The 144,179-nt window shown below is 35.1% G+C and overlaps 3 protein-coding genes across 7 annotated transcripts; 2 read left to right on the plus strand and 1 right to left on the minus strand.

Annotated features, from left to right (window-relative positions):
• The first annotated feature begins 22,185 nt into the window (after positions 1–22,185).
• On the plus strand, positions 22,186–33,211 carry LOC145692200 (uncharacterized). Its single transcript, XM_081767500.1, has 2 exons — positions 22,186–24,755; positions 33,139–33,211. Exons 1-2 carry the CDS (start codon positions 22,186–22,188, stop codon positions 33,209–33,211), a joined length of 2,643 nt encoding a protein of 880 aa, XP_081623626.1.
• Positions 33,212–34,756: 1,545 nt separating this feature from the next.
• On the plus strand, positions 34,757–84,238 carry LOC145693024 (peroxisomal sarcosine oxidase-like). 4 transcript variants are annotated; one of them, XM_081768689.1, is made up of 7 exons: positions 34,757–34,989; positions 57,266–57,414; positions 67,519–67,741; positions 72,481–72,792; positions 75,718–75,867; positions 81,829–81,904; positions 83,931–84,154. In XM_081768689.1, the coding sequence occupies exons 1-7, from the start codon at positions 34,885–34,887 to the stop codon at positions 84,044–84,046; spliced, it is 1,131 nt and encodes a 376-aa protein (XP_081624815.1). In that variant the 5' UTR covers positions 34,757–34,884; the 3' UTR covers positions 84,047–84,154. The 4 variants fall into 4 exon arrangements, with proteins under 4 accessions (XP_081624815.1, XP_081624817.1, XP_081624816.1 ...); XM_081768691.1 differs by lacking the exon at positions 34,757–34,989 and adding an exon at positions 35,533–35,685 and having other exon boundaries at positions 83,931–84,152; XM_081768690.1 differs by lacking the exon at positions 34,757–34,989 and adding an exon at positions 54,694–54,926 and having other exon boundaries at positions 83,931–84,152.
• Positions 84,239–87,235: 2,997 nt separating this feature from the next.
• On the minus strand, positions 87,236–114,619 carry LOC145693026 (18S rRNA (guanine-N(7))-methyltransferase). Of its 2 annotated transcripts, none has more exons than XM_081768692.1 (6): positions 114,295–114,619; positions 105,656–105,693; positions 99,435–99,613; positions 96,161–96,354; positions 89,907–90,145; positions 87,236–87,438 (listed from the first exon to the last, which is right to left on the minus strand). In XM_081768692.1, exons 1-6 carry the CDS (start codon positions 114,337–114,339, stop codon positions 87,291–87,293), a joined length of 843 nt encoding a protein of 280 aa, XP_081624818.1. In that variant the 5' UTR covers positions 114,340–114,619; the 3' UTR covers positions 87,236–87,290. The 2 variants fall into 2 exon arrangements, with proteins under 2 accessions (XP_081624818.1, XP_081624820.1); XM_081768694.1 differs by lacking the exon at positions 114,295–114,619 and adding an exon at positions 113,907–114,155.
• Positions 114,620–144,179: the final 29,560 nt, after the last annotated feature.

Genomic DNA, 144,179 nt, shown 5'->3' on the forward strand with positions numbered 1-144,179 from the left:
GTTAGACGCATGGGCCGAAAATTCTATGCAGTTTAAGCTAACAGTTCTCATGTATGACATCACCAGTATCTTCCAGCAGATGCAGAAAATTCTTCAACGGTCTGATCTTCTACTGCCTGATGTTCTTACAGCAAGGGATGCAGCATTAAGGAAACTGAATTTAATGTTGGAGAATCCCTTTCCCGGTGGAAAGGAGGACTACGTAGTTAGCAACAACGTGGATGACGATGAACAGAGGCGACAGTGGCGTACAACTCATAATAAGCATGTGACTCGTCGGAACAGAAACTGGGAAGCTGTTCGAAGAGAAATAGTACAGTCTTGCTTAAACTTCCTTGGTGTTCGACTGAACATAGAAGATGACGGTATTCTCAGCTCTATTCAAACTACTTTGTCCGCATCCTCAGCACAGTCGATGATAAATGCTGCTCGTCCATTAGTAGAAGCAATATTTGGAAAAGAAGAAGTACAGACTTTTGCCTCAGATGTGTGCGACAGCTGGCCAGGAATTGAAGAAATACCATTACTAGTGGACAGTGTTGATGCAGGAATGAAATATTCTGTGAGACTGAGAAGACTATTACCAGTCTCCTCTGGAATGCTACAGAAACTTCTTGAAGCCTTACTTGCAATATCGCCTCACAGCATGTCAGTTGAACGAGCTGTTTCACATTATAACCAGCTTCGAAGTATTCATCGTTTGTCGATGAGTGAAAACACGACAAATGATCGACTTATGATATCGCTAAATGGAACGGGTACTGCAAACTATGACCCAAGACCGGCTGTAGCGGAGTTCTTGAAGCAAAAGGACAGACGGGAGAGCAGGCCTGATAGTGATATCTATAAAAGGAGGGAGTTTGTGAAGAAGTTTTTCAGAGATGAATAATCTGTGATATTCAAATTAAACATATCTATATCGCATTCGGTAATAGTAGACCATGTATCAATAGTCGTGACAGTAATACAGGTGTTAAGACTGCTAGTGATATTAACGGCTCCGTCAAACCTATGGTAACTAGATGAGAAACTTAATTATGTTCTAAATATGTAAGAAACCAAATAATGCAGAACACATTCAGATGTAGAGTGTGCAAATAATAGTAGGAGTGTAAGTAAATAACAAACGGGATAACACACTTTAAAGCACGTGAGAAACCAAACAGTGTGAAACAGGTTCGGGTGTAAAGTGTGAAAGAGTATATACCAAGAGTATATCCATTAACAAATAGCCTAAAATGCTTTAATACGGGTAAGAAACCAAATAATATGGGACAGGTTAAAATTTGAAGTGTGTAAATAATACTAGAAATTAACCAGTTACAAGTGGAATAACACTTTACAACAGGAGAGAAACCAAACAGTGTGAAACACACTCAGATTTAAAGTGTAAAAATTATAGCAGAAGTGGAACCACTAACAAAAAGGCTTACATACTATGATTTAAATCATTGATAAGTTTTAAACCATAAAGATAAATTCTTAATTACATTATTTCTTTAAAAAGTAAAGTATTGGTAGTAATATTTAGTATTGAATACATACGTATATACATAAAATGATTTCGTTAGGGAAATGTTTAGTCAAGTTCACGTATTGTTATTTCCTTGTTGAGTTGTTTGTGTCTTGTATTGTGCGCTTTGTATCCTCTCCATCTGGACCAGTCGCGTTTCTCGGTCCTTGTCCTGTCTATATCCAACTTAAAAATATGGATATAAATATGAATAAATAAATAAAGGAAAACATCCATTTATGATAGCACAGTACGATTTTATCTTTAAGTGCCGCTCTGAAGTCGGATCTGAGCCAAAATGCAAAAAAACAAAATGTCCGCTCCTGTATTGATAGCGATGTATTGAATCGGAAATGAAATGGTTAGCAGAAGTCTGACAAATACGTCATTTTGTATGTCATTATTTCAAAAGTGTACATTATAGAAAAATGAACTTTAAAAAAACGCTATATGTTTGAATTTTTCTGTGTGCAAAGGGCCCTTTTGTGCCTGGATACCCAGTAGCGATTTCTTAAAAAATGCACTGCCTTGCCCGTTCTTTATATCCTTCCCCTTAACCTTGATTGTGTGCTCGCTGAGGGTGTTATCCCTCCAAAGAGACATGCAGGTCATAGATGCAGGTAATGGCCATAACTTGTATCAATAAATAAATGAATCAGTATTGACGAGCGAGCAAAGTCAGGTTAAAGAGCCGCAATACAGGTTATATTCCACATTATAATCAAAAGCAAATGGTAATTGCAAAATTTTCCATTCTGCACATGGCATTTCCGGTCTACACAGCTCAAAAAATTACTTACATATCAATATCAATTATCTCTCCGCAACATGAACTCATTCCACCAGTAAACATTGTGTTTTTACGTAGTATTGATCCCCCGTAATCCTACATAACCCGAGAACGATATTACACATTTGTTTCGTAAATTTTGCAAATTCAAACTCATAAAATAGGACAGCACTATCCTTTTCTACATACAGTAAACCTTATACAATTTTTAAAATTAGTAGTACAGTCCTCTTTCACACACAGTCATTCATTTTAATCATAAAATTACTGTTTTTATGTTTATGTATTTTACGCCTGGATCCACTTATTACATACTAATACGGTGTAGGCCTGTCATTAATTTTTAAGTCAATTATATATTGTAGATCTGTTTTCTCCAAAATTTTAGAAAAAGTTATGTATAACAGATTGGTGCCCTTTTTGGAAAAGAATAATATCTTCACGAAGAGTCAATTCGGGTTTAGGAAGTGCAAATCAATTCAGAATGCTGTAGTTGCTTTTCTAAGTGATATATATAAAGCGAGAGAGAGAAGAAATAAAATATGGAATTTTTCTGGATCTCACAAAAGCCTTTGACCTTGTTAATCACAAAATTTTATTGAATAAATTGCGTAGTTATGGTATTAGAGGTCATGCTAATTTATGGTTCCAATCCTATTTGACTAATCGCATGCAATATGTAGAAATAGGTCCAACCAAGTCAGAGGTAAGACACATTAGGCACGGAGTTCCACAAGGATCAATATTAGGACATATACTTTTCCTTATATACATTAACGATTTTCCCCTATTATATAGTTCCAAACAAAAGCGTGCTTTTTGCGGATGATACAAACATTTTAGTTGAAATTCCAAATAACATTTGCTCCGGGGAATTCATATTTAAGAACATGACATAAAATTGCAGAATGGATAAAAGCAAACCAATTTATCTTAATTACAGCGAAAACAACTATAATGAGTTTGAATGAAGGAAAACTGAACTCTCTAAATATACATCAAATACGTATAGTCGGGGAACTCATGCAGGTATCAGACACTTTTAAATTTTTAGGGTTAAAATTAGACTCTCACTTAACATGGGATGATCACGTGAATGGTTTGTTGAGGAAACTAAGCGCAAAAATATATCTTATACGTAAAGTTAGTAAGATTTTAACTACAGAAACATTGAAAACAATTTATTTTGGATTGATCCAGTCAATTCTATCGTATGGAATCATTTTCTGGGGTAATACCTGTTATGCGAAGAAAGTATTTACAATGCAGAAGAAAATGTTATGAATAATGTTATCAGTTCCATTTCATACACCAAATAGACCACTGTTTCAGAAACTTAAAATATTACCATTGCCGTGTATATACATTCTCGAAACAACATCATTCATACATATGAATGAAAGAAACTTTCAACTCAATTCGGACCTACACCAATACAATCATATTCATATACAAAATTTCCGTCTAACAAGAACTCAAAATTCGTTACACCGCATAGGAATAAAACTTAATAATAAATTACCAGATCGTGTCAAACGAATGCCAAACTTACAGTTTAAAAGGCACCTCAAGTTACTGTTACTTTAACATCTTTTCTATGGTTTAGATGAATATCTTCAGTGTGATCTTTCTTTGTAATGTAAATATTAAGATTTATTTGAACTTTGAAATATATAAATTAAGGTACAATTTATATTTTCTCTAAAAACACACTTTTAGTTTAAGTTTTATTGTTACGTATATATTTTGTATTATTATTATATATATTGTATTATTATATATTATTTTTAAATAATTGTATTATTAATTGTAGCGTTTCTCTTGTAATTATTATTATTATTAATTGTAATAGTAACTGTATCTCTTGACGAAGTCATGAACGCTAAGTTCTTACGGCGGAAAATGAAATAAATAAATCTCCAAATTTTTTATGGGAACAAATCTTTTGCGGAGTACATAATCAAATTACGCGTGTTTAGATGCTATGTTTTCATACAAATATACAAATATCTCTTTAAGTATATTGTCATTAATGCATTATCTTTTTTCAACATATTTTCTTTACCGGTCTGCTACTCTACTATAAAATTAATAACTTGACATCAAATCAGTTGGAAACACTGCTCAACTTAATATCACATTTAGTGACGTCATATTGTGTGGTTCTTTGGTTTGTCAACTTAAGGTCTTCCCTACCAATCAGAAAAGAGTAGCTCTTCTCGCTGTAATTCCAAAACAATGCTGCCTGGACAAGAGAAGCACTAATAACATTAATGGAGTCATACGAAAAATATGATTTTTTGTAGCACGATTTATTTTATTTAAAAAATGCCAGAGTAAAGCCCTTAGAGGAGGTATGCAGTGAAGGTATCCGCCCGAAAACTACAGGTATGAACAAATGTAATTACAACTTTTAAAAGAATAAAAATAGGTGATTTAAGTATATTGTGCAATTTGTATACCAAAAAAAAAAATTAAAAAAAGCGTGCAAGTTTACTTTTAAGGCACCACTCGAAATAATTGTTCAAAAATTAGAATTCTTTCACTAATTACCTTCTTATTGTTTTCTAAAAGATTTACGCTGCGCGATATGAAAATATCCTCGTGGAATAGTTAAAATTCAAGGGGGTATCATAAGCAATTGTTGAAAAATTATAATTCTTTTACGATTTGCGTATAAATACAGCGTCCGAATGCATGCATAAAAACTACAGCCCAAAAACAAAACAATCTGCGTTAGGTCGCCACTAAAAGAGCACGAATGCTATCTAATCGAGTCACAGCCAAACGAAGCTATAGGGCCCGAGAGTTAGTGAGGTGGTGTGTCTGAAGGAACAGGCGCGTCAGCGAAGGTGGGTATCCGCATAAGCGAGGGTAGTGAAAGCGAGTGGGTTTTGACAATGATTAACTAACTAGCTAACTCTATAGCCTATGGAACCCGGAGGTTCAATGCCGCTTTCACAAAAGCTCTCCACTGACTCCTATCCTTAGCTGACTGCATCCAGTTTCTACTTTGTGTTCCAATCTCTGCGAGATCCATCTTAATATTGTCCTCCCATCTGCTCCTAGGTCCTCCTAATGGTCATTTTCCGATTGGTCTTCCAGTCAAGACTTTGAAAGCGTTTCTACTTTCTTCCATCCTAGCTACATGACCTGCCCATCTGAGCCTCCTAGACCTGACGACCTTAACAATTTTGGGTTAACCATATAAATTATGTAGTTCCTCGTTGTGAAGTTTCCGCCATTACCCATTCCCGTTCCTCTTGGGTCCGAATATTCGTCTCAGAATCTTGTTCTCAAATACTTTCAGTCTATGTTCTTCCCTCAGAGTAAGTGACCATTATTTCGCAGCCATACAGAACAACAGGCATGATTATCGTTTTGTATATTTTAAGCTTAAAATTCCTCGACAGAATTCGGGACGACAAGAGATTTTGAACCGAATAGTAACACGAATTCCCTGCTTTTAGTCGACATTTAATTTCTTCTTGAATATGATTTTCCTCTGTTAATATTGATCCTAGATATTTGAAACTATCCACTTTATCAAAAGTATTATTTAATATTTTAACGCATCCATAATTTGCTGTATTCCGGTCCCGACACATTTCCACGTATTTAGTTTTCTCTGCATTTACTTCTAAACCCATGTCCCTGCAAGCGTTTAATAAGGTCTCTGCATTTCTTTCTTTTGTTCTCCTATCATCCCCTATTAAATTTACATCATCAGCATATGCCATAACCTGGTGAATACCGTTCAACTCTAGGCCCTGGTTGCTATCTTTGATTTTCCTTATAGCGTATTCCAGAACAAAGTTAAATAATAATGGCGACAACGCATCTCCTTGTTTCAGGCCATTTTCAACGTGAAAGCTTTCACATATCCTTTCCGTCACAATTAAAGTATGGTGGCTCAATGATAGAGCGCTCACTTTTAGTTTCAAGGTTATAGGCTCGATTCCAGGCTATACTATGTAAATTTGTGTTGAACAGATTGTGTCCATTGGTTTCTAAGATTTCTTTATTGCCTTTCACTTAGGGACGGCACCAGAAACGCTTGATGGGGTGTGCGGACAATGAAAATGAGAACTGGGCAATGTAGACTTTTTTTTTAAATAATTAAGTTTCAATTTTTATCCTCTTTATTAGCTAAGGTTCAAACCGAAATAGCGAAGGAACAAGGATGTGGAGAACAGCTGTCTTGGCCTTATAGAAGGTACAATACCGGCATTCGCCTGGTGGGACTGAAGAAATGCAGGACTTTGAATGGGCTGCGGGAGTTTGTGGCTATGTGCTCGACCTACGGAATTCCGCGTAGCAGACACATTACCTCTACTTCTAGTTTTTTTAAACAATTATAATGGTGTGTACTGTAGTCGATGAAGTTCAAGACAGCTTTATCTCCTCCCCCTCCAACAATACACATGAATGCATAGAAATAAAAGAAGGTTCAAACAACACAGCCTAACAGATAATACTCTACCTTTCGTTAATAACATAAAATACACAAAAAGTAAGTAAAGTAAAACAAGGATAAAATAGGCTACTGCAAACATTTTTATCTTTGAAGGATTTAATACAAGAAAGCAAGACTAAAAAATAAATCATTTATATTTTCTCTCATATTCTTAATTTGTGCACATTAGATTTTTTGACGTGATCTCTATATGCAACAGCAAAGACCTATGTTACTAAAAGAATAGCGAAATTGGACAGCATGATTGTTTGATCACAATTTACACAGAAATCTTTGAAACTGAAACTCAAGTTAGCAATATATATATATATATATATATATATATATATATATATATATATATATATATATATATATATATATATATATATTGCTAACTTGAATGCAATAACTAACTTGCTATACTTAGCAATATATATTGCTATATATATTGCTAACAAAACTTCATCATGATCCACAGAAACAAGTATTTTAAACTATGAAGGGCTTATCACATGGTACGAACAAGCTTACAATAAACTTTTATCCCTGCACTTTAATGAAGTGCAATGCGTCGATTTTTATGTTCAGTATCTACAGCAATATTCATTACAAGTTTTCTTTCTCTGAAAGGAAACAAAGATCTCTTAAGCGACCGTTTGCCATTCGATTTCTTAGATATGTTTTAACCCGGCTAAGACACGAGAAAGAACGCTCACATGGTGAACTAGATACAGGAATGGTGACAGAAATTACGGCTAATTTGTGAATTTCATGAAAAGCAATTTTGAAACGATCCATCACTTCAGTAAACTGAGAAACGGAGGTAATTTTGTATTGCTTTTCCTCCTCGTAACGTTTCAAAACTGTCGGGAGAAGTTTCAGTTCCACCTCTACACTATCGACATCATACCCATAATGACGTACAAGTGGTTCAGTTTTCTCAAATGAGAGGAAGTGTTTACTTTTAGGGTGAAGACTGCTTATAGAATAAGAAAGGTTCCTACAAAGTATGATGATAATAGTTTTTTAATGCAAGTCCCAATAATAATTCCAAGCACTTAGCCAATAGAGGCAACAGTGACGACAATGTAATAAATGTATATTACCAGAACGTGCAAGGTATAGCTAGCACGGAGCAAGGTAAACCTCAACATAATGCTATACAAGGGTGCACGAAAAACAATACAAAATTGTTTACGGAGTCATATAATGGCACAGCAAAAGAAATTGAGCAAATAGATAATAATGAAGTTGGTCGAATTAAACAATCTAACTTAACTAGACTTCTTAATGTTAGAAACATAAATGATATAATTTTAGCACAAAGTAACTCTGGTCTGTTTTCAAATATGAAAGGTGTTATAAATTCTAACTTTGAAAATATCTTGCTGTTCCACATTAACGTACAATCAATAAGAAACAAATTAATTGAAATTGAAATTTTTCTTGACTCATTTCCGTGCCATATTCTTTGCGTTAATGAACACTGGCTTAGAAATGAAGAAATACTTCTATACGTACCTAAAAATTATATCATGGCAGCAAGCTATTATAGAAGTAGAATTACCCATGGCGGAGTAGCAATTTATTTAAGAGATGGCTTCACCAATGACTATATTGTTATTAACGTAGATAATTTCTGTTATGAGGGGGAATTTGAAGTAGTTGCAATTTTATTTCCTAACGCGAAAACAATTGTGGTATCAATTTATCGAACACCAGATACGGATGTCAATGTCTTTCTTGCACGCTGGGAAGACCTTACTAACTACTTAAGTAAGCATGATAAATATAGCATATTATATCTGGGGGATGTAAATATCAATGTTTTAGTTGATACTCCTACCAAGAATTATTTTTCTGATATACTTAGATCATATAACTTTTATTTTCTAAATGATCAGCCAACAAGAAAGGAAGCTTGTTTAGATAACATTATTACAAATGTATATAGAAATGATTTATCGTGTGGTGTAGTACAGTGCTCATTGTCAGATCACGATGGCCTATATGTGTTATACCCCTTTGTCAAACACAATAATACTAGGGTGGTGACCAAGAGTTTTCGAGTACTTAGTTTAGATAATATCTGTAGTTTAAGACATAAATTAAAAGAAATTGACTGGCAGCAAATATTCTTCAGATGTAAAAATATAGTAGAAGCGTGTGAATTTTTTATGTATAATTTAACACGATGCCTAAACGAATGTTGTCCAAGAAAATTTAAACGCTATAACTTATCTACAAACAAATTACAGCAAAATGTTAGTAACTGGTACACTCCGCAGCTAGCAGAGCTTCGTAAGGTTGTCATTGCTTGGTACAATAGGGCTAAATCGGGCTGTCCTGTGGGAAAAGAAAAATACATCAGAGCTAAAAGACACTACAGAAAGGAAATAAGTGCGGCAAAAATTAAGGCAAACGACAATTTTATTGTAAACCATACAAATAAATGTAAAGCAGGGTGGACAATTATAAACAGGGAAATAGGGATACGAAAAGAAAATGATTCAATATCAATATCCACTGACACTTTTAATGAATTCTTTGTAAGTAGTGCTAAGTATGTAAATGGTAATACAAGCAATATCTCTAAGTCCGCAGAAAACGGTGTTATAGACTTTAAAAGTATTCTAAGTTCATGTAGAAATGATACTAGTAACTTGACATTTAAATGGACAAACGTAACACCTGAAGCAATTTTGTCAGTGGTTCGTAAGTTTAAGACATCTGGTAGCGAGGATTATTATGGGTTTACTAATAGTACAATTAAAAACATTATAGACGTAATAGTGGAACCCCTTACACACTTAATTAATTGGATACTAGTAGAAGGAGTGTTCCCAGATTGTCTTAAGATTGCGGTTACTATTCCCATACATAAAAAAGGGGACAAAAACTGTCCCAGCAACTATAGACCAATATCTCTCGTACCAATTGTATCAAAAATTATTGAACATTGCATGAAAGAACAACTAACTCTGTACTTTGAAAATAACAATCTCATTAACTGTGCACAATATGGGTTTCGGAAAGGTATGTCCACAATTAAAGCTGTTGAAAAAGTTGTATCTGAGATAATTGATGCCTTTGAAAACAGTTCATTCGCTTGCGCAACATTATTAGATTTAAGTAAGGCTTTTGATACTGTTTCACATGAAATATTGATTCAGAAATTACAGTATTATGGGATCAGAGGAACTGAGCTCCTATTGATCAGGTCTTATCTTGAAAGTAGAAAACAAGTTGTGTGTGTACAAAATAAACAGTCAAACGTACTTGATATATTAACAGGAGTGCCACAGGGAAGTGTCATTGGACCTTTTCTATTTCTGGTATATATTAACGATTTACCTGACTACATATTAGAAACCACTGTTATGTATGCCGATGACACTACATTTATAACGAAAGATAATAATATCAACGCAATACACACGAAAAATAATAAAGCAATAGATAAATCTACTGTTTGGCTGTTCCACAATAAAATACATTTGAATCATAATAAAACAGAGAAGTTATACTTTCATCTCAGCAGCTCCACAACTGATACAAAAGAATGCTCCTCAGTTAATCTATTAGGGATACACTTAGATACGAAATTAAACTGGAATGTGCATACTATGCAACTTTGTAAAAAATTATCAAGGGCAGTATATGTGTTACGTAAATTAAAAATATCTGTAAGTAAAAGTCTATTAATCACTGCATATTATGCTTTCTTTCACTCTCATCTTTCGTATGGCATACTATTATGGGGTAATTCTTCCGGGGCACAAACAGTATTTAAGTGGCAAAAAAGAGCGATAAGAACGATAACAGGAATTCCAAAGAGAGAATCTTGCAGACATTTTTTCAAAGATTTTGGAATAATGACCATCCCATCCTTGTACATATTATCGTGCCTTATGTATATCAAAGAAAACTGTACAAATTATGTTACTCGAAGTAGTGTTCACTCACACAATACAAGGCGCAAAAATGAAATAAATATTCCCCATGTGCGGCTGTGCAAAACTCAAAATAGTTATAAATATATAGGGATGAAATTGTATAATCTGTTGCCACTTAGAGTGAGAGAAATGGAGATTAAAAATTTTAAATGTTTTTGTAAAAAGTGGCTCTTAGAAAAGTGTATATATAGTATTTCAGAATTTCAGGAAGAGATTTCAGGATTAGAATAAAAAAAGTAGTACTAGGTAAAATATAAAATATTGTATTGATTAATTAAAATTGTAAATATTACATGTACGCAAACTTAAATTTTGACGTTGTCTATTACAACATCATGTTGTTTAACGACAATAAATTATTCTTATTCTTATTCTTATTCTTATCCCACATAGAATATCTGTATTTTCTGTAAAACGCCTATTCATTTCTGCAAGTATTCTGTCAAGTGCAGGAAGAAATATCCTAAGTCTGTAGTCTTCTTGGGATTGGATAACTTTTCCGCAACCGATATTTGCTCAGTCAGAATATACTGACGTAAATGATGAGGCAGTGATCGTGTTCCAGACATTGGACCCGTTAGAGATATATCGTTATTTTCAGCAAGACTCAAAGACTCATTCCAAATTTTTTCGAACTCCTCGACTGTGTTTCGAATATCAGTAAAATAATCCATTACACCCTTCGTAACTAAAACAGCATTAGCCAGTGTGCTCTCCTTATTTTGTAGATAATCTGACAATCTTTTCAACTTTCCAAGAAAAAGTGTGAACGAGTTGGGTTGGAACACAAACTGAAAATTCAGTTCACTCAATAGACGTCTTGCTTCAGAAGAGCGACTGCGATTTTCATTACTTATCTCAGCAAGTGTTAGAAGAACTGCCCTATACATTTTTTTCATAGCCACACAAGCTGCAACCTAAGATAAATGGGTAAAAAAAATATATTTCGTTAGTGGTTCAGAAGATATTTAATGCCATAAATAATACTATATATTGAATACCATAAGAAGTCAGTACATTTGAAGCCGTCATTTACTGTGTAGTATCACTGACGAGACCTCAGCAATATACAAAGGACGCGATGACCGATTAGTGGAAGGTTATTATGTTGATGCAGTGTCCTGCCCGAAAGTCGATCTTTGACTCGAAGGTCCCCGGGCAAAGTGAACCCATGATGGCTTGCCATAACCTTCCATGAAACGATGATAACGTCCTACGAACGGGACCTAGAGTAGGATCCAAATCACTTGTGTTCCACTGGGAATCGAATCCGAAACACAGCGCAGCACATACAAACACTGGCGTTTCAATAACACGATTGTGTGTGTGTGTTAAACTTTAGTTCATTAATCACGACTTTTGGCATCACTATATTACTACAAGTATCTGTCTTAAAATCATTGTTCATTGCAGAGTTAAACAGAGCCGTAAAACCTATCACATTACAATCAAAAGTAATTGTAAGTAGAGTTATACCCATCCATGGACCATTTTTGACCTTGAAAGTACTTATACTCTATGTACATATTGTCGTTGAAGTAATGAATATTGTAATTACTCTAAGTACTCTCATTGAAGTAATAAATGTTTTAATTGTAATTGAATTATTACCGGTACTTTAGGAACAATTACTGACGTGTAATTATGCTGTACCGGACTGTAGTTTCATTATTTTGCCTACGTAATAACGACCTACATATTTTTTGTTCACTTTTTTTTATATGCGTTCATTTGTAGAGCATGTTAAAGTGACAGGATGAATTATTTTTTGATAAAGGTTTAAATATAAAATTAAAGGAAACGGTCGGCTGTGCTTGTACTTTATGTTGATTAATTATTGCTTGTGTACTTTGTAACATTTTGAATGTCTAAACAGAGCTCGCCCATATATAAAGTGATAAGTAAATGCATTTGTAATGAGGGTGTGACATTAGATGAATTGAATCGGCAGACTTTGTAGTGCTTTGAATTATAGCGACAAATTTAAAGAAAACAACATTAGTTACTGAAAATAAATTGTTTTGGGTTTAAATGAGAAAATAATGTTAATTTAGTTCTGGGTAGGGTGGACATTTTAATATAAAGGAAGTAATTAATAATGTAAAGAATTCACGCATGGTTCTTGAAGTGTATAATTAATGTCAACCGTTTGATTTTGATAGACTTTTTTGAAACGGAAACGGAATCCTTTAAAGATTAATTGTTTGGGAAAAGAACAGGTAAACTGCAACGCGACAGGAAAATTAATTCCGAACGACAAGGGTTCTTTAAGAAAAGAGACCACCATCTGTTTAAGTGCCCGCAGGGGAGGTTGGGCGACACGGAGGATGTAATATATGAGTCATGGAGAGTGAGAGTAATAAAATCATTCTAGAATTTCGTAGAATCTTCTGGATTTATTTTCGTTGGTATATAAACTTTGATGCAAATCCAGTGGTTTCATTTGAAGAAATAAAAGCACGATGCGTTTGAGTTGGTGGATTGTATTCTATAGAAGTTAACAGAGAAGAAGAATTTATCTGTAAGTACTGGCTTTGTGTTTCTTTTCTTGTTTTATGTTTATGTTTTCTTTTTTTCATATGAGAAGGGACATTGGAAATGAAATACACGCAAAACACTTGTAATTGTTGGGAGTATAGGGGACGGAAGTGTTTTTTTCTTATCAGGAATTGATTGCGGATTTTCCGCCAATAAAAACTATATGACTCGCTGTATTTTTATGGAATTATAAATTAACTAAGGTGTAGTGTAATGTAATATGGAGGCTACAGGGAATCAAGATTGTTCATTGCACCGGGAATCGAATGAGTATTTTCCCAGGTGGAGAACCGTACGCTAAATATTTTGTTCGATGGAGTTTTTACGTATATGGCACTAAAATTGAACACAACCTGTGACGTTGCCGGGAATCGAATCATGATTTTCCGCGCCGAAAACCAAATACAATAAAAAAAATAGCAAGAAATTTTGGATTGTTTGGACCTCTCCGTCAGGGCTAAACGCAGTTATTATTTTACATATTAAAACAATAGTTGCATAGACACAGAGACAGATAAATTTCAAAATAAATATGCGATTATTTTCTTGCTCATAGAATCCTAGCATCTCTTCAGAATATAAGAACTTAGTGTTACATGAAAAGATCATTAAATGATGGGTGAAACTGATTATTTATAAAATATAGTATTAATTGTTTATTATTTTTGTGTGTGGTATTAACATTTACAGTAGGGGAAAGGAACTGGGTAACCTACACCTGCTTTGAATTTTATCTTTAGTAATATTGAACTGAACATAAGTTTGAATTTTGAATAATACTTTTATAATTGTTAGCATATATTAGTGGTTCCCAACCTTTTTCATTTTGAGGCGCATCTGGAAAAAAATGTTAACTTTGTGAAATGCAGGAGCTGAATAAAGCTTGGTATGTGATACTTTTGTAATCATTTTATGAGAAAATTTAGATTTTTTTTCTTATCGTTCCTTGAAGGTACAAATAATCGTATTTGATTTGGAGTTTAGCGTCCCTTTTTTTTAGCACCATAGTTATGTGAGACGTGGACCTACTGATTAACGTGGAATCCGAACCATATAAGCTCCCGCCGGGAATCGAACGCGGGTCTCTCATGCCAAAGGCATATACGCTAACCACTTAGCTACAAAGAAGATTTATTCGTGTTTAAAACCGTTACGTGAACTAAAATACGGTATATAGTTAATTTCTTTTGGTAAGTTTTGTGTTTTACATTATATATTCACCTCGTGATTTACAGCGGTTGGGAGGAAATGTTATTTTGCTCAAAGTCACGTCTCAGTTTCATTAATTGAATGCCGGACAAGCGCCTTTTGTATGTATAGAGCATATGGTTTTTTACTTTAACGCCTTAGGCTTACACTTCCTGGCTATGAAAGATGCGAAACTAATTTAAAAAGTAAAACGATTACTATGGTTTATATGAAAGAAGCACCGTGAATCAAACTTGGGCCTACGTGTACGAAAAGCGCCCATGCTAGCCATTAAATTATCGGAATATAATAGACAGTATGGAGAACAAGAATTAGTACCAAGAATGTAATTTTACGTGCGTATGTGACATACAGGCTGGGACGTTTTTATACTAACATTATCAGTGAGATTATTTTGTTTTGCTAGTATTATATATCTAGGGTTTAGGGTAAAGTAGACGGGTGAAAGCGAATACTTATAAGTAATTGATGAAGGGAAGAAATAATAGTGGTAGAGGGAAACAGACATAATGTTTCTTCGGATGAAAGGAAGACATTTCGTATGAGACATAACCATACTATTTTATCGAGGCATTAGATCATAGATTTTTAGATCAAGAACTTTTAGATGGCGATAATGTAAAAGTAATTAGAACATGATATGGTATTAGTTAACGAAGAATTCTTTTCATTGAAATTCTGTGTATGAAATTAGTACACAGTACTAATACTGCGTACTGCAGTGGCTAAAATGAACCGAGAATAATAAGTTGTCTAATATTAATCACGTTGATTGCATGGTTTAAAGGCACTTTTTAAATATAGAAAACATATTTGTTTCTCGCCGAGCGACTTGGTATGAGAAGTGACTAGTAAGAGGAGATATATATGTAATAACACGTAGTGTACGTCAGGGACAACTTGGTGTCATCTAAACAAGGTAGGTAGCGACACCTTTTTGTTACGGAATATAAGAGATAAACGTTTATTCGGCAGCGCAGGTAACGGCATCTAATAGTGTGATTAATGTACTTATTATTAGAATTAGCCTTATATATTGATTATAGTATTTAAGTTTTATGACAAGATTTACTAGCTTTGAAATTCTGTAGGACGTCTGCAAATTTCCTGTACAGTAGCGTCATGTTTGCCGTCAGACACGAGGCAGCTCAGATAATAACAACTATTGGCTTAACCTTCCTATTAGAAATTATTGTGACTGAGTTACTGAGACGAGTTGCTGTTACAATAAGGATAGTAGTTTTAAATCGGTAGCAATATCTACTGTATAAAAGCTGCCAGTTATGCAGGCAGGGCATATAGTGAAGTTTATTAATGTGATATACAGACTGAAACATGCTGTTTATTATTAAGATAACATCATGGTGCACCGTGGTAAATAGAAAAACTGTTTAGAATTTGTCCGACATTCTTGATATATTTTGCATATCATCAGGGTAACAGAGTTGCCAACTTAGCATAAAGTTTTATCATTTTTTTGAAACAGCAGGTTATTTTGATGATTGAAATAACTAATTAACTAACTAACTCTATGGCTTATGAAACCCGGAGGTTCAATGCCGCATTCACAAAAGCTCTCCATTGACTTCTATTCTTAGCTAACTGCAGCCAGTTTCTACTTGGTATTGCAATGTCTGCGAGATCCATCTTAATATTGTCCTCCCATCTGCGCCTAGGTCTTCCTAATGGTCGTTTTCCGAATGCTCTTCCAGTCAAGACTTTGAAAGCGTTTTTACTTTCTTCCATTCTAGCTACATGACCTTCCCACCTGACCTGCAGAACTCGATGACCCTAACAATGTTGGGTAGACCATATAAATTATGTAGTTCCTTGTTATGAAGTTTCCGTCATTCCCCATTCCCGTTCCTCTTGGGTCCGAATATTCGTTTCAGGATCTTGTTCTCAAATACTTTGAGTCTATGTTCTTCCCTCAGAGTAAGTGGCCATGCTTCGCAGCCTTACAGATCAACAGGCATAATTATCGTTTTGTATATTTTAAGCTTCAATAAAATTTTTATGAAAAAATTTTGAACTGAATAACACAAATTCCCTGCTTTTAGTCGACATTTAATTTCTTCGTGAATATGCTTTCGGTTTGATCCTAGATATTTGAGTTTCCACTATGTGGAAAGTATTATTTGATATTTTAACGCATCCATAATTTGCTGTATTCCGGTCCCGACGCACTTCCATGTATTTAGTTTTCTCTGCATTTACTTCTAAACCCATGTCTCTGCAAGCGTTTAATAAGATGATGATTGAAATTAATTGTGAAAAATAAATATATACATTACTTAAGTATGTGATAAGACACATTGCTTTGAAATCACTTATTGTTGGAGTTAGAAATGTGTTATGAGAGGAGATAATTTAAATAACATGTAACAGTAAGGGAAGTGGAGAGTTGCACCTTAAAATCCTTGAATATTAGAACACACTTGAAGTTCGCAACAACTGTGGCATACAGAATTTAGCTTACAAAAGATAGATTGATGTTTTATACATATATGTGTCTATCTGTCCTCTGTGGATACATTTTCTAAAGCGCGACTGTACAAGAAAATATTCAAGTTTTATTCTTACGTTTATGATTTGTGGGACATTTGAGAATTAAAACAAATAGTTAAGGAGCACACCTCATCACCAAAGCCATTTGATGTATACTAGTATGGCAGCAGGGGGTCCCACGTATTAGAGTTAAGTGCTCTACTCTTAAGGTAACACAGCCTCTTCAATTGATCGAAAAAATCGATCCCCACTTTTCCGTTATTTTTTCTTTGAAAGAGGCATAGTAATAATTCTGCTTGCACACTTTTGGAGGGTACTAAATTAAAAATACCGATAGGAGGTATTGTTGGATATTCGTTTTTCCTCTAATATAATTTTGAACACATATATAATACATGATTATACTAAAAAAAGCTTCAGATATTCGACTTAATTCACTATATTTTCTATTATTTCAATTGCATATTTTACACTTTTTTACTATAATTCTCGTATGAGCGTTGTCCATTGCAATTACAAATAACTTGATTTTCATACATAGGTAATAATAACATTGCAAACGTGGAATAAAAGCAAGGATAGAAATGGCAAAAGAACCCTTTAGGAGGAAGTTTATTCTGTGCTTCCGTGAATAATGAGAAATGGTTCGTGTGATATGAAAACAAGTACGTGAAAGAGAGTACAATGTTGAAACTATGGGTGTGGAGAAGAATGAAGAGAATTAGCTCGCGAACCAGGCAGTTTCAGAGAAGAAACTGTTTGAATAGAAACTGTATAATAAGAGACTGTATAATGCCAGGGAAAACAGAATGTCATACGCTATATCGTTGCGAAAGTTGACGAGAACAATACGATAGGTTACGGGAAAGAAAATCTTAAGATGAACGTAGTGAGATGAAAACTTTTATAGTGTGAGATAATTTATATATTATCAAAAGATGACCAGATCATTGACGCACAATGTTATCAATTATAACTCGTCCATAATATATTTGCATAGGGAAATGGAAGTCATTGGTGAACGTTTCGTTATTGTCCACATTCTTTCTTACTTACCATTTTCATGTAAATTGACATAATATTATACATATAAGACCGTTTTACTTTTTCATTCTTTATCCTTTCGTCTTCTTTAATTTCTACTAATTATGTGTCACTGTGTGAATCTGATATTGAAGATTACGTTCCCTTCTCTGTCTCCGTCTTTTTCAGTTACGTTGATATTTGATGTTTTATTGCAAATGTCCTGTGCTGGAATTCCTTTAGAAGCTAATTCGTTCAGTTCTATGCATTGTACCTCTTTCTTCACATACTCTTCAATTCTTATGCTTACACATTTGTTTGTTTTTTGATTAGTTGTAGAACAGTTTCGTTTCTTATTAGATAATTCTATTACAATGATTGATTACATCACTTTATTTTTCCTTGTTCTTTAGCATATCATAAGCATATGAATAGCATTTTAATTGTCTTGTATACCTTTTATTAGGAATATTATTGCTACTATATATATTTTCTTCATGATTACATTTCTATGGTTGATCTTTATAACTTTTAATATATCTTGTATAAATTTGACTGCTATGCTTTTCTTTCAACACTATTTTTATGGTAATCTTATAAAATATATGTATTGAAAATAAGAATAGTATATTCTTGTGCAATAATTGTTAGAAAAAAATATTACATTAATATATTCTTAGGAGATACATTTATTCATAGAAATGTATCTATATGCTTAAAATGTTTTACTGTTACAGCTCAAAATTGTATTTATTACCACATCTCACATTAATATTGCTACTTTTACTACTATTATCTGAATTATGAAAAGTGTTTTACCGAAACATGTGATTGAGTAATTACTACAAAGGTAATTATGTTTGGAGTAATCTATATAACATGCTGAAATAAGTCATAATTTAAACAATGAACTAAATAAGGCGATAAACTTGTTTGATAGTCTACTACACACTACAAAGACCAAGAAAATGACTTAAATGTTATTTAAGCGTAAACAATAATTCAATAAAATAAAGGTCAGAAATTAAGATAATGTTTTACTTATATATATCTTGCATAATAGTGAGAAAATCTAATGACTAAGAGAAAATTAACGATTTCTCATACGGAGAAAAGAGAACATCATTATGATCTAAGCAAGAATCTGTTACATAATTAATTGGAACTTCCAAAGCACTGCCTTGTAGTTGCACAAACTATGTATCAGAAACTAACAGTAATGTTTCTGCTTTTCGAATTTATTTCTTCAGCGCCCTGTACTATACATAGTTGCTACTTCCTTTCTAAATCTTGAGTAAAACTGAAAGAAATATACTTTGATGATTACACCCAGAACAATACAAAGCAGTGAATTGCAACTGTATTGAAAGTTTGTCTGACTTAGCTATAACCGAATCTTTTCACTCTCGTCCATAGGATTACTAAACAGTTAAATATGAACACCCGAATCTTAACTGAGAAGAAAGACAAGAGGGTAGACTGTGGAAGAGAACTTAGAAATTTATTTTTAATGATAAATAAATAAAATTAAGGTAGAGACAAATATAGATAATTGTAATTTAAATAGAACATGAAGTCATAATATAATCTTTGAATCTATTACAGTGTTGCACACATATATTCGATTGTTGCATTCTAATCAAGTTTCCCTGTAACCACGATTTGACTAAATTGATTGGTAAGTAACAGTACTGATATTTTATTTTGTACAATTTACAAATAAAATTTATCAACGGAAAATTCTGTCAAAAATGGAAATTCATAGATAAATGATAAAAAAATATTTTTCTTCCAAGTTACTAGTTTTTCTTAGCGTCTGTAGCAACACTATGAACTTAAATCTTAACATTTAACTAAATGTCTTTAATTTAATACTTATTTCTTACTGGTAAATAACCTTCCGTAATAACTATTACAGCATTTCAATTGAAGTAATATTCCGAACGTAGTTGCAAATTTAATTATATTCCTATTTTTTTCCGTAACTTCAAAACAAATGAAAAATCTTTCGAGTTTGAACACAATACAAAATTACTTATATTTAAAATGAATGTGTTAACTTGCCGATAAGATTTGTCTAAAAACATGTAATGTAGTTAAACTTTTTTAAAACTAAAATAGTTTGAAGTATTATTTTCTAAGAATGAAATTTAACAATTTGTCTTTTCATTCAACTGATTTACAATATTTTTCTTGTTATACTAATTACTATTATTTGTTCTTAGTGTTAATTTCTTGTGTACAATAAAGGTCAATTTTCTATTTTAACTTTTAACTTTTCTAACTTTTTGCTGCTAATTTTCTATTTTCACTTTTCAACTTTTCTTGTTTTTATATTTTTCTTTTAATCTTTTGTTTTACACTTTCGTCTTTTTAATTTTTCTGTTAAACTTTCTAACTTATCTATTTTAACTTTTTAACACTTCGTTACTAACCTTTCGTTTGAACTCTTGTTTTATTTTTCTTTTAACATACTTTTTGTTTTTACATCTTTTGTTTTCACTTTTTAAGTTTTCCGTTTAAACTTTATAACATTTTTTAGTAGCCACTTTTCGTTTGAACATTTTTTCATGTCAATTTTTTCTATTAAGATTTTGGGCTTTATTTTTGTATTACAATATACGTTAATTTCCCTAAGTGTAAAATTTTTTAGTAACTTCTATTGTTACAACGATGACAACAATTTTCTACTATCGTTTATAGTCAACTTTTGTCACTACAGTTAGCCATAACTTATATTTTGTTAGTATTAAACTGTTTGTTTTATTTTGGTTGAAGTTCAGTAATCTTACACTTTATATGTATAAAAGTGTAAAATTTACAATTTTTAATGTACGTTTAATTTTTATTCGTGTAGTCTTTTGTTTATGATAGAGTAAAACATTTTTCTATAAAATCAGAAACATTTTTACGGAAAAACAGATTATAGAGTATTTCAAATACAATTTTTTTTGTCTTTATAAACGCATGAAACTACAAATAAAATGTATTAATCAATTTGAATTATTATTAACTTAAATTGAAAATGCTATTATTATAATTAAATTTAAAAAATGATAAATACTGATTAGGAATATGTCATGTGTTTTTTTTCTATATTACATATTTATTGTGCATATAACATTTTTACGGGAACGAATACGTTATAATTTATCGGAAACCACGGGTCCGTTTCCCGATACTTTTGTTATCTTCGGTAAACTTCAACTACTTTGACTTATAAACTTTGTATTTAAAACATTACCTTCGGTAATAACTTTCCTTTTTGAAAGTTTGTATCTTCGCTTCGTTAATGTTTGTGTTTTGACTTCGGTAGTGTTCGGGTTTTCACTTCGGGTATGTTCGGGTTTTGACTTCTGGAATGTTCGGGTTTTGACTTCTGGAATGTTCGGGTTTTGACTTCTGGAATGTTCGGGTTTTGACTTCGGGAATGTTCGGGTTTTGACTTCGGGTATGTTCGGGTTTTGACTTCGGGTATGTTCGGGTTTTGACTTCGGGAATGTTCGGGTTTTCACTTCGGGTATGTTCGGGTTTTGACTTCGGGAATGTTCGGTTATTTTCGGGTTCTTGTGAGAGTATAAAAGAGACACATCTCTGCCGAAATTTCAGTATACGTTTGCTCTTCAAAGTAATATCTACTATTCATTCCTTGTGATATTTTGTAATTCACCGAACGTCGAAGTTACCCTTTATCGACAAGTTCAGGAGCATTTCCCGATACTTCAGTCATCCTCGGTAAATAACTCATTTTGTATCGTAAAACTTTCACTGATACTCTGTCAATGTACAGTCATTGTTACGCTTAAATTCAGCTGATACAGTGTTTAGCTTAAATTCTACACGTAAATCAGAAATCTAATATAACAAGATAAAGCAGATACAGTAATTAAGAGGATTGACTTAAATTAGTGTCTATGTTAATGTTCTGATTAAACGCTATTATTATGTAGCGACAACAACAAATCATTTGTCTTTTTCTTATTAGATTCCCTATCGTTATGAGTCATTACTAGTCAAGAGTGAGCCTTTCAGTTCAATATCAAGTATTAATGTAAATTATTGTTTGATATTTTCTAACTTTGTAATTATCATTACGAATTCGAGAAATATTTTGATTAATATAGCATATATTACTCTCTTATCATTTGTTTTGAAATATTGTTCTTAAGTGATTAATTTATTCTTACAGATGGACCCCATTCGTACCATCAATACCATATTGGATTTCATAGAGGAGCGAGACTACTTTGACGCTGAAGAGGTCTTTTTCTCATGGGAAATTGTGACGCGTTGTCATGCCACTGGTGTTAGAGTTGACAATCTTAAATATTTTAAATTGCGGCGTGCGTTATATATTCACTACTATGAAACTCAAGATGTTGTCCTCAACAGTTGTAAGACGGCAAAAGATATCATTGATCTCCATGAAGCTGGGTTTTTTAAACATGGAGAAATAAGGGATCAAGCGCGTGAAAAGGTAATGCAATTCATATCGGATGATAAAATTTCTGGTTTAACTCTATCCGACTTCGTTGAATATATGAAGGACACTGTAAATTCATCTAGTCCTACATCAGACACAGTATTTTTTGGTACGATTCCATCAACATCTTCATTGTACGGTACTGGTGGTAAACAATCTGACTTTCATGTTGTCAAAAGTACATCTAAACACTATTCTTACTTTGGTTTACAAGGAAAAGAAGTGACGATTCGGCGTGATAATGAAGGAATCACAGACCCTGAAACGCATATTCAAAACCTATTTGATTTCGTTATAGACAATACCCTTAGTGACGTTGACAATGACACGTATGTAGGCATAACTATTGAAAGTTCTGCTTGTAATCTGAACAAACCCATATACATGTCATGGCGTCCAAAAGCGCAACTGAACCCTGATGTTCTCTTCTCTATAGTAGAAAACACGTTAAACAGTAATGAAGAGTTTCTTTTCGCAAATGAAGTTACTTTCAAAGTACATATCGTTGATCCTCGTAAAGGAAGAGGACGAACACGTGACAATAAGATATATACCGATTTAATTAATTTCCTAGAACAAAATGTGATACCTATGAAAAAAGATGTGTACTGTCTTCCCAAGAGCATTATTCTTGGGAAGGCTAAAGCCGATCATAATCATAAACAATTATATCGTCTTAAGTCTAAGCCAAAACGTTTGTTGAAACAAGCAGTAGATTTGTGTTCCACTGTAGATATAGATATTGTGAATAAGAATGGGTGTACTTTGGATGACGTGAAGAAAATTCAAAATCATCTGTTACCTGAATACCAAATTATAGTCTATGAGAAAAATGCTATGACGCGTGAATTTAATGTATTATATCCCGGAATCCACGCTGGAAAGCAAATTTATATTTTATACGAAGATCAACATTATCAGTTGATTACAAATATCAGATCACTCTTGGGGAAACGAGGATATTGTCATTATTGTTTAGAATCCTATCATCATGCACAAGATCACAAATGTGCGTACAAATGTACGTATTGTGAAAAATACCATGAAGTGTCTTCCTCAGATAATATGAAACGCGAATGTACAGAATGTAACAGATTGTTTCCTACTGAAGAATGCTATATAAATCATACAAGTGTAATTGAGAATGGGAAAAGTGTTTGTGATAATGTCAAACTTTGTATGGAATGTTGTGTTCTATATGATTTTCGCCGCCGAAAATCTGCACACACATGTGATGAACGATTTTGTAAAACGTGCTATAATCATGTCGAACGAGATCATGTATGTTTTGTTCAAAAAGTAACACCATCTCATGTAAACGCATTTTTGTATATTATATTTGATGTAGAGACGATGTTACTTGATAATAATGAGCGAGATGAACAAGAACATATTGTTACTTTAGTACACGTAATGCATCTTTGTTCAGATTGCAAGAATAAATCCTTAGATGATGCATGCCTACACTGCGGAAATAAAGATGGAAGTCGCGAGTTTTCTTTTAAGAACATGGAAGACTTTATACGTCACGTGCTTAAAGATAGGCCCGCCTTTAAATCGATTGTAGCATTATCTCATAATGGCAGTAAGTATGATATGATTTTCGCTGCTAAGACGTTAGTCGAAAGTCAAAATCTTTCACCTTCAATAATAGCACAGGGGCACAAAATCATTGAGATGAGATTAGGAAATAAAATTATTTTTAAAGATACTTTCCTGTATATGGGTATCAAATTATCTGTACTCCCAAAGACATTAGGCTTAAATCAAAAATTAAAAAAGGGATATTTTCCATACCTATTTAATACAGAGAAAAACCAAAATTATGTAGGAAACATTCCTGAATTACATTACTTTGACCCGGACTCACGTAGTCCGGAAGAACGACTAGAATTAATGCAATGGCACAAAGAGTGTGTAGATAACAACATGCAGTACGATCTGCAAAAGGAAATGTACGATTACTGCCGGAATGATGTTAAAATCTTAGCAGACGCAGTGATTAAGTTCTCTGATTTAATTGAAGAAAGAACTGGTGGTCTCCAATGCTTTATTTCAGCAAGCACTATTGCAAGTACTTCAATGTTAACTTATCGATCATTGCATTTACCTGAAAATACTATTCCAATTATTCCCCCCCTTGGATTTGATCATTGTGACCGACAAAGCCTAAAAGCGTTACAATGGTTACGATATATGGAACGTACCAGAGGTACAAAAATCGAATATTCCGCAAACGGATTGGAAAGACGGTTCGGTAAATACAAAGTCGATGGGTACGAGAGTGAAACAAACACAGTATTTGAATATAATGGTTGCTTTTGGCATGGGTGTAAAATTTGTTATGCTAATCTTTGTCATACAAGTCTTGATTCATCTTCAAATCATCGTACAACCATGCAAGATCGATATGAATCAACGATCACAAAAATTGAGTATTTGAAAAAACGAAAATTTAATGTTATTAAAATATGGGAATGTGAATGGGACGCCAAAGTAAAATCAGACAAAACAATACAAGATTTTATTAAAGATTAATGTGATGATCTGGTTGATCATCTTGTCCCTAAAGAAAGTTTCCATGGTGGCCGTGTAGAATGTTATAAGGCACTGCATGAATGTAATGATGATGAGACTATCTCTTACCTAGATGTTACTAGTCTTTACCCCTGGGTAATGGCTCGTAAACCTCTCCCAATAGGTAAGCCAACAATTTACAAAGGGCCGTTTTTTCCACACGTTGAAAACATTCATGGTTTAGTTAAATGTACTGTTCTTCCACCCTCCGATTTATATTTTCCAATCCTCCCTTACACATGGAATGGAAAATTATTATTTGGTCTATGTCGATCATGCATGCAAGAAAGTAATATTGGAGAATGTACACATTGTGAAAGTGATCGCGCCATTACAAGTACCTTTTGTACCCCTGAATTACATAGAGCGATGAAATGCGGATACAAAATACTGAAAATAAAAGAAATTTGGGAATTTGAGCTTATGGGTTCTGAAGATGGGCATTCAAATAGTTTGTTTCGTAATTATGTGAACACATTCCTTCAAATGAAGCAGGAAGCTTCAGGCTTCCCTGCAGAATGCACTACAAAAGAAAAACAGGAAGAGTACATTGAAGAATATTTCAGACATGAGGGGATACAGTTAAATTATGAGAACATAGAATACAATCCTGGACTAAGATATATTTCGAAAATATTTTTGAATTCGCTGTACGGGAAATGGGGGCAAAGAACAGATCTTTCACAATCTATAATTGTTGATACTCCCGAAAAATTTATGTGGTATCTATATGCACCACAATATGAGGTACAGTCCGTAATTCCCATAGGAGAAAAACATTTAATTGTAACGTATAAAGACAGAGAAAATGAAAACAAACCGAACAAATTTTCCAATGTTGTGCTTGCAGCATTCATAACATCATGGGCAAGGCTTAAACTTCACGACCTTCTGACTACCATTGGACCTAACAACGTACTGTACTGTGACACAGATAGTATTATATTTGTTCAACCACGACATGAAAAATCCAAGCTTGCGGTAGGATCTTACTTAGGAGAATTAACAAACGAGGTTCCACAAGGGTGGGAAATAGACGTCTTTATAGGGTGTGGAGCGAAAAATTATGCTTACAGAATGAAAAATATTCAAACTGGAGAGTTCGATTACGTGTATAAAATTAGAGGAATTACTTTAGATTCTAGGGCACGTCAAGTAATTACCTTTAAGCATTATTATGATTTAGTACAGGAAAAAATTGAAAGTAAAACATTGTTGAATCCACGTAAGATTACTCGTAAGCACGGATTTACTATAGTTACAAGACCTGAAACTAAAATGCATAGAGTAGTAAACAATAAGAGACGCCGGTTAAATCCTCGCAGTAAAACAGACTATAGAACACTACCCTATGGATACAAAAGTTAAACTTTGCTCAGTGAGTTATAATGCATTTATGTACGTGAATTATGATCTATAACCAATGAAAATATAATTTAAGAAAAAGGTAAACGTTTGTGATAATCATACCTGTTGATTCAACTTGATAATATTTTGTATATGATATAAAATTACATGGACATTTTCATGTATCAAAATAATGTGTATTGTATTATTTGTTATTATTCCCCAACTGTATAACAATATTATATGTATATAAGTATTTTGAATATCAAATGTATGTACTTTAAGTTGTACTCATAATGGTAAATGACAAACACATATTGTATAATATTAATTACTAAACTTATATACTTCATATACGTATATTATTCAAGATAAGACTCATTGTTTGAATAACTACATATGAAATTCCTTTTTTACTTTCTAACAATATAATTTCAATAAAAAAATACAGCTTGTAAAATATTGTTTTATTTATTTCAACCTCACAATACTCAATCATTTATATGATTTTTCAAACAATTTATTCTAAGTCTATATACAAATCGAAATGATTCTTCATTTAAAAAAATATATTTATGCAAGAGGTCAACATCGCACAAAATAATTGTGGATTTACGTAAAGATCATACAAAATACAAAAACTTCTACCAAATAATTACAAAGAAGAATAATTAATATTTCTTACAAATCAATTTCATATATAAATATAAGAGAGTACAAAGCGGTTAAACTAAGCAGGTTTGACCTTGGAAATGGTGCTCAAATAAGAAAGTTCCGCGCGGCACATCCGGAAAGGGTGAGTAAGTGTCCTTCAGCCGTATATTAATATTAATGGCAAGAGGTTAGTAATTAGCATACTACCGCAACTTTGATTCAAATAAAAGGGTATATTACGGGTACTTATGAACTTTAATTACAGTCCGACAATGAAACTACATACGCGGAATGCTAGGTTATATACAAGTAATGAGAGTGTATATCTTCAAGGTTACATACATACATAAAAAAATTGACAGTAATGAAACTGTTAGTACAAAAACTAAATATTTTCAATGTTACATACGCGAAGTAATGAGACTACAGTCCGGTACAGCATAATTACATGTCAGTAATTGTACCTAAAGCACCGGTAAAAAAACTGTAATAATTCAATTACAATTGAACCTTTGTACTTCAATGAGAGTACTTAGAGTAATTACAATATTCATTACTTCAACGACAATATGTACATAGAGTATAAGTACTTTCAAGGTCAAAAATGGTCCATGGATGGGTATAACTCTACTATTGTATTGTATTGTATTGTATTTATTTCGTCCTTTTTTCATACATTTAGCACTGTAATACAATGCATATGAAGCGGACACGTCATTTATATATGAATACAGAAGTAAAAGAAACAATAATAGTGAAAATTACATACACTAGGTTAGTAATTAAGCCTTACTTCTTACATCTTATTACACTATACATTTTACATGACATCATTGTTAAAAATAAACTTAGCAATTATTACTTGCAGTGTATTTAGAAACCCTCCAACAAATATGTAATGCTAAAAGCAAGTAATGACATTGATTTACTGTATATCCTGTAACGTTTCTATTTACTTAGCAGTTCATGTATTCCTCTACCGAGTAAAAGCAATGTTGTAATAAATATTTCTGGAGTTCTTTTTTAAATTTAGCAACAGAGTCCTGAGTTTTTATTTCTTCCGGAAGTTTATTGTAAAGCATGATACCCGCGTATTTACATCCTTTTTCATATAATACTGTTCTGTGTTCTACAATAGAAAAGTTTTCTTTGTTTCTTGTGTCATGATCATGTTGCTGTTCTACTCGCGTAAGGATACCTTGTAGGTGTTTCTTTACAAATATCAATAGATTTAAAATATACAAACAGGGTACTGGAAGTATACGAAGTTTTTTAAATATTGGTTTGCAATGATCTTTTGGTTTAGCAGTTGCCATCAATCTTATTATTCGTTTCTGTATCGTAAAGATGACTTTGGCCTTGTGTGTATTTCCCCAAAATATAATACCATATGTTAAATTCGATTGGAATAATCCAAAGTAAATTGTTTTTAAGGTAGACTCTCTTAAAACATTTTTAAGAACTTTAATTGCGAAATATATTTGGTTTAATTTTTTACTAAGCTTAGTTATTTGCACATCCCAAGAAAGATTTTTATCTATCCAAATTCCTAAGAACTTAGTTGAGTTTACATATTCTATTTCATTATTTTGAATTATAATGTTCCTAGGCTGTGCATGTTTGTTTCGCATGTGATGAAAATTAATTGCTTGTGTCTTTTCAATATTTAATTTAAGCTTATTTTCTTTAACCCAGTGAGAGATTTTACAAAGGATTTCGTTTGCACTACCTTCAACAACCTCATTTGTTTTACCTTTTACTATAATATTAGCGTCATCTGCAAAAGGGATGCTTCTGCTGGAGCAATATTACTTGGTAGGTCGTTAATATATATCAAAAATAATAGCGGCCCTAATACGGATCCTTGTGGCACTCCACATGTTATTTCTTGTTTCTCTGATATGTAGTGTGTAGCTTGGTTTGTATCCCTGTTATTATATGTAATTTCTACTACTTGCTGCCGATTTTTCAGATACGATTGAAACCATTTGGATGCAATGCCTCTTATTCCGTAACCTTGTAGCTTTGGGAGAAGATTTCTATGTGACACTAAGTCAAATGCTTTCGAAAGATCCAGAAAAACACCTATACATTTCTCCTTACTATCTAAACTTTTATGTACACTTTCCACGAAGTTATATATTGCGGTTTCCGTTGATTTCCCTTGTAGGAAGCCATGTTGCTCGTGTGTTATTAGATCATATTTAAGTAAAAAGGATGCTAGCCGGACACTCATTGTGGTTTCTAAGATTTTTGAGAAAATTGAGAGAAGCGAAATAGGCCTATAATTTTCAAGCGCTGATTTGTCGCCTTTTTTATATATTGGTTTTACTTTTGCAATTTTTAATATACTAGGGAATTCTCCACTTGAAAACGACATATTTATGAGGAAACACAGAGGGTCAGCAATATATTTAATGCTTTTCTTTACAATACTTGGCGGTATGCCGTCTACGCCAGCTGACCATTTACTTTTCATTTTCTTTACCACCTTTATTATTTCTGCATTAGTAGCTGGATGTAGATACATTGTATTGTTGCAAATTTTTGAGAATATTTTCGAAGTGGACAATGCTGGATCGTTATTGTACGTTTGTGATAAGTTGGTGTAATAGTTATTAAATAGGTCAGCAATTATACAAGGGTCTTTTATTATGTTGCCATTTTTAATTACCTCTAAATTACCGTCATCATTACGAGTGTTTAAACTTAACTCGCTCTTCACTAGTTTCCACAACGCCTTCGACTTATTATCTGATTTTTTAATGATTGTGTCATTGTGTAATTTTTTTGCTGCTTTCAGAACCCGTTTGTTTATGTTCTTGTATCTTTTGTAATATGTCTCTGTATGTGGTGATAGATTTCCTTGTGTTTTAGCTTTGTTAAGAAGTCTCATTTTTTTGCTTGCTATTCTGATCCCTTGTGTTACCCAGGGTTTTGATTGTTTTGTTGAAGTTACACATTTTACAACAGGGAATTCTAGATCGAAATAGAATCTTATGGTGTCAATGAAATAACTGAAAGCTTCATTAACCTGATTATGTATATAAAGCTCGTTCCAATTTTCTTCCCTGAGAAGGTGATTAAAATATTGTATATTTTCGTCATTAAATTTTCTTTTGTACGTTACACTACTTGCTGTTGCATTACAAAAATTTTTATTAGGAGTTACATGTATGTCGAGTACTTGGGCAAGGTGGTCTGAAAAACCACTGTTGAAGACGTCTACTGTGTTGTAGTTAAGATGTTTGCTCACTATGAACTGGTCAATTGCACTTTTAGAGTATTTTGTAATTCGTGTGGGAACTTTAACAATTGCGTCCATATTAAATGAATCTAGAAGAAGTTCTACCTCGTGTTTTATAGGCTGTAAAAAGTCTATGTTGATATCGCCAACAATTACGACGGTCTTCTTGATTTTCATAAAATAATTTAGTATCGCATCCATACTATTTATAAAAATGAAGTACAGGATGTCACCTTCATTATTTTACTTCTGTTGGGGTGGGCGGGGCTATCCATCGGGTGGACGGCTTGCCCACCCTTTATGCCGTCCCTGCTTCCACTTCATTGCTCAGTTCCTTCCATTAATCATTTTGTTCACTCATCTGTTTCCTTTAGCCTCCAGGACATAACCGTGCGTTGTTAAAATTCCCATTTCATTTCATAGTATTAGACCAATACTGCAGTCTTGAATTTCCGAAATCAATTTTCATTGTTCACTCCTCAATTACCTGGGAGTAGATCACGAGTATTTAGATACTTAAATTAATTATAAACTTGGTAACCTGACACTTGTAAACTACTATATGTGAATTATTTGTTTTTCTTCTCTCTCTAAAAGCACTAAGCTTAGAATCAGGGACGTACGCAGGGGGTGGGTCCTGGGGGAACGGATCCCCCGAAATTTCGACTTTTGTGTGAATTTAGCCTAATTTTAGGAGCAATTTTTGGAATTTTAATTGAGCTGAGCGAGCGAAGCTCTAATACTCGGGTTAGCCGTTTGGTTGTCCGCGAACTCCTCCTAGACCGTTTGGCCGATCTCAACCAAACTTAGCACGCTGATAGAGTATGTCGTGCTGAGTGACAACATAGGTCGAAATCAAAAATCCGATCTACCATCGAGGAATAATGACCGAAAAACGCTTCATCCTAGACCGTTTGGCCGATCTCAACCAAACTTAGCACGCTGATAGAGTATGTCGTGCTGAGTGACAACATAGGTCGAAATCAAAAATCCGATGTACCATCGAGGAATAATGACCGAAAAACGCTTCCTCCTAGACCGTTTGGCCGATCTCAACCAAACTTAGCACGCTGATAGAGTATGTCGTGCTGAGTGAGAACATAGGTCGAAATCAAAAATCCGATGTACCATCGAGGAATAATCACCGAAAAACGCTTCCATAGACTTAACATGGGGAAAAAGTTTTCACGTGATTTTTTTTTCAACAATTAAAATCTGCGCGTGATTTTCAAAAATTCCGGCGAAGCCCTTTTATTTTTTTAGCGTAAAAATTTACAATTTTAATCACAATTTAAAAAGAAATTAACGATTTTTTACACTTTTTTTAGCCGGAACAAAAGGTCAAGACGAAGAATTGTGCGATTGTTATGAAAAATACTGATTGTTTTAAAAAGTCAGAATAAACTGATTACGTTGCTTAAGCTCGCTCAGCTCATTTCATTGCAATCGAGTATATCCATTGCATTCCTAGTATAAAATACCCTCATATTGAGTTTGTAATCCTCCCCCCACCGAAATAAATTCCTGCGTACGCTACTGCTTAGTATCGAAAAGAACGTTGCTTTACAGCGAACACTGGATTTATTTGGGAGAGCTGCTTACATACCTCACGTGGAAGCAGCAAGTCTCTCGGAGTAGTTAACTCACGTGAACAGGGTTGGGAATATTTTCTTCTCATGCCCGGCTGACTTGTTTTTTTCGTAACTATACATACACCCAATGGTCTTGAAAGAGAACAGAAAATTGGGAAAATTGGGTTCAAGTGTGAATTGAGTGGGAATTCTGAGTGTTCAACTAGTTAAAAGAATTGTTGGGTAGAACTTGCAATCGGAAACCATTATTTGTTGTGTGGTACATGCGAAGTTAGAAACGGTGTGTTATCACTCTTACTTGTGTATTTTGTAAATTGAGAACACTGCTGAGTACCAAAATGCAATCTGGAAGTCACATATCCCCCCCCCCGCCCGTAGCCGATTCGTATGCGTCCCGTTTTCGCAAGTGAAAATTCTGGTCACCTTGCCGTGCGCAGGCTCAGTAGTAGAGCGCTCACCTAGGGCTCTCTCAGGGTTCTCCTGTTTTCCCCCACTTGACATTATGCTACCATTATCATCCTTCTCATCATCACCATCTCCCTTAATCTCAGTCTATAATCGTGGAACGTTAAACTAAAAGAAAAAAGACGGTATCGTTAAGTTACGTATGTTTTGTAACCTGAAAGGACTACTGGCGCCTAAAATGCAATCTGAGAATTTTACATCTCTTCCTCCCCCGATTTATAAGCGTCCCGTTTCTGTAAGTTAAAATTCTGGTCACCTTACGTATACCGACTTATTATATTCATATATCAGTGTGAAAAGGGTAGAGCGTATGGGGCGCGGTAATTTTGGCACCAGTAGTTTTGACACGGTAATTTTGGCACCAAGAAACGAAGCAAACGGAAATTTTGGCACCATTTATAATTAAAGTACAGAAAATATGAGAAAATACTCTCAATGTAATAGATATTTAAATTCACACGTTATTAACTAGGACTGTTCCAGTGCGACGAATCAAACCAGTGACGAATGTACAGTCAGCGACAAAATTTCTTTCTCTTCTGCAAAATTTATTTGCCTATAACTTTGGAATTGATGGACTGATTTGAGAAGTTTTCTGTAATTTATGGAAAACTGTATCTTCTTTGACTTGCTGAAGACTGCACTATGTTCACTGCACTGGGTTTCAAGTGCAAACAGTAACAGCTGATTCGAACTATGGACATTGAAGAACAGAGAAAAAAAAATTAGAAAATACTCTGGATATAATAGATGTTAATGTACCAATTTATTTTGCAGAGGAGATTACACCGAGATTCTTTCCATCGAAACTTCCGGCTCCCCTCTCACGCATATCCCACAGCCTCATTAAAAGTTTAAGATTGAAATTGAAACAAATCCCTAAACGTGATTGGCTTGTCACACGGCGGTGCTGAAATCCGATTGGCCGGTCAACGGAAAGAATTTCGGTGTAATCTCCTCTGCAAAATAAATTGATACATTAACATCTATTATATCCAGAGTATTTTCTAATTTTCTTTCTCTGTACTTCAATTTCCATGGTTCCAATTAGCTTTTACTGTTTGCACTTGAAAGTAAAATACAAACCCATTAGAGAGGAATTTTAACTTGCTTTGAATATATAATGAAACTGACAATATTATCTTTACCGGTGTCTGTACTGTCAGTAACAAAAGTTCTTTTCCTATGTTAAAATTTCTTCCTTGAATATCTCCCGAATGGACGGACAGATTTGAGTGCAATATTCAGCAACTTAAAGCAGATATAGTTTTCGGTAAATTTCAGAAAACTACTCAAATCAGTCCATCAATTCAAAAGTTATAAGCAAAATAAATTTTACAGAAGAGAAAGAAATTTTGTCGCTGACTGTACATTCGTCACTGGTTTGATTCGTCGCGCTGGAGCATTTCTAGTTAATAACATGTAAATTTAAGTATCTATTACATTGAGAGTATTTTCTCACATTTTTTGTACTTCTATTATAAATGGTGCCAAAATTTCCGTTTGCTTCGTTTCTTGGTGCCAAAATTACCGTGTCAAAACTACTGGTGCCAAAATTTCCGCCTTTCAGAGCGTATACCTGCCAAAAACTCTACCATTACATCACTGGTAGTAACAATAGACTGGGAGCAGATTATTGCTCTAATACTGTATGTACTGACATAAAAAAAAATTCTCTTATCGGCTCATCTTCTTGGAATAACACGCCAAGTGTGCTTTGTGATGGACAAACACTATGTGTGTAGATTTTCTCAGGGTTCTCCAGTTTCCTCTTACTTCTTTCATTCATTTCTCATCACCGACTCCTTTAGCCTAGCTGGCATAATCGTGGGACGTAAAACTTAAAGATTTCATTTCGGTTTTTTTTTTTTTTTTTTTTTTTTTTGGTTGGAACACGAAAAGATGCATATTTCCCTTTGTGGACGGGGCGCGCTTCCCTCTGTATCCGCTACTGGCTTTTCCTCCCCTTGATGAAATCACATATACACTTCGATCAGTTTTCATTTTAATATTTCATTAATACAGTTTCGAAGTGTATTGTATAGTTTTCATAAGTTTCTCATTAACTTTATCTAATGATGCAAGGTATGGACAGTATCTCTCAATTCACAAAGTTTTTCTTGTAAATAAAAATTACTTATTTATTTCGGAAATTTTCAGGTAAATTAAAACCCTGCACTCTATGTGGTAGGCCTTACTGTGCACTTAAATATCATCTTGGCCAGTGCAAGAGGATTCATGTCGTTAATCGGAAACTTAAGCCTCCTCTAAAAGACCTGCCGATGCTACTGCATGGTAGGCTATATCAAAATTGAGATATTTTAAAATAAGGACTCTACTGAATAATAGAATAAAATCTAATTTGGCAACACTGTCAAGGGGAAAATAAAATGACAAACTGCTAAACAGATATGACGTGACTATTATGTAACATCATTTATCTAATCTGTAGATCAAGAAATATGCCTGACATTGAACCGAATCAAGCACAACTGTGCAAGCTTAGTTTTCTCCTTCGTGATAATGGAGAAACACTACGAGTTTATTGTAGTAGGAGCAGGAATAGAAGGATCGTGGACAGCTTATAACCTCGCTAAACAAGGAAAAAAAGTTCTTCTTTTAGAACAGGTAAAGCTTCGTTTTACTTCTCAGAAATTCTGAACAATTTTAAGAAGTTCGGCAACTTACTAACGTTAGAATGAAACCAGAAGTAGCAATTCACATAAACATGCAGTTACTAATACTATATATATATATATATATATATATATATATATATATATATATATATATATATATATATATATATATATAATATAGTGGACTACCGGTTCACGAAGAAAGCTCAAGAACGTATACCGGTACACATGCTTGTATCGACAATCTCACGCGCTGAGTAACAAAGTCAACTCCAGCGAATGGCGGCCCCGAAATACAAAATTCTGGAGAAATAAACAGAATTAGACGAAATGTCAGCATGAGAAAAACAACTTCGATTTTATCTCTAAATAATTACTCCACACTGATGACCACTATTGTCTTTTCTAAATTCTGGACTATATGAGCGCGTATTGATGCAATATTAGGTGAACAGGCAATAGAGCATAATATGGCAGTGTTTCAAACCCACTGTCTTGTTAACTAACCTAGGACGTGCATGCTGCAGTAATTGAGGGAAATTTAGAAGTGTAGGTTAGAAACAGAAGACAGGAGTTGCATCTGAACCAAATGTTAAATAGGGCAAAATTTTGGATGCTATCCAATATTATGGGAGCATAAATTTGTAAAATCGACGAAAACATATATTACACAACAGGATAACAGGTAATGCAATAGGTAATAGAATTGTACAAGTAATTAAAAAAACAGGATCTTAGTATGCTCCTTACTCGTAGTAGTCCACCCGTAGTAGTAAGAAAGACATGATGAATGGACGTGTTATGGGGATACAGTACAAAGATGATCATAGAAGTGTTGCTAAGCCGTGCCATACGCAGTGTATGTGTTTGTGTGTGACATAAAGCGTTTGGTCACTATTCTCGTGTGTGTATACGCACCTTCGTTGACGCGCTTGTTCCGTATTGATACATTCCTTTGCTATTGCTCAGCCCTATGCAATGTTCCTGTACTGATTCGGTTATATAGCATTCGTGCTTTCTAGTGCCACCTATCACAAGTTGGTTTGTGTTTATGTACTGCAGTTTTTATCCCATATATGTGCACAATAGAGATGCAAGGGCTCGGAAAAAACCTCGGTTTTTTCTGCTTCGCTTTTTTGCTTGGGAAATTTTGGGCTTTTTTCAAAATTCTGCTTTAAATTGATAAACCAAATTTTGTTTTGCTTCTCTATAACACAAAAAGTCATTTAATTAGTGGTTGATGCCGATAATAATATAAAACCTCGAAAATAAACCATGAATTTCGAAAAGATATTTCACACAGTTTTACTTCTCAACATATTTACATTATGAATTCCAAAGGATTAACCAATGTATATAATAATATTTTTTTTAACCTTCTACATACAAAAGTAAGCAGGGTTGGCAAGAGCCATGGTTGTTTTTCAAAATGCCAAAAACCCGTTTTTTGAGGGGAGTTTAAACTAGGCTTTTTTGGTTTAAACCAGGTTTTTTTGAGTTTAGATATTTTGCTTTATGTATTTATATTACATATTGACAGAAATAAGTTTGTTTCGCCTTGGTGTAATTATGCAACAACGGGGTTATACTGGAAGAGGTCACATAAGCTTAAAGAAGTCCGGTCAGTAAATTTCTTAAATTGGGAAACTCCCGCCCTAGCCATTGGGAAAATCCCGTCATTACTCTAAATGTAAAACAATAAGGGAAAAATCCTGTTATTGCTTTGCATGTAAAATTTAAAGGTCAACGTATCATAATCAGTACGCTAAAACTGAGGTTTTAAATTACAAATTTAGTACGTACATACCATTGAAAGTCCAATCCAAGCTAATGTTGGAAGCTCCGTAGGCAATCGATAAATTTTGCCAATTTCTATCAGTGTATTTAAGCAACCTTGGCTTCTTTATAAAACAACAGACATTCAAGCATGCAGAAATATACAATTTTGGTTTCGTTTCGTATGTTCAGGCTTAACATCCATACGTAATACCGAGGTTATCAAGGAGAAGACTTTCGCTTAAAGTTACATCCGAACCGCTATTTTGTTTACGCATGAAAAAGGGGTTGTGGTTCGACCGAAAATTGGACATGGGACACCTTGATTAAAAGGTGAAAAGGAAATAAAACTAATGCAGATGGTTTGATGTGTGGAAACGTCACCATGAAGTTTACACGATTCGCATTTTTCGTTCTTTTTATTTTATATATTTATTTTTTTTAAAACCAGTTGTCTATTTAAAAAAAACAGCTGGTGTAAACCAGCCAACCCTAAAAGTAAATACTTCTTTTAAAAAATACACAAATAACTAGCAAAATTCTATGTAGTATTTTTCAAAATATTCCATACCCTCTTTTTGGAACAAAATAAAATTAAAATAAAACATAAGAAAAATACTTAGTTTTATATGATACACTTAAAGGCTGCACATCTACTGTGTATTTCAGATGTAAAGCATCACGGGCAATAGCCAATGGTGCGCGATATTCCGCGCGGTGTTGCCGGATCATGGACTCCCCTTTCCCTTCTCGCTCTTCCTCCAGTTGAGGTTATGACACATACATTTGCAACATTATTCGCAATGTAAATATACTATTCCAGCAAACTCAAGAATTTTGACTGTGCATCCTAGAAGTATATATAGCAATTAAATTACTTACCTATTAACTTTTCCAGTGGATTTGCTAAACACTCGTCTTCAACACTACTTTCACTATGTCAGTTAATATTTCGTCATTGTCTGAATCTGAGTCTTGTAAATTTATTATCATGGGCTAAAAAAAAATGTAAACACAAAAAATAATTCTTCGAGACTGATTTCGTAGCACTTTATTTTTTATTTTTATTTATTTTTTTAAGAAGGCTCAGCACTTGTACTCGGTTTGCTTAAAGACATTGTCAACTATAATTTTGGAGAAGAAACGAACTACAACGAAAAAAAGTAACCCAGACACTGATGAATTCTGTTTATGCTAGAAGAGAACTTACGTTCCAACACAACTAACACCTTTGTTTCCTTCTCAGTTTCATAACAAATAACTTCCTTGGCCTTGGTCTAAGTCACACAAAAACAATCCGTCTGATTCCTTAATGATCGAGTTTGTTTTGGGTTACGATAATTTACGAGACCATTCAGACGCCTGGTGCTTTTGAATCCCTGCTGGAGGAGGAAAGAGGGAATAAGTGGTCGCATATATGTAAGGTAGTGAAACGTGAAGAAAAAAAAATCATACTGCGTTTTTTCTGTCGAGTAAGGAAAAATTTATCCCTAAGTAAATTTCAAAACAATATTACGAACTTCCCATACTTTGTTCTTACGATGTTAGGCATATTATATATATATAAATGAATCAGATTCCAAAGGCGTTTAGCCACGGGGGAAGAGGGGGCCCTGTCTTTCCAAACTATTTCCAACTCCAAAATGAGGTTCGTGGTATGTGTTTAATAAACTTATTTAATAGTTAATGCAAATGAGGGACGTTTATAATAAAATATGAAATTTAAAAAAAAAATCAAACATCATCAATGCGGTTTCTGTACCTAATTAAAACAACTAAAATTAACCATATGCTTTATATTCTCATTTCCCTAACTGAGAGCACACCGTATGAACTCTATTAGATTATTGCATAATAATATCTGAGTTGATATTTTTTCGAGTTTTTTTTTTCTTTACTGTTTTAACCCATATAAATACAAAGTCAGATAAACAGACTGCTATAAACAGCATTTGTTTTCTTATGAATAGGTTATTGATTCATCTACAATCCGGTTTTCAACTCAGTACTGTCAACATCCGTCTTTTGATAAGGTAGCATCGTGAAAATATAACATGTGTATAGTATGTATGGTGAGTTAAAATGCTTTCATATTCTGAAAGAGATCATTTGTTCTCTTTTAAATGTGTAAAAAGCTTTCCTCCCCCTGAAAGTAATGTTCCCCTAGAACAACCTGCTGGTTACACCCATGATTATTCTGTAATAAAAGTTGAGTTCTATTTCCAAATTGAAGAAAAATCCACTGGAAATTAGACGCGGGACTCATCGCTCGTTTTACTAATTGTTTTATATGGAAACCTTTAAAAGCGTGTATCATAACAACCAGTTGACATAAAAAGATGTAGTTTTCACGTATGTGTTCGTAATTCTTTTCTCTACTTCGTAAAGTGAGCAGTTGATGTGCTAATACAATATTTCTAATAAGCGCCTCTGGTATTGTCAAGATTCGCAGTAGCGCGAGAAGTCAGCGTGCGGACTGCTTGTTGCGAATTGTCAACACCGCTCAAAGCCAATTGGACGCCGCGTGAAGCCAACTCAAGGCCATGCCGCTTATCATCTGAAATCTGTTATAGAGCTTTTGGTTTTGTATATTCTTGAAATTCTACAATTTTATATAACCACCATCACGGTTTACTCAGTCCTCAAGGTTTCTGAATTTTTAACAAGAGGGATTCAACATATGAAGGGTGTGAGACAAGAACATGGTAACCCACAATTTCTCTATTTTAAGAAATTAGAGATTTTCTGCTGCACAATCCATTTTGAAAGTCGGAAAGCTGATTTTTTACATAAGATTAGTACATGAAGGATTAAAAGAAGCGGAATGCGTTGCTGTCTATCTGGTTCTGCATAGCTCACCAATTGAAAATTTGTTGGTTACCATGTTCTTGGCTCACACCCTTCATATCATTACGGAACTCTCGTTCCCCCCACCCCCACCACAAAAAAAAAAAAAAAAAAAAAGACAACGGAATACATTTAAGTTAAGATAAATACAACTGCACAACAAACGTGACTGAGTGGAGCTTTTGCGCTTCTATCGGGAAGTCCGGGATTCAACTCAGCATTCGACCATTCTGACAATTTCTTCATTCCATCTGTGAAGTAGAAATAGTGCGTGTACTGTGAGTTGACCAACTTCCTTTCTTATTGTTTTTAAATCGTTATTACTAATTACCAGCAGTGACTGTTCTGCGAAGGTTAGGGGGGCGGTCTTTCGGACTGAAGCCTGTTCTCCAAAATTACGGAATGTCTAAAACAAACGAAATATATATTAGTCATGCCTTTACTCATAAACTTTAAGCTCCCGTCAAATAAAAATTAAGAATGTTTAGAAAAACTAAACATTAGTAAGAAAAAAACTCCCAAAATACTTTTCTAAATCCTCAACTATTTCTCAATATAAAATGATCTTCAAGGTTGTATCCGGAAGATTATTGATAATATATAAACGAAACGAAATATTAGTTACGCTTGTACTCATAAACTTCAAGCTCCTCCCAAATTAAATTAAGACATTTTAGAAAACGAAACAATCAGAGAAACACCTCCCAAATTACTTTTCTAAATCCGCTACTGATTACTTGTATAAATTAGTATTCAAGGTTGTATCCGGAAAATTATTGCTAAATCGTTGCACAGCTACAGTATAACAGAAATGTGGAAGTACGGTTTGACGGATATATAGAGAAACGTAAGTTTAACTTTTGCGCTAGAAGCTAGAGTACTAAGCTCTTGGAAATGAAACACGGATGACAAACTGAAATGATCCCAAGAAGAAAAAAATGTCGATAACTCAAAAGTTAAAATAAAGTTAAATAGCCTCTAAAATTGCCCTCAAATCCTACATTCTTCATGTTAGCTTTAATTCGTAAAACACGTGCTCCATCCATCTTGATGGTGGATTTTAGAGCGAAATATGGCATTTAAGTCATGGAATTCTTATCTAACTATAGAATACTATATATAGAATACCTACTATAAGAAAGGTATTTAGATAGAAAAATCATGAAAATGAAAAAAGCCAAAATTTCCAAAATTCTCGTTTTTTTTTCCTAAAAAGCCGGCTTTTTATGTGAAAAAAACCATCGATTCACCGGCTTTTTTGCATCTCTAGTGCACAAGCTGTAGTTATACTCAATCCTCCTAAAGTATAATTTTCACCCATTATACTATACGAGTACAATAGTTACAATACAATAGACACAACTCTTTGCACTGTTCATAGTAAAAAAAAAATGCCAAAAACAAGAAAGTAGATTTGTAAAAGTTTGTGGAAAAAAAACCGTGGTTACAAACCTTTCGTAAAAATTACAACTAGACCTTCAAAATATGCATGATAAAACCGACTGACACTGCTGTAAAACCAAAACTAGAATCTGCTGCAAGAGCTACAAGGTATACGGGAGGAAGACTGCCGCGCATTAGCGGTTCAGCGAATTCAACAATTTTGGACATGCTGTTTCGTAAAATTTACAAATGGTTTGTAATCCAGGGTTAATCCAAAAATATTAGTGATAGCAGTGAGAAACCTAAACATATTAAAGTGTAAATACATTAAATTATAGCTAAACAGAAAGTATATTCGTAATCACAGAAAAAACACTTTAAAATGTTTTTAAAAAATAGAGTATAATGTTCCTGTGGCTAGAACGGATTAATTGTATTTAGATTAATTTCAACAGGAAACGTAATAATGTTCGTAAACAGCATGATGGAACAGATCAAGTTCGTGAACCATGGGTCAACTGTAGTATACTGCTGCTTGTGAAAATTGCACTTCCAAGAAAGATGTGTGTGAGTGGAATGAAATTTATTAGATTCGTCACATAACTTTACAGAGGAGCCCTCACTGCTGTCTAGTGGCTAGCGCGTGTGCGTTTTGTATGTGGGGTCCAAGGTTCGGTTCCAGCGGGAGAGCATTGAACGCATCACAGTAGTTCGGATTCCATCCTAATCTAAGTGAACGTCTCATGTAGCCTCGGTACCGAAAAGAAACGCTAAACTTAATAAATAAACAAACAATAAATATGCAGAGAACTATTTCAGAATTGTAGAGCACATCTAACCTTGATATATCAGAATAGTGTGAAGTCTCTACATTCTGTAGTCAAAGTCCCTATATCGTCGTCAAGATCACGAAAGGGCGTAACTCAGTTTTAGTACTTTTTCAGTAGACCACGAGAAAGTTTTTGCGGTGATTCAAAAGTTTCTCATTAATTGTTTGTCACACTTTTTTCGTCCAAACGACACATGGACATAGATATTTGGCTTGGAGACATAAGAAGTGATTCTCCAAGTATTACAATATACGTTGTGATTATAACTATGCCACTCTTGGAAAAAATGGCAGTTATTTGAGATACGCCCTTTTGTAATGCAAAATCAGTTCACGTATTATCAAGTTACGCCTAAGTAATGCACGGAGTTTCCATAGAATACATTTACTTACGAGACAGTATATACCTAATTTTGTATGATAGCGTAAGAATACACTAATATTGATGTAATTATCTAACTTTGCTTACAGAAATCAACACCAACGTTTGTTTTAGATTTTTGTATTTTGAATTTAATCTGTTACACCAATGATTTAGTACTGTGCAGGTTGCATAGAAGCTAGGGAGTGTTTTAGATTTTAAACGGGATAATCATCGTTAGTCACAATTACCCGTGAGGATCTTAACGGAATGACTCCATTAACAAACTGGGCCGAGACAATCCCTTTAACTGTTCATTTCAAAAAAAAAAAAAGTCAAAGACTTCACTTAGAAACTAATATGTGTCTATCCAAATATCAACGTTTCAGAATCCTGCGGTACTTCCACAAAAATTTTTATAGAGGCAGTTTGGCTACGGGCATATAATTTGAAGTACAGTTACCTCTATAAAAATTGTTGCGGAAGTACCGCAGGATTCTGAAACATAGATATTTGGATAGGGCACATACTAGTTCCAACGTGAAGTCTTGACTCGACTACAGTAGGTCCCATAGTTTTGGAGCTCCGCAAGTTAATGGTCCATGGAAGTTAATTTTTCCATGTTTTCGCCAGCCTATAACTCCGAAAGGACGCATTTGTGCACCCAGGTTGGTCTGTACTTTTTTCGTATCTTGGTGTCAGGAATCACCTCCCAAACGTTGTAAGTGTTGTTTTGAAACATCCTGTATATACTACTTTTCAATATAGTATAATTTGGTTAGTGGACTAACAATTAAGTCTAATCTATTTCTTGTATTTTTCAGGAATCTTAATCCTGTAATCTTCTACGTTGCATATTATTATGTGATCCAACCGATGGATGTTCAAATCTCTGTATATGCAATATTGCCAAATTAAGCACTTGCCAATTTATTTTTTATTTTATTATTATTTTTTTTTAATTTTATTTATTTTGTATGGCATAGACAAAATGTATAATAAAGAACGAATTTTACAGTCTTAAATTTTGTTTCGATTAATGTAGTGGCAATGATCGTATTCCAGACCCTTCAGGGTTTCCTTTCTCGTTTTTTTTTTCTTTCTTTTTTTTTTCTATATAATAAGCTTCAAATACGTTTCTTTTAATATTGGAAGTGGCCTGATGTAACACTCCGTAATTTCAACCTGGTACACACATTATTTATAATCTGGAAAAGAATACTGTAGGGGTAAGACCCGCTAGCACATCTAGAGAGAGTAGCAGAAGGCACCATTTTCCTGTATTGTGGTTTGGATAGGGATGGTCATGTTAATAATATTATTAATGTAAAAATTTACAAATTAAGAGTTTGAACATAAATTGACAGCAACGTTTAATTTAACAACATTGTACATAGAGATTTGAACATCCATTCCTTGAAAGACATAATAATATGCAACATAGAAGATTACAGGATAAAATTCCTAAAAAATACAAGGAACAGGTTTAACTTAGTTATTACTGCACTACATTAGTAGTAGTGCAAATTATACTATATAAAAATGTATATAAATAGCTACAAAAATTATGTGAAGATCTGCATAGAAAGAAGGCCCTGAAGAAAAGTGCCTGCGGAAAGCACTTGAAATACATTAAGAATTTCAAATAGTATTAATTAAGAAGAAATAGTAATAACCAGAACACATCAAAACAAAGAAAAAGAAAACACATAAAACATAAGTACGGAGAAAATATGCTAGTAAATACCATGGCCAAAAACTACGTTAAAAAAATTCATGTTAGGTGAATCGTACTTCGGCATTTAATAAAGCAGTTATGCCGCACAACACATAGTTCACTTTTGTTTGCACGACAAAAGCGGCGATGGTATTCAGATTTTCACAAAGTTTTGTTGTCTATGCGTTAAGATTCATAATACAAGACAACATCGAAAGTCAGAGATCGAGAGAAAAATTTTATTAAAACTCAGCTGTCACCTCCTACTGTTGACTTATTTCAGGAAGTCATGCTGTTTTGCTGGTCAACAACGATCCATTTCTTCTGAGGAGGAGCGTTAAATTCCATTTGTCACTGGTGATCCACATGCCTTGATAACAGCAAGGAATGCGACATGTATTTCCGGTAGAAAGTTGAACAAAACTTAAGCAGCAACCACAAAATGGAAAACATGGCCAATGCTAACAATAAATGTCATTTATTTACGATATCTTGTAAAAACAGCAAAATATGGGATTTTGCCTAAACTACCTGTCTAGATTTAGATTTTTTAGATTTATTAATCATTCTCTGGACCATGTTACATGTACATTTGTACAAAATGGTATAGCACTCGTCAGTACATAATTTCGTTGAGTTGATTCTAGTTTAGCGTCCCTTTCATCAGCGAGGCTATATAAGACGTGGACCTACTGATTAACGTGGAATCCGAACCACATGAGCTCCCGCCGGGAATCGAACCCGGGTCTCCCACGCCAAAGGCGCGTACGCTAACCGTTAGCCACGAGGGAGTTCCTACATAATTTCGATACAATATTTAAAACAAATACAATGCTCTTATGTTCAACAACTTGTGAAAATAGATAAAGGCAAAACCTTCTACACTCTACATAACAATAATATATATATAGACTTAATTACTATTTTAATTACTGTATATTTGTATTTGCCATCTTAACTACATATAAAACTACATGAACTGACATAAATCTAATATATACAATTGGAATTTAATTACTTTTGGAAGTTTCAAAATTTGTTGTTAAGATATTCATTTACAGTATAAAATGGGTTTTCTAATAGCAGTTTGGGCACTGAGTTCACAAAGAAACTCTTTCCATGACTATTTTTTATGTACCCAGATAGTTTATTATACAACTTTACACCCATATAGATGTGTGATTTTCCGTATGCAGATGTTCTATGATACGCAGTGGATAAGTTATCTTTCCTACGTGCAAGGTAGTTGTGAGTATCACCATCTCTTTTAATATTATCTAAATGATCCCAGGTAATTTTCAGAAGTTCAAATATGTATAAAGAAGGAACTGTCATCATATTCAATGATTCAAATAGTTTCTTTCAGCTGATGCGTTTCGGTGATTTAGTAAGGATTCTTAAGACACATTTTTGTTGTTTAAAAATATTCTGAAGCTTCGGCGAAGATCCCCAGAACGCAATTCCGTATTTAATATGAGAAAAGAATATGGCATAGTAAAGGAAAGAATTGATTGCAGATTAAGTATTGGGACTAGAGTTCGTATTATGTATGATCTGTCAGGAAAGTAAATGTACACCTATTTTTCGAGTCTGGCATTCCTGCGCTCCATCCGTGGAGAGTATGAGAATTAAATCAATCAAATGTTTACTGAGGGGCAAAAAGAAAAGCTTAATCTGAATAAGACATTGTAGAGGGGCACAAGCTGTGAATACGAATAGTGCATAATGTAAATAAAGGACACACCGAAAGAGAAAGCCAGAAACAGCTGTTAAACTTACAAAAAAAGAGTAAAAATTGTCGAAGTGGGAACATAAAACACAAATAAAACAAATACGCCGACAACTAAATGATCACCATTCCATGATCTTGGTGTAGTGGTTAAGGTGCTGGTTTACAAATACAAAGGTCGCCAGTTCGAATCTTAAGCGAGGACATTTTAAAAATTTTTGTTAATAATACATACAACTCATGAGAGATGGTAAAAGAGGTCGTATTTAGTTTTTCGTAGCAATTATTATTGGTAATGTTTAGTACTGATAATACTTTTTGTCTTTGCGTATTGCTTTTATTCTTTTCTTCATTTCGAAAGAGAAGAATATCCGAACAGATTCCACCAAAATTCCTCATATTTTGAATGTAAACGCCATTTGCAATTAGTGAAGAATAAAAATTGAACGTTCCGATGTAGCTGCAAAAAGTAAAAAGAAAAACATGGAAGTGGACCATACTCATGGTTATTAAAAATACAATTTCTACATGCCTTACACCTCCCGACCACGTTTCTACGTTAGCAAGTAAGAGGTTTGTGTTTAGGTTAGGTTGGTCAATACGTTTTGCAAAGGGGCCCGGTTTAGCTCTCTCCCTCTGTGTGTCTATTTATCTATCTATTTGTATATATATATATAACGCTATTTGTGAATGCCATAACCACCCTAATTTTCAGCGGATTGAGACGAAACTTGGCACAAACATTAATTGTTGAAATATCTTGATGAGTTCGTTAACCAGAATAATCAGATGAAAATGTTCAAAATGGTGGCCCTTTAAACTCTTAAAAAGTTCCAAGGGAACCAAATTTCGCCCATAAATAGGTATTCAGAAAGTTTGAATAAATTTTCCTCTTTTACTGAAATATTTGTGTGCAAAAACTTATTGAAATATTGGACTCGATTAATCGCCTAAAGAAGGTTCACGCCCTTTCGCTACGGTCAGGGTTTTTTTTTTTTTTTTTTTTTTTTTGCAGGAGGAGGTTATTTTCCTATCGGAACAAGATGATTGTTAGTGATGATATGAAATTACACATTGAAAGTGAAGTAACTTGTGAAACGTGTTATTTGATTTGCTTTTTAGTAACACATTGCATTGCAAATAAAGGTAGGCAACATTAGTGGTAAGTAAAATAATAATAATAATAATAATAATAATAATAATAATAATAATAATAATAATAACAATAATAATAATAATAATAATAGGTTTTGTTTGTGGCAAGGTAATATCTTAATCAATTCTTCTTCAAACGTAATGATTGTAACGCCATATCTCCCTTACAAACAAAATATTAGCAATTTATATCGAGAGAACGAGAAACTGTAGAGCGATGGGAGCAACGTTGGACAGTATGCACTCATAGTACTCAGAAAAGTAAGCGATTTCAATGCAAAAGGAACGAAGAGTCATTGTCATGGGTACTCATGGAGCCACGGCAGAGCCCTCTATAGGCAAAGTGTCAATAACTTATATCGAGAGGTGATAGTGGGATGGGACCAACTTTGGACACCGTGGACCCATAAAGCGCATCGAAAAAAATAAGGGGGGGGGCGCCAGCCAGCCTTACTTATTTCCACATAATAATATAAAATTATGTTGTCGAAATACACACACGAGTTAGCTACTAATATTTCATATTATTATTATTATTATTATTATTATTATCGACAGCGTCTTTTCCTTACGTGTGCGTGTTTGATATGAAGCCAAAGAGAAGATCCATCATTCGTAGAAAGAATAATAGTCAGTTACTTTAACTGTGAACGACAGCGAAAAATACGAAAAGAGTGGACTACCTGTAGCGTAAAGAAGCAATATTTTCTCTCAAATGGATAAAAAATCAAGCCAAGATTGATTCGAACTCGCATGGACGGCGCGAAAAGGCAGTGCTTTGTCCACTTTTTTTTTTAACTGACTCACTGAACGTGTTTCAGTAACTTACTTATTGCTAATTTTACTTGCTTCGCTCGTTTAACTTGCTTTTTCGAATAACTTATAACGACAGGGACACGAACACAGAAACATCGAGAACAGCTAAAAATCATAAATGCTCTCCCGCCGGGAATCGAACCCGGAACTCCATACACCAAAGGCGCACGTGCTAGCGACTAGACCAGCGGGAAAGGCACCACTCTCTCCCTGTGTCGTTAGGGATTACGACCACTGTCTTGCCAGCTATCACTTCTGTGGGTTGCATTCTATGATCACATGTTTCTTCTCTGCTGGAAGAGTAAAACCTACATTATATGTAATACATGAGGTATTTAGACCGACATGCTCTTCATATAATGTAATAAAAGGGTCATGCTGGGAATAAGAAAAAGAACATTCCTTGGACAAAACGGAAACTATTAGCATCAGAAATATTTATCTACGAGGCATGCGCAGTAGTATATTTCAGAATAGTTACTGTTTTGTTCAGTAAACGAAGAAAGGGGTATAAAAAAGCAAATATGTCGCGTCAATGAGATCGACCAGATTTGACAGGGGCGGAAGCAGATGTATAGTAATACAACAACTTCGCTCATTTGATACGAGCCGAGCCGGTTGATATCACTACCCGAGTTGGTCTTCTGCTTGGGCTCAAGAATTCGACCGTGCAGGTCTCAGCCTTAATTTTAAGAACTACAGTATATACTTATATTGGTGATTACGACATTTGAGGCTGTCTCGTAATAATAATAAAAAAAACTCTTGTCTTCTCGTTATCTAGACGAGACGAGATACACTAAAATTGCCCCACGAAATGCACCAAAATTACGAGAGGAGACGCACCCTTGCCGTGAGCAAAACTAAAAGTATCCCACATTACTGCCTACATTTCTCATGGCTTTTGCTTTCCAGTCTGATCAGGTCAATATTTCAAAACGAGCTGAACGAGCGAGAGAGCCATTATAAAACTTGACTCAACTCGAAACTCGACCTCGAAAACAGCGCCTTGGCTTGGAACTCAACTCAAGAAAAATACCTTTGACTCGACTCGGATTGAAGTCGAGTCGAGTCGAATTTTGGCTCGACTCCTGCTTATGCCTATTCGTATTTGTATTTTGTTTCCACTTCAACAATTTCTACTCTTTTTTTTCTTCGTTTACCTATTGTTTCTGGATTTCTCTTTCGGTGTCGTCCTTTATTAACACCATGCACTATTGTTATTCCCAGCTTGTGACCCGCTTCAATGTCTTATTCAGTTTAGGCTTTTCTCCTTACATTGACTTGACATGTGATTGATTTAATTCTCACTTTCCGCGCACGACCGATGAAAATGTTTTATTATTATTATTATTATTATTATTATTATTATTATTATTATTATTATTATTATTATTATTATTATTATTATTATTATACTATTGAACTTGCACGGCGAAATTACTGTATAATACGATATCATTTCAGTAATTTTATTCCATTGTATGTTATTTAATTTATTAATGGGCACTAAATTGTCTCCAGATCAACGAATAAATTAACTACGGCATGCACTTTGGTGGAAATATCATTACATGAACATGTTTGGAACGAACCAATAATCTTATTGTAATGATATTTCCACCAAAGTGCATGCCGTAGTTAATTTATTCGTTGATCTGGAGACAATTTAGTGCCCATTAATAAACTAAATAACATACAATGGAGTAAAATTACAGAAATGATATCGTATTATACAGTAATTTCGCCGTGCAAGTTCAATAGTATAATAATAATAATAATAATAATAATAATAATAATAATAATAATAATAATAATAATAATAATAATAATAATAATAGTAATAATAATAAAACATTTTCATCGGTCGTGCGCGGAAAGTGAGAATTAAATCAATCACATGTGAAGTCAATGTAAGGAGAAAAGCCTAAACTGAATAAGACATTGAAGCGGGTCACAAGCTGGGAATAAGAATAGTGCACGGTGTAAATAAAGGACGACACCGAAAGAGAAATCCAGAAACAGCAGGTAAAAGGAGAAAAAAGAGTAGACATTGTTGAAGTGGAAACATAAAATACAAACACGAATAGGAATGAGCACAAGTCGAGCCAAAATTCAATTCAACTCGAGTACAATTTGAGTCGAGTCAAAGGTAATTTTCTTGAATTGAGTTCCGAGCCAAGTCGCTGTTTTCGAGGTCGAGTTTCGAGTTGAGTTGAGTTTGATAATGGCTCGCTCGCTCGTTCAGCTCGTTTTAACTCGTTTTGAAATATTGGCCTGATCAGACTGGAAAGCAAAAGCCATGAGAAATGTAAGCAGTAATGTGGAATACTTTTAGTGTTGCTCACGACAGAGGTGCGTCTCATCTCGTAATTTTAGTGCATCTCGTGGGGCAATTTTAGTGTATCTCGTCTCGTTTAGATAACGAGAAGACAAGAGTTTATTATTATTAGTATTATTACGAGACAGCCTCAAATGTCGTAATCACCAATATAAGTATATACTGTAGTTCTTAAAATCAAGGCTGAGATCTACACGGTCGAATTCTTGAGCCCAAGCAGAAGACCAACTCGGGTAGTGATATCAACCGGTTCGGCTCGTATCAACTAAGCTAACAGCTCGAGTCGGCTCGGTTGGGATGAGCCGATGACCCGAGCCGGCTTAGTTGGAACAAGCCATCGACTCAGCTTAATTGAGCCGATGGCTCGAGCTTTCTCGGTTGGGATGGGTCACCTACTCGGCTCATGTGAACCGGTTCGAGCCTGCTAAGTTGAAACTAGTTCATCAGCACGTTTCGACTCAGCTCAACTAAGCCAATGGCTCAAATCGGCTCGGTGTGGTGAGCTGTTGGCTCGGCTCACTTCTCGATTCGGTTCGATATTGAATGAGCTGTAAGCCGAGCCGCTCGAGCCGTTGAGAAGCCCAAACCCAGTCCCAGCTCTTTTGAATATGTTTGGATGAAGCCTATAGCTTTTAACAATTTTTTGCTCGAGCCCGAATACATGCCCCTTCGGAACTCAAACCCAGAACGTGACCGATGTCCTTGCCTCCTGAAGACTTCCAGACGACCGAGATCGACAGTCAATTAGCTTTTAATATTCAGATACAAACCGTATATCTTTTAAAGATTATACATGGAGTTGATATAATAATAATAATAATAATAATAATAATAATAATAATAATAATAATAATAATAATAATAATAATAATAATAATAGTTTTAAACTTGCCCTGAAATTTGGCAAAACTTACTTAAAAGTAGAGATTTCGGGAAAAGGGTTCCGTACCTTCAAGACACACCTCTGCAACTACCAACATTTTAAACTAGAACCTTTCATTGAAGTTTCATGTAGAAAGTATGTTTTGAGGAAAATAACTGTAATAAATATAACTGAATATCACGCGACAGTAAGGCATATAATGAACTAATTTTTAGAATATGCAGAGGTAAATATAAAAGCTTTGCTACAAAAATACCTACACAGAGCATAATTCAATGAGCTCTGAAATACAATGTAACGAAATAGCCTATGAGATTCAGTCTACAGAGCAATTGGTACTTAAAGAATGGACATACACTATTTCGAGAATCGAGACAAGACGGGAAATGTTTACGATACTTTTCGTCTCGTCTCGATTCTCATCTCCAAAGAGATACGAAAATTTTGATTTAGCCCTGACCCGTCTCGAATGTAAAATGTTAATTCTCATGTTATTTTATTTGTTTTAGAAACGAGATGAGAAACTCCTCTTCTCGTGAGCAACATTAAACCAAACCGAAATATTCTTTCCAAATGTCACGTTTCTACTTGTAATGGTATGACCTGAGCGATAATTTAGCTTCTAGCTTTTAATCTTCTACGAGATAATAATAATTATTATTATTACTATTATTATTCCTGAAGATTTGATAGTTCAAGTATTGAAACATCCGAGTATTCAAATATCTGAATATAATAAAACGTATGTTATCGCTGATCAATCGCCATCAAAAATTCTAAAGTAAGAAAAAAAAATTGCAACGTGCATTCGCACCTTGCACTGAACCGCGATCGCTACGCGGTAAACGATCTGTCTTTAGTCTGGTTACGTTAGGTTTCTTTGTTTCCGCTTGCAAACTTGTATGTTATATTTTTCGATTCAAAATGTCTTTCGTATTTCTTTTATGAAGGTCGGCAAAGTTTACATTAATAACTTGAGTTTTTCTTAAACCACTGGTTCACAAGTTCGTTCTTTCTCCACACGAAACTACAAATATGAGAGACTGAATTCTCATACTCCCCATTTCTTTCAAAGCAGTCGCCATTACCTGGTCAAAGACTTATTTCCGCCACGATTCATATTAACCAAAATAAATTCATTTTTCGGAAGCGGAACTTTCACTTTCCGGATTTCGCAAAATTATGGAATTCAGTTATACTCCGGAATTCAGGAGAATTTCGGAACTCGGAAAGAATCCGGAATTTAGAAAATTCCGGAATTGAGAAAAACTCCGACTTTCGAAAAAATCCGGATTTTCCGAATTCCGGAATGTTAACGAAATCAGAAATTTCTAAATTCCGGATTTTTCCGAATTCCGAAATTATTACAAAATTGGAAATTTCCGAATTCCGGAATTTGTCCGGCTTTACTTTCGGGAGTCCGAAAACTAATAATTCCGGAACGGGCTATCCCTAGTTTATACACAACCTTTCAGAACACTAAGCTAGTAGCTGTCTACAAACAAACATGTAACGCAAAGCATGTTGTATCCTGCAATATGTCATGTATTAAAATCCGACACCATGACCCTTTTATTACATTATATGAAGAGCATGTAGGTCTAAATACCTCATGTATTACATATAATGTAGGTTTTACTCTTCCAGCAAAGAAGAAACATGTGATCATAGTATACAACCCACAGAAGTGATAGCTGGCAATACAGTGGTCGTAATCCCTAACGACACAGGAAGTGAGCGTTGCCATCGCCGCTGGTCTAGAGGCTAGCACGTGAGCCTTGGGTGTATGGAGTCTCGGGTTCGATTCTCGGCGGGAGAGCATCTATCATTTTTAACTGTTCTCGATGTTTCTGTGTTTGTGTCCCTGTCGTTATAAGTTATTCGAAAAAGCAAGTTAAACGAGTGAAGCAAGTAAAATTAGCAATAAGTAAGTTACTGAAACGCGTTCGGTGAGTCAGTTAAAAAAATAGTGGACAAAGCACTGGCTTTTCGCGCCGTCCAATAATAATAATAATATGAAATATTAGTAGCTAACTCGTGTGTGTATTTCGACAATATAATTTTATATTATTATGTGGAAATAAGTAAGGCTGGCTGGCGCCCGCCTCCCTAATTTTTTCGATGCGCCTTATGGGTCCACGGTGTCCAACGTTGGTCCCATCCCACTATCACCTCCTGTTTTCTCGATATAAGCTATCGACATTTTGCCTAAAGAGGGCTCTGCCGTGGCCCCATGAGTACCCATGACATTGACTCTTCGTTCATTTTACATTGAAATCGCTTACTTTTCTGAGTACTATGAGTGCATACTGTCCAACGTTACTCCCATCGCTCTACAGTTTCCCGTTCTCTCGATATAAATTGCTAATATTTTGTTTGTAAGGGAGATATGGCGTTACAATCACTACGTTTGAAGAAGAACTGAGGAAGATATTGCCTTGCCACAAACAACACCTATTATTATTATTATTATTGTTTTACTTACCACTAATGTTGCCTACCTTTATTTGCAATGCAATGTGTTACTAAAAAGCAAATCAAATAACACGTTTCACAAGTTACTTCACTTTCAATGTGTAATTTCATATCATCACTAACAATCATCTTGTTCCGATAGGAAAATAACCTCCTCCTGCAAAAAAAAAAAAAAAAAAAAAACCCTGACCGCAGCGAAAGGGCGTGAACCTTCTTTAGGCGATTAATCGGGTCCAATATTTCAATAAGTTTCTGCACACAAATATTTCAGTAAAAGAGAAAAATTTATTCAAACTTTCTGAATACCTATTTATGGGCGAAATTTGGTTCCCTTGGAACTTTTTAAGAGTTTAAAGGGCCACCATTTTGAACATTTTCATCTGATTATTCTGGTTAACGAACTCATCAAGATATTTCAACAATTAATGTTTGTGCCAAGTTTCGTCTCAATCCGCTGAAAATTAGGGTGGTTATGGCATTCACAAATAGCGTTATATATATACAAATAGATAGATAAATAGACACACAGAGGGAGAGAGAAAAAGTGTTTCTCTCCCTTCTCGCACCTGTGGTGCGTCACAGCTAAACCGGGCCCCTTTGCAAAACGTATTGACGAGCCTAACCTAAACACAAACCTCTTACTTGCTAACGTAGAAACGTGGTCGGGAGGTGTAAGGCAGGTAGAAATTGTATTTTTAGTAACCATGAGTATGGTCTACTTCCATGTTTTTCTTTTTACTTTTTGCAGCTACATCGGAACGTTCAATTTTTATTCTTCACTAATTGCAAATGGCGTTTACATTCAAAATATGAGGAATTTTTTTGGCATTTGTTCGGATATTCTTCTCTTTCGAAATGAAGACAAGAACAAAGCAATACGCAAAGACAAAAAGTATTATCAGTACTAAACATTACCAATAATAATTGCTACGAAAAACTAAATACGACCTCTTTTACCATATCTCATGAGTTGTATGTATTATTAACAAAAATTTTTAAAAATGTCCTTGCCGAGGATTCGAACTTGCGTCCTTTGCATTTGTAAGCCAGCACCTTAACCACTACACCAAGATCATGGCATGGTGATTACTTAGTTGTCGGCGTAATTTGTTGTATTTGTGTTTTATGTTCCCACTTCGACAATTTTTACTCTTTTTTTGTAAGTTTAACAGCTGTTTCTGGCTTTCTCTTTCGGTGTCGTCCTTTATTTACATTATGCACTATTCGTATTCACAGCTTGTGCCTCTCTACAATGTCTTATTCAGATTAAGCTTTTCTTTTTGCCCCTCAGTAAACATTTGATTGATTTAATTCTCATACTCTCCACGGATGGAGCGCAGGAATGCCAGACTCGAAAAATAGGTGTACATTTACTTTCCTGACAGATCATACATAGCCTGAGCTAATTTTTTGCTTAGTTTCTCTACGTATTCTTGCCATGAAAAATTATCATCCAGATACATACCTAAATATTTTACAGTATTAGTAAATGTAAATATTTCATTATTCAATAATATCTGTGGCAGTTGGTGTGATATTCTGTGAGATAAATGGTAGAAAACACACTTTGTTTTATCTGCACTTAGCTTCAATTTATTTGAAGAAAACCAATGCGTAAGTTGGGATGTTGTAAGATCAATGGTTTCTTGCAAGCTGTCTCTGTCTTTCTCAGTTACAATTACTGTTGTGTCATCAGCAAAAAGGAGTAAATTACCCTTCTCTATATTTAAGGATAAATTATTAAGATATAGAAGAAAGAGTAATGGTCCTAAAACTGATTCTTGTAGAACACCTTTTCTATTTATTAGTTCATTTGAGTTTATTTTGCTCAGATTTCTAGTTGTTTCGTCCATATGAAGAATTTGTAACGATTTGTTTACGATTGTACAAGTATGATTTGAACCACTCCAAAGCAATACCCCTAATGCCATATTCTTTTAATTTACCAAAAAGTATAGTATGGTCTACACAATCAAACGCTTTTGGGAGATCACAATATATGTCTACAGTATTAGCTTTCTGATCAACAGACGTTATAGCTACTTTGATATGTTCATATATGGCGGTAATTGTGGATTTGCCTTTTATAAATCCGTGTTGCGTTTTCGTGATTAAGTTTTGTTCATTAATGAAACGTAGTAGTCGCTTACATATTAGTTTTTCAACAAGTTCTGAAAAAACAGAAGAAAGTGATATGGGACGGTAGTTTTCTATTTCGTTTCTACATCGTTTTTTGAACAAGGGTTTAACGACTGAGAGTTTTAGTGCAGGGAATCAGGGAAAATGACTCATTAATGATGTCCGCTAATGCAGGTGCGATAATGTGGATACATTTCTTCAAAAGAAACTGTGGAATATCACCCATTCCTGCAGACTTTTTATTATCAAATTTACTTGCTGCTTCTACGATCTCATGTGGGGAAGTTGGGGTAAGGAAAAATCACCTACTGATGTACTTAAGCGGCTGTAGTCTACTTGTGTCACTTGGGGTAGGTATATCACGTATAGCTTTTTCTACAACGGTACAAAAGTAATCATTTAAGTACTCAGAAACCAACTTTGGGTCATTTGTAGTTAAATTACTGCCTTTTATACGTAACTATATTTTTGTGCTTTTCATTTTTCTTTCCCAATTCACACTTTATTATTTTCCACGACTCTCTGCTTTTATGTACAGAAATTTATTTATATTTTTTATAGTAATCAAGAATTCCTTTATTATTTGCTTGTTTGCTAAGTTTGAACAGCTCTTTTAGTTTCATACTAGAAATCCTAATGCCATGTGTAATCCACGGTTTGTTACGTGTGTTGTTTACTTTTCCATTAGGTAAAGGAAAGGCGCTTTCAAATAATAGTTTAAATTTATAAATAAAATATCTGTATATGTCAGTAACGTTAGAATTGACAGTTTCGTCATTTAAAAGTTTTCGCTTTCAAGCAAAGAGAGAAATTTTGCTATTTTGTGTTCGTTATAGCATCTTTTCCCTAACATCCTTATAGTTTGTTCCCTATCTTTTGAAAAACGTGTCAAATACAACTTGAATGCCATGTTAAGAATATGGAATCTGTAACAATTTAGATGAAGATTTGTAAATATATTGTCAATTGAACTGCAGGAAGATCTCGTGAAATGAGTTGGTTCAAATATTTTGTCATATGTAAATTAAAACTTGATAAAATATTGAGGAATGTATCTCGCATTGTGGTTCATTCTTATGTATCCGTGTTAAAATCACCACATAGTATAACTGTATCATATTTATTGGTGACTTCACTTAAAACCTGTTGTAGTTTTTTGAAAAATATACATACTTTGGAGTCGAGATACTACAATAATAATTTGATTAGTTCTTTTATTTGGTAACTCTACTGCAGTATATTCAAAATGTCTATCAATGCTTTCTATTTTATCAATTACTTTTGGACGTGAAGGGTTAAGTGTGTTTTTCATTAATATGCAAACACCCCCACACTTCATTGTATTTCTACAATAACTAGAAACCAAACTATGACCCGGAATAACTATTTGTTCATTTACCTCAAGCCAGTGTTCTGAGAGACATAATACATCTATATCATATATCTCTATAATTTTAACATGTTTCCTATACAGTTTTAACACCATGAACATTTAAATGAAATATTGATTGAGTGACCGTTGTCTTTTGTTTAAAAAATATACATTAATGAATGGTAATGGAATTCACCTATAGAATAAAAAATATCCCAATTATTTTAACTCCTACACTAAGTAACAAGCATAATAAGATTTGTTTGCCCCAGCCACACTGACAATGTTAAACGGTAATCTTAACAATTCTGAGTAACTCACTAGTAAAAAGAATAGTACAACATATAAACCCTTCAATCAACCATGATATTAATTTAAAGCACGATTTTCTTTAATGCGAAGGAATATAATTTATAAACTGACGAATACATTTTCTTTTCAGTTTCCTTTACCACATGACAGAGGAAGTTCCCATGGGCAAAGCAGAATCATTAGGAAAACTCACACATCTACATGTGAGGCACAATTTATGATTAACGCCTACAAACAATGGCGCACTCTTGAAAAGGAAAGTGGAATTAACCTTCTTGTGTAAGTTTAAATTTTACTGATAATTCAGCAAGGGTACTTTTCCTGTATGACATAGGAAGCAAATAATGACTAACAACATACAGAGATACTTAGAGTATGTTGTTAGTCATTATTTGCTTCCTATGTCATACAGGAAAAGTACCCTTGCTGAATTATCAGATAAAATTTAAACTTACACAAGGAAGGTTAATTCCACTTTCCTTTTCAAGAGTGCGCCATTGTTTGTAGGCGTTAATCATAAATTGTGCCTCACATGTAGATGTGTGAGTTTTCCTAATGATTCTGCTTTGCCCATGGGAACTTCCTCTGTCATGTGGTAAAGGAAACTGAAAAGAAAATGTATTCGTCAGTTTATAAATTATATTCCTTCGCATTAAAGAAAATCGTGCTTTTAAATTAATATGGTTGATTGAATGTGAAATAGTTCGTTGAAAGACAATTCTAAAATTTTCATAATTTCATAAAGTCTGTAAATTTATGCTCTTGAAGCCACTTTTGGGAACACTCAATTGCCACAATAATAAGGACGAAATTATTTCTACTATCGACATAACATACGAACATACATCATCAATGAAAGCTAAGTTTTGTTGATTAGTATTAACGAACGAGCAATGTTAAGTTTTGAGATCCAGGTGATTGTTTATGGTAAAGTTTATGTTTAAAGTTTCTGATGTGTAGTCAACCATTTTGGTTATCTTATTTGTTTATGGTAAAGTTTATGTTTAAAGTTTCTGATGTGTAGTCAACCATTTTGGTTATCTTATATGTTCGGTAATCATATCCCAAAATAATTGGTCTGAGAGGAATACTTTCCTTATGAACTTTAGTTAGGTCGAATATTACTGAAAGTAAAGGGGCATCAATACTTAATTGTTTGTCAGTTTTTCGTCAGTTAGCCATGAGTCTTCAAAAAGATTGTTATTTATTCTAATTGAAACATTGAAACAGCTACCATCAACTGAAATGAGTCATTGTTGATACTGTACAGAACAATTTTAACAAGGTGCATTTGCTACTAAGTTTCTTTTCAGTTTTTAAGAGCGTGTGTAAACTGCTTTCATTAAATGGATAATAACTCTAGGTTATCGAAAAAATCCGAGTAATGTATGGGAGAGACTCCATCTGTTTAGAGGAGCCGCAGTGGCTCAGTGGTAGAGCGTTCACTTCTGGTGCGCGGGGTCCCTGGTTCGATCCCAGCTCGCTCCAAGTGGACTTTGTGGTGGACAAACACCGTGTACGTTGTTTTTCTAGGTTCTCCCGTTTCCTTCCACTTTATTCATTCCACCATTGCCTTATTTCTCATCATCACTGTCTCATTTAGCCTACTGGCATAACCGGGGAACGTAAAATTAAAGATTTCATTTACTTTTACCCTCTGCAAATTTTAAAGATTTTCCCCAAGTATGACAAGAAAGTATATAACTTAAAACTTCCAGCTTGGGAAATTATATCTTGTCCCTCACAAACAAACCAGCTAAAAGAAAGTGATCGAAAGCTTTTGAGCATAAGGGTTTATAAATCAGAGTAGAAGAAACAGCTTAAGGCCCCAAGACCGAACTTCGTGGTACACCATTAATATGCACCTTTCCTCCGATAAATGAGGCTGGAATGCTGTCTTTAGATTGGAAATTTTAAAAACAACTTGTTTATGATTTGAGAGATTATGTGTGACATATTAATAATCTCATTCCCTTCATTTACTGAGATGTCATTTGCCTCCACTATAGATTGAAAGAACGGCTGAATTGTTGAGTCTATCAGAATTATAGCTAAATAAAGCCAATAAACAGTCACATAGTCAAATGCAGAAGACAAGAGCGAGAAACGATTAATTATCGATCAAAAAAGAAACGTCATCCCATAGTCATTTCCTGTCGCATTCCAACCCAGTTTTAAGCGGTGTTCCACAGGGCTCGGTTTTGGGACCTGTCCGTTTCCTGCTATACGTTTAATGATCTTCCTAACTACATTCACTCAGTGGATTCAACCTTATGAGCAGACGATACAAGTATTCTCAATACAAATGAAAATTACGACACGCTGCAACAGGAAATAAAAAAAAAAAAAACATAAACAAACAGTGGTTTACTTTACACGGTTTAAAAGTAAATACAGATAAATCAGTGACCTTGAACTTTCACCATTTACGAGACAAATATACTTATGACATAAATTTGTCAATCATGAATTCTGACTTAAAGACTTCAACAAATTTCTTAGGTCTTCATACTCTTACTTGGGATACCCAGATAATGTCGTTAGCACAAAAACTTAATAATAAGGTTTTCTATGCGTTGAAAGTTGATAAAAAATATGTTGGATATAAATAGCTGTAGAAGCTTTTATTTTGGTATTTTTCAATCTTTGTTAATGTACGGTATTATTTTCTGGGAAAATGATTCAAGAAATAAATTAATCTTTTGCATTCAAAAAAAAAAAAAAAAAGTTGGAGTATTAGCCAATACGAGACAGGGTTGAAAAAAACATGTTTTTTTAAAAAAAATCATAAAAAACGTTTTTTATGTTTAAAACGTTTTTTTTTGTTTAAAACGTTTTTAACGTTTAAAACAAAGTACTTTGTTTTAAACAAGAAAAAAACATGTTTAAAACGTTTATTTTGTTTAAAACAATAATCTACATAAGCATATATATTACATTTTTACACTCTTAGGTACTGCTTGCCATCTATATTCAACCGCTAGATCAAATTTCGGGAACTTCCCTAATCTCGATCCGCCCAAATGTTCAATTCCAGAGAAAAAATCGGGATTTTCCCGATCTCCGTTCACAGAATATGTAGTTTAGTTTCTTTGTGTTACGTTCTACTGGTCGTCTGCATTCTTCATCTTTAAACTCCCATTGACGCAACTGCTGTGTCAGGGCTTTAAACCTCAATGGCTCAGTCTTAAACCTCAAATTAAGGCTGGAAAATGGTTTTGGTACTAATTTATTCCTCAAAGATGCAACTTTCCTGTTGTGAATTTTATGTATGTGGGAGGAGGGTAAATATCGTGGGTTTTTTTGTTTTGTTTTCAACAGTTTTTTGGGGGCCGTTCCCCCTCTTGGGGGATAGATTCATAAAAATTGTTACATGAAGCAATGAAGTAGGTTACTACATGGTAATATCGTGTATTTGTACCAGGGTTGGCTGGTTTAAACCAAAAAACGAAAAATGTTCCTAAAAGTGTGTGTTTGTAAAATCTTGATGAACACACGTTTGTGGGTTATCACTTTTCACTCCCGTATATTATTCGTATTATATTCAGACCTAAATTCCCCATTCATTACTCAAAAAGATTATACTGCATAAGCAACTATATATATATATATATATATATATATATATATATATATATATAAAGTTTATAAATGTTTGTTTTGTGATTTTTTTGTAGTTGTTATTATTGTTTTTATTTAATTGCAATGAAAGAAAAATTCTAAATATTGTTTCGTTTCAATGTTTACTATTGATAAAATACATCGAAATGCCGTACTTTTTGTGTGTGGGGGAGGGGGGTCAGACCCCACGAGAGACATTTAGTGAAATGAGAAGTCTCTTTGATATTTATTTATGTATAAATGAGTCTGAGCCAAAGTGGACTCAAATAATAAGTATCTTTATTCACTTTTCTTACTAATATGCAAATTAAGTCGTTGTATTTCTTTAATTTGGACCAATAAAAGTTGCTGTTAACTAACTCGAACTAAATTAGTTCTGTACTCCGTAGTACTTTGAAATTGTCCATATGTAATTCTGTATAATGGTTTCACTTGTGCAACTGTTTATCTTTTTGTCCTTCTGAAATGACTCTTGACAGTTATATTAAGAAGCATGTAAAGATCAGTACAACGTATTTTTATCAGGATTCCTTCGTGAGTGAGTCGGCAGACGTATCGCATTTGTGGCCAATTAGTCCTGGTTCCGAGTTCAAATGGAGGACAATTTCTCTCGGATGTAACTCGAGAAACGATTTTTATTCCGCTTTAAGCTTATGTGATCCCTTCCAGCATAACCCGGTAGTTGCATAATAACATCAAGGCGAAACAAACTTATTTCTGTCCATATATGATATGAATATATAGAGCAAATTATTTAAACCAAAAGAACCTGGTTTAAACCAAATAAACGGTTTTTTTGTTTTTTCAATAAAAACCATGGTTTTTGCCAACCCTGATTTGTACTTCTTGCTTATTATGGGGAGCAGGGAGGGGACAAAGTTAGCCAATTTTTGGAGTTTCAGTTTTTTGACGTAAATTACATTTATTTTTACAACAAACATCAATAGCTCAGTCCTTAATTAAGCTAGAAAGGTGATTTGGTACCAAAGTATTTTTGAGAGATAAAGCTTTCCGTCACTTGCATTTTATGTATATACAGGGTACGTATGTACGGCCGAGAGAGGGAGGATGAAGTTTTTTTTCATCAATTTTTTTTTTCATCAGGTTTTGGCGGGTATTCCTCCCCTCTGTGTGGTACATCCATAAAAATTGGTATGTGAAGCAATGAAGTAGTCCCCTACATGATAGTAACCTGTATGTGTACTTGTTGTTTATAGAGGAAGAGGGGGTCAAATTTGGTTAATTTACATTTATTTTCGGGACGGTCCCGTATAACACAAGATATATTTCACTGAAGTGGTCTAGAAGCATAATTCTTGTTCGTATACATGATATGTGCAGCAAAAATGATTTGCATATGGACGTGGTACTATACTGGGGGAGAAGAGAGAATGTCTAATTCAATGAATGTTTTTCTGCGCATATTTTTTTTAAAAATATTTCCTACATAAAACGAATTCATTACGCAATGGCAGCAATGGCTACCATTTCTTATATTATTGTCACAAGTATGTGGCCTACACATTAGCATCATTTTGTCAGCGCAGGTAACTGCAAGGGTTGCCAGGGCCCCGCAAAGTCAATATTTTCATATTTTTAATGATTTTTTATGTCTGTTTTTTTTCTACGAATACGGCGGGAATTTCACGCATATTATCTCGTTGGAATTTGTGGTCTATAAGCTTTTCAATGGTGTATATCTCATGAAATGTTCAAATACTTCACTTGAACTTCTGTTGGTTTAGTTATAAGCACACTGATGTGCAGAATTTCGTTCAGTAATTGCTGTTATAATAAGAATATAACTCTGCTTGTAATTTACTCCATGCACAAACCCTGCGGAGGATGGGTTGTTTGTTAGAAAATTAAATTAGCTTCTTCAATCTGATATTTTAGTTGTTTTAAACATGTCCAACCAGCATCGAAAAAAAAACACGTTTAAAACAATTTGTTTAAAACGTTTAAAACAAACTGAATAAAACAACAGCCCTCGTTTTAAACATGTTTTAAACATTTGTTTTAAACATTTTGTTTTAAACATATCAACCCTGATACGAGAGTAGACGAACCATGTAAAAAAGCGTTTTATAAGACTGCAAATATTACCACTGCCATGTCTTTATGTATTACAGTTATTAATTTTCACGCGCCAGAATCTTAATACATTCTTGCCAATAAAGGAAACTTTCACTGTCATAATACTAGATATAGGGAAAATCTCCACGTTCAAAATCACCATACATCATTGTTTTAAAACGGTCCCATATACTTAGGTCCAACATTATATAATAACCTCTGACTCAATGAATATATTTAAATCAGTTACAAAGAAGTATCTGTTGGACAATTATTTTTGTTCAGTAGATGGATACCTATTTGCTAAATGCGGCCAGACTGTGTAGTGTAATTTTGTCTCATAAACACCATAGTGTTTTTTTTAGTATGTAATACTATTTTTTTTTGTATATATATATATATATATATATATATATAAAGTGTGTCCCAGAAAAAAATGTAACAATTAAAACATTCATGAGTAGAAAAACAAAAAATTGTAATGATGTGAGAAGATGTTCTGTACATATGTTGGGGTGTATATGTTCGTTTCTACCACCAAAAAACACTAATCAATACGTCCAGAAAAAGAAACGAATTTGTTTTGCTTTAATACGCGACATAAGGCGATTTACAAAGTTTTTGTCCAATTTATCACTAGCACATTTCCACTGTCTTTTGAATTCTTGCACGTTCTTCACTGCTACGTTGCTCTCCTTCAACTTTCTTTTCATTGCTGTCCAATATTTTTCAATGGGGCGAAGTTCAGGGCAGTTTGGTGGATTGGCAGCTTTCGGCACAACGTTCAGATTATTGTGTTCATACCATACTAAAGCCCTACGACTGTAATGAGGAGTAGCCAAATCGGGCAAGAAAATAGTATTAGCATTATGTTGCCTAATAAACGGCAAAACCCGGTTTTCTAAACATTCTGATATGTAAATATCCTGATTAATTGTCCCTGAAGTGATGAACGCCTCACTTTTCTTTCCACAGGAGCAAATTGCTTGCCATATCAAGAACTTTAGTGGAAATTTTGCTGTGCGTTTGGTTCTTACGGCTGTAGAAACGTCCATTCGACTCTTTGACACATAATATTTTGGTCCTGGCAGTTGTTGACTGTCGGCCAGAACACAAGTTTCGTCATTCATAATGAGACACCTCGAAAATTGCGAAGCATATTCGCATACAGTTTTCGTGCACGCATTTTTGCATTATTTTGTTTCTCGCTTCTATCCGGCACTTTAACAGCTCGAAACGACTTTAAATCTTGCTGTTTTTTAATCCTCTGTACAATTGACTTTGTTGTATTATAACTTTCAGCCATTCTGCGTACAGACGTGCTGGATTTCTTCGATGTGCACTCACAATTTTTCGTACTAATACACTGTCACTTACACCAGCTTTCCTTCCACTTCCTTTCTTCCTGTCACACGTTAATGTATCCTTGAAACGGACAATAATGTCCCTTACGGTTTTTCTATTCAGTTTAAGTTCTTTTGCGATGGATGCATATGACCGTTCAGGATTTTCTTCATATTGGTAAATCACTTGTTTACGTGTCTGTAGTTGTTTTGATGCCATCTTGCACGACTGTTTGACAACGCCACACGTCTACTAGCTACAGCACTACTCACAACTCCAAGCTTCAAGTACAACATGAAATGAGTCCTGTTCTACTTGTTATTTACGAGAACTTATTTTAACAAGTTGTTACATTTTTTTCTGGGACACACTTATATATATATATATATATATATATATATATATATATATATATATATATATATATATATATATATATATATATATTGTATATTATTTATTGACGTGTCCGATTCATACGCTCGTCTTCCTTCGAGCTTCATGTATGACTTATGGATGAAAATAAAATGAAATGAAATGAAATGAAACTGTTGTTAAGTAGGCGTGAATATAGTATTGCATTAGTTCATAACGTCCTGCAATTTCAGAATTTTGGACATCAAATAATAGCTACTGAGATATCATAGTTCTGGGGTATAATGCGATTCTTTATTGCAAGACATGGTTCTACCATATCCTTAATTCTAGCTCCAGGTATAGCACGGTGACCAGAGATGAATTACTACTCTTGTGAAGAATGCTTCCGAAATTCCTACTATAGCTATCGCTGAAAAATATCATAATAATTGACATTAGCTGTTTTTGTTATAGAATTATTTAATACTTTAGAATGTACATTGTCAACTATATTCCTTGTAGAAAAAGGAAGGCTTACTGTAAACTACAGATTGCGAATTGATATTTCATAATGCTACGTCGCCAACATTCACCTCACACATCATGATGAAACGATCTATGGAGTTGGCGGAGTAAAATATCCTCCCAGCAGTAGTTTTTCAAGTAGACGGTTACATCGCGCACCCAAGACTCCGGTCGAGCTACAGATCGGAAAAATTTAAATAATAATTAACCTTAAGTCTTTAAGGCCCTAAACATTAAAACATACCTATTGAACAAAGCATAACTTGTGTTTTAAAAAAACCTAAGGAAAAGATTATGTATGGCATGTTTATGTTGAATGTTTTGAGAAGTAAAACACGACTATAGCGACAATACCATTGAAAGAAGAATATTATAGTTACTTGGTGCATTGTAGTATTCCCAACCAGACTAACTGCCGATTGACGATGATTTACGTGGTATTTACTATCTTATACTATGAAATGTGTTGGTAGGAAATGTGAGCATGGCATAAATAAAATGGGCAAATCAAGTGCTACAGAATGGAAAAGGCAGGGTAATCCGACTTTACAAACTTATTATAACATGATTGGTTATTGGAATGGAACCAGATTAGAGGAGGAAATGAGAAAAAGAAACAATACTTCGTTATTAATGAGAAACATAAGGAACCAATCAAAAAAATTTCGTAGCAATAACCTTGATTTGAAGGATGGTTCACATGTTTCTAACTCTGTAGAAATATGCCTATTATGTAGACTTATGCAAATTAAATCTTGCGCGTATAGTGTATTTCACGATTTTACGCATTTATTACATTTTGCTCCCGCTTTAGGATAAAGTTGAGTGACCAGTAAGTGGAGATGATAGAAAGTATTCCTTGTGTGAAAATGTTCCCAAAAAATACGAAAAAATAACAAAAATTATAAGCGAAAAAAGAAAAAGAACATTAACCTCAATTGAATGAATCTTGGCAATCATGCTTTCGAGAGATCTTCCTAGTACCGAACATTTCCATTAAAAGAGATAGACAAAAGGCAGAAGGGAGGAAGAGGAGTAAAATGTTGAATATATTGGTTTAGACCTTATCTAGATTGTCTGCCGATCATATATTGGCTTTTGTAATCAACATTTTGTATCTATTTACATCTTCTACTATTAATAGCTCTGTTTTACTTAGAGAAGCAACTTCGTAATTCATTAACAACAAAGTCTTCACATTGTAATAAATTCTTTACTTGTTTTCTTTTGTTTCCGTAGTATCCAAATACATTTCTTGGTTAGATCTACTTTCCGCGACTTTCGGTTGATTTATCATCTCCCCTCTGTTAGAAAAAGACATACTTCTACACTTTTCATATCTGTTTATGTTTTCTACTAATAATAACGTAAAACGATTCAAAATGTATTTTATCCACTACAATACAGAACAAGAAGATATTATATGCTGCCTTGTGTCGCCCTCTATGTTATAACAAGTTCGTATTTCGCCACTGGTATGTTATTATTATACTGTGACACAAAGAAAAAAGTCTTTCGATCAAGAAGAAACAATGAGATTTTTCACTTTAAATAAGAAAAATCTCTCAAAATAAATGATTATCTTTGTCAAAATGATAAACGCTACTATCTTTGTGACTTGCTATCTATTTCCATTTTCAAGTTGCATGCTCTAGATGAATAAGCTTTTCACGCTGAGTGTTCCCTAACGGATGTGTCGCTAAATTTTAGACATTAAAAATCGTGAAGCATTTAATAATTCGTTAAATCAATTTTGAGATACAGTACCAATCAATGTCTCCTGCAGCATTAACAATGGTATGTGCTATATAGAGTCACTATATTATAGAAACTTATGGGTTTATACTATTATAACTTACGTTATTATTCATTTTAAACAATCGAAGAAGTGTGTCATGATGTGGGAGTTCGGTAAAGTGTGTGGTCAGTCAAGAAAGGTTGGGAACCACTGACGTAGCTTATTGAAAAGCATTAAATTTTCACTTAAAAATGCCTAGGACAGCATTTACTTATAAACGTTTCTATCTTAAACTTTACGAAAACCCTTTTAAAAAAACGGTTTAACTTGATAAAAATGTTCTCCCACCACAAATTAATCATATAGTGCTGCCAAAATGTCTTGATCCGTGGCAAAAACGCGAACTAAAGCTCACACCCACGCGTTGAGCCAATAAGGGTTCAGCTGTTGCTAAGCGAGGGAGCCTTAGCGAAAGAGCGTGGAAATCCTTCAGCCGATAGCAGCGCTTGGAACGGAAGACTAAGTGTCAAGTCAAAGTGGTATATCTACAGAACCGTATATACACAGGAAGTATGCTAACTATTCAGAAGTCCAGATCAAGTCGAAAATATATAAACACCAAGACCCTACTACTGTTAAATTTTAATTTATTGGTAATGAACTTTAAAAGAATAAATAATTGAAGTGACATATTCTAATACATATATGTTTCATTCTTTTAGGAATTGCCCTTTACTTTCTCTCGTACCACCAACGTATTACGAAGAATTCGATAAGATATTAAAGGTCTTCGAAACTACTTTCCCTGGTTCAAAATACAGAGTTTTGAACCATGAAGAACTGAAAAAAGAATTTCCGCAAGTTAAATTTGAGAAGGATATTAAAGCTTGTGTTGACCTGGAAGCTGGAGTTCTTCGACCCAATAAGTCTCTCTCCGCTCTACACGTAAGCTTTGTCGTTTATTTCATCAGTATATTCTATCTTGCGTAATTCTGTTTACGTATGTTTATTATCTAGGAATAGCTAATATTTGTCTATCTTAGCTAATAACAATAGAGCACTGTGGCTCAGTGGTAAAGCGCTCACCTCTTGCCCTTGATTCGATTCAAGGCAACATGAGTTTGTGGCGAACAACGTATGTTTATAGCTTTTATGAGAGTTCTCTGTTTAATCTCATTTTCATTTCAAATCACTTTCGTCATCGTCCCCTTGTATTATCATTCATGTCTATAGGGCACATTTCTAGCATGTTCAATTTCAACAAGGAGCAACTATGCAATACCTTGCTTACATACTATAAACAAAAGAACTTGAATTTATAAATAAATTAATAATAATTCTCTTAAAGCAGAATGATTATTCGTGTTTTAGTTTCCCTTTTTCTGTACAGTCATGGGTAAGGGTTCATTTGATCAAGAAATGAAAGGCATTTTTTAAACGTTGTTACTTATATGGATATTGGAACAACTGAACTTCATTTTATTTCTTTTTCGGGGAAAGTAATCATAACGAAACTGAATACAGCACGAACTACATTTATAATAGGGGCTGTGAGTGACGACATGCTACTTACGAATTTCTTGAAGCATTCTAATCACATCCCTGGGAGCTGGTTTCGAGCCTTAAATGGAGCATTAATCAGTACACAAAATTATTATTATTATTATTATAGTGAGGTGTAAATTCATGTATAGTGAGAGTTGCTGACAAAATTTAGTATTTCTTTTAATTTTTGGACACAAAGTTGTACTATATTTAGAGTTGAGAAATAAGTATTCTTTCATTTTTAGATGTTAGTTTTGAGGGTCATTTTGTGTATGCGCGTAAACCTATTTTATACTTTACAAAAGTTTGAGGTAATTGCTGTAGTTTCGTTATTTTGGAAGATATTGATCTCAAACCTCCTCAAAAGAGAAAACTAAATGTACAATATTTCATGTCCAGTGCACATCAAGTCACTACATTACAAATACCTTTAAAAATTGTTGAAAGTTGAAGTTTGAAAAATGCAAATTGTTATTTTTGAAAGAAAAAAATTTAAAAAATCATAATACTCACTTCATTTTCTCTAGATATATGCTTTGTAGTGTACTTCTTCTTAAAAAGGTTTGCTACCTTAGAGTCTCATCTGTTTTTTATGTCTTCAAACATTGTGCCTTTTCTAAAATCGCTACGTTTGACCTGAAATATTTCAAAAAGGGACGCCCTTAAAGATCTGAAATTTTCGTGAAGCAATTATTATTTGCGTACTAATAGGTGGTTAAAATTCGATCATTGAGACTTTACTAGTTTTTGAGTTGCGGCTTTGTTTCATGTAGCGAAATAAATTTATTAGCAACTAAACTGATGGTTTATTCTGCAACTAATAAAACATATAGTTTAATTCAAATGTACAAGTTGTATCATTGTATATTTTACTAGGACAAACTACTTGTTAATCATATTTAGAAGTTCGATACCACTTCATTAATAGGAGATTCTATTTTTTACTGTTTAAGCAAAGAACAAAGAATACAAACAAAAGACACGTTATTTTAAATCGGTGCGGCCAAACGATCCTCAGCCTTTGTATTTAAACTAAGACATTTTCCGTTGTTCGCATATCTCCCAACAAGCCAAACGTACGTGGTGTTTTAGTGATGCGTTGCTGCCATCACTTAAAGCCTTGTAAGAATTTGGATATTTTACCAATTATTTGTACATGTATATATGCGAACGTGCAGGAGCCTATTTCTTAAAACTACTAGTGTAAAATCAAATATTTTACAATTGTATGTATCACAAAATTGTGACAAATTAGAGGTATCAGCATCATTAGTGTTTAGAAATGACTTCCGCTATTATTCTAGTACTTCTACTGCATGATATTTTACGAGTTGTAAAAAACATATTACAGAACTAGTAGTTTTAAGAAATAGGCCCCAAGTAGTATAGTGGATAGATTGAAACTTGAGAACTCAGTAATTACGCCTTAAGCAGATGTTTAGTAGCACAATTCATTCCTATGCGTCCGATATAAGACTCTCTAATATATAGTCAACAAGCCAGATGATTGAAAAATATTTTTTTGTGTATACGAATAATCTGATGGATCGGGAAAATTGAAAAAAAAAAAAAGTGAGGAAATCAACGACATTTTTATTCACTTTTTTCATCATGACCCAAGAGTTCTTAAATCTCTAAAGAGGACAAAGTGCAGGTGCCAATTAGTAAGGTCCTAAGAAAACTATCACAAATAGTCATAACTGCTACAGGTCGTTGCTTTGATATCAGCAGAAAACTATGTTACAGAAATCAGCCAGTTTCTTTTAGCAATGGCATTTTAAGAACATAAAAAGGGTTAAGAGTTATTTGTGTTTCTGCTTGAAGTGTGAATTGTATAACTAAAAATAAAATGTACTAGGATGATGTTACTAATATATTATTTCGACCTTCAACAGTTTTTGTCTTCTTTCCACAGCGTACCACTTTCTGTGATTTTGCCACATCAGAAATAAACAGCAACTCAAAAATTAGTCACGCCTCAGTGGTCAAGCATTGTTACTATGCAAATGATGATTGTTTTGTGAAAATTTAAGCTTTTTCAAATGCGTCCATTTAGAGATATTTGAGGTTGAGCATAGCCAATTTTTAAAAAATCGCAATGTTTGAAGACACATTAAAAAAAAATGAGACTCTTAGATGGCAAATCTTATCAGGCGGTAGCATACCACGGATTCTACATCTAGAAAAAAATTAACGTTAAGTCTTATTGTTTTCTTTAAAATCTTTATTTTCAAAAATGACTATTTGCGTTTATCAAACTTTAACTTTCAACGACTTTTTTTTTTTTTTTAATTGTATTGTACTAGGTTTAATTATGCACTGAACATAAAGTGTTTTATATTTAATTCTCTTTCAAATGTTTTTTGTTTGAAATCAGTATCTTGAAAGACAACGAAAGTACAGCGTTTGCCGCAAACCTTTTACAATTTCGCCGCCTATAAATACAAAATGGCCGCTCAAAAAAATATGAGCATCTAAAAAAATGAATGAATGCTTGTTTTGAACTCTTTAAAATATAGTACAATTTTATATACAAAGAAGTAAAAAATAAACTTTGTCAGCTCCTTTTAATTTAAAATTGTTTATTTTGTATTTCATAAAGTTTATCTCCTACAATTTATTTACATTTGTTCACATTGTGCTTAACCCTAGCTGTTTTATTTTTCTGAAATGTTTCATTACTTCTATTTGCATCTGCATCAATAATCTAATAAAATTCCGTTCTGGGTATGGGGTTAGATCCTCTTCCCCCACCCCTCTCTATATGTAATATCCAGATTCGATTTCCGGCAGGAGCTGATGTGATTCGGATATATATATATATATATATATATATATATATATATATATATATATATATATATAAAGTTACTTTCGTTCTACTTTTTATAATGGTAAGGATGAAATGAAATGTTTAATTTAAATACTTGCGACTAAGCCCTTTAGGTTAAATGAGGTAGATGATATATAGGGGAAATTTATGAAATGATGATAGTAGGAGGAAATGAGAGGGAACTCCGAGAAAGCATATGAATATGATGTTGTTCACTAAACGATTATATCCTGAAATTGGCTCAGCGCCCTTCATACTAGTTATAAACGCTCTATTATCGAACTATTCTGTCCCCTAATAATACAGGCATTTTATCCACTCTCATCATGTTGTGTGTGTGTTCATTTTTTGGAATTAACAGTACAAGTAGCACAATATTTCCTTATTTTCGTTCTAACGCTTTATTTTTAATTCTATTTGAAATTTACTGCCTTGTGAGATTTAATCCTAAATTAAACGCTGAATTGTACTACATACGCTCTCATCAGGACCATGTGTGTTAGTCACAGGGGATCACAAGTGATAATAGAGCTTAGAAACATATGAAAATATGTTCTTATAATAATTCTGACGTCACAGTTTCGCGAAGAAATTAAATCTGTATAGTAACATATTACAGTCCATTTGATACAACTTGTTCTGTGTGACAGTTGCTTTCCTCTGTTTCTTCCTTCCTGCACGTAGTTATAACAATCAGACAAAAAGAACTGTTTGTATGGCAAAAGCACGTTTAGTCAATTATAATGGCTCATTTCTCTCGCTCTGCAATGGTAAACATTCCACCTTTCCGCACGTTGCCAATTATAATGTAAACAAATGTACATTGTTTTAGTCAAATGATAAACTTGAGTAGTGGACCTGCTGGTTATTGAAGAATTCTTTTTACTTCTCTTTTGTGTCATTTAATTATATAAAACTGAGATTTACTTACAGTGAATAATTTCGTGTTTCAATACCCAACACAAAAGCTGGCAACGCAGCATTGAGCATCACGTGCGGGCAGCTAGCTGTCAGAAAGGACAAGTAGTATCAATTTCAGTATAGTCAGTATATTATCATTATTCTCGGAAACCATTAACAAGGGAATGATTTCAGTACACGGTGTAAAACCCAAAAATTTATTAAAGCTCTTTCGTGGATATGTGGTAGGTGCAGGAGGCCTGGATCGGATTCCCGGTGGGAGCTCATGAAGTTCGGATCTCACATTGAACTCCACGTCTCATATAGCCTCGGTGTTGAAAAGAAGTGAACTTCAAATCAACCAACTAACCAAAAGTCTAACACCCTATTTATTTTTCTGTTCTAGATTAAATTCCAAGAATATGGCGGTAGACTGCTAGATTCCTTTGAAGTAAAGCGTATTGAACCAGGAGACACGATAACTGTTCATGGGAACAAGGACGCTTATACAACAGAATCACTCATAGTATGTGCAGGCCCATGGACTAAGAAATTGATGAGCCAATTGGGCTTAGATTTACCTTTGACAACATGGAGAATCACAGTTCCGTATTGGAAGCTGAAAAAAGATGAAACTTTTCCAATGAGTTTTATTTACTTCAGCGAAGAACACCATTCGTATGGTCTTCCAGAACTGGAATATCCAAACCTTGTCAAGGTGAGTATCTTGAGATGTATAAATTAATCACTGGTCATTAGAAAGCTAGCATAAGGAGTCAATATTAGTAAAGCATGTTGTAACTATTTTTCTTGCGGAATATCACAGAAACTTTGATTTATCGTGGAAAGTGCGATAGAAAATAATCGCAATCATAATCATAATTTATTGTATCTGTTCATAGTCATACAACGAAATTGGAATGCCAGTTATATATATATATATATATATATATATATATATAGCGGTATACATAATCATATATTATTATTACATATGGATTGTTATAGATTCACTAATTCATTTAATATACATTTAATTTTATGTATACGAATTATTTTGCACATATTCTTGAACAGAGTAAAAGCATTGTTCTATCAAATTCCTTTTAAGTAAGATTCTAAGCTGTTTACAGAGACCTGATTTTTTATACATGATGAAAGTAGACCGTATAATAGAGTACCTTTGTGAGTAACTGATTTATTGTATATATATATGTCTTTGTTAACAATAAATTCACTACTATGTTGTTGTTTTTTCAAATATATTAATATTTCGAGCAAATACATTGAGGGAACAGTCATTATTTCAAGTTTCTTAAAAACATTTCTGCAAGGAGAGTTCAATTCTACTCTTGCAAGTATCCTTACCACTTTCTTCTGTAGCCTAAAGATGACAACACTTAGATGTATTTCCCCAGAACATCAATCCATATTTTATTATAGAATAGAAATTTGAGTAATATATACACTTACCTGTTTTTACATTAATCTTATCTCTCATACATCTAATTGCATAACACAGTTTGTTTAACTTCTTACATGTTCTATATGTGGTTCCTCGTTAAAATTATTAGATATTTTAACTCCAAGAAAGGTGACAGTTTCTACATATTTAACTGTTTTATTATTTATTCTTATTATTGTATTGGCTTGATTACTTTTAAAATTATGAAAATTTAAGGCACATGTTTTATTTGTAATGTAGGTAGATAATGCAATAAAAATATGAGGCAGAACTTACAAATTATTTTAAATATTATTTATTTCTGTTCGAAAAGTATCTACAAGTGGATATTGAAAAGCATAATACAAACAGATGAAAACAACAGAAATTGTTGTGAACATATCCATCGTACCCAATAAGAACATTAGCAGAAAGTGGAAATTAGGTAGAAAATGTCCATTTAGCATTAGAGAAAGATATTGCAAGTTCTTTAAGCAGAAGTTGAGTTCGATCACGAATTGAAAATTGCCAATGCTACTAAGACAGTGGAATAAAGCTGAGGTTTCTAACCTTCGTAATGAATAAAAGAATCGAAACAGCTCGTTATCTTCTTACTGAGCTGATTGTGACTCCACCAATCAGTAGCCAGACTACGTTGACCTAGCAAAACGTTAATGAGACTTCCCAAAACCCAATGTCGGAATTCTTTTTCTGATCCTAGTATTGTCCATCAAAATACAAAATAGATCAATCTGAGGAAGGCACTGTTACTGTGTCGAAACGTTATAAGAATTATATATATTTAATGTAACTATAAAGATTGATTAATTTATATTGAGGCGAAGCCAATGTGCAACTGTACCGCACATGCACAATCCATCGCCGTGAGATTGCCACGAGGCAAGCAAGAGTACCTCATTAGTCACCCAGCAGAGTAGTGTGATCGAGCGTAGTGTGGTGCCACCGAAACTGGACAGATTCTGGGAAGGGTTTATTTTGAGGTCCTGTCAGACGCTAAATTCACGGCATCCCACATCGTAAAAATGTGTCAAGTGCGTAATTTTCGCATCGATTGTGCCGCTGTGAACCGTATTACACGGAAATATGCCGCACAAGGTCCAGGACCCACCACACCAACGCGAGCAGCTAGAACCCAGTCTCTCGTAAGGAGGACCTCGCTGCTATTTGGTGTATGGCGATCTCCGAAAATCCCACACACAGCGATACTGCACATCGCAAGCCACAATCAACCTCGCCATTCACAGGGATTTACGCCTCGGGTCATTCTCAAGAGCAGTGTGCACGCCCTGAAACCGTGTCATGTGGCTACGTGAAAAAGGAACTCTAAGAATTCTATCGCCTATGGAATAGGAAACTGGATTTTCGACAATTCCCTTCTCTGACATCTCTGTCAAGAGTCCAGATGCCAGCCCAATAAACTATTGTGCCTTCGAACTCCTCATGCGGCGCCTGTCCCATCGTAGAGTCCTCACGTCTCCGGCCGGTGGAAAGCCTGTACAGAGGACTGAGATGCAATATTCGTGGTCCAGCTGCAACGCAGTCTGCTGCAATGGAAATTCCTATGCCGGGCAATAGTTAGTAGATGTAGCTGCAGATTGAACACAACCGGTGGTGTAAACACAGCATTTTCTATGTATGTGACATATTCGAATTCGAATTCGGTTCAATATAAATGAACCTCTGTACAAGGCTTAACTCTGTGGAACTAATACAACAAACTCTTCCACTTGGAACCAGCAAGAATTTTTAATCCGAGTAATTCCTAAAATTCATTGTAAGAAGGTATGAAGCACTGAAAAAAAAAAGCCTGCCTGTCATAAAGAATTTTATTGACTACTTAAATAAAACATCAAGCTCAATAAGGTAAACAGATTTTGAGACCAATGCTCTTGAATAATACTATCAATACGGAGATGCATTGTTCAGACATTCGTAGGACAGTTGAATAAAAGATACATTTGTAGCTATTTTCAACAAGATGCTGCTGCAGGATCTGTGTTGATCGTGCTTTCTTCATATGAACTTTAGCCAATACGATTGCCTATTTTTATTTTACTTTTTATCATTTATTTATATATGTGAAAGAGGCAGCTAGACGGAAGTATCCATAAAATTATGCAACCTGCACTGATAGTTTTTTAAAGACAATGTATTGTTGAAATAAAAACCACATTTCAGATTGTGGAAAGAAACCAAGTTGTAACAGATCCAGATGCAAGGGACTATAAGCACAAAGAAACGGATTTAACAGAACTTGCTAGTTTCATTAAAGATCATTTGCCAGGTGTAGATCCCACTCCAGTCATCATTGAATATTGTATATATACGGTAAGTACAAATTCTCTTTTATATTAGTTTTATAGAGGTAACCAAGAAAGTTCTGTCGCTTTTTCTGGAGGTCTGTGCTCCATTGACCTCACACTGTGAGTTGAATGCAAATGGAGATAAGGCAAAGGTCAGTTGTTGGTGTGGATATATCCAACATATTACCTGGTTGTGTCAATTCAGTTACACTGTGAACTTGCGTGAGAGTGAACATGGGACCTCCACAGAGCGTCATAAGGGCGTGTATGTTGTTAAGAGTTCACACTGGGGTCAAACACTGCTTCACCGGGGCGGAAGATATACCAGGCCTTTGGTGAGGGTGTCGTGACTACACGCACAGTGCAGCAGTTGTTTAGCAAGGACGGTAACGAAACACTCAAAGACGCATCACGTGCTGGAAGACCAAAGCATGTACAAAATGAAGATCTTTAGTCAGCAGTTGAAGTGAACCAGACATGTGAGGAACTGGGACTACAATTCAGTGTGAGTGGAGAAACCATTCAGCAACATCTCTATCAACTCGGGAAACACTAAAAGTTGGGTCGATAGGTCCCACATGATTTGATTCCGGGCCAGAAGGCAACGCAAGCAGACACCTATGTTTCTTTGCTGTCTCGTCTGAAAGAGAGTCATTTCTGGACAAGGTGTTGACATGTGATGAGAAATGGGTTCTGTACGAAGCTCCACGGCGCCGTCATCATTGGTTAGCATCCCATGAACCGGTTCCAAAACAGCCGAAGCCAGCACTGCACCAGAAGATCCTCCTGTGTGTTTGGTGGACTGCTTGTGGCATAGTACATCGGGAACTGCTACCAGCTGGTCAGAGCATCAGTGCAACTGTGTACTGTCAGCAGTCGAGCCGTGTTCAAGAAAAACTCAAAACACTTCTGAATCACAAAGGGGTCCTCGCTAAGCCCCACGTGGCTAGGACCCAGGACGACCCGGGACACCATTCCACGCCCTGGATGGGAAACAGTATTGCATCCGCCATACTCCCCGGACATTGCACCGTCCAATTATCACCTGTTCCATTCCTTGGACAATCACCTTAGAGGACACCAGTTCAAATCCCTAGTAGAGGTGCAAAATGCACTTGATACCTTCTTCGCTTCATGATCCACCAAGTTCTACCGCGATGGAATCCATGGCCTTCTAGAACGTTGGCAAAGGTAGTCGATGCTGATGGGGACTATTTTTGATCTTTCAGGTACGTCTTAGGTGACATATCGATGTTCGAAGATGGTGGGTGATAATGCGACAGAACTTTCTTGGTTACCTTATCTGTTCGTAACTATTTTACCAAAGACTTAGTTCTTTTTAAGTTTGAGTATGATAGTCAAAGCAAAATCGCTCGGAAATTAATCTGGTCCTTTATTTAAAACACTACTTTGCAACAGAAAGTGTTAACTTATATGTATTTTAAGAGCAGTGCCGTAACAATCTCTTCAGACCACGGTACAGGAGGATATTGCAGGGTCGAATCCGCGAGTTATTTTGAAGGTATAACAGTTGCACCTTGATCCCCAGCAAAAGTCAAAACAACGGGGCCCCTTTAACTGATTTATATATATATGGATTGCGAGGCCATCTCCTTTGGGGTCACTTGCTGCAATAATAGCTGGAATTTTCCTTGTGAGGGCAGCGTAACGCTATTTAAACAAAACAAGTCAGCTTACCAACAGACATTTACACATAAAGTTCCCAGCCTAAGCTGACTATCTGCAAGATATTGTGTATTGTAAAATGCGAGTTGTTTTAATCCTTTTAATATTTAAATGAGTTTTACTTTTTAAAGATTATTTTCATTTTAGCAATGAGAGGGAGGGAATTAACACAAGTTTGCTACATGCATTCCCCAGCGGGTATATGGTTAACTTACGCGTTTTCGGCGCGGGAGACTGTGTTCGCTTCCCGGCGGTAGCTCATGTGGTTCGGATCCCATGTTAAGGTGTAGGCCTAAGTTTTGTAGCCTTGCTAAATTCCATTCCTACAAATTTCCCATTCATTTGAAATTTTATGATGTACAAATCTCACATATACAAAATAAATAACAGGGCAATTTAACTACTCAGTAATAAATAATATGAGCTTAAAACAGCGGGGGCCCCGGTAGGTCGCACTGCTTGCACCGCCGATTGTTATGGCTCTGTTGAAGAATGATTTTGGCATCTTAAAGCATATTGCTGATTTTTTCAATTGCGTACTCATGGAGCAAAGTATGAAGCAGACATAACCGAATTAGAACGAATATCTCCTCACTGTGAATGGTCTAAACTGCAATTAAACACTTCCTACGAGTCACGCCATAGGATAGCTGTCTAGCAGTTCTATAGAATCTGGAAAATAAATAGATACATTCACGAAATCACAAAGAACTTTCTCTACCTATTTTCCTTCCAGTTGTAGATGCCGATAAGGTGATGATTTATTATTATTATTGCCGTCTATCCTGAAAGTAGTAAAACATCAAATTTTACTATACATGCGCAAATAATAAAATGTTAATGGGATCTGTTTGGAATATATGTACATTCCATGCATCTAAAAGCTCCTTATACTAAATGTCATGCCTTTACATGATAAGAAAAAAGACGAGTAATACAAACTAGTATTCTACTACTATATGGGATTAAATTTTCGATTTTCATGTAATAAATGATTAAATTTCATGCCGGTAATGTGCAGTGATTCAAAAGAAGCATGTAAAGGTATTTCAGAAAAATAATTGAGTTGAGCGAACAACCGTGCTTCCCACATTAATGTTTCCTTAATGTGTCTAGAACTGTATCGGACACAGTTGGCCACGAAGGAACGGAAAAGTCTCCAGAATTCTAATGCTACGTGTCCGGAACAAGTTTTCGGCTACCAATACTGAGAATCATGACTGAAATAGCCATCTTGTCTTCAAAACATCTATAAGAGAAAGTCAAAGTTCTTACCCTCACATGATTTACATATGCTAGGGCTCTGTAAGTTGTATCTCAATAAAGATCATGCCGTCTTTAAGGGTACTTCGAAATTGGAGTTAGAATCGCGAGAGTAGGAGCCAGCATTATTTGGACGAATAGAGTATTGAAAAGTATGATCAGATTTCTCCGTCTTTAAGGAAAATCTGTATGATCAATCCATGAAAAGATGTCAGTTGTATATGTCAAGAAATGCCTATCAAATTATATTGTTGAACGATGTAAGGCAGAGTTGTAATGGGGCCGCATAAATCTACAAAATGTCCCAAGAGAAAGATGGTCCCATCATCCACAAATACAGAAACAAGCAAAATGATAACAGGGGAATAACTCGTGTATGAAGATATACATGATTAGTTTTTTAGTTATGGAGCTGAACATTAGGCTAGTAGCTATACAACATATTGCATGACATGAACATGACATGAGATTTTTAAAACAAATTAGTGACCATGACCATAGGTCCAAAATGCTTCGAGAGACACTTTGCAGTTAGCTAATTCTGAAAATGAAGAAATTAGAAAAACATGGAAGTATGCCTTATCACCCACTCAAAATGTTAACATGCAATAGTCATGCTCGTGAAGTAAGATAATGTTGGCTATATTTTTGGATTGATCAGTTGGTTTGGAGTTTAAGTCCGCTCTCAGCACCGAGGCTATATGAGAAATGAGCCTACAGTAAAGTGGGACATGAACGACATGAGCTCTCACCGGGAATCAAATCCAGGTCTCCCTCGCCGAATAGCATAAGCTAATGATTTAGGCACAAGATATTCTGTATTTTAAGACAATAAAATTCGATTATTTAGAAAAATGGTCTACGATAACATAAGGAACTTCTTGCAAAAGTTACGGAATGCTGTCAAGAAAGAAATTAAAAGAATGAGATTTGCCATCAAAACTATGTTGCTGCAAGCTGACAATGTATCTGAACATCACGCTGCAAAAATTCATTTTTCTTCGTAGTTTATGGATCTTTGCTAACACTTGTTGGCTAGAAACCTTTGCCTTATACCGGTACACGATATGAACCCTACCAGGCATCTTCCGATTTCTGTATTTTTGCAAATTTTAAGAACCATTTTTTACTGGAAGACATTCCTTCAATGATGTTGAGGCCATTACGGACGTGGACAACTAGCTTGTCGCAAATCTGAAGACATGTACGAAGCTAATACTAAAGAATTATTCTATAGATATGTGAAGTATGTGGTTATATATAGATAGATAAATATGTAGGAAAGAAAAAATCGATAGGCAACATTTCAGCTACATATAGATCACAAATTAGAAACAGTACTTTTTGTTTTCTCTCGTAAAACATATTTACTATAAATGCACTTAAGCTCTTGATTCTACCTAAAATAATCTCAGAGAAATCGATGCTAATGTAGAGAGGTTTTCGGCCGCTATTGCTCAAAGTACATCACCAATCATTTAATACGTCTGCGACTACCATAACTTGCACAAATTTCGGTTAATTTATTAAAAGCGTCTTGAACTAGTTCAATTATGAAGGAATGGGTGATAATATTAAAGTAAAGTACTTCGGATGGGGGGGAGGCCTCCCTTCGTCAAGAACAGCATTAATTATTACCATTCGTGTGGGTCGTGACGTGTTAGTGCTTCATCGTTTATGTACACAATTGGAAACAGAGTTCCCAGTTTTCTACAGAAAACATGCGCCCGCAACGCACAGGAGAGCAACGAGATCTAACTGACAGGGTGGCGCCTGTCCGTGCAATCAATGCCACTATGGTCTCCCATGTAAGCGCACAAACACTGAATAATTGACTGTTGGAGGGAGGTCTGGGTTCCCTCATTCCTCTTATATGATTACCCATGACATTTGGCAAGAACGTCTTCGGTGTTTCGGAAGAGACTGCAGTGGCAAGGCGAATAGAAGGCAGTAGTGTATCCAGCGATGAGAGTCTCGGACACAGTAGTGGCATGCGTATATCCAGACATCCAGTTCAGCGGGAAGATCCAGCTGGCATTTCCACTCACCATACTGGACCACGGCTTGAGTTCTTATATTGGAGGGGAAAAAACTACACAATGTACTCGTGATTGCACTTCATTCTCCCATGACTACTACTGTAGTGTGTCATAAATTCATCATGTCTTCCGATCTTCATGAACAATATCGGACCCCATCTTCCAGCAGGATAACATATGTTACTGTACCTCTCGGGCCACCCAGTAAGCTGTACTCCATATACGTGCTGTATATTTACCCTAGGTTGGTAGATCCCCGAACCTAACTGCTATCGAGCACGTGTGTGAATGGACGGACGATGCCTTACTGCCAACCGTGCTCCTACAGCGACCATCGCTCAAAACGCCAAACTGTACATAGAAAGTGGAATGATTTACTCTAATATTCATTCAGGATCTATACGTTCACGTTCACAGTGTCCCATGGGCACCACATTGGAATCGCTGCTACTACCACCTCAATCATCATCTTGTGTATTAACTTCGGGCTAGTAAATTTTTATTGACTGTGAGTGTTCTTAAATGCATTTCCACCAAGGTGGTGGTGGTGGTGGTGGTAGTAGTAGTGGTAGTAGTAGTAGTAGTAGTACTACTACTACTACTACTACTACTACTACTACTACTACTACTAATAATAATAATAATAATAATAATAATAATAAATACATTTTTAAATAAAGTAGTTTATAATACATTTCTCATATTCTAAAGTTGTTATTCCTTCCATTATTTATCCAATCACATTACCCATGGATCAACCTAGTTTCGAACTCCAAGAACTGCTCCGACATATATTCAAAATCTTATTTCAATTCTAGTAAATAAGTTTGTTTGTTCTTAGTATTAGAACTTTCGCAGTTTAGTCTAAAATTGTTTAAAAACTAACTTCGAATTACTTAGTGTACTAAATAGATAAATAAAAGTGTCTGACTTCCTTGGTTATCAATTATGGGTGCAGGTATATTGATAAAACAATTTTTCTCGTATGTTCTTTGTAGATGACACCAGACCAACTTTGCATCTTGGATCGCCATCCAAAACATAAGAATATTGTATTTGGTTGTGGATTTTCCGGTAAGCTTTCTCTTTTACAAAACTAAGTGATAAGACTATATACAGATACGAATATATGAAATTGAGATAAAAGTAAGGAATCTATACATATCGTCGCTGCGCCTTCAAAAACCGCTATAAGCAAAATTCAAAAAATTATAGGAAATATAAAAAATGAATGCCCTGTTTGTTTTTATTATTGGTTAGGTGGCAGGCAGGTAAGCATATGTGCAGCATTGTTGTTACTGTTTCAACATAAAATCAGCTGTGTGTCTTTGAGAACATGTAGCAGAAAATAATAGGAGCAATTTGACTGCAACATCGCATGGCAGATTTATTTTATGGCGTAATTACCTCTTAAATGAACGATACCGCGTACCGGTAAGGGTTTAAATATCGCAATTTGAGCAAAACTACACACAGCGGTATTTGAGGGCGCAGTGTCAATATACAGATTATCAAAATAATGGAAACACCTCAAGAAAATGTAACTAACCTGTTTAATATGCTATGGGACCTCCATTAGCCTGCAGATAGCTCTTAATTCGTTGTGGAATGAAAGTATATAAGTCGTGAACGATTTCTAGAGGTATTATACCATTCCTTATGCAGTGCCTGTTAGTGAGAATGAACAAGGATATCTACTCTTAAGTCTCAATTCCAGAACTGCCCACAGAAGTTCAATAATGTTGAAGTCTGGAAATCGGGCGGGCTAGGGTAGGTGTTGTAGTTCATCCTGATGTTTAGGAAACAACGACTTAGCTGGTCCAGCAGTATAAATTGTCTTGCATTGTCATATTGGAAAACTGCATCTTTGGCCGGAAACATCATTTGGATTATAGGATACACATTGTCACCTAAAATGTCGACATAATCCTGTTATTGCAGCAATGCATCCTGTGAGCGTAATCACAAAACTCACGGAATACCGCCTCACAACATTACAAACCCACCATGTTTAATGGTAAGAAGAAGACAATTCGGATCATAAGCTGCTTTGGGCGTCCACCATAAAATAGAGCCTGATATTGGAAATAAAATGAAGGAGGACATACTGGAATAAATTATACGTTTTTAGTCATCGACTGTCTGTACATGTTCTCGGCACCATTTACTTCGCGCTAAAGCTTTGTTGGCAGTGATCACTGTTTGGAAACTGCAATCCGACCGCGAATGTTCAGGTTACACAGTTCGTGTCGAATGTGATTATGGCAATAGTTTGTTCCAGGTATTGATTGAATTCAACAGTCATTTGTGCTGCATTCATTCCACGGTCCTCGGTAACAGTCCTCTTCTACGCTTCTGCGATCCTTGCCACTGAGGTTTGTCTTCCATCAACTATTACTTTTTGCCGATATTGTTTTGCCATGAGTTCTGTAGGCCACCACCTTGGACACTGTTCCTCACGACGCACCTAACACATTGGTTACCTTCCGGAGGTTTACGTGAACTATAGTATAATAATTCACCTTGTATCCAGTCTTTTTCGTTTCTTTATTTTCCTCAATATTTTAACATTTTCGGTTGCCTTCAATGCTAGCCCATTTATTGCATGCCGAACACAACTAATTTGGCGTCTTGAAATAATTTTCTCGTTCCGTAAATGAAAAAACACTCCAAGTGTTCCGTAAAACCACATATATTTTTACTTTCAAAGTGGTATTGTCATTTCACTTATCTCAGAAAACTGAAGTAGTTTATAAGATAATTATTGGGTCTTGTTGCAGTAACTTACTCACGTCTCATTAAAACTCCACTCTGAATGTTTCTTTGTCACTTGTTATTGTCCTAGTATTTGTTTTGATTTTGTGCAAATTTCTTATTTGTAATTCACTGAAAATAATATTCAGTTAGTTGTATTTGGCCTGCAATAAAAGAGCTCGCGTTCAAGGCCTGGAGACGATTGAAATATCGACAAAATAGTCTCAGAAGAAACTAGGAAGGCTGGGTACAAGGGAAGTTTAGATTTTTGTATTAAAATGTACCCTATGTTTAAGCAGGTGATGTTCATATAAGCAAAACTTTTTTCCTTCTTTTTTTTTCACAGGTACTGGTTTTAAGATTGCTCCTGTTGTTGGTGAAATTTTGGGAGATCTTGCCCAAATGAAGACACCAAAATATAATATGGAGCCGTTTCTGTTGAAACGATTTCTTAAGACATAATAAATAAACAAGATCAAAACTGTTTCTCATTGTAAAACATGAGTGTATATTTAAAACGAATAAACAAAATAACCATTAATACTGTCCACTATCTCTTGATATTTTTTTGCAACATTTGTAAAAGTAAGGAAAAATTTTATTTTAGGCAGAATAAGTTTGAAAAAGTTATCTTTGAATCAGGGGTACTGTATAAATTCCAAGAACGCACCAAGAACTGTTACTTTTTTTTTTTTCATGTAAGTTAACATCAGAAGATTTAACCCGCGTCAGGTACCATGGGGTCAAAATTGACCCCAGTGTTCTTCACGTTTTTCACAGTGCTGTAACTTTGAATACATTCGAAATTGCTTCTAGCCTTTTTGTCTTTTTTTTTGTATTTTCACTTTGGTTTCAGACAGGAATTATGCTTACTACAGACTCGTGCTCGGGTTTACCTAATGAAGGATATTTGTTAGTATAAGTGTTTGGGGTCAAAATTGACCCCATGGTACCTGACGCGGGTTAAAGGAATATATATTCTTATATTTCCTTAAAAGACAATAATTGTACATTGAATTACATGACAATTGCCTTGAAATTATATCTGTTATCTATATAAATTGCTGAGCTAAATGACTTATAGAGCCGTGAGGTATAATTGCCAAGATATGTTCCCACCAACCGGACAGCATGGATTAAATTTCAGGTAGAAGCAGGAGTTATTTTCGCTCTACCATTGTTCTCAAATAGGCTTCACCCAGCTTCTGTAAAATACCAGATTATTATAAAATAAGTATCGCTGTTCAGAGAACTCTGAAGACATAACTACTCGACAGAAAGCCAACAAACTTGGTAGGAGCATATTTGGGAACATGCATAAGCGATATATGTAGAAAACAAAATTAGTTCCGATTTTCGCCACCAGAGGTAATTGTGGCACTGTACAACCCCATGTAAATGCAGCGTAGAATTAAATTGACACTAGTGATGCTAAATGATAACATGGACCATTGAGAAATTACAGAAATACCTGTCACACACACTGATTAAAATATGTTGAAAACTTTAAAAAATTAAATGTGAAATCCTAATACGAACATCCACTCGTTTCTTGCAGAATTCATTTCGAAAGTTGAAGAACAAATAAACCACAGATGTCGCAGCTGTTGTAAGAATTATTTTTTATGCAGGACTACTAGATTCTTCAGCTCAGGAGTACCTAAACACAAATATAACTGGTGAATATTTCTAGGACTCTGAACAGTAGTTGAACATTTTTGCTACGTAAAGGTTTTCTAAGAAGAACATTTCATAAATTGGGGAGTTTGATGTAATAAGGGCGTAAGCGAGGTTTCGCCCTTTTTGCACCAAACGCGTAAGCGGCTTTTACCATGCTTGGTTAGCCTCCTGTCAAACTTCCAACTCAATATCGGAATAAAATGCTGCATATTACATTGTTTTATGTAAGAAAAAAAATTTTCAAAATCGTTTTTCTCCAAATGCATGTTTCAGACTTACGCCCTTATTGCATCAACCTCCTCAATTCTGTCCTACACAACTTGGAAGTTTGGAAGCTATTGGCATAGTTTTTATTTCACTTGAGTCATGGGGTTCTCAAGAGTCGAAAATTCATTCATCATGTCATTAGTTTACCAGCGTAGCGGAATACTACTCACTGAGGAAAGAGCCAGAGAAGTGCTGAAACAGTTTGTGTTAAAATTAACACAATTATGTTTAGTAAGTTGTCTTTTTTTTTTTTTTTTTCTAAACACGTCACAAAAAGTTACATTTTCACATACCACATTGGTTAGTTTACACACACAGATATATATATATATACAGATAGTGATCAGAAAAATGGAAACACCTGGACGAAATTGCAACTTACCAGATTAATATGGTGTCCGGTCACCTTTCGCCTTCAGAACAGCCTTGATGCGACGTGGGATGGAGGCATAGAGGTCGTGAATGGTAGCAAGTGGAATTGTACACCATTCCTCGTGCAGGGCATCGGCCAGTTCTGTGAGAGAGGATGGAGGTTGAAATCGTCGCCGGAGTCGTGTTTCCAAGACGGACCACAGATGTTCAATTATGTTGAGATCTGGGGATTGGGCGGGCCAGGGGAGATGTTGAACTTCATCCCGATGTTCCTCAAACCACGCTGCAACAACGCTAGCTGTGTGAATGGGTGCATTATCGTCCTGGAAGATGGCGTCATTGTCCGGGAACAACATCAGGACCATAGGATGCAAGTGGTCTCCTAAAATTGCGGCATAATCATTGGCAGTGATTCGTCCGCTAAGTGTGACCACAGGACCCAATGAAAACCATGATATGGCGGCCCACAGCATCACCGAGCCGCCGCCATGTTTCACAGTTGGGCGGAGACACTGCAGATCATAAGCTTCTTTGGGCGTTCTCCACACATAAACACGGCCCGTGGTTGGGAATAGGGTGAAGGACTCATCCGACCATATCACACGTTTCCAGTCCTCAACGGTCCAAGTTGCATGGTCGCGGCACCATTTGCGGCGTGCGAAAGCGTTATGGTCCCTAATGAGCGGTTTGGCCCGTGCAACACGACCCCGTAAGTTCATGTCATGTAATTCGCGGCGGACTGTGATTGTCGAAACAGGGTGGGGGAAGTGCTGATTGAGTTCCTCCGTCACTTGCTCTGCAGTGCCACGACGGTTCCGCGTGACAATGCGCTTTAATACCCGGCGTGACCTGTCACTCATAATTTTCTTCCGCCCACTGTTCCGCTTCCCCGATGTGGTTTTCCCGTGTGTTGTGTAGGCCGTCATCACCTTCGACACTGTCCCACGCGACACAACTAACACAGTAGCCACTGCCGTCACACTCACTCCACATAACCACGCAGCAATAATTTGCCCTCTTTGAAAATCTGAGAGGTCTCCCATTTTACACTATCTCCGTCTGCTGCAGCCACTGGACATTGCTGTTCCAGTGCGCCTGACGTAGTATGGAGACCGACCTAACACACCACCACCAGCGGTTCGGCGCTGCGGGCGCCACGACACCACTGCCAACCCATACATCTGACGTGTTGCCAACTACAGGTGTTTCCATTTCTCTGATCACCATCTGTGTATATATATATATATATATATATATATATATATATATATATATATATATATATATATATATCAGATGCTATGAAGTTTGGTAAGATGAAGAATTCTACAGTTTGAAAACGAAATATCTTTATTACATATATAACAAATATGTTACAAAATACTTATTACCAAAATTTTCCGCTTCTTTTTCTTCCTGTATACTTTGTGTCATCTCTTGTTGGCTTGCCTTGTCGTCGTCGCCTCTCTTTCTTCTCACGAATCCAATCTCGACTCTTCTTCAGAGGTTTTCCCCTTGCCTGCTTTATACGTTCTCTGCAATCGAAAAGCCAACTCTCAGGCAAACTATGTATATCAATGTAGTATGTATACCTATGTAGTCAAATTAGGTCATCTATTCTCAAATCTCAATAAACAATATCTCAAATTAGATCATTACTTTCTTTTTGTCACAGGAAATAATGTAAACCTAATTCAGCCTAATTAAATACAGTACAGTCCATTTATACTTTCTACTACTTAGTGCACAAATTTACCTTTATTAGTTGGCTCTAAGCCTCAGTTATTCCATCTAAATGCTTTCAGTATGAAATCCAGAGGAAAAAAACAAGGTATACTTCATTTCCCGATGTATAGGATGCACCCCATTTTCTATTCCATTTTGAGTACAAAGAATACTCAATAGGTCTGCTTTCTCAATATTTTTAAAATACAAGGTCTTCAGTTATATCAGTGTTTGCATCACTAATTTGGCCGATGTGTATAAGATACGATCTACTACATTTTTAATACAAATGCTCAAATATATGAGATTAATCCGCTCTACTTTCTTTATTATTAACCATCAAGTGTCACTTACCCTAGATATCATAATATCAAATCGAGTTCTCTGGCTATGAGATACACGAAGTTCTTTAAATACAAAACCACTTACAACACATATACAACAACATGTTTGCCGGTGTATTCCAACATCATATACAACACTTGACGTATCAACACTTAAAACATTTTTAGCTCTTTCCATAATAATCACTCTCCAATATCCACCTTCTCCTGTTGAAAACTTTATTACTATTCTCCTCCACTGCTTCATTAAATCTGGACTTAGGTTTCTCCATGTGTACTATCAGGTAGTCTAAAAAGTATAGACCCTTCTGCGCGCGAGATGGTATTAGTGTCCGAAATCTCCAAGTACGTAAGTCGCAGCGGATCAGGCCTAATGCCATTTGACAGCCAACTGTTGAAGCTCGTAGATGGCATTCTTATAATCAGAAGTAAAGTATTGCACCGTGAAGAGTGAACTCTTCACAAAACTACGCTACGTTTTTACAATTTTATTTTGAAAGAGGCGCAAGCGTATGAAAAAAAAAATGTTGTTCATGGAGAAGATAAGTTATCAAAAGCAACAGCCAAATGATCGTTCAGTCACTTTTGCTCTGGAAATTCCTATGTCCAAGATGCTCCTCGCAGTGGGCGACCAATCACAGGAAAACAAGATATTCCTTTTATGATCATTCATTTCCATTAATTATCAGTCTCATTTAGCCTATAGGGCATAACGTGGGACATAAAACTGAAAGGTTTAATTCAAGAAATACTACATATTTTTGTTTTGTTATTTTACAACTTTTATACGTTTAAAAGAATTTTCTGTATTATTTAGTTTATAAAAATAGATATTTTCGTTTTTGAACTTATTATTCTAAATTTCTTTCACAAATTCAATTCAAAGCCACTGTATGTATATAGACCTCTAACTTTTTTTTTTTTTTAATATAACATCGCACGGAATTTTCGTGAAACCAATTAAGAACATTATGCGATGAATTTTTGTATACCTTTCTCGAGATAGTCTACAAAGTCCGTCATGAGCTCACATCTAAATATTTATATGTGGCAGACAAAGAGGTACCAGATAAGTTCTCACCATGCTTTTTATATTACGGTATGCGTCAAAATATACAGTGTACTGAAACTCGCGCAACTCGGACACGTGGCTGCGTTTGTTAACTGGGTTTGGCTCTAGCTGCATGTTTTCGCAGTAGGAAAAGGAAGTTGTGTTGTGCAGTTGTTGTTAGAAATGGGTCTCTTGACGGAGGAAAAAGTATTTAGAGTTAAGCATTATTTCCGTTCATACGGAAGCGGTCGTGAAGGTGGACAGAGTTTGAAAAAGGTGGCAGAACAATTCCGAGAGGAGTTTAATAAGACGGCACCAAGTAACACAGTTATGCTGTCTATTGCTACGAAATCCACCAAGAACTGTGCCAGCATTACATGAGCAAATCATCTCCTTTTGCAGGAGTCTGCAGCAACCTTTGTTTCAGGATATGTTTGAGAATCTGCGTGAATGATATGAACACTGTCTACAGCGAGGCGGCGCACACCTTGAATACTTACATTATGCATACCGTGATAAATCAACATGCTAATAGTGTGTGTGTGTATGTATGTAATGTGTATATTAATTTCTTTTGAGGAGAAATAAACTCTCAGATGAAAATAATGTAATTTTGTTCATCTTTTCATTTCAGTACTGTATATTTTGGCGCATATTGTATATGTGCCATGTTCGAATTTAATGTTTCTTATAATATATGTACCATGTTGTCATTTAACAATTTCAACATGTTAATTTCAATTTCTTACCGGTATTTTACACAGCATATTCTGTAACAAACAAAATAAATATTGGTCTAAAAGTTCCATAAAAATACGAATAAGACATATATAGAACTTAGATTTCATACATGTTAGAACAAACCTTAACGTTTTTCACGTACCTTTTATCTGAATATTTAACATGGTTGGCCTCCTCATCGTCTTCTGTGCCCAATGCCTGCGGAAGAGCTTGAGGTCCTCCCGACATCAGAACCAGAAAGAACTTCTTAGCCTTTGTACTGTTTGGGTAATCTACCACCATGCCACCAAAGAAACCAGCCTTCATAGCCTGTGATGTCACAAGTTCTATCTGATCACTATTTTCCGGATAAAACTGCAACACAGCTCGAGCACCACGACTCTGTAAGGGAATGATTGAATATTCGCATAAATTAGATTACAAAATAAATTTTAAAAAATTCAATATTTTAAAACTGTTTCTTACATGTTTTATACAATACATAGAGGAACTTGCTTGGACAACAATGGAACTGTTATAAATTTATTTGTCCTAGCTTATAATAATAATAATAATACAGTATGAACAAAGTGGAAATTATACGAACAAAGGTCTAAGAGAGGGCCGAAAGCTTGAAAATAAAAATAAATAAATAAATAGAAACAGTAGTCAGAATTTAATCAGTGAAATGATCATATAAGTAACTGCTATATTTAAATATATGATACCGTATAGGTTCCACATCTTAAACATGACAATAAATAAGCAGAAAGAGAATATTAGCTAAGTGGAAGAATAGTCAACTCACACAAGCTGACTTTTGACGGCTAAGTAGTAGAGCAGTCAATTCTGACACGCACGCAGAAGACCAAATCGTAATCAAACCATCTGGATTTTGTGATTGATAAGTGTCTGTCTTAAGTTATATGAGTTATTACATTTTTTTCTTCATATTTCTTTTGATACATGATTAATGTACTCTCTTAAGGTAGTTTGTAACTTTACATCTTATTTTCTTTCTCTACTTTCAAGTCAAGTCGTTTTAAGTTTTGTCTGGTAGATACGGTTCGTATTTTTCCATCCATTAAGTATGATTATCACGAGCTATCGATACCACTTGAATTGCATGCGCTTTGCCATGACAACTGAATCCGTGAAGATAAACCATTTTCAATTAGTCTTGTTAGTGAAAGTTTCTAGAATAACGACATATAATTTCAGTGAACCTCTATTAGTTCTGTTTAAGTCCCTCATGAAAATTGTACAACATACAAGAAAGTTAATTATAAGATCTCGCGCTAAACACATCATCAAATAAGGAGAGGAAGAAGTAGGATGAATCCCTCCTTATCTAGTGATGTGTACAGCGAAAATAATTTATTTCGTGTAGTGTGGGCATCATTTGGTGGTTACGGAAGGACGAGATATGTTCGGTTGCGCTGACGGTACTAAAAATAATGGTTTTCTCAGAATGCCATCTCACCCATAATTTCTTCATTAAAAATCCAGTTTTACCTATCAAACTATGGACCGTACGAGGGCATATTCAAACGAGGTCTTACCTTAAAAACACACAAAACACCTAAATCCTATCTTCAAATTAAAACCGACAGATCAGATACGCCAGAAAGACCTATTGTTTGCAATATTTGCAGTCTCACTGAACGCATTTTCGTTTTTCTCGACTACTAGCTCTAACTCAACGTCAAACCTTTCCCATCATTCCTCAGACACAGCACCGCTTTTTATCTATTACTGATTTTTTGTCACCGAACCTCTTTATCACCTAATGCTATCCCTCATTCCACAAATGTCACTTCATTATACACCAATATTTCATCACATGGTCCTAAGGATGGTCAAAATTTGCTAAATGTATGACAGAAACTTCAAAAGGCCAGCACACAATCCCAAACGAATTATCTCAGTTTGTTCTAGTGCCTATGAACAATTTTACAATTGAACGTATCCACCATCTTCAAATCAAGTACACAACCAAGCTCTTCATGGGGCTCCTGGAACAAGTACTGCACTCATCATCTTGTCAATTTGTCTTCTAGCTTCGATTTGCAGACGACACTTTCCTAACATGAACCCAAGGCCGATCAACACGAATTATTCCTACAATCTGTAAACAAGTTCTACGTCACATCCACTTGATCCTTCCTTGGTGTGAACGTCGGACTATAAAAATGGATGTCTCAAGACTGAGTTATACCAAACAGTGTGTAACACCTCCACTTCTGAAGTTCCCAACCTTATTATATCAAACGTTCACTACCTTAAGCCCTAGCCATTCACGAACTTCTGTTTTACAGCGCCAACAACGACATCAAGATTCTTCGTCAACACTCTCCGAATGGTTGAGTTGAGTTGATTGTAGTTTAGCGTCCCTTTCAGCAGCGAGGCTATATGAGACGTGGACCTACTGATTAACGTGGAATCCGAACCACATGAGCTCCCGCCGGGAATCGAACCACGCCAAAGGCCACTCTCCGAATGGGGATGCACCCTCAACCTTATCAGCAAATAACTACTAGCTTCCCCACTCAATATCATTGCTTTAAGGAACCCCTGAATATTGCTAATTCTCTCACCTGAAACCAGAAAATATTCTCATTCCGTCCCAAAACAAGTTTCCCACTTACTTGACAAGCACGAATTTTCTGACTTTCTAGGTTTTCCAAATCACGATTTACAAATTTCCAAGTTTATATATAATGTAAAAAGTAACTATATCTTTTTCCAACCAGGGGACTCCTCATCTACTATGCACATACATGTATATATAATGTGCGTAGGTAGAGATTTTGCAAAATAAAATTTATTTAATAAAATATCCGCTACTAATATCCGGGTAAGGCAAAAAAGAGAAATAGGTTCTGACAAGTAAAAATTCGTACTTAAAATTTCCGGATTTTTCCAGATCTCTTCAAGTTTTCATGAGATTCTCTGACTTTTCCAGGATTGTTTTAAAAGTAGGATCAATTTTTTGACTTTTCCAGATTTTCCAAGTCGGTGGAAAGCCTGCAAAATGTTTACTGAAGGTCCTCTCAACCTTCACATCCTCATTGGGAGAATTAATCCTTTGAAATATTCCATATCTCCACCAAGAAAAGGCACGGGAGACAAGAGTCCGATTCCCGGTGAAGCCCATGTGGTTCGGATCCCACGTTAAGCTGTAAGTCCATGTCTCATACAGCTTCGGTGCTGAACAGGACGCTAAACCCAAATTAACCAATCCAAATCTGTCCTGTATTACACATCAGTTTGACCTTCTCATACTATCACGTAGAAAGCATACATTTTCTACAGTCCCTTAGTTACGAAATTCCTTACTTTTTCAAGTCCTTACATGAACATACTATTCAGTCTTGTACGTTGGCAAAATTGTAACTCCTCTTTTGACCTGCATTACAACTCCTGATATTCCCATAACCCTTAAATTCCTCATCTACTTGTACCGAAATATACAACTCATCACATACACATCGAACACTGCTGCACCTAAATTTCATGGATTTTTGTAACTGGTTGGTAAGTACAATTTGATAACATATACGCGGAATAGCCTCTCCAGAAGATACAATTACTAAACTGCAATCCAATTTACAATAATACATTTTCCTGATGTGCGCGACTTTTCAATTACCTTGTATAATGTTCCCTTCTTTGCTTGATGTTAATGCTTTATGTAAAGAAACAAAATGCAAAAATCGGCCCAAAAGTAGCGGACAATCCACTGTAGCTCGGTAATGGTAAGCACTAACGAAATAAAATTATCTATCTATCGCCAGTCTATGGAGACAATCGAAGTGGTGTGTGTCGACGACTTCAGAGGTTTCGCAGTGGTGATTACAGCATCCGGAACCAGCCAGGGTCAGGTAGACCGTCAACCACCGCAATCGATGAAAACGCATCAGTCATTGAGGAACTTATTCAAAAAGACCACCAAGAGACAGATCATGGTGCACACAAGTATGGAAAAAAAATCTGTGCTAACACTAATTTAACGATTGGGATACAGAAAAATTTGCGGGCGGTGGTTTCCACAGCTCTTGACAAAGAAGATGAATTAGAAAGAACGTGTATGATGAACTGATGACCTTCTACAAAGTGTCTGAAGAATATCCAAAATGCTTTCTTGGCGTCCTCACGTGTGATGAAACCTGGTTGTTTCATTTGGATCCTGGAAGCGAAAGGCAGTCAATGGAATGGAGGCATTCAGGTTCTCTGCGTCAAAAATAGCTGCTGCTTGCCAGATCACACAACAAATTGATGGCGATATTCTTTTGGGATCAGGGGATGATTTTCATAGACGTTTTCGAACGTGGGATGACCATTACCAAAGAGTGACTTTGTCCTTGGGCAAGCTGCAGCATATCTTGTTTACAAAGTGGCCAAAATTACATTCAAGGGACATGAAGTTTCATCACGACAATACAAGATGTTGCACACATGACAGTTCAGAAGATTGACCAATTGAAATAGGCAAAGGTACCACAATCTCCATGCAGTCCCAACCAGGAAAAAACGGATTTCTCTTTGCTTGGAAGACTGAAGGTTCATCTGTATGGGAAACAGTTTCGAGTTAATTAACTCATTGTGTGTTTTGTGAAAATGTGAACCACTTCAAGACTTTTAGCGACGTGCATTCATGTCAAGGAAAACATAGATGGCTGCAGTGCACTGAAGTAAATGGATCATATAATGACATTTGCAAACGATCAATGCCTCTACTTGTAAAGTTTATTTTTTCTAGTGCTTACCATTCTCGAGCTGCAATGGATTGTGCGTTACTTTCTGATCAATCTTTCTACATCTAGGACAAACTCATTTCGAATTTGCTTTCGAATTTCTGTCCAGGAAGGCGCGCATGCTGAATTGTGTGTTAACTTGGAATTTAGGAACTGTCCAAGTTCGAATCCCGATTGCAGTCAGTAAAATTCAAGTTACACGACAAATTAATGGCGATGTTCTTTTGGGATCACTTGGCTATTTGCGAAGTGTGAAATCATAACAGTCGATGTGGGGGCGGGGCAGACGAAAGTGTAAAAAAAAAAAAAAATATACTATTTGCATTGGGATATTTCGACATAAAGAGTTCACATATTTAAACAATCACAATTATTAAACTATGTACGGTAAAGATACTGCTAACCACTAGTTCATCAATTAATTACACGTTAACTACATTTAAATACATACATATAAGTTAATTACGTACGAATGACTGTAATGAATTTGCAAACTTCTGGCAATAATGTTATTTTATTTACTCCCCTCTAACTTATTAGTTGAAGAATTTTCTTCCAAAAATATTAAGTGGGGGATCCCCACCCCACCCTGTGTACACGAGTGAAACATATACAACGATTTCGTTTACTAAAAACAACAGTCTCATAAAATTGATATCCTTGCAATACAGGTGTTTGCTGTTGTCTTCGCATAAAACTTGATTCGGTTCATTAGCAGTAAACTTAAGGAAAGAACAGAAAATTCATAATTCACAGTTACACCAGATGTTAAGAGTAGTGACTTAATTTATTGAAAATGAACATTTTTCTTCAAATTAGCCTTTCTTCCCTCAAGAACTACAAATTCCTCCAGAGTGTCTAAATTTAACACAAGTGCACGAAAGAAATAATTAATGCCGAGAACAATAAATCAATATGTACTGACTGAAGTGAGTAAACTATAAAATATAAATTATGACATAAAAAATAATCAAAGTATTAAGAACAAAAAATAAACCAAAATAAAACTGATAAACTAGAAAAGAGAATTAAAACAACAAATAAAAAAGAAACCTCAGTTGATGGTAAGTATAGTAGGTAAACATGGAAAAAAAATTGTATTGTAAAGTGGGGTCATTAAGATGATTAAATCCACGAGAGAAGTTTGCGGAAATGATAATGATGTAAGTGTTTGAACATCTCTTTCTGAGGAACAAGGGAGAATCGTGCGAAGAATCTTCGGAATACTAACACAAATAGCCAAATTAAGTGTTATAACAAGTTGTGTTCGCCAACACAGACTGCGCAATAAATGCATTAGATTTGAACGGGAAATTGTATGCGTACTCTTTTTGTTGTGGAATATCCAAAAATCGACCGGAGTCGAATGTAGGACAAGTTTTACACCTTAGGTTCTGTCATTTCTTCAATGAAGGTAGGGGTTGTACCACAGGCATTTCTACAATACTCAAAGCTTCTCAACTACAAAACACATAGGTCATTACAATTCTACACTCGACCACGACTGCAATCACTATAGATACACCGTATTACTACCAATTAATTCGCTGTTTATTTAGCCTTTTTGTCGTCACTACTCTGAACCTTTCACGGTATATCATAACAAGATTGTGAACTTAAAAATTAATTTCATTTCAAAGAAGCAACAACAAAGACTTACCAGGCATGCGTAAAGTGTGGAGAAGAATTTATACAGTCTCTTTCCAGGTTTATGAGTCGACTTATTTGCATTGCACAACCACTGCAAGGCACTAACACTAATGGCACCATCAAATGCACCTGCTGTGAATGGCAATCCTTGGCCCAGATCTCCCAACATCAGATCACCTTCTACTTCCCTCTCCTTAGCAACGTCTATAAAGGAACAATATTTTATATAAGTCAAGTGTTATACATACATTAATTTCCATTACCTTCGAAATGGTTCTTTGTACTTAAATAAAACGCTTCACACGGAACTAGTCCTGTTCAAATCACATACTATTCAAGTTAAAATCTGCAAAATTTAATGGTCAAACAATACTAATCTAACGTCGATACGGAATACTTTATTATTCTAATACGCCAGGGTTGGCAAAAACAACGCTGGAAAGAAAGTTTTTGGTTTAAACTTAAACAAAAAAAAAAATATATTTTCCTTTATTTATTTAGATAACATATGGTTCAAAAAAAGTTAAGTTTGGCCCTACCGTCCTTATAGAAACGGGGTTGTGAAGAACGGGACCTACAGCTTAAAAAAGCCTGACAGATCTTATGTTCTTTCCGGTGAGTTTTAGTTTTCTCGCACGTTATACATTTCTATTTTTCCCGTAAAACTATTTCTTCCTTTTTCCTAATAAATAAAATAAATTATACACCTGGATATTTTAAAAATGTTTTTGTACAATTTTGGCACTGCATTTTTTCTTTTTAATTAGAAGAACTCATTTCAAACACATACTGTTAACAACGGAACCCAACGATGTAAATTAGTATTTAGAGTAAAAGTACAACAAGTTGCGTTTTTATCTCCTATCTAGCCGGCATTCCAACCTTATGATTAAGAATAATTTGGTTTTAGCATCTGTCAATATCGTCTCAATCATATCGCAGTTTCGACTGATTGTGATATAGCTATGAGTGGAACAAAAGTTACTGTGAACTAATAAAAGCAGAACTCCAAATGGTTGTGAAATTTGTAAATATGTCCTGTAGGTATCTCTGAATTTACAAAAAACTGTTAAGAGATGCAATCTTCATTAAAATACACTTAAAACGTAACAAAGATTTGTGTAATATACTTGGTTGGTTGATTTGAGTGTAGCGTCTCTTTCATCACCGATATTATGAAACGAGGACGTGCTGCTAAATGTGAAATCAGAGCCACGTGATCTCCCACCGGGAACTCGTAGTATATTTGTTTGTGTTTTGTATGTTGCAACTGTTTTTTCAATGAAACTGCTCCACTATTTTGCAGTTTCAAAATTATTTTGCATTATTATGTGAAAACATGTATGTTTTTGTTTGTTATATGTACATCTTTAACATTATACATCTGTTTTTCCCCTAAAAATCATAAGATCTTGGTTTTTGATCTCTGGGAAATCTGGTAACCTTACGTTTAAGTGGATCCGAACCACTACTCTGTCTGCACCCAAGAAAAATGGTTCTTCATCTGGACTCGGATACAGGACCCCTTGAATACAAAGGCGACGAATCTACAAACTTACCTATGAAGGACACCTGATAGAAATACATTCTACTGATCTTGCATGCTTGCGAATATTTTGAGAGCTACAAGGAGAAAAAGATATACAACTGCACAAGTGAAATCATTGCACAGAGTTACATACGTTATTAAAATAAACAGACGATTTCACAAAAGACTACATAGTACAGAAGATCTAATTTAGTCCAAGTTACTGTAGTTAGTTCAAAGAGTCAGAAATACAATGAATTATTCAATTTGATTATCAATAAAAGAACAAAAGAAAGATACGAATCAACTGAGTTCATCTGGTTTTCAACCTTGGCATCTCCATATACAGGGTGGGTGGAAAGTAACTTCTTATTTTGAATTGTGAATTTCTACTGATGTTATGTGTAGATAGCAATGAAAGTTAACTTGTTTTATAGACTAAGTATGCCATTTTTTTATTATTATTATTTTACCAGATCTTGTGAAGCTTTAGTTGTTCCTTTGAAAGCACAGAGATGCCAGGACGATTAAGCATTGAGGAAAGAGCCAAAATTGCAGCAAGATTTGAGCTGCTGCAGTCTGTAATTCAGGTTCCAACTGTGGTAGAAGGGTCAACATGGGAGGCAAACTGTTCTGGATGCAAAAACAATTAGGAATTGCGACAGAAAATTAATCACTACCGAAAGTGTCGTGGACATTAAGAGATCAAGTAGGTCCTCGACTTCGATATCAGAGGAAAAGGTGGCCACAGTGAGGGAAATATTCGAGCGAAGCCCTTCAAAATCAACAAGGCAGGCTGCAAGAGAGAGTAGCATTACACGCTATTCTTCCTCCAATTATTCCTCTCACATTGTTATTCTCTCGACCTAAAGTTTACGCCCGAGCTTCCTCTTGGCTATATGATCAGCATATGTATTTCGGCATAGAAGACCTGGGTTCGGTTCTTGTCCTGCAGAGCTCATGATTCGAATCCCATGTTAAGTTATAGATTCATGTCTTATATAGCCTCAGTGTTGGAGGGGACGTTCTTCAAATCAACCGAAGTCTACTCTCAAGACGCTCTCTATACGGAAATCCAAATGGAGACGATAGATTAAGTCCGCAATCCTTTGTCCTATTAAAGTCTATTGTATGTATTTTCTCCTTATATTATTTGCAAGAAACTGTAGAAAATAGTGTAGTAGTTACAGTACCAGCCGTTAAGCTGATGTGACACATGTAAAGAAAGCTAATGTCAAAGAGGCCGCACTGATCACTACAATTTTTGCGAACTTGACTACTGTAAGAATAGCTGTTTCCAAGGACTTTTGACCACTACATTTCGATCATTTTAATATGGATAACTCTTCAACTTATTTCTTAGATTTCACAGCAGCACGCAATTTTCCCCACTTGACAACTAAAGGTATATGCGTAAAGCTAGTATCTACCGGGGAGGATATTACGTTCCAATGACAGCGGAAAAGACATCAGTAGTAAAAGTATGAAGGAAGGTTCAGCACGTATTCACCCACATACATATACACACAAATCATACACGGTTTGATACATTAAGTTGACGAACATAGTCTATTATCTTATACATGTAATCTGATTCCAAAATTGAATATTTTATAACTGAACTATCGTGTCCTCTTTATTATCTCCATTCTTATTGATTATGTAAAATTAAGTAGTAGTAATTTTTAATTCTTACTTTCAGAAACTAATATTTTGTTTCACTTCGGTTCTTAAGAATATACTTTCATGAACTTACTTAACATTGCAGTTGATATATCCACTCCACACCATACATGTCCATAGTCGTCCAAAACACTACCACTTAATCCAGATCCACAGCCAAGATCCAGTAAGAAACAAGGGACATCTTCTGGCAAAGCTAAAAGTTCAACTGCTCTTTCGGTCATCTGAAGCTGAATATCCATCATTCGAGAACTGGAACAGAAAAATTTCACTGTATAACACATACACTTTTGTACAAGCTACAATCTAATTCCAAGTAACCCATCTTAGAACTAAATCTACTCGAACATGCATCAACAAATGTTATCACCTATGAAGTACTCTTCATGCGGGAAAAAGACTTCGACCAACGATGGGAATATTCTTGAAAACTAGGGAATACTACACGTTTCGTAGTAGTCATGCTGTGATAGGAATGTCAGAAAATATTCGTTTCTCCTAGAGGCGTTGTGGGGGAAAAAAGTGATAACAAAGGATCATGTTTTGTTATGGGTTTCTGAACAAGGATTCCTCTTCTCGCCACTAGTATAACATGGGCACTACTATGTCTTCTTCTACTTCGTAAAGAATTACTTAATTGGTTCATGTCTCCAGCAAGTTGGACACACACGATCCGATTTATTTAATGTTGCGCAGCAGCTATTCTGTGAATTAAATTGTCATGGCCCATATAAATGTACCACTCAAGTAACGATCAGTAACTCTTGGTATTTTGCATGAAATATTCAAATTAGATAAGACGAGACCGACCTTGTGTAGTAGCAGCCGTGATAATTAAAAATAAACGCATTTGAGTTTCCTCGTAATGTATGGTTAGCAGCAGCATCTTCTCGTAGGAGGTCAGAGTTCGATTCCCAGTGGGAGTTTATGTGGTTCTGTTAATTCCACGTTAATCTCTATGTCTGCGTCTCATTTAGCTTCGGTACATCATCAGAGAACTGGTTTATATTATATTATACGTACCCAATACGTATTTTGATTATTTATTTTTTAGTTATGAATATTTGGGAGTGGTAAATTGAATTATTAAATACGTACAGTATACACTTCTATCTTGAAAACTATTTATGTTGTAACACGATTAGTTTGGAGTCTGGGTCGGGTGTTTTTCGATTTTTTTCTATTACTGGAAGTGATGATTTTGTTTCATATAAAGTTCCAGATCCGGAAATTTATAATTCATAAAGTGCTCTATTCGCCACTATAAATAGTTAGGAGATATTAACAATGAAAAATAGGTATATCCGTAAATTTATTTCACAAAATTATATTTATTTATAGAAGTGGATATGTATGTATTTTGATTTGGAATACCGGAAGTAAGTTTGTTTAGAAGAAAAAGAAAAAGAAGTTTGAAACACACCAAAAACAGCGGATGAAGCTGGTAACAAGTTGAAATAATTAAGTGGCAAATTTCCCAGGTTTCGGACAAACATTGATAAAAATTAAGCATTAGGCCAAATATATTCTTTTGGATTTTCAATCAACTTCAACAAAATTATATAAAACAACCTTTTTCGTATATTCCCTGTTTGCGATATTGGCTCCGCCATTTCAATGGCCGGGAGTATTTAACCGAAGACAGGCGTCTGTTGCTAGCCTAGCAGGGCGGATATTTACCTGGAATAAAAGGAAAACATGTGCACCGTTGGGACAGGTTCTTGAAAATTTGCAGTTAAGGTAATGTGTTTTTGATTTTTTTTTTTTTTTTTTTTTTACATTTATGAGGAAGATGAGCTCAGTTTCCAAGATGGCGTCATACAGTAGCATCGTTGGTCCCACCTCATAATTTTGAGTAACTGATCAAAGTGAACGAGTATTTTGGTGGTAGACTAATCAAAATAGATTACCAGTGTATATAGAACGTCTTCGTATAAAATATGCAGTCGTCATAATGCGAATGATGCACTAAATTTTGTTTAGGGTCACACATCAAGAACGTTCCATGGCTATCTTTCCACTGAGCACACACTGATACTTAAAATTTTCCGCAATGTAGATATAAATTTTATCGGTAACAATTAAGCTTCTTCTGATTAGTATACTGTTCACTCAACGCAGGAAGAATCATTCGTAATTTTTTAAAAATATTTTCCTGTTTACCAAATACAAGTGCAGATAAACGTATGAACTAGTTCGGGGAAAATAGCATTCATAAGACTTTGCTCGCCTTTCGCAATTTGTTTTATTAAACTATATTGCAGTTGGTCTGATATCATTACTTTGAATCTATCATAAATATTGAGGAAAAAGCCGATACTTGCTTGTGATATTGCATTAACCTCATTTGCAAGAGCTCTTTCGACTATGTCAGCTTGCTGCCCTTGGAACTAACCTAAGTTGTGATGAATAGAAACCTGATTGTAGTTCCACATTATATATATATATATATATATATATATATATTAGTTTTTTCTTCTTCTGTTCGTTCATTGTCCACATAGATTTGTAATTGTACATTCCCTCTGCATGAGATAATATGCTGTCATGAATCATATTATGTTCGTCTCATACTCACGTTCATTTGTATATATTTTATGGTTCATCATCGTATGCACAGTAGTAGTAGTTGTTGTTGTTTAAATAAAGATGATGCTAGCCTGACAGTTTATGAAGTTCTATTGAAAGAGGCACGCATGACGTCCTGTAGGTGATAGCAATCACAATAATAAGAATATGAAAATAATATCATGATAGCCATAACGCAGAAGGGTGAAAAAAAAGGGAGGACAAAACCCTATGAATTGTTGTTAAGTTTAAACACTCGATATATCAGTGAACACAGGTTTCTACAGATACTTAGAGAAAACATAGTCAGTTGAAAGAATGTAACCAGTAACATGAGGTTATTCAATTATGTTTGAGCTAGCAAAGAAAGCAAAGATAACAATATATGTGTTCAATTCTGTTTATTAAATGAAATACATTGAGAACTCTATAACAATTTAAGTACATATATTTCAAATATGTAACAAATTTTAAACTCTAATAATTAATACTGTATATATTTTTTCCTTTCTTATGTTAACGAAACTTCACGGCGAACATTGTACTTTATTCTTGTTACCTGAAATAATAATAAGCAATAAAAGAATTATAATCGGAATTTGATATGTATTATTTAAATAATATGTTAAATGTAAATCACTCATAAACAGGCAAAATCCGCAGAATCTGAAGTAACCAAGTATTGTACCGGGAGTTCTTTGCTGGGATATTATCTTAACAAGAACCTGAATATCTATATCTATAATATTTATAGAGGCGAAAATTTAGATTATTAGCAAAAATTGGTTGTTGAAGTTGTATGATATTGAAACGAAACTGAAATGATTGATATTTAAATGAAATAACTGTTGCGCTAGAAAGAAGACCCGTTTCTATGAATACGAGATCTATTCTAAAATTTTGAAATCAGAGATTAGTACAAAATAAACGTATTATACAGTATTTAGAGGATGTACTCCGTCCGTATGAAGTACTGTCATTTATTTTCTGAAGTGTAATATTGGTCATCTCATTGAAAAGGGAAATAATAAAGCGTTTTCCGAATAGAATATCTGTGCTGCGCTGAACCTACAAGTATGACGAATTTTGTTTCATAAACAGCAGAAACAAGGTCGGAAGGATTCCAAAGATTGTTTTATTATTTATTTTTTCATTTTTTTTATGTCCTTTAGGCTAAAGAAAACGGAAGATTAATGAAAGTAATTGATTATGAAATTAAATTTGTTTTGTGCTCTCTCATCAAGAATCACATGCACCAATGACACACACGCTAGCCACTAGACCAGCAGAAGAGCTCCAAAGATAATAACTTAGCATTCATCATTAATAGAAAAACAAAGCAACGCACGAACATGCATATCTAGCAACTACTTAATATAAAAAATGTATTTGATAATACAGAATATTTAATCCATAAATAATACGGTACTACATCAATATTCAAAGGTGAATTCGTTAGTCTCCAACGGACTATAAAACAAAATAAACATAAATATTAAAGTCTGCATTTTAACATATTAACTGAAAGAATCAGTACCACCAGAATCAAAGATCACAAGGGATTCCAAAGATAAAAACCCACTATTCAACGTTAACAGAAAGACTCGAATCCGAATTCTAAATTAAGTCTGGATAAAAGCAGCTTACATAAACAATGGCATTACACCATAAATTATAAGAATAAAGAAATCCCGTACGCAACACTACTGTAGCAAAACCTCCATAGTATTCGAGTGAAAAAAATATCCCACAATCACTACCAAGAATCAGTGAATCTAGTTATAATAACAATGTAATTAGAAAATTAAATAAGGTAGTCAGTTTATGTTTGTATACAGTGTTTTTATAGATCAGTTTCTCAGCTTTAGCGTTTGTATTTGTTCTTACCGTCAAGGGGAAAGTTAGTTTTCCCCGCACATACCATAAGCAAAAGAAAGATGCAATAGTTAGTCGAGTAGATTCTCAGGAAAGACTTTGCTGACCACGTTAACAGAATTAACGAAATATACCAGAGGATTTCAGCTTGCCAATTCACTCACGAGTAATATAACTGCTTTGATGTTTATTTAAAATAAACAGTAAACGAAAACTATTTATTACCAATATTACAACTATTAAATCTTTACCTATGCATAAGGTACAATATTCAATAGTTATTTACTTGGTAAATATGGTATATGCGACACAGTTGTCACAAAAATGCATGTCTAACTCAATACATTTTTTCTCTACTTCAGAACGAATAGATCAATATCAGCAGAGATTTCTTTGAAGTAGACTGTTACAGATAATAAGTTATCAAAAACCGAACTCAAAACAGGCCATACGTTCCCAGGTAATTGATAAAAGAACACATAGCCGCGATATACACTTGTGCTGGTGGTTGAACAAGCAATGGATGAGTCGAATTGTTCCGTCACTTCTGCTCTCAATCTATCTGCACGGAGCGAAAATTCAGATTATAGATTCCAATCAATATGTCTGCTAGAAAAAAAATGGATCGATGTGAGTTTTACTTTATTTTTATGTAAATACGTTTCCTTACCTCCCTTATCTTTGATCTATTTGCTCTTTAAAGTTCCCTCTTTTGAAATGTAAGCAAAAATTGCAATTCTCTCTCTCTCTCTCATTATATTCGCTAAGTCAACATAAAACATAAACATTGTAAATTTCATACGTAGGCCATGTCTTTGGAACCACTGGAAACAAATAATGCTGGGATATTGGCGGAAATACATCGGCCCATCCCTTTTAGTTTTTAGACATTCTTAAGTTTTAACATCCGCGTACTTACTTCTATACTATTAATATAGCGTAATAATATTCGAATTTAGAACCAGTGATTTGATCTTGGACTAGACGCAACACTTCTAGTTCCTTTTATTATTATTTAAAGTAGTGCATTGAATTCATATACCGCCATGGACTGCTTATTATGAATTAAACTGTTAATATATAGGGTGTTCAGAAACAAAACCAAACAACTTTAGAAAATTAATCCCCACGAAAACACGAAAAAAGTATAGACTAACATGGGCACACAAATGCGTCATATTAAATTTATAGCCCGCGGAAAAATATGTCAAAACGATAAAACAAAGGGCCATAACTCGCGAACAAAGTGTTGTATCAAGGTTGAGTAAAAGAACACAGTGATTATTCTGATCTTATATGCCATTAAGGCATCAGCGGATATGAAACAGGGACGGCGATAGGGTCAGCCTCGAAGTATAAAAGGAAAATCGTGAGGTTTGCTAGAAACGAAAAATGATTGATCAAAAATTGAAAATTGACATGCATTCCATACCCACTGCGACAATATTGGAATCTATGTTTAAAAAACTATGTAGTTTACCCGGGCTTTAACCAAAATTCCGTTTTCGAGTTATAATTATTCTCAAACAATTTCGACCACTTTTAGGCGGGGTATATCTTGTAAAGGATGCTTCTATTATTATAATTATTATTATTATTATTATTATTATTTGATTGATGAGGAGAATGGGAACATCGGCAGCAAAATTATATATATATATATTTATGTGTGTGTGTGTGGTTTACATGTGAATATTCAGTTCTCAAAGTTGTTTGGTGTTGTTTCCGAACACTTTGTATAATAAAGTAATATATAGATTCAACAAAAAGTTACAAAATCTTAAGAAAGAGTAAAATTAACCATAGTTTTCTTTTTCTAATCCAATACAACTTTGTTATTACAATACTCACTTTTGTGTGTACTTCCTCGCTTCTTCTTCATTGTAATACTGGAAAACAAAACAATGTGAATTAATTCTAACGTACAATGTATAAACAACTTATGTCTTTATGGCAATTTAACAAATTTTAGTGGAGTATTCTAAATGCATATTATGTTTATAACAAGCTACATTATCAATAAGTTACTGGTATCGAAAGTAAAGAATATTACATACAATGGTATAGTAGCACTGGAAAGCAAAAGTATCAGAAGAAGAAGAACTCACATGAACATTTGTAAGCCGGTAGTAACTGAAAATGAAATGAAATCTTTGAGTTTTACGTCCCACGGTTATGCCGGCTAGGCTAAAGGAGACGGTGGGAGGAAACGGGAGAACCTCAAGGAAGCCCACGCACACGGTGTCTGTCCATCACAAAGTTCACTTGGTGGGAGCAGGGTCTGAACCCGGGATCCCATGCACAAGAGGTGAACGCTCTACCACTGAGCCACCGCGGCCCCTAAGAGCCGGTAGTATAATTCAATAAAATATCAGATTTCTTTAACAGTAACATTTGCCTACACTACCACATCATAATAGAACAGCCGTTGACGGGATCACTCCATGTATGGAGTTTCCTTGTATCATTCCATCTATGGAGTTTCCTGATACTATGTCAGCGTGTCACGTTTGTCCAATAACATCGGTCTAAGTTGATCTTTGGTTTCACAAAAAACAGCCAACTTAAACAAATAATGAACCTACACAGTAATAGTATGATCATACGTACAAGGTTTCACAAGTATTAGGGCAAATTTAACAGGTAGCCAAACTTACAAGGTTCCACGGACATTTAGCCAAATTAAACAATTAGCTACGTTACTATGCACACTTACAAGATTCTACACAATTTGTCAAAGTAAATAGGTGACAAAGTTACATTATAACTATCATCATAGGTATTCTGCCATTATTGTCATTACTTGCTGAAACTGAGAGACAAAGTTACAAAGATATCTAATTTTTTTAGTTAATTACGAGAATGGATCGGAAAGTAAGAATAAAAGTCCTGTAAATCCCAGCAAGTATTAGATTCATACAAATTGATCTCGTGAAATGGTGCCATATACACTATTCCCAACATAGTTTTCCAGCTGGTTCATGCATTTTCCCAATCCTTCACAAGTTCATTATGGCTGCCTCATAGAAATTAGGATTGTGCTGTCGAAGCCACGACCTTACTTCATGCTGCACATCCCATCCGAATGAAATCACTTTCTTGTGAAATTTTCTTCAAAAGAACATAGAGATGGTAATTGGTCGGAGAAATGTCCAAACTGTACAATATGTGCTAGAGCATATGATACCCAAAATCTGCTACGGTGTCACATATGGTAATAGCCATGTGTGGAGTCATGCTACAAAGATGAGTCATAAGTCTTGCAATATTCTGGTATACAGCTTACCTCTATTTATTACAATACAATAAAGTTAACATTCAAAGTATAGCCCCTCGTGTTGGACTGCCTGCAACCATCTTGTCAGTTCCTCAATGTCGATACCACCTTAGAGGCAAAGAAGTCAGTCTTCTGTTTCCACACACTGTTGTTTGCTGAAGTATTCTGATTTCAGAAGTGTGCCATGAACCGAAACCGGTAGTAATCCGAAGGGGCAAGGTGAGAACTATATGCAGGGTGTAGCATCAAACTGATGCCATCAAGTTCCTGAATTTGTTGTTGCGTTTTTCGAGTGAAGTGTGGTTTTGCGTTATCCTGAAGCACCAGGGCGCGCTTTCGATTCACCAGTGCAAGATATCTTTTTAGTAGTTCAGCACACATATGCTCCAACTGTTTGAAAAAAAAAAAAAAAGCTAGGTATTGATGGTACGACCGTTAGGAACAAACACGAAAGTGAATTACCCCCTCGTAATTCTGCCACACACACAAACCATGCCTTTATGTTTGAAATGGCTCTGTTTGATGGTAGGTTCTGCACATTCGGATTGGCCCTTCCTTAACCACTGTTTTTACACATTCGATAAAAAAAAAATAAATAAATAAAAAACTTTTCGTTACATACGACAATGCGTTTCACGAAACGCATTTCATGCAGATTTTATAGCAGTACACTCACTCTCCTCTAGAGCTGAGCTGGGGGTCTACTCATGTGGCACAACGTGCTAGGTCCTGATGCTTTTCCCGACTTTGTGAAGGCGACACACTACAGTATATTGGAACATGTCGGGATTGTTTGACAATCGTGCTGCTGGATGGATTTTTCCCAATAACGTCTCGTATGATCTAAAAATATGTTACCCTGAGGCGGTCGGACTTGGGTGATCTTGAACATTTTTACTACCTGCACGAAATTTCTGGAACCAACGAGTTGCTGTGCTGTGATTCAATACACTTTCCCCTTTGGTATAAGAGAAGTCTGTCTGTTGAACGAATAAGTGCTGACCTTTAGGTGAAGACACCTGGAGCGTGAGATGCGTTCTGTCCATCAGATCGAAAGATTAGGTAAGTATGACACAACATATCACTAAACACTGCCATCCATTTTAATGGATTTAATTCGGCAGTCTTAAGATCGAATATGGAAATTAATGTCTAAATTATATGGAAATGTGATATATAAAATTAAAAGCTAAATCGGTTAATCTGATTCCATTTCGGATGCACATATATATATATATATATATATATATATATATATATATATATATATATATATATATATATATATATATATATGAATAATCAAAAGGAATTTATGTATTCGTTTGCAGATAGGCTGTAGAACATTTTCAGTTATCAATCTTACGTTAACTGAAAAAGCAACGTTGTCAGTTTAATAGGCAATTTCCTTGTTCCCTAACTATACGAACAATATGGTTACAATCATATCTATTATATTTCCTGTCTTTCCATTTTTCCGACTTTTATTCATAAAGTATTTGACCTATGGGGTGATACAACCTGTATATATTTAAATATTTTAGCAGTCAATTCTTTATGTTGAATTCGGTCCAACATTTGGAATATAGGCCTAATTTGCTGTACTCGTAAGTAATTGTGTTCATAACATGGAATGAATGACAATATTTGTGTATCGAGATTAAGATGTTTTGCTCCTTAACAACTGACATTGTTATGAGTGAATTCTGAGGAGATACATAATAACCATGGACGCGGGCTGCTGAAATGAAAATGAAATCTTTAAGTTTTACGTCCCACGGTTATGCCGGTTAGGCTAAAGGAGACGGTGATGGTGAGTAATGAATGAAATGGTGGAATGAAGAAAGTGGGAGAACCCCGAGAAAACCCACGCACACGGTGTTTGTCCACCACAAAGTTCACTTGGCGGGAGCAGGGTTTGAACCCGGGACCCCAAGCACCAGAGGTGAACGCTCTACCACTGAGCCCCCGCTGCTGAAATGAAAATTTAGTTCAATATAAATTATGTTTGGGAGTGTCAACCTTCAATTTTAGTAAATTGAACCACGAAATGTATAAATGCTCGGAATATACAGTCCGTTGAACGTAAAATTTCTAAACCGAAGTTAGCTATGCTTATTTATCGCATGTCAAGCAAAGTCCAATACATACCTTTGATTCAAAAATCAACAAAAGGAAGCTTGTTGAGGGACGAAGCCAGATGCTATATTTAATGAACGTTACGAGATTCTTTCAAAATCTTTTTAGCCTAGCAATGAAATGTTGCGCCACCTTTAATAATCCGATCATGCCATATATTGCAATCTATGGAAGAAATAATGTATCAGTTTCAACGACCTACCTAAACGTCACTTTGCTGGAGGCAGCCATTTGAATAGATGCGAAAATGACTGTAACTTCCAGAAGATTCAACGGTGCAGGTGTAGTTTAGGCGTATCCAGTGGTGCTATTCAGCCGGTTTGCTACAACCGGTTGTTTAAAATATTTCGAGATCGCAGAACCGTTTGTTATACCCAGACATAAGCACACACACGCATGACCTAACAAAGAGTGAAAGAAAGAAGCCAAACAAACTAGTGAAAACACCTGTACTTTTCCCGCTCGCTTGTATTGTTGTGCAAATAAACAACTTTCAATTGTTTCAGTTCAATGGGCAGACAGAAATTTGAATGGGCAAATAGAAATTTGAATAGGAATTCAGGGTTTTTGTCCAGTATAATGGGATCTGTGAGTGTAATGAATGTGATACATATGTAAGGGGTCGTCACATATTACGTAACGCGGCAAAGGCGGAGAGGGGCTTCGGCCTTGCGTATGACACGAGGGAGGAGTGGGTTAGCGTGTTCGTTACGTAACGTGTTTTTTCTGTAATCTTTATTCTTATTCTCAGGTTTATGTACAATCTTTTAAACAAATAATTTTATTCAGTTCTTTTCAGTTTTATAAATAGCCTAGCCTTTGGCTTGCTGGGGGCTCGGCCCCCAGACCCCCAAGTTTGCTCGTCTTGCGGCCTCGCATCTCTTACGTGTCAGAATTTGCATCAACAGCGCGAATTTCGTGAACTTGCTCTTCATATTACCTGAGATTGCCCAGCTGGGGGCTTCGCCCCCACACTCCCGCCTCTGCTCGGCCTACGGCCTCGCACCTCTTAAACCCACAACTCTATTGTTTCTTTTCCTATTTCAACTATCTAAAAGATAAGATTTTGTATCCCAAGAAATCACCCGTTTAAATAGCATGGGAATTTCTTCGTCCCCCTTTAGACCCCTTAAAAATTAAAAATAATCACTTTTGGCAATTTTCCTGTCGGTTAGTCCTGGAAAGCTACAATCATGCCAAATTTCATTACTCTAATCCTGCCGGAAGTGCCTAAACATTTTGGGGTGTAGAAGACGTCCCATATAAACATGGGAAAGATTTTTCAATTGCCAGTAAAACCACTTTACGGTGGGAAATTCTTATATCTGATGAATCACTTAGGTAACGCTGAAGAAAACGTACAAGCATACCGGATTTCAAGTTTCTATTTCAATTCCAAGTACCTAAAACATGAGATTATAGGTATATATATAAAAAAAAGGCCCATTTAAATAACGTGGAGAAATTCTTCACCCCCTCTTTAGACCCCCTAAGAATTAAAAATATTCACTTTTGGCAATTGTCCTGTCGGTTAGTTTCAGAAAGCTACAATTATGCCAAATTTCAACTTTTCACGTCAACTGGAAGTACCCCTTTAATTTATGTCAGTTCATGTAATTTTATATATAGTTAAGATATTTATATTGTTTTGGAAAATTGAGAACATACAGCCTGTATAAATTAAATCATGCAGAAGAGATTTGAAAACGCTACTAGACGCCAGCATGACTGGTGACGAACCCTACGTGTATTACAATACAATAAAGCTCTGTCTTGTGGCTATCGCAGCATTGCATTTACGGTACACACATTCCTGGAGTTAGTTGTTTTATCAATCGTAACTACCACTTGAAAATACCCTCGCATTCCCACTAGTATTGCTATTTCTGGGAATACGTAGATTTAAAACTTTTGGTTTGAATCATTGCCCACTCTGTTCTTTCAAGGGGTTTCGCATCTGAAAGAGAAGAAACTCTTCGTGAAATAGTATTTTCTGTGACAGAACGATCCAAGCAAAATACAATATTAAAAACCGAATTCATCGGATATTCATCTCATACTGAACTTTTTATCTTTAGATTTGAATTTTTCGAGAAATCGAATTTATTTGCATTCACTGATTTAGGACAAGAATTTCAAAAAGGGTAAATTTAAGAGCCTGCCTTACTAAAAATAATACAAAATTTACCATTTTTCTTTTGCTTGATTATTCATCAGTGAAAGGAGATAATGAAATGCAAGTCACTACAATAATAGATAATGCTATTCTACAACAGAAAATATGAACCTGAAGAATGTTCAGTGTTGCTATCCATAGAAATTACAGTGTTGCCAGAAAAACAATTTCCCTAAAATCTAAGTTAAGGCAGCGAATAGAGTAACAAACTCAACTGCATTTGGTTACGTATCATATTGTTTTGGTTTCCTGTGAACTACTTTTTAAATAATAGTTGTATTTAGTTTGTAATAAACAGAATAGTTTTAACATACAGTTATTAAAACTAAATAATAATGTTAATTAAAAAGTAGTTCACAAGAAACCAAAACAATATGATACGTAACCAAATACAGTTGAGTTTGTTACTCTATTCGCTGCCTTAACTTAGATTTTAGGGAAATTGTTTTTCTGGCAACACTGTAATATCTATGGATGGCAACACTGAACATTCTTCAGGTTCATATTTTCTGTTGTAGAATAGCATTATCTATGATTGTGGTAAGTTGCGTTACATATCTCCTTTCACTGATGAATAATTAAGCAAAAGAAAAATGGAAATTTTGTATTATTTTTAGTAAGGCAGGCTCTTAAGTCAAAAGATGGCCAAAAACTTGTTCACAAACGAGATGTCCCTCCTCCTACACGTGTGCAGCAACGTCTAATCTGTGATCTACGGGGAAGAGAACTTATTTGTACAGTCGACACTGGGAAACTTCAAATATAGGAACCGTCCTGGATTCCAGAAAAACAAGGTCAATATCAATTCTCTACATCCTGTTTCACCTGTCTCTTTTTGCAGCACTTCCTCCTTGAGAATCATCGGTGACCTAAGAGTTTGTGTGCGATCTTCTTGGGAAAACGACAGTATGGAATTTCGAAGAATTAAGACTGGTTAATTAAACCTTATGAAGTTAAAGTTAAAATATTATAACGATACTATCATTTTGTAATACTTTGATTTGTCAGCGAAAAAACCCTACAAATATATTCAAAATACAAGCATTTTGTAATGGTAAGTTCTGCCATTAAAAATACGAGAAAGAGAGAGAACCAGTTAATAAAAGATTAGAACAGCACCACTGGAAATAGGGCCTAATTCTCGATAAATTGTAATTCTTTCACTAATTTACTTCTTATTGTGTCCTAAGAGATTTGCGCTGGGCAATATGAAAATATCGCACTTGGCATAGATAAAATTTAAGGGGACCACCAAACATAATTGTTGAAAAATTAAAGCTCTTTTTCGATTTGCGTATAAATGCGGTTTCTGGATGTACGGCATAAGAACTACAGTTCAAAATCACAAACCAACATGTGCTAGGTGGCCACTCAAAAGCATGAATGCTATCTAGCCAAGTCAGAGTAGGGCGAAGCTGGTAGGAATGTGCGGAAGCGCAGGGGTGCGTCCCAAGGAAGCAGGCACGTCAGCGATGGCGGGTATATGCCTAAGCGAGAAGTGAAAAATAAGTGGATTTCAGCAAATATGCGAGTTTCAATAACCCTTCCACGGCTTTACACTAGTAACGTTACTTATAAACATAAAAGTGCACACCGTGCAGAAATACACCGCCGGTGGAAAATAACATCTATAGAGTCATCTTTCTTACGCACTCACTTATTTTACTCACTGTAAAGCACTTGTAATGATTTTACGGCATTACTCAAGCAGACGGCTCTACAAAATTTAGGTGGCCACTAAAAGCACGAATGCAATCTAACCGAGTCAGAGCAGGAGCGCAGCAGGAGGGACCGACCGGACCGAGGGGGTGCGTCAGTAGGGAGCAGGCGCGTCAGCGACGGAGGGAATACGCGTAAACAAGGATAGTAGAAAATACATAAAATATCCGCAGTAATTTTCTCCTTCAAAAACACAAATAATCGTAATACTCTTACTTTCAAAATGGCTTCACTGGTTTCCCGGGTAAATGGCCCGCTACGAGGAGAAATTAGTGTGTTTTGAATTTTTACTTCTTTTCCACAGTTCGCATACTTGATTCTACGCTTCAACATACTATGACGCTGCAAAAACTTTATAATATGACGCTCTTTATCACACAATTCTTTGTGATAAAATCATATGTTTGCATTATATCCATCGCAGATGCCCATTGCTAACACGAACAGAACACTCATGTCGTTTATTTCCACCTGTTTCGCATTCTTATATCCTTCCGCTTCAGTAAATAGTTACACTCCCATTCAAAATGTATTTCAATAAGATATCTAATAACAGAAATTCCATATATTCACACTCTACTTCTTTTACGAAAAGTGTTTGGCATCGTATTTTACCTATAAATTTTGTTTTTGGTAGAGCCGTCTGCTCGAGTGAACCCGATTTTACACTAGAAACCATACACTTGTAAACGTGAAATACAGCTGTATTACTTCGTATAAAATTTTGTCGTCTGCAGAAATAGGTATGTCCCTTATGAATATAACTTTTCATACGAACTATTCAATTTCACCTATAAATCTTCCAAAATGGGGTGCGCCAAAACTACATCAGCACCGATTCCACATCCATTCTCCAGCCCAGATTTTGCACTTCAGTTTTGGCAACAATAGCCGCGCACATTGAAGTATTGTCATCCAGTAAGTGAGATCAAAACACAAATGACTGATTTAAATGATACATTATTTCTTCCATAGATATCACTATGTGCCATAAACACTTTATATCTCAATGCAACTAAGTCACTGCAGCCCCGGGCCCCATTTTCACTCTGCACCGCACTAAAGTAGTACAAGTCGAATATCATCATACTTGTACTTCCACTCACACAGGGTAAGTGGTAATTAGTAACAAAATTACTCTGTATCTTATTTTAACCTACAGTACAACAAAATACCTACTATTTCTGGAGGTGCTTTGTGCTCTGGTCGTCGTATTGAGGACATAGTCCAAATTAATTTTTACTTATCTCTTCTGCACAAAACACTCACAAAACAAAAACAATAACGAAACGAAAAGAAGAAAACAAATAGAAGAGGTATCCATTCGTGTAATGAGAAATTCAGCAATTTTCATAAACCTCCTTCATCACGGGCTCATAGAGTAACATACGTGTCGTTAACGTAAAATTTGCCTTTATTTACTTAACAATTACGGAAATAATCACGAACTTTTACGTTGCGTTACAGTTCGCAGTGTTTCCAAAAGGTCATATGGTATGACCTCTGTGAGTAAGGAAGAGAATTGAAAAAATGTATGGCGTAAAAGTGTAAATGGTGAATGTAAATGAATACGGTGCTAATTATGTACCAGTCTTCGCAAACATTGCGGAGAGTAACGTTACCAAAAAATCAATGGAGATCTTGTGTTACGTTGACACAAACCCATAAGGAAAGATGCAAGAGACTTAAGAACAAAATTTGGATTAAAAGTTTTTCTGAAAGTGTGCGTGGGTAGGTTTGAGGCAATACTTGTCATTTTCAGGAACTTCCTTTAATACTAGTTTGCGTCAGCGCAACGTAATTTGCATTTTCTTTAGGAACTCTACACTCCAGTTACCGTTACAGTTACACAGCAGTTATTGGCTGTTGTGTACCAAAAAATACATGTATATCATGTTCAATTTTTACCTTTTACCAACAAATAATAAGTTAGTACAGTCGTGCAAGGGATAGCGTTGAGTGGAATAGGTGAGCTTCTGTTAAATGCTTTTCTTTCTGGCCCTATTCTGCAACTCTTAACCTTAATTAGGTATTAAATTATTTGCATTGCATAGTAAACAGCAATTCCGAAGACGGTTACAGATTAAGAATATATCTTTCATGATTAGTTGTGTTGTTATGTTACGGTACGCAAAGTTTGCGACCGCTTATCAGAACAGCACCTAAAAAACCAGGGGCGTTATTTAGGGGGAAGGGAGGGGCATTTGCCTCCCTTGAGTTCGGGATGTATATAGATTTTATCAATAGAATAGTAGTGAGAAGCGCGAAATTTTACTAATATCAAGGGGTCTTGCCCCCCGAAGCAAATTCTGAAATGATGCTCCTACCTAGAACAACCCTTATCGATTCAATCCCTAGCGCTAATCTTCGCAAAAATTCCGGAAGCTAACGCAACAGCAACGTGCAAATATCAACTGTAATTATTATATATTTAATGGAAAACTAAAGGATAAATTTTGTTTTGCCATGACACCATCGTTTCAGAATGACCCCATTCAATATATCAATGCACACACAAACATAAAGTTTGTAATATAACATTCCGTAAAATCTCTATTCAACATTAAGCAGAATAGGAGTATATTTCCAAATTTTATGAGACTATTATGGTACTAAACTTTGAGCCTATGCTTTGTTATAATTGGACTAAAGATTTTTTTTAAAAAAAATCAAACATTACTAATCGTTAAACGAATTCGTTCAGTATAGTTATGTTCAGAAGTGACCACATTAAGCTTGTTATACAATATATAACATTCTTATTCGTACACATTGCTTTCCCAAACGAAATATTTAATTTCTCCATTAAACTATAATATTATGCTAGTTAATTGTCACAATTGGGCTTCACAAATTAAAAAAAAACATAGAAAAATTAATTCGTAACAAATTAAATATTAATTAATAAAAACAAACAATGAGAGAACACCTGTTTTCATGAACTTTTCTATTCGTACACGGGCTGTTATACCATAAAGAAATCATATGAAAGAAACAAACTTGGTAAGTCTAATATTTTGTGGCATATCCTTTGCCTCAATCACTGCTAGACAACGTCTCTTCATGGAGTTTACAAGATTTTTGCACTTTTCGGGGCTTATTTTATTCCACTCTGCTTCCACAACACATTTCAGTTACGAATGTGCTTTTTCAAATCTGCCCACAAATGTTCAATAGGGTTTAAATCCGGGCTTTGAGGTGGAGGTTGCAGCAATTTCGGCACGTTCCAAATCAACCAAGACATGCTAAGTCAAGCCTTATGTTTACTGTCATTGTCCTGTTGAAATCTGTAGACAGGAGGCATACCCATTTTTTGTGCACTCTGCGTGACATTGTTCTTTAATATGTTACTTCATAATGCTATCAATAAAGTGGATGGTGCCAACTCCCTTCGATAACATACAGGCCCAAAAAATTAGTGACTCACCACCATGTTCAACTGTGGGGAGTGTGTTCATATTAATATTCTCTGTATTTGGTTTTCTCCATACATTACGTACCCTATCTGACCCAAAAAGGTTTATTTTCGTCTCGTCGGACCATATAACACTATCCACTATCCTAAAATTCTTGATCCTTATCACGACATCGTTTTGCAAACGCAAGGCGCTTCTTGCGATTCTCCTTACTTACATACGGCCTCTTTCGCGCTATTCCACCATGATACCCATGTTTCCACAACACACGCCGGACAGTTTGGTCACACATCTGCCTCTAGGACACATTTTCCACTAATGGACATAGTTCAAGGACACTTAATTTAGGTTTTTTCGAACACTTTAAAGAATGAAACATTCTTCGCGTGCTCTTAATTTACGTTCCTTTGGTCTCCTCGGTAAATTCCTCGTTGAACCGTGCTTTCTGAATTTTTGTACTATGTACTGCACAGTGGAGTGCGAGCAAATAACGGTACGTGCTATTTGATGGAAATAATTTCCTCTCAGTGCTAAGTTTATAATTACCTCTTTTAGGTCGGAACTCAGTTCCTTTTGCTTACCCATTTTGATCCGTTCGAAGGAAAGCACGCACTGCACCTACCACTAACACAAGTCACCAAGTCACCACTAATTTCAATACAAAACGAAGAATACTCGTGAACGATAATACTATTTACGATTAACAAAACAAGTCACATTAATGTACGAATAGAAATGTTGCATGAAAACGTGGTGTTTTTCTTTAATTATTACTATTGGATAGTTTTGAAAACTATTTTGGATTGGTTTTTAAATTGAAATGTGTGAGCAAAACCCCCTTTACTATATACACATAGCAGATATAAAAATAATAAACGTAAAGTACACATATGTTACATTTCTCCTCAAAAACTCAGGTGTACGAATAAGAATGTTATAAACTGTACATGCCAATATTTTCCCATCAAATCTCGTATCAAGCTTATCTTTGATAGTCATTTGGTCAAATAAGTTAGCTACGCAAATAAACAATCAAATATAAATGTTAATTTTGTTGTTCATTTGTTCACATTTCTGCATTCAATTGTTACATTTGTTGGTATGCGCAGGACTCGCTTAAGGCAGTTATTTAAAAGTAAACTGTTTACATCATAAATTTTAAAATAAACGAGCAGTTGGAAACATGAACCGTCCATGTGAAATGTGAACGCAGACCAACCTGTAGTGTCTGGCCTTGCCAGTCTGACTTAAGCCAGCATTTTTCCCGAGTCTTCTTTGTGTTTGTATTTGTTGTAATATTTTATTGTAATATATATTGTAATAAGTGTATGCATCAAAGCATTTCAATTGCATCCTGTGTACACGTTTAGCGCCACCGCATAGTGATTTGGTTTGTTTTCTTTGATGCAATGTTGGATAGGAATGGAACATGATTTATTTAGAACATTTGTATCAAATCTTGTAACCAATACAATATCAACTTGGATCGCACACGTTCAAATTCCACTTTGCTCAAACATTTGATACAATACTTGATGGAATATTTGATGATGTATAATCTGCTTTAGAGAGTACTTTGGCAGAACAATTCTCCGTGCCATACCTCGGATCATGCTCAAGGTGGGATACCAGTATTTTCGTAATACTACTTTCATCTCCGTTGTGTTCAACATTGCCTCGGCGGAGTCGCTTCGGTGTTAATACTCGAAGATCAAATGATTAAATGTTAAATGGGGAACATCTGACTGATTTTCGTCTGAATGATAACATCGTTCTCTTCGCTGACAACAGCACAGAACGGTCAGATGTTGTAGAAGGGCTTAACTTGAAGAGTGGTTTAGAAATGAATATATATATATATATATATATACATACACACACACACACACACACACACACATATATATATATATATATATATATATATATATATATATATATATATATATATATATATATATATATATATTGCCTCGTAGCCCTGACGCCGGGTTTCGAATTTTGATGCAGGATGCTTACGCTCCGACGGAACGTAGAGGAGGAGAGAGATAGAAAGTAAAAAAAACGGCTAATTAAATAAAAAAATTAGTTACTTGGGATCCTACAATACCAACAAGCGTTGTTGGTTGAATCGTGCCCGTGGCTTCTTAATGGTTTTTCATGTATTCTAGGGCCGAAAAAACATAAAGAGTGCAAAAAAAACTAACTTGCGCTACGCTTGTTAATGTAAAATAGGAGAAATAAGGAAAACAAAACTTTGTGTGTATATTTAATGTTAAATAATTTTCTTTGCGTGATATTAAAAACCTACAAAATACTAGCCAAGTCACTGTTCCATACAGCGGCGCTTACAGAATATGGTGCAATCAAGTCCTTTCCACCCCTCTCTCCTCTCCCTCTTCCAAGGTTAAGACCTGGACAAACGAAAGGTGCACTCTTTTGGAATTCAGAGTCTACTTTGAGTACAACTTAAACTTTGATTTGGGTATGATTAACTTACACAACCCCAATGCATTGGTGAAAAATAAATGTGGTAATTACGGAAAAGTAGGTGAGCGCATGCGTAGTCTTTAAAAATGAAAATAGATGAATTACAAAATCCGAAATGTTGAGTCGCACGCTAAATCGTGGGTAAAAGATTAGCCTCTGCTCAAGATTAATTAGTCAAATGTGATTAACTTCGTCAAATACGACGTCCTAATCAGAGACTCTCAATATAATTTTTATAACTATACGTTAGTCAACCTCGTAGTATGGCTTTAATCAGACGTCAAAACGACTCTGCATAAGGCCCATAGTTTTTAATGTTAGTTTATGAGTTGGTTGTTTGATTTTCAATTCGTTTTTGTAACCAATGACTTGGAATATACATCATGTAAGTCTTTTCTATTTTTTTGTATAATTGTCATATTTCTCTATTTGTCGTATTCTGATAAGTTCACTTCTGAGACTACCTTCCCCAGAAACTCCTATTTAGTGGGACGTTAACTCTCAATCAATTTCACACCAGCCAGCGAGCAAATGAAGGCATTTATTGCTAGACGCTCAATACAGGTTTTTAGTCAAGACTTGTCAGCTGGAAGATAGAGACAAATAATTAGTCGGTCAAAAGGATATTAGCCTGTATAGAAAAGACTTTCACATCTGAAACCTTTTCTAAGCGGGATAATGCGGGGTCTATAAGTCCAACCTCATACTGTCTGATAAAATCACATGTTGTAACATCTACACTACACACACAAATGAACATAACAATTCTTGGGAGAGTTCTGCTGTGTGGAAGCAATGGAAGCACAATCTCTTAACTTAACAGCTATTGGTGAATACACCGAGTCACAATACGGTGGGTCGCAGATCAGGCCCTTAGCCAGCCCCAAAATGTGGGGGAGCCGGTAGAAGTTACGGGGCCAATCCAATAATATTAGCCTATAGTTTAACACCATATTAATGTTCATTTGCAAGCCTACCATGAAAACTTTGTGGGGGTGGGGACTTTTATTGCACCCAAGCACCAATGATATATTTTAAAGAAAATCGGTAGGTCGAAGTAGACGAGGTAGAATCACTATTAAATATGTCGAATACAAACGCTATTAAAATGATTTTGCATAAATGAGGTAGGCCCTAAAGTTATCATATTTTCTCCCATAAAAGTTCTGTGGGGAAAGCTAGGCTCTGGACACCTGTTCGCCCGCCAGTTGGCCTATAGTTCATGATGCGAATTTCGTTGTAACTGTATTATGTGTACAAAGTGTTATTAAATGTGTTTCAAAGGGCATCTCCCTATTTTTGAATGCCTTATTATTAACTACCCTAATTATACAATAAAACTATAAGGTCTAATTAGTTCACTTCAGCCACAAGGCATCTGGGAAACCCAACAGAACACATCGATTGATATAGATAATAACATGCTATAATAATATCATTATGAAGAATTATATATCGTGCAATTTATTCATTATATTGTATTATATGATTAATACGGACATTACCACAGTAGATCTATGGACTATTATATAATTTCAAACATCAGTGTAACATTTATAATGAAAACATTATACATTTATATAGACTCTATATTTTGTATACAATATATGTATATATTACTGATTTATTATGGTTGTAATCGATATCAATGTATAATATTTACAGGCAAAGTTGGTCAAGAGGATAACGAAAATATATTGTTTCCAATTTTTCGTTGTCTTTTACACAACTTCAAAATATTGTACAGAATAACCTGTGAAATTTACTTACGTATTTTATTTATGTTGAAGATGTTTTGATATCGTGCAAATTATATGTGAAAATAGAATTTATCAAATTCTGCAGTGCAATGGAAATCTCATGTTTTACAAAAATGTAATCAATAACTCAAGTCCAACCATATCATGGTTATGAATCTCAAAAGAAACTTATAAAATACAAAATGGGCGAGAGTTGACCTGATCTCATATTTAAACTTTTTATTTACTTATTTGTTTATGGAAGTTGTTTTTATTTCATATTATTTATGTAAAAATGTTTCGTACATTAATATTTCAGTCAATTTTTACCACTTGGAAAGGTAAATCTCAACAAACACTTGCCAATGTTTCAGTCGGTAAAGCTCTTTGTACAAGAAGTAGCAGCTACTTGGAAACTCAACGCTGTGCAATTAAGGACTATTTTTCTGAAGGCTCTATATCCAGCCAGATGGAAGCATCTTCGAGAATTCTTGGGAATCATAAGTTAACAACAGTATCAAACAAAAGCGTATTCGACTCTGTGAAAACATTTCCACCTGATACAGTTGGGTTGCAAAGGAAGTTATTTGCCCCCAATATTTTATATGGGAAGCCAGTTGGCGTTTCAAAAGGAGAAATAATTTGTCGTTTTTGTAGTATGAAAATGAATATAAAAAAGTGTATATGTAAAAACTTTCCTGCAGTTGCTAGCGTTTGCAGAAAAGAAGCGTTTAATAAAAAGAAGAATACAAAAATAAAATTAATGAATTCTCGCCAGAGAAAGGAATTGTTTGAAGATGATAAGTGTAGACTAATCACGCTGTTTGGAATGTTTGCCCTAATGGCTGGATTCAGTGCTTATGTTTCACGTTTTGATCCAAGAGAAGACCCTGCAGTTAAGAGATCAGGACTAATTGGACGCAAAAAAATTCATAAACCACAGGAATATAATCCGGACAGCCCATCAATGTAAACGACAAAATCCAGAACACCCAACAACTTCCTCTGTATATGTCTTTCATATGCTTGCGCTAGCAACATAAAATTAAGTTTCCAACTATCATTGACTTTTATCTATTTATTTATTAGCTTCAACGTTAAACGACTATGCACCGAGGCTAAGGTAGTCGGGGATGATGTGGAATGATGCAGGGAAAGGAAACAGGAGAACATAGAGAAAACCCATGCTTACGATGTTTAATCCCTTTAGAATTTTTTGTAACTTTTGTTACAATGGCGTAGCATCGTCTTTGACCGCTTATTTAGGTTCTGTAACAGATATTTAAGCCGGTTATTTTTATTGATCGAAGATGGACCAAGGAACACCCTAGATGCGTTTTGCAACCGGATGGTCAACTTGGCGGCGCCAAATGGGGGCGGAGAGCGTGACTTTTTTCCTTAAGGCAAATTAAAAAAATTTTTCACGCCTTTAGATTTCAAAATATCAGATTGAAACTTTGCATTCGGATTGTGTGTAATTTTGGGTATTTCTCAAATGTTTTTGAGATTCCTACGAGAAACTAGGGCCCGGCCCGAGGGTGCGATTTACCCCAGGATAATTTCCGTTTTTTTTCTAATTTTTTTTAGTTCAGATGTATGGTACGGATATGCAAGTGGTGCCGTTGGAAAGGACTTGTTATATTGAAGAAAATGGCGTTTGAACCTGACTCTAGGCCAAACAGTAATGACGCAGTAATATTCATAATATATACATACATACATATGTGTGTACATACATATATAGGGCCTATATTCAGATTTTTAACAATTTATTCCGCCCTTTGTTTTCAAAATACAAGATTAAAATGTTGCACATGTATTATGTACATAACAAAATATATTTTAAATATAATATAACATAACCTGAACCTAGGCCCGGGCCCGAGGTGCAAAGTGCTTTGGCGGGATTTTCCAACAAAAAAATCAGTTTTTTTTCCGAATTTTCCGGTTCAAGTATATGATGCGGACATGTGAGTAGTATCGTTGGAAAGGACTCCTTACCTTGAAAAGAAGATGGCGTTTGAACCATGACTCTATGTCAAATAGTAATGACGCCGTACATTTTTGAAATATATATATATATATATATATATATATATATATATATATATATATATATATATATATATATATACAGGGTGAACGGTAACTATGTCGACAAACTTCAGCAGGTGATTCCAGACACCTGTACGAGAAAAAATCTTTGGAACATATGCGAACTGATCAATAGTTTGAAAGATACAGGAGGCCAAAAGCGTAACAAAATTAATTTTAGAGCTCTATAGTTCCACTGCCCTGAATGACAGAGCTAAGGCGACAAGGTTATAATATTTTTTCTTCATTTCTCTTTTTTCTTTTTGTCTTTAACGAACAAATGAATGAATGAAATTTTGCTTACGTAACACATTTTAGAATACTACTACTGCTATACTACTAATTATGATGATTATAATTATACGATCGCCAAAAAAAAATCTTTTTAAAAATATATGCTGTGAGGCCTAAATAAATGAAGCGAGATGAACATATGATCATAACAAGAGGGACTGTGGTTTTAAAACAAGGTTGATTAACATATACAAGTCCATAAAAGTAAGGATAAGATAAGAAAAAATCCTAGAAGTATTAATTTATAATTTCCAATTCAATCCCTATCACTATCACATGTCCATGAATGTTTGAGATTTCACAGGTTCTGTTTCATCGGCGTCTGAGCCATTCCGAAGAGCGAAAATGGAAGAAATCAATTATACTAAAATTTCTTTAACAATTACATCTACATTCATAGATACTTTACACGTAAGATTGAAGCATGAATTAATTATAGGGTATTTTGGCACATGAATTTTAGAATGGGGGCCGCGGTGGCTTACTGTCAGTGGTAGAGCGTTCACCTCTGGTGCTTGGGCAAGCTGTCTTGGGTGCTTGGTCCTGGGTTCGATTCCAGCCCCCGCCAAGTAAACTTTGTGGTGAACAAACACCGTGTGCTGGGTTTCCTCGGGGTTCTCCCGTTTCCTCCCACTTTCTTCATTTCACCATTTCATTCATTACTCATCATCACCGTCTCCTTTAGCCTAACCGGCATAGCCGTGGGACGTAAAACAGATTTAATTTCATTTTTTGAATTTTAAAATAAAATTACAAAGGGAAACATACGGTTAACATTTTATTCCTCTAGAGGATAACAAAACAACAAAACTCAACAACACTTCAACAACTAAAATAAATAATTGGGTACGTAAATAATTAAGCATACCATGAATAAATTTAAAGATAGTTTAGATTACAAAGAAAGCAAAAACAGAGACATGATATGTTCGCGAACAATCTATACAAGTTAGTAGTTAATATTCAGTTGTAAATATGTCACCGGTCACCGGTGAACTGATATAATCTTTCTTTATGAGTATTACAATTGCCATGACAAATAAACGAATAACAGATGAATTAAAGAACAGATTATGAATACAATTGGTTGAATATTGAACGGAATCGACAAAGGTTATATTAATTATCAAATGAAAGAAAAGGTCCGTAGCAAAATAAAACATTAGGTACATGTATTAGAGGTTTGAATTACATTAGGGGCGCAAGCTAACCATTTTGGGACAACTGCATGAAAATTAATCTCAAACATTTTCTTTATCCCGGATGAAAGTCCACAATAGTTTTTTTTAATTTAGGCAACTGTTTAGATTTCAAATTTGGAGAAAGGAGGTATGAATTCTGCAATTAGTTATTCAATATTTATAATCCCAAATAACCAAAAAATTCAGTTTATTAATCGATGTTAGAAAGTTCGAAGCCAATTGTGACTGGCAATACCAGGGCCGGATTTAGCATTTTGGCGCCCCTAGGCCCAATAATTTTTTCCGCTCCCTAGTCTGGTTAAAGTTACTATCCTAAAAACCTTTATTAAAATATTATATCAGGTCTAAACACCACTCCACGATGCAATTTTATCGTTGCAAGATTTCTTGAGGAATTTACTTGGTTTTGGGCTTAACAAAATACCGTTAATGCATTAAAAGATTAGTGAGGTTTACCAACAATTATTAGTTCCAATGTACTTCAAAATCAAAGTGATTTATTAGCCTGATTTTTTAAATCAATTCAAAAAATATGTTAAGTTATGGCTATTTATTTTTATTTCTAGATATGTTTTTTATTTTTTTCTCTCAGCCGTGCGCCCCCTGGGAGCTTGCGCCTATAGACCCGTTCCTATTGGGAAATCCGGCCCTGGGCAATACTGACTCACTATAAATTTTAAGCGACTGATTTAGATCTTTATTATCTAACTGATAATGAATTTTATGTAAGCGTTCGAGATTCAGCAAATCAATTATACAAAATTAAGATAGGAATTTCTACTTTCACATCACGTAATAACCTTAAAAATCCAACCCCAATTAAAACACAAATAATCAAAATTAAATAAGAAACCACACCTATAACATAATCATAATACACTATTACCTGGACTCGCTCCATACATTATTAGATCCTAAATCTAATGCACTTATCTGCCAAAGTAATTATTAATTATTTTTATTCCCTAACAGTAAATATTACTAATACTTGGTCCTTTCGTACAAAAGTACTATTTCTAAATAAAGGATAGAAACCGATCTGGCTCACGCCGATCTGAACTCAGATCATGTAAAATTTTAAAGGTCGAACACACCTATACACTAAGCCTCTGCACCTAGATAAAATCTTAATCCAACATCGAGGTCGCAATCTTTCTTGTCGATATGAACCCTCAAAAAAAATTACGCTGTTATCCCTGAGGTAACTTAGTCTATTAATCATTAATAAAGGATTATAAAAATACTTAAAAGTAACTTTTCTAAAAAGAGTTTATTTTATCTTCTCGTCGCCCCAACACAACAATTAAATAACAAATTTATTCATTACCAAATACAAAAATTACTACTTAAATATAAAGATCTACAGGGTCTTATCGTCCTCTTAAATCATTTAAGCCTTTTCACCCAAAAGTAAAATTCAACATTACAAATAGAGACAGTCTTCCACTCGTCCAACCTTTCATACAAGCCCACAATTAAAGGACTGATGATTATGCTACCTTCGCACGGTCAAGATACCGCGGCAGTTTAAAACCTCACTGGGCAGGTCAGACCTTCTATTTTAACAAAAGGACATGTTTTTGATAAACAGGCGGAGGAAACCTTTGCCGAATTCCTTTAATCATTCTCTCCAATATACTAATAACACCATTATAAATTGTCTTAGCTAATTTAAGACAAAAGTACAGTAATAAATTAAATGTAATAAAATATGATAAATAACCTAAATAAGTTATAACAAAATCACAAATGATAGCTACTTCTAAGCCCACATCTTTCATTTAATATAAAACCACATTATAAATAATAAAAGTAAAGAGCAAATCCCCCTTACTTTTACTCACGGCAGAATATAAAAACCAAATTCACAACAAGTCTAACCGCAGCTGAATTAAATTCAATTGCTGCACAACCAGATATAATGGAAACCGAAAGGCATTTCACCGCTAAAATAAAATTAATAAATAATATGCTACCTATAATATCATAATATTTTAGCTCTTTCCATTTCGGGAAATAATTATATAACAATATTATTTAGTGTCCCCTGATACAAAAGGTACAACACCTCATGTTTTCTTCCTAAAAAAAATTCACTTATTTAAACATTCCCTTACGGTACTAATTAACTATAATATCAACAAATTAATTCTATACCACATACAATAACATCAATTAAAGTTGATTCACTTACTGCTAATAATATATATCTATATATCTATATCTATATCTATATCTATCTATCTATCTATCTATCTATCTATATCTATATATCTATATATATATATATATATATATATATATATATATATATATATATATATATATATATATATATATATATATATAAGTACATTCTTCAATCAAAATAATCTGAATTGCACAGAAACCTCCTCGATGTAAACGAATAGCTCAACTAACAAGCTCTATTTTGTTATTAATTCAATCTAGGCATACCTTCCGGTACACCCACTATGTTACGACTTATCTCACCTAAACAAATGAGAGCGACGGGCGATGTGTACATATCTTAGAGCCCTACTCATGGTAGCAACATAACTAACATTACATTTAAATCCACCTTCATTTAAATAATTTCATAATAAAATCCGTATAAACATTCTATTGTAATCCATCTCCTCTTACTGATAAGCTGCACCTTGACCTGAAGTCCTTCCCAACAAGGATAATGAAGGTCTCTAACTTCTCCTTAGTACCTTCAACTACAGCGGTATACAAACTGTCACACAACAGCAAGTAAAGTATATCGTGGATTGTCGATTACGGGACAGATTCCTCTGAACAGCCTAAAATACCGTCAAATCCTTTGAGTTTCAAGAACATAACTACTATTACCCAGGTATTCTATTTTACATTAAAAATAATAGGGTATCTAATCCTAGTTTAACAAATAATTTCATAGCCTCAAACATAGAACTCATTATTTTAAATAATAATTTCACCTAAAAATAAAAAGACAAAGTCCTTTAATTTAAATCTATAACTACACCTTAATCATCACCGCTCTTCCCTCCAACCCCCTCGTCTCACCGCGGCAGCTGGCACGAATTTCGCCGGGTCTCCTTAAACCTTAACTGCTTCAAACACTAATTAATAAACAAAACCAAGTACTGCGACTAATTATGCCTCATTATTTACCCTTAAGATCAACAACAACTTTATTTCTTACCCGGAAGGTTACATGTACAACTAGATAAATAAGGGAAGAAAAGCCAGGGTAATACTTTACTATTAAATTATAATACTAAAATAAATAACCATTAGTTATATCTTTAGCTTCAATTGATAAAAATTAGTATTAAATAAACCCTATCCCCTTGTCTAGGATACAATTTTGTTTTTTTCCCCGTCAAACAAAATTGTATCCTATACAAGTATATTTATTTTCTCCTTACACATATGCTGTAAAAATTAGCATATACTGGATACGTTAAGCTTATTAATATACCTTTAGCCGGTATCTCAGGTTAATTAAGAGGATTTAATAGATTTTCAAGCTTTAATTATTATTAACATATAATATTTCTAAATTTAATTATTATAACACAATATTGATCTATTCAAAATTCTCATATACCACTATAAATAATTATCAAATAATAAGATGCCTGATTAAATCAAGTATTTTAATATACTCTTATTACACCCAAAAGAATTGGACTTTCACCTTTGATATCAAAAATCAACGTGCACCGTACACTAAGGTGTAGAAGGATAAGCTAAGATAAGCTAGTGGGCTCATACCCCGCATATGAAGATTACTCTTCTTTTTCTAATGCTCACTAATCCTAAAACTCTTTTATTCTCTACAACACTTGTGTTAGGAACCCTTATTTCCCTAACTTCCTCATCATGATTTGGTACTTGAATTGGTCTTGAAATTAACCTCCTATCATTCATCCCCCTGATTTCAAAGACCAATAATCAACGTCACACCGAATCTGCTTTAAAATACTTTTAATACAAGCCATTGCAAGATCCTTACTTCTAATAGCAATTATTTTACTTTATATAGGACAGCAAACTACATATTATTTAATCACCATCTCCTTACCAGCTCCCCTTCACTTCTGAATGCCCGAAGTAATAGAAGCCATAATCTGAATGGACTGCACTATTTTAATAACATGACAAAAATTAGCACCCCTCGGCCTACTTTCTTACAGTTTAAAGCCTACAAATCTAATCTACCTAACCTTAATTTTATCTTTAATCGTAGGTTCAATTGGAGGTCTAAATTAAACGTCACTACGTAAAATCATAGCATTCTCATCTATTAATCACACTGGCTGAATACTTATGGCCCTACTATTAAGTGATATAGCATGATCCCTGTATTTCTTATTTTATGCCTTACTTTCAACAATAGCAGTTACTCTCTTCGCAATAAACAAAATATTTCATATTAATCAAACTTTTTCTAATAAAATTATCATAACAACAAAATTAGCTATTTTTACCAGTCTTTTATCCTTGGGAGGTCTCCCACCATTCTTAGGATTTTTACCTAAATGAATCATCATCATAAAAACTGCTCAGCAAATATCATTTATCATTCTCATCTTAATAGTAATAACAGCACTAATTACCCTTTTGTATTATACACGAATTGCCTATGCTGCCTTCATTATTAACCATCATAACCAAACATGAACATCCTTAATAAAAAAATCAAGAAATGTCAATTAGATCGATATTCATTATTATTTCATTAAGAGGCATAATTATTTTACCTTTAACTGTCAACATCCTCTAAATATAGACTTTAAGTTAAAAAAACTAATGGCCTTCAAAGCTATAAATAAAAGGCAATCTTTTAGGTCTTAGTATATTAACTACTACTCCGGAATTGCTGTCCGATATCATAAATATTGACTATAAAACCTAATAGCAGGTTTACTACACCATAAATAGATTTACAATCTATCACCTAATACTTCGGCCACCCTATTTATTTTACTTGCAACGATGATTATTTTCTACAAACCATAAAGACATTGGTACAATATATTTGATCTTTGGGGCTTGGGCAGGGATAGTAGGAACATGACTAAGTCTCCTTATTCGAGCAGAACTCGGTCGACCGGGAAGCTTAATTGGTGACGACCAAATTTATAACGTAATTGTTACTGCTCATGCTTTCATTATAATTTTCTTCATAGTTATGCCAATCATAATTGGGGGCTTTGGTAATTGACTAGTGCCTTTAATGCTAGGAGCACCTGATATAGCATTCCCTCGTCTAAATAACATAAGATTTTGGTTGCTACCACTCTCATTAACTCTACTATTAACGGGAAGAATTGTAGAAAGTGGTGCGGGAACCGGATGAACTGTATATCCTCCCCTCTCCAGAGCCATCGCTCACGCCGGGGCTTCTGTTTATCTTTCTATTTTCTTCCTCCACTTACCTGGTGTATCATCAATTCTTGGAGCAGTAAATTTTATTACAACTGTAACTAACATACGAACTCCTGGAATAACTTTAGAACGAATACTAAAATCACGTGACCTCTCTTTAAGATAAAAGAACAGATATTGTCAAAATAGTACTCGGATCAAAACAAGACTGCGACAAGTATCGATTTTAATGCCTAATATATCTTAATATGCCAGATGCATGTGGCTTCAAACTAGGCATTGCCACCTGGCGAAACACTTGGTGCCAAGGTTGCAAGTCTGTGTCCTTTAGAAGGGGGTCTCATAAAGAAGACTTTATAAAACTTCCCTCTGGTAACAGTGTCCGTCTCAAACCACCAAGTTATATTGGGGGGAATGCTTTAAATTTAGTAATTTCAGACACAAAAAAAGTTATCCGACTACTCAAAGCAGCAAAGAAGAATTTAGTTTAAGGCACAGAGGAAAAGTTTAATAGTCGAAAAGGATGGAATATTCAAAAAAGATAAATATCCAACATTCTTTTTTTAAAAAATAAAATAATTTAGTGATGGTAAGGTAAAATATGCCAAAACTTGCCAACCGCTGCAGTGCGCAAGGGTGCGACCCTTCAGGTCCACTATTTTCAACTACTGTATTAGTTATAAACAGGAAAGAAAGTTTAGGATAAAATTAGATCTGGCACCCTGCTACGCAAGTCAAGTTGAATTATAAAATGTGAAAATGGCACCAGTCAGCATCAAGCCCAAACACCATGGTTAATTATTACGTCGAAATTTTATAATACCTTCACAGATTCACTAATTCCATACTTAAATTGGTCACTCATCATTGGTATATTAATAGTCATCCACTCACATTGAGGTTATGAGAGGAAAACAGACGGCAACATGGCAGAACGCATCGAAATCAAACTACAACTTAGCAATTCAATTACCATTCTTTCTACTATTTTATAATTTAAAAAAGTAAAAAAAAAGACATATATTAAATAAAAGATTGCGTTAAATAATATACTGATAATGTTCTACATCTTCTCTCCCCGAAGATGGAAGAGAATGATTCCGAATGAGCATATCTACGTGAATTGGATGTATGTTAACAAATGAAAACAAACAAATAAGTACGGGTAAACTCAATCTACACGACCTACGTGGCATTGGAGATACCAAACACGCGAATACTGAAAATTTTAAACCGATCAAGCTGCGGAAAATAACATAAAACTCCAACAATAGAATAAAACATTTAGTTATATTACCCAAAAGAAGAATGAGGGGGAGGGGCTCAAAGAATATATGCACTTTGCCACTGCTTTAGAAAAATGTGCTTTAGGCCACCAATCACTATTCTTGTAATGTGAAGATTTCATATTTAATATTTTAGCTGCTATTAAAATAAATAAATATATTACTCTATTAATTTCCATTCATCACGACTCAGCCATTTTTATTCACATTAGCATTTAATTATCTATATACATGCATATATCTATATATGTATTCAAGGGCGCCAATCAAAGGGGCAAGGTGGGTCGCTCGCCCCCTAGAGGAAATTGTACTTCAGAATATTGAAAACCCAATAGAATTTTTACATTACTTATAGATAGCAAAATTTGAAACTATATTTGAAACATCGCTTATACTTGCCCCCCTGGAAACCACAATATGAACGTCCTTGTATGTATGTATATAAAATTTCATTTGAAATATCAAATCGAAACAAACACAGAACTACTCCATTTTAGACGATGTAGGGAATTAACGAGGGAGAGAAAGCTTTACGTTTTTGCCCTGCATTTCTATACTAACTATAATTAACACAAATTATACCCGAGTGGTTTAGTAATACTTTAATTAGAACGTATGTTCACACTTAGGCCCTTACCCAATACCTTAATTTTCTTCGATCATCGCCATTAACTGTTACTATAATCCATTTCGAATCCTTTCTTGCTATGAAGTAGGCGTACCCACGTTTCTTTGTCCTATCAACGATCATAACTCGCTATTTACGGCGTGATATAAATTATGTTTCTCTCTCTCTCACACACACACACACTCTCTCTCTCTCTCTCTCTCTCTCTCTCTCTCTCTCTCTAATTGTAGTATAGCAAATTCACTATATTAAAAAATTCCCTAATAATTCGGAAAATTTCCTACTGGATCTATTTTAACCAGATATCACAATTTTATGAATTATTATGCCAAATATAAAATTTTTAAACAGAAGAGAATTGAAATAAACAATTTAGAATGAGGATAAGTAATTCAGGAATTAAGAAATAAAATAATGGAACGAAATATTTTATACACCTGATGATACAATTCATAAAATGTGAAAATAATTTCTGTCGTCTTTTCTTCTTTGGAAATTAGAAGTTATGGTAAAGAAGAAATGTAATGTTAATCAGGATCATCCCTGAAACCGATGACGTAGCATCAACTTGAAGAATGTTTCTTGATATTTTTCCCATTGAGGAACGTCTATATAACTTGTTTTTGAGTTAAAAAAGGAAATCTTGAGTAATTCATTAAGACACTCACACAAGCATTAGCATCTCTTAGCATTGAACTTCTATTCGGTAGGCCCGGTTTTGAATCCCGGCCAAGCTGAAACTTTTTCAAGTGTTCCTGTTTCAATTTCAATGCATACTCAGTGTGACAAGCAAGATCTTTTCTCCTCTAGAAAGAAAAACATGTTGGAATAAGGACAATTGGAGAAGGTCTGTCAACGGAGACAGTCATTTACAAACTTATTTCCAGCAGTTGTTCTAGATTTGATATGTTCATCTACTTTCAAGCATTTTCTTATTCATGTGTGATCAGTGTTTTTATTTCTTTGAATATACAGTATATAATGAAATAATACATTACATACACAGCAATATTGAGATTAACATATGTTCATTAGACAACACGCTCTGGCCAGAGAAAACCCAGAATGGAGAAATGTTTCGTGCGTCATCTACTCACAATTTTACTTGCATAAAGACCTGACTCAGTACTACCAGCTGTTGTCAGTGCCGAGAAAAGTTACGTGTAAGTTGGGTTGCATCTGTTAAGGCGTTCTCGCAACTGTATATGACCTGGACCCCAAGTAATGAAATTATAACAGTCAGGGTTCCAGGTACTTATGTGAGTGTCTGTTCATTTGCTATGTGGGATTGCATACCTGCAACATCTGGCAAGAATTACAACAGGGAAGAATGTGCTCTTGAGTTACCATACCTGAGAGGCGTAGTCGTTTGTACTGAATAGAAGTAGCACATTATGTAAACAACTGCAATACGCAGACATGGGACTTAGTCGTAACAAAGATGAAAATAGAGTGCAAGAACTCGAAACATATGGCATATGAAAGACTACTAAATAAAACAAATATGCACTGGCCCAAGTAAACGAAACTAGTAGTCAGTCTTGTCTCGTTGTTTCGTCTCGAAGACACGTCTCTTCTTTGAAATGAGACGAGATAGGAAAAGTTCTCGTCTCTAGCAACATTAGCAAGAACTTCAAAAAGTTTGGTTTCATGTGGACACCGAGATACTACGCTGGTAGGAACGGCCTGTGTTCTGGGAAAGAATTGAGATATGTAGGAGCCATCCAGGTCCATTTCACTACAGATACGATTCAGGCATAGGTCTGGTGGTACTGAGGGAAACTCTGACAACTGTCAGGATGGTCGAATCGGGATTTAGCAATGTAAATAGTGTGTAGCATGTACGTCCCTCAGCCAGCATAACGTGCGGAGTGACGGGATGTAAGGTAACGATCTAGGTCTTGGAGAGGTACCGTTACCATATTCGCTTTATGTAACAGTGGAAATTAGGGGAAGCTGCAGTAAGGTAAAAGAGAAACAAAGTTATTCATACAAAGAACTATCCAGTTCCAAAATATGTCATTCTACCATTCGTATAGTACAAGAATATGTGAACCTGAAGTTTCACAATACGTTATTGCATGCGGCAGGTTTTGTCTTTCTTCTGGAAACTTCACAGAAGATGTTGGAAGTGCCCTCCCTGTGCGTCAATGCGTGCAGCAACTCATCGCATCATGGATTGCTGAATCTGCTCCAATCGACCATGATGCGCCCGAAATTCGTCAAAGTTTGAACGGATACGTTGTTGAAGCGTTTGGAGATCAGGAACGTACTCGGCATACACTAGAATTTTTACGTGTTCCCACACGTAGAAGTCTAAGGGGTTGAGGTCAGGTGATAGGGCAGGAGCGAGAATGAAAGAAAGTAGGAAGTGTTTCAAAGTTTTGACTGGAAATCCAATCGGAAAACGTTCATTAGGAAGACCTAGACGCAAATGGAAGGACAATGTTAAGATGGATCTCGCACAGATAGGAGTACAAAGTAGAAACTGGATTCAATTGGAAGGACAGAAGACATTCGAGAGGTTTCATGTATGCGGCATTGAACCTCGGGTTTCTATAAACCATAGAGTTAGTTAATTACTTCTTTTACGGTAAAAATATTTTGTGAATGATAAGAAATTCAGAAGATTTATATTTTGTCTGTATGAAGATAGACAAAACAGAGCACAGCTGATGCGTATGCACAGAAAACATATCCTTACGATACAAGTAGTTGATAGAGGAATGGTCTCAATAAATTCCTTCAAATTGGATGCATTTCATATATCAATGGGATAAAAAAAATCACTGGTAGTGATTAATCTTTGAAAAAGACGAAATGTGTTGGGTTAAGTTGTGATCCTTTTTACCCTACTCTACGATTTCGAATATGTTATTATTCCGCTTGTTTACCTTCATTTTTAATATTCCCGCGCAAACAGCTGCTTGCGTGTGTCCCTTAACTCATCTCATTTCCATACCTTCATTCTCACCATCGTGATTAATCCGATTGAGTAGAAAAGTGTGATTAACTAAGCTAACTTATCACCACCTAAACGCAGAACACATATTTCAGACTTTGACCGTTTCCGATTTTGAAAACTACGTACACTAAAAGTCATTACTCGATTCCTTGTATATCACATCGTCATTAAGAAATCGTATATAATAACTTTCTTTAAGTAATAAGTAAAAACTTGAGACTCTTATTGAAAATTTTGGGTTGCGAGCGGAGCAAGCAAGAAAACTTTTAAGAAATGTACTTCTTTACAAGGCGCCAATTCTTTTAAGGGATGCAGCACCGTTTACTCTTTTCCGACATCTTTTCTTTCTTCTTGCTCGTTCGGTGCCCCCTTGCTATCTGGGCACCGGGGCAGCCGCCCTGCTCCCCTCCCCTTAGCTACGGCTCTATTTCTTATGTATAGTGAATACAGTAACTTCTTTAAAAGGAAATGGATTAAACCCAAATTTGGTGAGTTGATTCATATTACAAATATCGAATCCGATCCGTCATACTGTTTCAAAATGGAGTTCGTCTGAAAATTTTAAAATTTCATAATTGACTTGATAATGTACGTCTTGCAGTTTGAACCGGAAATTGCCGCACTAGTGAAATCACACCATGCTCAGGTTTCTCATTAGCTTTCAATTTTAATTGTATTTCAATATGCAGGATTTGTTGCATTTGTATTTTTCTGGTATTTCAATATGTAGTTCTCGTTAATTTCATATTGTACCTCTTTCATTTAAATTGTTTTAAACAACTCTGCACCTTAAGGAATTGTTTAATAAAAATTAAAATATGCCTATCAGAACAAAATTCAAAATAATATTTGGTCTAGGAATTAATTCGTGCGGTTGGTACGCACACATTGAAGCTGTAGTACAAACACAAAATACATAAATACCTTAAGAAAAATATTGTCCATCGCTACCCACCACTTTCGCCCATCTGTCAGGCAATGTACGGATTCCGTGGCGAAAGAAGTCCTCATCCTTGGAAGCGATCCAGTCAGAGACCCATGTTTCGATATCTTCTGAAGAAGTAAACCGCTGTCCAATCAAATCGTTGTTCATGCAATCGAACAAGTAGTAGTTCGAAGGAGCAACGTCTGGTGAATACGGCGGGTGGGGTAAAACTTCCCATCCGACATTTTCTAAATAGGTTTTGACCGGTTTTGCGACATGTGGGCGAGCGTTATCATGTTGAACAATAAGTTTATCATGTCTGTTCTCCCATTCTGGTCGTGTTCTGGCCAGAGCTTGCTTCAAACGCATTAATTGTCGTCGATAACGTTCTCCATTCATAGTTTCACCCGGTTGCAGCAGCTCATAGTACACCACACCTTTCATATCCCACCATATGCACAGCATAACCTTTGCACAGTGAATATCTCGTTTTGGTTGTGATGGACCTGGTTCACCTGGTTTCATCCAGGCCTTTTTTCGTTTAGGGTTCTCGTAATGGATCCACTTCTCATCACCCGTAATAATTCGATGCAGAAACCCCTTTCTGCTCTGTCGTTGAAGCAGCAATTCGCAAATGGTTTTTCGTCTTTCAACGTCTCTGTCTTTCAATTCATGTGGAACCCAATGTGACATCTTTTGAATCATTCCCATGGCTTTCAAGCGTTTGGAGACTGTTGTTTGATCAACGCCTAATGCTGCTGCAAGTTGTTCCAGCGTTTGACACGAATCCTGCTCGAGCAATGCTATCAATTCTTCGTCTTGAAATTTTTTTGGCTGTCCAGCTCGCTCTTGGTCTGCCAAGCCGAAATCACCACTTCTAAACCGTGCAAACCACTTCTGACACGTTCGCTCAGCTAGAGCATGGTCACCATACACTTCCACCAAAATACGATGACTTTCAGTCGCACTTTTCTGCATGTTAAAGTAATGCAGCAGGACACCCCGCAAAAACACTTTATCAGGCACAAATTGCGCCATGTTCACTTAACTACAAACTGGTGTTGTTGACGCTTTAATCCACTGCCCTATACTACGAACGATACGCGATGACAGGGGTTTGCAACACATGTGTGGATACACGGAACTGTGGGACGCTCCGTTCGTTGCGCCATCTCTTGTCCACCCGCACGAATTAATTCCTAGACCAAATATTTAAAAATATTTTCCGGTATTAGATTCTAATTACGTTTGTCTTTTCCGCTTTACTTCGCGACCACCATAAAACCCTCGCGCCACCCCCAGGTTGAAAAACCCTGAATAGACTATTCAAAAATGCTCTTGCATTGTAAACATTTTACTCTATAGGCCCTATAAGCTGCTTTAAACACTTTCAGATTTTCTGATAACGCTACTGACCCTTTGGAATATTCTTTACACAATTACTGAAAGATAATGTTGTATGCTGACAACACTATTGAATTAGTCTACATATTTTTGTAGTACTTAAGGTTAGGATAGACAACTTTAGAGCTACCTTATTGAGAAATAATTATTTTGTTCTCGTGTATTTTGCAATATATGCATATAGAATTGATCTCCTCAAATCATTCTTGAAGTTTACAACATTGCTACATAGTAAACATACTTTAAATCACTATTATGCACTGATCTTCGTAATAACATAATGTAGCGCCACTTGAAAATAAAATATGCATATCGAATTAGAAACAGTGCATTACAGCATTGATGATCACACATTAGGATAGTATCTATTGTATGATTAGTGTTATTAAATTTCTTATACATTGCTTAAATGTATTTGAAATCATTAGGCCTTATGCAGAGTCATTTTGACGTATAATTAACATCATACTAAATGCCTGACTACTGCAGGAAACATATGTTAATCGAACTCTTTAGTATGGTACTAATGACGCGTCAGAAAGACTCTGCATAAGACCCATTGAATTTTTCTTAAAATGTTTACCATTATGTGAGTAGTAGTGGTAGGCGTTGGCGCGAATGACTCATCCTCACTCTCTTTTATGACCAGGATTTTTGAACTTCGTTCCCTTTTACGGCTAAGATGAATGCTTTGGTACCTCGATTCTGATTGGCTGAGAGAGGTCACGTGACTTTAGGCCCCGCCCACGCGTGAAACTCAAATTTCCAGGTCACGTGGTATGACGTCATGAGTGGGGGAAATCCCTCACCCTGGATTTTTGAAATTTGTTCCCTTTTACGGGTAAGATGAGTGTTTATGATTGGTTGACAAATGTCACATGATCTTAGACCCTGCGATATTTGAAATTCGTTCCCTTTTACGGGTAAGATGAATCCTTTTGGTACCCCAATGCTGATTGGTTGATAGAGGTCACGTGATCTTAAGCCCTGTGACTTTTGAAATTCGTTCCCTTTTTACGAGTAAGATGAGTGTTTTGGTACCTCGATTCTGATTGGCCGACAGAGGTCACATGATCTTAGACCCGCCACACACCCCATGAGTGAAATATAGAGCGATATGTCGGTGATCACCCTAGACCTGTATTTTAGAATTTTGTTCCCTTTTATGGTTATCCTTAAAGTTCCCATGAAGGGTTCAACCTCCTCCTTAAATAACCCTTTTTTGGTATCATGATATTATACTGAAGTTTACATTAAATATTATCGTTCTCTTTGACAGATAAGATGCTTACCAGCTTTCTTACCTTGATGGAGATCTTGTCCTTGAATTAGTAGCCTATGTCTCTGGAAGTAACAATGGTGAAAGAGGGGTGTCGCTTGTAGATTTCTTATAACACATTGTTGTGAGTTTAAGCGATTTATTGCTCAGTAAGCGCTTTATTAATGGAAACAGTGTTGCCAGATTTTTCTTACCTAAACTGCTCCGATTCTTTTCGAAACGGTTCCGCAGAGTACAAGAAATTTTAAACTAAAAAATTTTTCGAACTAAAAAAATTTCAAAACTAAAAAAAATTTAAACAAAAATTTTCAAACAAAAAATTTTGAAACAAAAAAGTTTCAAACAAAAAATTTTCGAACCCAAAAAAAATTTCGAACTAAAAAATTTTGAAACAAAAAAGTTTCAAACAAAAAATTTTCGAACCCAAAAAAAATTTCGAACTAAAAAAATTGAAACAAAATTTTGTCGAACTAAAACATTTTTAAAAACAAAAGTTTCGAACTAAAGATGTAAATCACATCTAAAAATTTTCAAATCAAACTTTTTATCGAACTAAACTTTTAAAATTTTCGAACTAGAAATTTAAACCAAGTTTAAGAAAAAATCCTAAGAAATGTTTTTGTCAGGAATCGAACTCAGGTCTTTCAAACCAAAGATGTGTATGCTAACCGCTTAAATGAATTCGGTTTTAATCGATCTTGGTGGGTTTCGAACCATGGTCCTTGAAAAGGATACACATATACTTTAAGAAAATAAATCTGACAGTGTAACGCTTCTCAAATCAAACTTTTTATCGAACTAAACTTTTAAAATTTTCGAACTAGAAATTGAAACCAAGTTTTAGAAAAATCCTAAGAAATGTTTCTCCAGGAATCGAACTCAGGTCTTTCAAACCAAAGATGTGTATGCTAACCGCTTAAATGAATTCGGTTTTAATCGATCTTGGTGGGTTTCGAACCATGGTCCTTGAAAAGGATACACATATACTTTAAGAAAATAAATCTGACAGTGTAACGCTTCCGTTCGTGGATTAAAATAAAATGCTGATAGACTTCTTTGTGTGACGACATAGAAGCACATATGATTGAAAAAATGCAAACGTCAGCGGATCGCATTACTTTAGTTTTACTACGAACGTGTCAGCATGATTCATGAAAAAAGCAAACATTGACATTCTCGTATGGAATATGATGAAAATGAAATGTCGTCACAGTTACGACAAGTAGTGACATGTAGAAATCATTTGGGATCGGAATTGCGATACTATTGAGAAACGTGAATGACGTCACGATCGATTGTTACACATCGTTTTGGTTCGTGATTCATGACAAAAGCAGCGAGCGTTTTGATTGGTTCGTTATGACATCATTTTATAAATTTCCTCGTTTCTGATTGGCTGACGGTGACGTCGTTTTCGCAGCGACCTAAATAAAAATCTAAATTTCATTTTTCAAATCTTATACCGCTCTCAACTATCGTGTGAGAAGGTCTGTTCTTGAAAAGTGTCTTCATTTAAGAAGCTTTACTGCACCGACTTTTTGTTCATTGAATTTGAGGTAAGTTCAGTGAGATTTTATTTTTCACACAAGATTCGAAAATCATTTTTATTTTATATTTGTGGGCGGATCACGAATACACTGTTTTACTTTTAGTACGAAATATTTAGACTATGAAGAAATTAGTGGAATGGGAAAGTGGGAGTACGAATCAGGATCCCCACACATTAGAAGTAAGCACGATAAATGATATGGTTTAGCGCCCCTTCAGCGAGCACCCGTCGGGAATTGAACCATGGCCAGAAAATGTGTGCGCTTAGTTTTGAAAAGAATACATTACAAAATTTCAGAAACTATGCCTGAGAACAATATGGTTCGATACCCTTTGAAAGCATTAGCGGCCCCTTCAGCTTAACGTGATATTCGAGCAACCGCCCGGGATTGAACCAAGGCCAGAGGTGTGTACGTCAATCATTTAGCTTAGTTTTGAAAAGAATGTATGATAACGCATGAGAATATTAAATTTCAGAAAAGGCTTGACAACGCTCCGATGTGGAAAGCAAACCCACCGAGGATTGAACCAGGACCTTCCACGTTAGAAGCATGTACGCTAACCACTTAGCCACGAGTGCATGAATATGTGGTTAAAAAGATTTACGCTATACAGATTTTGTTTTGACAATTACGTATGTGTAACGTTAATGGTTGGTGAACCTCTTCAACTTGCAAACGCATCATTTAAAGGTCGTTGTGAGTAGAAAAAAAATGCTTACGCGTATTTTATCACATCTCAGCACTGTTGAAACATTCATTCATGCATTCTTTTTTTATCACTATAGAATGGCAGGTCAGTTACATGCTGATGTAATGGTCTCGAGTTTGACAGCAATAAAACACTCATTTCAGTAACATAATTATTTAAAAAAAAAACTTTGATTTTTTAGTACGCGTGCTTTCATAATGAGATTCTGAACGTCACCGCCAGGAATCAAACTCAGGACCTTTACATGAATTGCTTAGTTAAGAATTTATCATGAATGTTATGATTTCCTGGGCTAAGCGGTTAGCATACGCGCCTTTGGCGTCGGAAGCCCGGGTTCGATTCCCGGCGGGAGCTCATGTGGTTCGGATTCCACGTTAATCAGTAGGTCCGCGTCTCATATAGCCTCGCTGCTGAAAGGGACGCTAAACTAAAAAATCAAAAAATCAACTCAAATTCACGCTGCTCAATTCCTTTTTTCCCATTACATATTTGTTTTACCGTACCTGTTTGTTTGTTTTCATTTTTAACCATGGCCGAATCGGGTTTTACTGTTTGTAATGAAATTACTCGTCATTATAGACGATTTATGTACGTTTATGTATTATGAGGTGTGCACGTCAACCATTTAGCTTAGTTTTGAAAAGAATGTATGATAACGTGTGAGAATATTAAATTTCAGAAAAGGCTTGACATGCACCGACGTGGAAAAGCAAACCCACCGAGGCTTGAACCAGGACCTTCCACGTCCGAACCATGTACGCTAACCGCTTAGTCACAATAATAAAAAAAAATACGCTATACAGATTTTGTTTCGACAATTACGTATGTGTTACGTTAATGTTTGATGAATCTCTTCAACTTGCAAACGCATCATTTAAAGGTCGTTGTGAGTGGGGGAAAAAATGCTTACGCGTGCTTTATCACATCTCAGTACTGATGAAACATTTATTCATTTCATGCATTCTTTTTATCACTATAGAATGGTAGGTCAGTTAAATGCTGATGTAATGGTCTCGAGTTTGACAGCAATAAAACACTCATTTCAGTAACATAATTATTTTTTTAAAAAAAACTTTGATTTCTAGTACATGTGCTTTCATAATGAGATTCTGAACGCCACCGCCAGGGAATCAAACTCAGGACCTTTACATGAATTGCTTAGTTAAGAATTTATCATGAATGTTATGATTTCCTGTTTATCAGGTGATTAAGATTTTTCTTTCTTCTTTTCTTTTGTAGTAAATTCACGCTGCATAATTCCTTTTTTCCCCACATTACATATTTGTTTTACCGTACCTGTTTGTTTGTTTTCTCCTTTTATTAACCATGGCCGAATCGGGTTTTACTGTTCGCAATGAAATCACTCGTCATTATAGACGATTTAACATCGAGGGCAGAATGCTCGAAATTCAATTCAACGCACCGCCCGTAGGAACCGATATCATACAGTATGTACATAACAGTTTCCAAGCAATGCTGGACCATTTGTTAGTTAATGTCGACGATGAGGCGATGGTTGGTTTATCAGTAATATCACCACGGAACACGAATAAACCATTTTGGGTGAGTTTTCGCCAAGCACGAAACTTGACACTGGAAACGATGTGGGCCTCGTTCGAAAGAGTGTTACAAAGTAACAATGCATTTCTCCTGCACGAACCATTCACCGTTCATTTTCATCGTGTGGATATTCCACGTGGCTACGGCGGCGGTTTGCGGCAAGGAGTACTTCAAAATGAAGAATTGTTACGTAGCAAGCGAGGGATTGTACGTGTAAGAAATCAAGATTCAAGGTGCCTGGCGTACGCCCTTGTTATTGCTATTGGCCTGAAGGCATACAAAAATGTAGATATGCAACGATATTGGCAATATCAACGTCAATCGAAATGTATTGTGGACGATGAAGTGAATGCGTTATGTGCAAATGCAGGAGTCAATTTGGATCATGGTGCCAGTGTAAATGAAATTCGACAATTCCAGTCATACCCCAAAGAATATAAAATTACAGTGTATACCAGTTTCACAGGCCATGATATCATGTACGAGGGGCCCAATGATGAAAATCGCACTCCCATAAATTTGATTTGTTTGGCTGGCCATTTTGACATCATCCAATCTTTAACTGCTTGTTTTGCAACCAATTTCTACTGTGAAGCGTGCCATAAAAAATACAGTGAACGTAACAGACATGTGAAAAATTGTCCTGTAACGTGCTCCAAATGTTTACAGAGACCACTATGCGACAAGAACCAAACGCTAGTGCTGTGCAAAGACTGCAATCGTCAATTTTACGGCGAACAATGTTTTAACAATCATCGTAATATTGTATATCATCAAGGGGAACCTGTATGCAAAATGGTGAAGCAATGTACTAAATGCTACAGAGTATATTCTTTTGTGCATACAGGACAACGACTTCATGATTGTAATGAGATCTTTTGCAATGTTTGTAAGAAGATTGTTCCAGGATCGCATCAATGTTTTATGCTTCCTGATCGCCAATGTTTGAAACCTGGTGTTCCTTCACTCATGCACGCAAAGAAAGCCTTGTTGATATTCTATGATATAGAATCTATGCAGGACACGAATATTGGCGATAATACGTATGTACACATTCCAAATTTATTGGTTGCACAACAAGTATGTTACGCATGTGTTGAAAACAATAATATCCAGCAGTCTTGCAGTACGTGTGGTCAGCGCCAGCATATTTTCCAAGGAGAGGATCCAGTTTATGATTTTCTCCAGTACTTGCGGGAACGTCGTCCCAATATAAATAGGATTTTCTGTGTCGCGCACAACGCTAAGGGATACGATGGACATTTTATCCTAAAGACCATGGTAGAACAATGTCAATGGAGACCTGACGTCATATTAAATGGGACCAAGATACTGAGTTTAACCTTGAATAATCTGACGTTCATTGACTCGTTGAACTTCCTACCTATGGCATTAAGTAAATTGTCAAAAGCGTTCAATTTACCCGCAACCAAAGGCTACTTCCCGCATTTCTTCAACACCAAGGAGAATCAATCGTATATTGGACCACTTCCAGAAACGAAGTATTATGGTGCAGATGAAATGACCGTCGAAGACAGAAACAAGTTCATGCAGTGGTACAACGATCATCGTAATGACACGTTTGATTTTCAGAAAGAAATTCTCAAGTATTGTATTCAAGATGTCAATGTACTGCGGCAAGCATGCGTTTCGTTTATGACGTCATTTGAAACAGAAACCAAAGTGAATCCCTTCTTGGAGACGATCACGATTGCCAGTGCTTCCAATTTAGTATTCCGCCGGAATTTCCTTAAACCCAACACTATTGGAATTCTACCGGCACATGGCTATCGATGGAGAAGTACCCAATCGATCGCTGCAATGCAATGGCTGGCCTACATTGAAAAAACCGAAGAAAAACAAATCTTACATGCGGCCCGACAAAAAGAAGTGTTTATTGCGGGATTCCATGTTGATGGCTACTACCAAGATCCTGAGACGTTAGAGGAGCACGTCTACGAGCATGCCGGCTGCTTTTATCACGGGTGTAAAGTATGTTTTACTACAGGCCGTAATCAGCCCATCTATGGCAATCCAGAAGACACCATGGAATTCCGTTATGAACGAACGCAACGCAAAAATGCAAGACTGCGTGAATTGGGGTACATTGTACATGAAATGTGGGAGTGCGAATTTAATCA

Source organism: Thermobia domestica, chromosome 8 (genome assembly GCF_964235325.1).
Source record: "Thermobia domestica chromosome 8, izTheDome1.hap1.1, whole genome shotgun sequence".
Lineage (NCBI taxonomy): Eukaryota > Metazoa > Arthropoda > Insecta > Zygentoma > Lepismatidae > Thermobia > Thermobia domestica.

Coding starts and splice junctions, on each gene's coding strand:
- LOC145692200 (XM_081767500.1), top strand. CDS start 22,186: ATGGACCCCATTCGTACCATCAATACCATATTGGATTTCATAGAGGAG. Junction 24,756..33,138: donor GGTAAATACAAAGTCGATGG/GTACGAGAGTGA, acceptor TTTATTTTGCAG/AGGAGATTACACCGAGATTC.
- LOC145693024 (XM_081768688.1), top strand. CDS start 55,607: ATGATGTCCGCTAATGCAGGTGCGATAATGTGGATACATTTCTTCAAA. Junction 55,802..57,265: donor GTCTACTTGTGTCACTTGGG/GTAGGTATATCA, acceptor TTTTCTTTTCAG/TTTCCTTTACCACATGACAG. Junction 67,742..72,480: donor AGTCTCTCTCCGCTCTACAC/GTAAGCTTTGTC, acceptor TTTCTGTTCTAG/ATTAAATTCCAAGAATATGG.
- LOC145693026 (XM_081768692.1), bottom strand. CDS start 114,339: ATGTCCTCAATACGACGACCAGAGCACAAAGCACCTCCAGAAATA. Junction 99,614..105,655: donor GCGAGGAAGTACACACAAAA/GTGAGTATTGTA, acceptor TTTCTGTTCCAG/TTCTCGAATGATGGATATTC. Junction 87,439..89,906: donor GTTAAATATTCAGATAAAAG/GTACGTGAAAAA, acceptor TTTCGATTGCAG/AGAACGTATAAAGCAGGCAA.